The following is a 144179-nucleotide window of genomic DNA, read 5'->3' on the forward strand; positions in this document are numbered from 1 at the left end:
AAATCTGATTGATGCTAAAAAGCTGATTTCCTAGCGGGGGAAGGAGCGGGATGTGTGAACAAGCCCTCACACCTATAACTCTTTGCATCAAAAAGTGGTTACTGTACGCACAATGTCATTTTGTTCTAAGGATTTTAAAACAACAGCAGCACTGCACTGCATTTCACTGAGAATAAATCTGGGCCAAGTGTTAGACCACATGCAAAATTCAGGAATGGTATACCGGGATGCTATTCTTGCCAGTTGCCAGGGAAGAGCAAAAGATGTCAGTCCTCTCTACATTCCCAGGTTGCACAGTATTAATAGCAGCATCATGTCACAGTGATGACAGCAGGCACTGCATTAGGGATAATGTGGATGACAAATGGATTTCTTTTTTATAAAATAGAAATGTTTTGATTTAGATACTCCAGCAGTTTACATCAATATACAAATAAAAACAAAACAAATTGTAAGTCTCTCCCCACAGCCGAACATAGGTTTGATGAACTACATTGCTCCATAATTGTAGATGTGTCAGACAGTGGATGCCAATATATTTCTTCATGTCTGTTGTAAGTGGACATCCGGTTTCAATCTGACTTGTCCTTTAAATGTTCTCACCTGTTTTATAAGTTTCTCCATGAATGCAACTGTCTGCACTTTCTGCCCCCAGTTGTGAATTTGTAAATTGGGCAGTTTTTCCCCCAGTTGGGGGCTGTGAGTTGTCTCACTGCTAGCAAGAGGAAGGCGAACAGTTCCTTGTGTTGAAGATCTTTCTAGTCTCCGTGAAAAATCATTAATAAAAAGCAAGCTGTGGAGTACCTGGCATAGTTTGTTGAATTACTGAGCTGTTTTCTGTGAAAACATTTTTCCAGAAAGCTTTGATTAAGCTGCATGTCCACCACACAGATGAAGAGTTACGGTTAATTATGGAGAGAGAAAACTTTGCTTACATTTAAGGACGAGGGGAAAATCTGAAAATTCGCGGAGGATAAGGCTATCAATGGCTGCTAGCTATGATAGCTATGCTCTGCCTCCATGTTCAGATGCAGTAATGCTTCTGAATGCTAGTTGATGGAAACTACAGAAAAGGAAGAGTCCTCTTGTGCTCTGTGCCTGCTTGTAGGTTTCCCCCAGGCATCTGGTTCGCCACTGTGAGAACAGGATGCTGGACAAGGTCCTATGTTCTTATGTTCACAGCTAGTCTTCCACAGGTTAGCTAGACTCTTAACATTTGCTTTTCTTGTAGTAAGGTAAAGGGACCCCTGACCATTAGGTTCAGTCGTGACCGACTCTGGGGTTGTGGTGTTCATCTCGTGTTATTGGCCGAGGGAGCCGGAGTACAGCTTCCAGGTCATGTGGCCAGCATGACAAAGCTGCTTCTGGTGAACCAGAGCAGCGCATGGAAACGCTGTTTACCTTCCCGCTGGAGCGGTACCTATTTATCTACTTGCACTTTGACGTGCTTTCAAACTGCTAGGTTGGCAGGAGCTGGGACCGAGCAACAGGAGGTCACCTCATCACGGGTATTCGAACCGCTGACCTTCTGATCGGCAAGCCCTAGGCTTTGTAGTTTAACCCACAGCACCACCCGCTGTAGGTAGTACCAATCTGTTTTTCTTCTTTGTGCCTCTTAGTCTTATTCTTAATAGCATTTCTCTAATTTCGCTTTGTCTTGTCTTGAGATTGTATTCTGTGACAGGCTCAAGGGACCATGTTCCTCCCATGTGCCTGGATCTGTCGGCTTCAGGCTACCCACAGAGCCTAAAGGGATTCACTAGAAAAGCAAGCTGTGCTGCTTTTTGTGGAGATGGAGAGGTGTTTGTGTTTGCTCCCTCCTCCCAGGCAAAAGAATCCTGGCTTATAGCCCTGGAAACTCCTCTCTCCCTTGCGCTAAAGGGGAGGTGGTGGTAGACTAATAAATGCATTTACACCTGGCTTGACACCTAAGGCAGTTTTGGCAAAAGCATAAGTGCTGTTCCTTTACACCATCTGAAGAGTCCTCAACATAAGACAAAACAATTTGTTGTTGCTGTTTAGTCGTTTAGTCGTGTCCGACTCTTCGTGAACCCATGGACCAGAGCACGCCAGGCACTCCTGTCTTGCACTGCCTCCCGCAGTTTGGTCAAACTCATGTTGGTAGCTTCAAGAACACTGTCCAACCATCTCATCCTCTGTCGTCCCCTTCTCCTTGTGCCCTCAATCTTTCCCAACATCAGGGTCTTTTCCAGGGCGTCTTCTCTTCTCATGAGGCGGCCAAAGTATTGGAGCCTCAGCTTCACGATCTGTCCTTCCAGGGAGCACTCAGGGCTGATTTCCTTAAGAATGGATAGGTTTGATCTTCTAGCAGTCCATGGGACTCTCAAGAGTCTCCTCCAGCACCATAATTCAAAAGCATCAATTCTTCGGCGATCAGCCTTCTTTATGGTCCAGCTCTCACTTCCATACATCACTACTGGGAAAACCATAGCTTTAACTATACGGACCTTTGTAGGCAAGGTGATGTCTATACGGACCTTTGTAGGCAAGGTGATGTCTCTGCTTTTTAAAATGTTGTCTAGGTTTGACAAACCTAGACAAGACAATAAAGTCTAAAATTACCTAACTGCACCATTTCCCCCCCACAGAACCTGAAAATTTGAAAATAATCGATCGATCTAAACTACTTTCAGGTGTAGTTCATGCATGTAAAAGATTAATTGCAAGAGCTGTAGAGCTCTATGACATCATAAAGCCTGTGGCAGTTATTTTCAGTTGGTACAGTTATGACAGTTAGTAGAAGTCTTAATAGAGCAGCAGATACGTTTTGTGCTGCTGTCTGCCTCAGAGTTAGTTAGTTAGTCTGTAATGCTTTAATCTATGTAAGACGCATTAGCAATTTAAGAAGCATTGTATATATTTTAATCTGCAACTGCAAGTACACTAAGAATAATTATTTGTTCTCTAAACTTTAAAAGAGAATGTATTGCATAGTTTTTTTATGGGGGGGGTAGAACTAATTAAAGGATCAAATGACCCTTGGCTGTCTTCTTCATACATGGGAATGAGAGTCCAATTTCCACAGTTCAGACAGTTTTGAGCTAATTCAGCAAACTCTGTGAAACTGAATGAGTTATCTTTTTCACCAATAGACTTCTGACAACAGCACCTAATATAGTCACTAGGCTTCAGTTTATCTCAGCTAGGAAGTTGCCGCCGCCCACGAGACAATATCAGTTTCAGAGATGCTGTTGCCATAACAACCAGGTTTTTTGTATTCTCTCTCCCTCTCTCCCTCTCCCTCTCCCTCTCCCTCTCTCTCTCTCTGCTGAATGGTTAGAAGAAAAGCAATACCACATCTGGAGTTGCAGTAACTCTCCCCCTACCCTCGTTTTCAGACTGAAACAGCAAAGCAGATGCAATTATCTTGCAACCTTTGAATGAAATGTACCAGCAACAAGCACCATCTCTGGCTCAGGCAATTTAGAAATGCTTTATTGTACAGTTTGGGATCAACCTCACAGCTCTCTGATGGGGTGCATTGCTAGTGGAAACTGATATTCTTCTGTTCAGCTAGTGTGTATCCATCATATGCTGCAATTAAAAAAATATTGCATATAGATGGAGCAAATTTTCGTAGCCTCCAGTTGTCAAGCCGTGTTAAACAAATCCCACAGATTCGATTGTGCAGGCATCAGAGGAAAATAATGTTCTATTTTTAACACACCACTCCCCGTTGTGCCTCAAAAGTCATTTTCCATAATCAGGATTTTAGAGTACAGACCCAGATCCCCTTTCAGGTAAGCTTGGTTTTACATCTTTCCTCTTTTTTTTGGAAAATTGGAAATCTTCACTGCAGAGTCAGATAAAGATCAGTACCTGGGTTTCCAAGGCAGCAGTCGACATGAGTGTGTTGTTTTGATCCCACTGAGTTGGAAAATGAGGGCAGACATCTCATGTGCGTTCTAAAATGTCTTACTTATCACTTGTGAATCTTCTCTTGCTTCAGTATATGAACATTTCCCCAGTTCACAAGTTATTCTTTCCCAGTTTAAAATGTTGCCAATGCCCTGCACTGCACCAGAATCAGGAAGCTGCTTAGCCTTGCCTTGGCCTGATGACGATTGGCTTGTGGTAGCACAGAGGTGGGCTTTTTCACAAGTGCTGTGGAATGTCCTCACTGCTGAAATGCAAGAGGCCCTTCCCACAAGTGATACAAAAAAGGCAAGACAGCTGAAAATTTTGATTGTAAATCCACTTACCTGTATGGTCAACTGATAGGCTTTAAAGACTGGATACAAGCACATTTTAAACTGCATTTCTGCATTTCTGCATTTCATGCACACCAATGGTAGAGGGAGGGAAACAGCACCTTCGGAGACACACATGAATTGGGAGGTCATAAGAACAGAGGAGGAGTCATGGGAAAACAAGGAGAACATACCTATAGGGACCACGTAATGGTGAATATTAAAAGACACATTCACACATACTTGGTGAGCTTTTCTCTATCCGGAGAAAAGGAAGGACAATGAGAAGCAAAAGCCAAGAATTGCAAGGTGCCCCATTCTGGCATTTGGAATACATTTAGCACTCAAATGTGAATGTAAGGCATGGTTGTCATCGGCTCACCCCCTCCTGGCCTGGCCCTTACATGGATTCCTCCTTACGGCAAATGTGTCTTGCATTCTCAAAAGAGAGAGGCTTTGGCTATTTTGTTCCTCGGTTTCCACTTCCATCTCAAGCTAGCACATGTGCTAAAAGAGAAGCTGACAGAAACAATAGAAGGAGACAGAGGGATCAGGCTCTGTGCCGCAGTCCGCTTGCTTAAGTGGGAGGGATGTGGGGAAGAGCACATTCCAGACCTTCCCAGCTAAGTCAAATTGGCCTGAAAAAGACTTCCATTCCTAAGGATCTTTTAGATTAAACAGCGGCCCGAGCCAACCGGATTCCACCAAAAAAATTACTGTAACAACTGGTGTTCAATTACAGCTGTTCACTTGTATATTTTTATCCCCCTCATCATTGTTTGATTTCTCTATTTTTAGAGTCCTAAAAATGTGACTCTTGAGCTCATTGCCTGGTTTTCCCAACTCCTCCACAGATACTTTTTCAGCTCCTATTAGCTGAGTTCAAAATGTATGATTAAAACCTTATGATAAAGATGTTGGAATTAATGTCAAGTCAGTAAACTGCAGTTACCCATCTAAAAGGCAGACCAAGCATGCTTCCACACACAGGTCATAAGGATATGATTTTGTCTGTGTGGAAATTGGGCACATTTCCATCTTGTTGCTATTCCACTGCTGCTTGCCAGCCACAGCCGTAGCTGGAGCTTTGTGGAATGCATTTGGACAATGTTTTTCTCTCCCTCCCCTCAGACGCTCCTCCTCTGCTCTCCACGGCCTTTTTCCAATATGGGTGTGTTGAGCAGGTGGGCATGGCACACACCCTTTAAAGAAAATCAGAAAGTGTGCAGGCCAGATTTTCCTATGTATGGCTCCCAAAAGCTGACCATCCTTGCTGCCTACTCATAAATAGACTGCAAATACAGTGGAACCTCGGTTTATGAACACCTCGGTTTACGAATTTTCGGTTTACGAACGCCGCGGACCCATCTGGAACGGATTAATTCACTTTCCATTACTTTCAATGGGAAAGTTCGCTTCAGTTTATGAACGCTTCAGTTTATGAACAGACTTCTGGAACCAATTGTGTTCATAAACCGAGGTACCACTGTACTGCAATGTTAGTCAATAGGCTAGGATTAGTCAAGTTTTAGAGCCACAGTGCTACATTTTGCTCCAGCATGGACAAGCTGAAAGTCTAACCTCCCTGAAAACAAATGAGGAGGAATGCTCAATAAGCAGCTTGTCTGGAAGTGGCCTATATCTCCACCTCAGCTCCTTTGCAAATAAAAGCAAAAGAAATCACTTGGGGAAGGGAGACTTTTCCCTCCCTGGCACAGTCAGAGCCAATATTTTTCCTTTTGTGTGGCTTTCATGTTTAGGGGGGGGGGGACTTCTGATTGGTGTCAGTAAGACATTTGCCCCCCTAAGCATTGTAGCTGTCCACGGACAGTGAGTTTAGCTTTGACTGCAGTAGGAAGAAAAGAGACAAGCCTTTTCTGCCACTACCTCCCTTCCCTGAAATGTGCCTAAAATTAAGGATATGTAGCTACATGCTACACTGTAAGTGTAACATATAGCTTGACCCTCTTTGTTACTTATTGTGAATGAAGATGGAACAAAGGCTTTCTCTTAAGGAAGAACAAATGGAGATACCTGCAGGGCCGGCCCTACGGCAAGGCTGGGTGGCGCAGGGCCGCCAGGGGAGCGCTGCGCGGCTGCGCCCGCCAGACAGCCGCGCTGGGAAACGGGGTGGGGGAGGCGCCAGATATGCTTAAGACGGCCTTGGATACCTGCAAGCATCAGAAAACTGCTGGAAATCCTTGTTTTACAGCACACATTCTTCATACCCAAGGCTGAGTGGCTGTAATCAACTCCCACTTGTTGGAGAAGCGGCAGAAGAACCGACTGCTTGTTCTTCCAGTCATGCTTACCTCAAGGGCCATCCAAGTGTGGTCTCTTGCAAGGCTGCGATGGAAAACTGGCAGGAGTACAGAGGTCACACTTCATTTGTGTGACGGGTGCTTACCAGCATGCGGGCTGCTACCCTTTTCCTTCTAGATAAAAACACTTGCCTAACAAGTAATGTCTCAGTCACAACAGATTCCAACTCTACTCGAGTGAGAATAAGGAGCAGCAGAAGTCTTAGGCAAAGATTCCTTAGGAAGAAAAGAAATCCCCCAATGGGTAGATAAGCTTACTAAATTTGTTTAGCTGTGTGAGAGGGAAGACAAAAGAAAAAGGCTTTTGAACACTAATGGAATTCATTTAGTTTCTATACAATGACAATATAAGAGAGGACATTAATTCATATGGAGCTTTTGGGGTTTTTTTTTGCTGGTAAAGGTATTCAATTACTATGCCCTAGGACAGGGGTAGGCAACCTAAGGCCCATGGACCGGATGCGGCCCAATCACCTTCTCAATCCGTCCGGCCCATGGACGGTCCGGGAATCAGCATGTTTTTACATGAGTAGAATGTGTCCTTTTATTTAAAATGCATCTCTGGGTTATTTGTGGGGCATAGGAATTTGTTCATTCCCCCCCCCCTTCGAAATATAGTCTGGCCCACCACAAGGTCTGAGGGACAGACTGGCCCACGGCTGAAAAAGGTTGCTGACCCCTACCCTAGGATTGCTGAGCTATAGATTTTTGTGCTACCCTTGCTACATAAGTGGCTACAAGGGTGCCAACAGGATTTCCTTGGTCTGATATATGTGTATTGGGCCCTCTGCCCCACCCACAACCCAAAGCACAAATGTGCATAAAATTTGCATGCATATGCAGAAGTATGCAAATTTATATATTTTGTTGTTGTAGTAGAAGAGGGCCCAAAAATTAAATCGGGGCCACACACCAGTAATGCATTGTCCACAAGACAGAATTCCAACAAGTGAAGCTTTCCCCATGATTGCATTTCCAGGTCTTAACCTGTTGAGTTTCTGCCTGCTATTAAGGACACCAGAACCTTTATGAGTTGTGAGTTCATTACATCACTGGAGGTTTTTCATAATATGCTGTTAAGCTGGCAATATTATGCATGAGACCAGGTATTACATGTCAGATGGTGGTGCAGAAGGGAATGGTCAAAGGGATTCAAGATTTATTGCAACCAAGGTCCCGATTCCTCTGCAAGGCAAGGCAGTGCATTCTAAGAGAAGGTATTTATATATAGGAACTAGAGCAATACAAGTGCGTATACTAGGAGCAACTTGTACCAAAATTTAGTTTGTAAGCTCCTCAGGGCCTCATGCACACTGATACCGGGTAATATTCTCATTGGTTTAACTGAACATGCCACTAATAACTTTAAGAATCATAGTCCAGGACTGAGCCATTCTGTAGCAATGCCGTCACATGTGAAGCAAATCTGCTTTAAGTGCTTGGTACTGTCTGCTGTTGTTGTTATAAAGCTGATGATGATGTTGAACTTATATGCCACTTTCCTACAAAGCATATGAGGTGACTTGCTGCTATGAATGCATCACAATCTCAGCGCAGAGGTACTGTACTGAACAGGGAGCTACTGTACTGTTGCTAGGGAGAATTTTTGGGTTGTCCCGTGCAGTGGCGTACCAAGCCCAAGTGGTACCTGGTGCGGCGCCTGTGCGGCACCCCGTACAGACTGTGCATGTGCGGCACCCCGCCACTGGCGTACGACGGCCTTATGAGGTACTGCTGGCACACGGCAAGCGGCACCCTATACGGCCACCATGTCCCAGCGGCAGCCCATATGGACTGCACACGCGCGGGATGCCACACATGCGCAATCCATACAGGCTGCACACGTGCGGGATGCCACACATGCGCAATCCATACAGGCTGCCGCACGCGCAGTCCATATGGGGTGCCGCACATGCACAGTCCATACGGGCTGCCACTGGTGCACAGCAGCTGTATAGGCTGCCGCTTGAGCGGCACCCCGAGTGTCACCCCCCTCCAGGGTGGCACCCGGGGCAGACCACTCCCATCGCACCCCCTTGCTATGCCCCTGGTCCTGTGCTGTGGTTTGGGTCAGCAAAACATTTTGGCTGAGCCAGGTTACCTGACTGAAAGACGGTAGACTCAATTTTCCAAGGGCCTTTGCCTCAGCTGTGCTGTAGACCAACCATCGCCACCAGAGCCACTTTGAGACCATTTGGCCCCTGAGGCAAGATGTGCTACCAGTGCTCCCAACCAATAGATCCAGGCCCATGTCCTGGTCATGCCGCCCAAAGCAGTTGCCTCAGGTTGCCTCATTGGTGCGCCAGGCAAGCTAAGGCAGCAAGCTAACAGGGTCTGCAGGGCAGAATAGAATCATAGAATCATAGAGTTGGAAGAGACCACAAGGGCCATCCAGTCCAACCCCCTGCCAAGCAGGAAACACCATCAAAGCATTCTTGACATATGCCTGTCAAGCCTCTGCTTAAAGACCTCCAAAGAAGGAGACTCCACCACACTCCATACATGGCACTGCTTTCCAGCTGCTTTCCAGTCCTCACACTACCTCATAGCAGGACCAGACCCTGCACTCCCCCCCCCCAATACATACTCTGTTAGCATCATTCCAGCTCCTGCAGAATAAAGAAAGAATAACCCGGCAGCCCTCATTTGGAGCCTCTGAGCCAAGGGGATCCATCAGTCAGGCTGGTTTCTTCTGAACCCAAAATAGGCTTTATTAATAGTCCAGGCAGGGGTTTTTTTATTTCCCTTTTCAGCTGGTGGCTGCCCTGAGCCAGGAGCAGAGTCAAGTTACTGCATCCGTCCGGGAATCTCGACTATTCCAAGAGTAGGAGTGAGCTGCTGACTCAGGAGGTTTTCTGGTATTTCATGGGAGGCCCACAGACCCTCCAGAGCAAAGTGAACTATGGAATTGACTCCCTTTCCTTCTGGCTCCATGCCTGACACTCGGAGTGGAGTGAGGCCATTTGAGCTGGTCTGATTCCTCGTCACCAAGCCACTTCCACATGTGCAGGCAAAAAAAAAAAAACACCACTATTTGAGAAGCACAACACTGCAGACTTCCTTTTAAGGACTTCTCTGATCTGGATCTTTCCTTAGTCTGTGACATGTCTCCTCGTGGTTCTATTATTCAAGGAGCAGTTTTCAAACTGTGCAGGGCCAGCCCAAAGCCATCTTCCTGCCTGAGATGGAAGACAAAATGGTGTCTTTCCCTCACCTAAGACCAGCCAAATGTTTATTGCAGCAATTTCCCTATCACTTGCTGGACCTGATGAATTTCAGCCTACTGCACCTGTAACAAGGCAAACTTCTCCCCCACTAGGGACATAAGAAGGCTGCAATTTCCTTTCTGACCTGTCTTCATGACTGATTGTAAAGGTGGAAAAGACTTTTAAAAATAAACAACCCTGCTCTTAACTTAAGCACGGCACACCATTCTTTAAAAGCGCATTAGACAAAATCATGGAGGAGAGGGCCATTGATGGCTGCTAGCCATGTTGGCTATGCTCTGCCTCCATGTTGGGAGACAGCAATGTGCTGAATGCCAGTTGCTGGAAAGCACAGGAGGGGAGAGGGCTCTTGAGCTTGAATTCTTTAATGGCTTCCTGCAGACATCTGGTTGGCCACTGTGATAACAGGATGCTGGACTCGGTGGACCATTGGCCTGATCCAGCAGGCTCTTCTCATGTTCTCTTGTGAGGATTTTATTTCCAGCTCTCCTGTAGAGCTGCCTCCTCCAGAAGAGAGGTAATGCAAAACACAAGTTCTTCAAACATGGGATTTAGTGGAGAATGCAAATATTTTCTATGCTGTCCATGTTTAGCAGGAGGCATTTTCAGAAATAAAATTCACAATATTTCCAGGAAATGACTTTTAAATAGAGCTGAGCTAAACCTAGCTAACAAATGCTCACATTCATTTTTTGCCATTGCTAAGAATGGAACGATGGTTTTGAGATTTGTTCAGAGCTAGATTTGAAATGATCCTCTGCATTTGGGATGAAGTCGCTGACATTGTCATGTAATATACATATCCAATTATTCTGCAGTATGCTCTCAGCATGGCTGATGCCATTTGGTGTCCCAGTTCGTGAGATTTATGACCCAGTGTACTGATCCTTTGATGTGCTGATCCACCTACTTGATCATGTAATCTGACACCACACATTTCTCACATGCGAGGATGCTCCTTTCCATTTACCAAAATGATCAGGGGGCCCTAGCATCTTTTACCACAACATTTGTGGTCATTTAATTTAGAAGGAAAGGAGAGAAAGGGGGGAAGGGGAAACATGAACAAGATCTATAAAATGATACATTCATTCCAGAGGTTCCAGAGAAGTAAGCAGGAAGAGAGGGCCAGGGAGAGGGGCCAGTGATGAAGACGATTAAATTTATGACTCACCTTTCAGGTGCTAATCTCAGCCTTGAAAAGCACATAGAGCTGAAGTGTGAAAGAGCAAAACTCTTCCTCTTTCAGCGTTATGTGTTTTTCAAGTGAAGGGAATTTGTGTCACGTGATAGCAAAGTTGGCAGGGAGTGCAGAAGGGGCAGAAAGCCTTTCTGGGGACCATGGGAAGTCCCGGAGGGCCTGATTGTACCCACAGTCACTATTTTGGTGACCACAGCTCTGGAAGGATCGGCACAGTGTCACACCCTCCAATTGTCCCTATTTTCCAGGGACGTCCCTGATTTAGAGAAGCTGTCCTGGTTTCTGATTTGATCCCGGAATGTCCCACTTTTCCTTAGGATGTCCCTATTTTCATTGGAGGAATGTTGGAGGAGACGTCTCTAGTTTCATCAGAGAAATGTTGGAGGCTATGTGGCTGAATTCATAGAATATAGTAGACATCAGTATGTTGCCACCTACAAGGTGTCAATGAAGTGGATCAGAAACCCTGCCTTCGTTTAAGTGAGCTAGAAAGTTAAAGTGTAGAGGGAAAGGGTATCACAACAAATGATATGTGTTGAAGGATGTCTTGCCTTGCTTGTTACTATGTTCTTATCTCAGCACCAGAGCTACATGTTCAAAATAGTGTCTTGCTTCTGATAACAGAGGAAATATATGGTCATCATGACTGGCGGCTATTAATAGCCTAATCCCCTAATCACCTTTTTAAATTGTCCAAGTTGGTGGCCCTCACTATGATATTAAGCTAGATGGGCACAGTTTGACTTGGTCTAAGGTTCTCCCCATACCAGTGTCTTTTTGTGGTTGTATTCTGCAACATGCCATTGAAGCAATAATGGTGCATTGGGACAGGGACCAATTGGAATCAAAGCAGCATGTTTGCCTCAATCCTTTGTATCATGAGCACAAATCATAATAAATACACCAAAAAAAAGGATGTCTGCAGGAGCCCCTAGAGAGGCTCAGAAAACAGGAAGTACCCCTCCTTCCTGTTTTTGAACTCTAAGACTAGATGACCCTCATGATCCCCCCCAGCTCTACAATTCTATGATGCTCATGAGATGCCTGGTTTTGAATGACTTTCCTCCCCATTGCTGGATATCTGGAGGTGCCCCAAAGCCACTCCCTAAATATCTTCCCCTTCTTTTAAGCACCAGACCCTCTAAGCTATATGCGTGATAAAATTATAAATAAAACAGCTAAAATCCATAAAACCTTTTCTTTTAGAAATACATAAAATAATCATCAATGGCATTCAGATAAATTCATGGTTTGGTCGGAAAACTGCATTGCAAAATTTGGATAAGTGTGAATTTTGAACAACCATAGAATCATAGAATTGTATAGAGTTGGGAGGGACCACGAGGATCATCTAGTCCCACCCCCTGCAATGCAGGTATCTTTTGCCCAATGTGGGGCTTGAACCCACAACCCTGAGATTAAGAGACTCATGTTCTACCAACTGACACATCCCTCTTCTGTTGCCAAAAACAATGCCCTCCCCCCCACATTAGGGGACATTGCTTGCAAAAATGTGTACATTTGCCAAAAGTGCATTCAAAAATGTGTTTATTAGGAGATATTCACACTAAATCCACACTAAAATGTGGTTTAATTTTCATACATTATAAAAATAAACGGCTGTTTTTTGGTGCTCACATTGTTTCAGAAGGTGTGGGTTTGAGAGAATCCCCTTTAACCGCGAACTGAATCAATTTCTTCCCTGTTCCTCCTCGGAGCCTGTGATAAGCAGCAGGCCTTTTGGGGGAAGAGGGGGAAAGTTCCCTGCAGCCTAAAGGAGAGAATGAAAAGCCAGGCTGGAAGGGGCACAAGTATGTTCCTCTCAATGGAAAAAGGACTTAGTAGGTTCAAGGATCCCCTTCATGGATCAATGCCTTGTCGTGGCGAAGGGGCTTGAATAACTCAGAGAAGCTATGAGCTATGCCATGCAGGGCCACCCAAGATGGACAGGTCATAGTGGAGAGTTTTGACTAAACGTGATCCACCTGGAGAAGGAACTGGCAAGCCACTCCAGTATCCCTGCCAAGAAAACTCCATGGACAAAGACAACAGGCATATAAAAGTTATGACGCTGGAAGATGAGCCCCTCAGGTCGGAAGGCGTCCAACATGCTACTGAGGAAGAGCGGAGGACAAGTACAAGTAGATTCAGAGCTGATGAAGCGGCTGGGCCAAAGCCGAAAGGACGCTCAGTTGCGGATATGCCTGGAAGCGAAAGGAAAGTCCAATGCTGTAAAGAAAAATATTGCATAGGAACCTGGAATGTAAGAACCATGAATGGAGGTAAGCTGGATGTGGTCAAAAATGAGATGACAAGAATAAATATCGACATCCTGGGCATCAGTGAACTAAAATGGAAGGGAATGGGCGAATTCAGTTCGGGTGACTATCATATCTACTACTGTGGGCAAGAATCCTGTAGTAGAAATGGAGTGGCCCTCATAGTCAACAAAAGAGTGGCAAAAGCTGTAATGGGATGCAATCTCAAAAATGACAGAATGATCTCGATACGAATCAAAGGCAGACCTTTTAACATCACAGCAATCCAAGTTTATGCACCAACCACCGGAGCTGAAGAAAGTGAAATTTACCAATTCTATGAAGACCTACAACACCTTCTAGAAATGACACCAAAGAAGGATGTTCTTCTCATTACAGGGGATTGGAATGCTAAAGTAGGGAATCAAGAGATAAAAGGAACAACTGGCAAGTTTGGCCTTGGAGTTCAAAATGAAGCAGGGCAAAGGCTAATAGAGTTCTGTCAAGAGAACAAGCTGGTCATCACAAACACTCTCTTCCAACAACACAAGAGACGACTCTACACATGGATATCACCAAATGGGCAGCATCGAAATCAGATTGATTATATTCTCTGCAGCCAAAGATGGAGAAGCTCTATACAGTCAGCAAAAACAAGACCTGGAGCTGACTGTAACTCAGATCATCAGCTTCTTATAGCAAAATTCCAGCTTAAACTGAAGAAAGTAGGAAAAACCACTGGGCCAGTAAGATACAATCTGAATCAAATCCCTTATGAATACACAGTGGAAGTGAGGAACAGGTTTAAGGATTTAGATTTGGTGGACAGAGTGCCTGAAGAACTATGGATGGAGGCTCGTAACATTATACAGGAGGCAGCAATGAAAACCATCCCAAGGAAAAGGAAATGCAAGAAAGCAAAATGGCTGTCCAACGAGGCCTTACAAATAGCGGAGGAGAGGAGGCAAGCAAAATGCAAGGGAGATAGGGAAAGATACAGGAAACTGAATGCAGATTTCCAAAAAACAGCAAGGAGAGACAAGAGGGTCTTCTTAAATGAGCAATGCAAAGAAATAGAGGAAAACAATAGAATGGGGAAAACCAGAGATCTGTTCAAGAAAATTGGAGATATGAAAGGAACATTTCGTACAAAGATTACCATAATCAAGGACAAAAGTGGTAAGGACCTAACAGAAGCAGAAGACATCAAGAAGAGGTGGCAAGAATACACAGAGGAATTATACCAGAAAGATATGGAGGTCTCGTACACCCCAGGTAGTGTGGTTGCTGACCTTGAGCCAGACATCTTGGAGAGTGAAGTCAAATGGGCCTTAGAAAGCACTGCTAATAACAAGGCCAGTGGAAGTGATGATATTCCAGCTGAACTATTTAAAATTTTAAAAGATGATGCTGTTAAGGTGCTACACCCAATATGCCAGCAAGTTTGGAAAACTCAGCAATGGCCAGAGGATTGGAAAAGATCAGTCTACATCCCAATTCTAAAGAAGGGCAGTGCCAAAGAATGCTCCAACTACCGCACAATTGCGCTCATTTCACACGCTAGCAAGGTTATGCTTAAAATTCTACAAGGCAGGCTTAGGCAGTATGTGGACCGAGAACTCCCAGAAGTGCAAGCTGGATTTCGAAAGGGCAGAGGAACCAGAGACCAAATAGCAAACATGTGCTGGATTATGGAGAAAGCTAGAGAGTTCCAGAAAAACGTCTACTTCTGCTTCATTGACTATGCAAAAGCCTTTGACTGTGTCGACCACAGCAAACTATGGCAAGTTCTTAAAGAAATGGGAGTGCCTGATCACCTCATTTGTCTCCTGAGAAATCTCTATGTGGGACAAGAAGCTACAGTTAGAACTGGATATGGAACAACTGAGTGGTTCAAAATTGGGAAAGGAGTACGACAAGGTTGTATATTGTCTCCCTGCTTATTTAACTTATATGCAGAATTCATCATGCGAAAGGCTGGACTAGATGAATCCCAAGCCGGAATTAAGATTGCCGGAAGAAATATCAACAACCTCAGATATGCAGATGACACAACCTTGATGGCAGAAAGCGAGGAGGAATTAAAGAACCTTTTAATGAGGGTGAAAGAGGAGAGCGCAAAATATGGTCTGAAGCTCAACATCAAAAAACCAAGATCATGGCCACTGGTCCCATCACCTCCTGGCAAATAGAAGGGGAAGAAATGGAGGCAGTGAGAGATTTTACCTTCTTGGGCTCCTTGATCACTGCAGATGGTGACAGCAGTCACGAAATTAAAAGACGCCTGCTTCTTGGGAGAAAAGCAATGACAAACCTAGACAACATCTTAAAAAGCAGAGACATCACCTTGCCGACAAAGGTCCGTATAGTTAAAGCTATGGTTTTCCCAGTAGTGATGTATGGAAGTGAGAGCTGGACCATAAAGAAGGCTGATCGCCGAAGAATTGATGCTTTTGAATTATGGTGCTGGAGGAGACTCTTGAGAGTCCCATGGACTGCAAGAAGATCAAACCTATCCATTCTTAAGGAAATCAGCCCTGAGTGCTCCCTGGAAGGACAGATCGTGAAGCTGAGACTCCAATACTTTGGCCACCTCATGAGAAGAGAAGAATCGTTGGAAAAGACCCTGATGTTGGGAAAGATTGAGGGCACTAGGAGAAGGGGACGTCAGAGGACAAGATGGTTGGACAGTGTTCTCAAAGCTACGAACATGAGTTTGACCAAACTGCGGGAGGCAGTGCAAGACAGGAGTGCCTGGCGTTCTATGGTCCATGGGGTCACGAAGAGTCGGACACGACTAAACGACTAAACAACAAGGTTCAAGGATGTAAGCCATGGCTCCGTTTCAACTTGTCTCCAGCCCTCCCAGAGAGAGGTTTGCTTCTCTCTACAGCACAGTGGAAACAATGCAACTTAAGCTTTAAGGACATGGCTCCCCATGATCCCTTTGGGGATTGTGGGCAGGTGGGAGTGGGTGGGTATCCCTGCTTGGTACCAGACAGTGATACATTAAGGTCAAAGACAGCTTTGCCGATTGCTGGCAGGATGGTGATGGGGAGAGTCACGCTCCTTCTTTGGCTCACAAGCTGTTTGTCTGCCAGGACTTCCAGAGGCTTAAGAAAAACTTTCCAAGAGCAGAGTTCGTCTGAGGCGTGTGTGTGCAGGGCTGGGAGAGAGAGGGATACACAGACAGAAAGACAGACACACTCCGAAATTTGGCCATTCAGCTCTACTCCTGGCTTAAGGCTGCCAATGATATGTGTGAGAACAGAGCGCTCTCTGGTGGCTGTAAAGAGACATGTGAACCCAAACAAACATTGGCTATGGGACTGCAGTGTTGAATGGACATCCCATAGAAGGCATGGCCCTTCTAAGGCTATTGAATAAAAATGATTTTTGACCAAGGCAGAGTTTGGGTGCAACTCAGCTTGCAGAAAGCCCTTCGCATGGGGCTAAAAGAGACTGAATAAAGGACTTCCAGATTCGTACACTGTATGAATGAACCTCTATGGTGTACCTTGAACCTCTATAGTGACCTCTCTATCCTTTCAAGTTTAGACTGATACACCTTAGGTTGCATCCTATGAATAGTGAGCTAGCTATCCAGGTGCTCAAGAATTGAAGGGGTGTTGGAAGATTAGATACAACTCAATTTGCTTGTGTGTAAACTGTGTTGCATCCAAATTTTCAACAGATTCAATATTAAGCCCGCTCCCCCTCTCCCAGTGCTCACCTCCTGCCTCCCATATTGCTTCACATACAGCCAGATGAAAAGTTCTGGTGAGTTTGAAACTTTACTCACTATTCTGTGACGTTTTGGACACACTAAAAATGCTGAAAGTTGTCCAGATAAAAGTGGCACTCTAAACCTTTGCTATGCGTTTTAACCTGCCTCTTCCTCCACTTGGCTTATTTGGCATGCAGAGGATCAGAAAATAGCACACTGACAGATGACATTATAGTCCTTCATCTGTTCTGAAAAAAATGGTGGCGCTTTGTTTCTGCCTGTCCTGGCTTCTGTCCAACACACGCAGACAGAGGCTTTTACTTGTAAGTAAGGAAGAGATCCTTATTTAGGAAAGTGAAGGTACAGGCTCGGCAGCAGACACAGTGCTGAGGAGTCATGGATCAAGAGTTCAGGGGCAGGGCAGGCAGCTTAGAATTGGACAAAAGTTATGAGGCTGTCCCAACAAGTTTCACCACCCCTTTGACCAGCTTTGAAAGATGAGGTATGGTCTTAAGGGAATGTCTAGATTGAAAGTGCATGCTCCATCTGCAAAGGCATTTCATTGTTCAGAATCCTGTTCAGGCTCCCCTGCTCATAGCTGATCAAAGCCCTCCTCAGCCTCCAATGAGGTTCTCTGTTCCAGAGGAAGGTCACCGGGGGGGGGGGGGGAGCCAGTATCCCTCCTTCCCCTTCCAAAGTGATAAAAGTCATGTTGGAAAGCAGAGAGCCCTGCTCCTCCAACCCAAGTTCCCACCACTTCCGTTTCTTCCTCCTCTGACATTGGAGCCTGCCGTCACAAGCTCAATCACATCTCTTGGTAGCTGGGGGTTCTGATTCCTGGGAGAGGGACAGCATTGCAGGGCAAATGGAATGACACTTGGCATGAAAATCTGCCAACAGGGAGGTCTCCTACCACCAGGAATAAGTGCACAGCAGCTGTTTTCTAGGTCATGCTCCCCGCAACTCAAAGTACAAATATGTAATGAAAAACTACCAGCAGAGATTTTTCCAAGGCACTAGTTCCAGGTACATGACTTTCAGAAAGCTTTTCCTTGTTCAGGATATTCCTTGACTTACAAAATCACGGAGAAGCTTTAGGACTGTAGCCAGAAGAGGAATGAGTCATCTGTAATAGAAGAACTTGTCTGATTTATACACTATCAGAGATATCCGTTATGGCTTTGACCTTTCCTGCTGTCTTGCAAAGAACATTAGCATCAATCGCATGGCCCAGATAATCTGCAGTGCTGGAAGCAGTCACATTTGTCCTTGCAAACTTTCCTTCTTTGGGCTCTATGAGGCAGGGGTGGAGAAACTCTGGGCAGTGGGCCGAGTTAGGCCTCCCCATTCCTGCCTTGGACTCCTCCGAGCAAAGTGCAGGCTATAAATCAAAGAAATGAGGAAATATTTGGCTTGCTAGGACATCTGCGCAAAGCCACACAACTTGCCCTACACCTGACATCTGAATGGGGTGGGCACAGGTAAGTAAAGTTGTGATTGAACCAGGAAGGCATTTGTAGGATGCTTTGAAGTCTTGTTGGTCGGCAGACTTGCAAGCATCAGCAATCAGCTGATTATGTGAAGAGAGTCTTGCCAAGCCTAAGGCTCAACTATTAGCTAGATCGCCTGGAGGAAGTAGCTCTGGCTGTTCACCTATAATTCACCTAAACAAAATATGTGGCGTGTATACTTAGCTCCTGGCTAATAAGGAGTCTGCTCCTGCATAGGTATCTGCACAATTTGGGGTGGGTGGGTGGGTTTAAAACTGCAATAATTCCCTAGAATACAAAAAGGGCAATTTCATCTCCAGCAACTAGCAGAGACCACTGAAATGTGCTTTTATGCAATCAAAACAATGCATTGTGATACTAAAAACAGGCTGCTTTATTGATAGCTATCCTGTTTTTGTTTTTTTAATGTTCTTAGAAGATTCTTTCTGCAACATGATACCCAGGCTTCTTCCAAATTTCTGTTATTTGAAGCTCTGCCCAACGTAGCTGGCCTAATTCGAGATGCAATGCTCTCACTTCAGTAGGGACAGTTTCCATATGATGCACACATTCGTGGAATTCCTTGCCATATTTCACAGGAACAAGAACTGCTGTGACCAAACAGGCTTGTGATGACCCCTCCAGCCTTGTACATCTGATGGTATTGGAAAGGATGGTGCAATAAACTATGCAATCAACTAGGCAATGAATGGAAGGTGAATAAACTGACTTTTGCTTTCCGCATGCACACCCAATTGCAAACACATGTGCCAGCAGGCAAGCACAAAGCAGGATTCCTACAAGCCAGGAATTGCCATAAGCATGGGAAACGTTTGTTTCTTGTTTTTTCCCTGGAACTTTCCAATCTCGTCTTGGAATTTGCCTGCCTTCTGGAATTAAGTAGCAAACTGCATAGTCCTTCTCTATGGATTTTCACAGCACAACTGGATGGAAGATACGGCACTTGATAGAACAAGCCAGGAAAGCTATCTGGTTTCTGGGTGGGTGGGATGGGGGGGGGCAATGAAGTTTAATCCACCCTGTTGTAAAGGAAGGCTAAGGGAAACTTGTGGCTGCTGTTATAAAAACAGGAAGGTGTTGGCCTGTTTGTGAGCAGCCAGATACAGTATATGGAAGAAGGGAAAGGACGCAGGGTTGTTATTGGCTCTGGGCTGATGCTTTCCTGAGGGGGAACGTTCAAAGCAAATAGATTCTGAATGGTTCTCAAAGCAAATAGATTCTCAATGGAATAGGCCAGATATCAGTTATTCTGTTGGAATATTGAGTAGGCTTGTAAGTAATCCTACCGAAGTGGCTTGGAAAGGGTTAAAACATATCTTCGGATATCTAAAAGGGACACATGATTACTGTCTCAAGTTGTCCTCCTCAGGACCAGAAGAACTAAAGAGTTTTGTTGACAGCAATTGGGCAAATTTACCCGACAGAAAGAATCTGGAGCTAAGTTGAACATACTGTATTTTGTGGGGCCAGGCTAAGACATTGTAATGCACCCAAGTATTTCAATATTGTTATCTATCTTTCACTCATTCCATGGAGGGTTTTGAGCTGCTCAATGTTTTACAGGGATCCCTGGTGATAAATTTATGGTGAGAAAAATGTGTACTTGCAGGGATTTTTGAGTGTGTTCAATTTTATTTATTGTTGTCTATTTTTAATATTTATTTCTTTACAATGCAAGTTGCATTTAGGCTTTTGGGTATAATACGACACATAAATAAAGTTGTAATGACAACAACCAGCAAGGAAATTTAAGGATGGTGGAATAATGTTCTAAGGCCTACAAATAAAAGCAGCTGGAAGCTTGTTTCCATGGATTGTTGGTAACATCCTGGGCGAGTTTCTCCTTAGAAAGGTAAGGTGACATGGAGAGACTAGACTTCCTTTAATTTTGGAACATCTGTGACACCTAGTGGCCAAGTGGTTGTATAAGCAAACTTAAGGTTGTTCATCTATAGCACATCTGTTGGTTTGAGAGGTTTTTCTTTTGCCCTGTCGCTTTACTCAGGAACAAACATCAACCAGGTTACTGTGGAATGATGTTTGTTCCGATTCAGCAGTAAACCATGGGTTTTCCTGGGGAACATGGCGGGACAAAAGAAAAACCCTCTTGGTCCTGGAAATCATGGGACAAACAGAATAAACGGCAGGGGTGTATGGATGAGTCCTAGTCTGTTCATTTCTACCACCAGTGTTTGTTTGTTTTTCTTTAAAAAAAATTGCTTAGGGGTATTCTCATTTTGACTCAAGAAAAATCACCATTTTATACTTCAGATTGGGAAAAATAAATACAGTAAATGGACAAAAGTACAAAGATTCACAAAATGTTTAGGGGTATGCGTACCCCCAGAAAAAAGCACGTCTACCACGTCTGTTGCGTTCAGGGAGCTTCCTCTGCTTCTTCCCAGTGGACACAGTCCACTGGGAAGCCCACATCAGTGGTATACGAGGGCATTAGCCCACATCAGTGGTATACGAGGGCATTAGCTTTCTCCCACTGTCATTCCTAGTTACTGATTTTCAGAGGCCTGCTGCCTCCGATTTGTGGGAATGTTAGGGATGTGGATTAGGATATATTATTAGATAGATCCTATCCAAGCTTGTGTTAGCAAGCTTCCAATATCAGCAGAGTGACATTCCCCTTTTGTGTGCAGCAAAGCGTGTGCGTTCAGGTTTGCTAAAACCTGTACAATATTATACTTCCTGGCAAAGTCCCCTTTGTCCCTCTTAAAAGAAATACACAACACAGTGTTTATAAAATAAGATAGAGTTTACTTACAGTTTCATCCTGAGTTAACAGCATAATCTCAGAAAGGCAGGCTTGCTTAGAAAAGTTACAAATTTATACATCTGGAGTCTACTTATTAAAGTGAGGCTCCATCTGGTCTCTCTCTTGGCAGCAGGCCAAGAGGGAGAACCATCCTAACTGGAGATTCTCTTGAGATGTGTTCCCGTTGAAGGAGAAATGGCTGAGAGAATGGCTGCTGGCTGGGAGCTTTTGTCTGCCAGCCAATCCATCTCATCTGCATATCTGGAGGAACAGGAAGCTGAACTTAGTCAGGTGTCCCTCCAGGTGAGTTCCTGTTAGTGGACACTCTAGGAACTGTTGTGACTTGTCTGCCCCAGTGTTCCATCCCACAAGATTCTGGCATACAGCCACCATGACTAGTAGCCATTGATAGCTCTACCTTCCTTGTGTACATCTCGTCCCCTTCTAAAGCAATCTAAGTTAGGGTCAGGGGCATCACTGAGCCTTGAGGCAGTCAATGGCTCCTTCTCATCCTGGAGAGAAGTGACTAGTGGGGTGCCACAGGGTTCTGTCTTGGGCCCAGTCTTATTCAACATCTTCATCAATGACTTGGATGGTGGGCTTGAGGGCATCCTGAGCAAGTTTGCAGATGACACTAAATTGGGAGGGGTGGCTAATACCCCAGAGGACAGGATCACACTTCAAAATGACCTTAACAGATTAGACAACTGGGCCAGAGCAAACAAGATTAATTTTAACAGGGAGAAATGTAAAGTACTACACTTGGGCAAAAAAAAAAAATGAAAATGAAAGGCACAAATACAGGATGGGTGATACCTGGCTTGAGAGCAGTACATGTGAAAAGGATCTAGGAATCTTGGTAGACCACAAACTTGAGTCAACAGTGTGATGCAGCAGCTAAAAAAAGCCAATGCAATTCTGGGCTGCAACAATAGTATAGCATCTAGAAGATCAAGGGAAGTAATAGTACCACTGTATTCTGCTCTGGTCAGACCTCACCTGTGTCCAGTTCTGGGCACCACAGTTCAAGAAGGATACTGACAAGCTGGAACGTGTCCAGAGGAGGGCAACCAAAATGGTCAAAGGCCTGGAAACGATGCCTTATGAGGAACGGCTTAGGGAGCTGGGTATGTTTAGCCTGGAGAAGAGAAGGTTAAGGGGTGATATAATAGCCATGTTCAAATATATTAAAGGATGTCATATAGAGGAGGGAGAAAGGTTGTTTTCTGCTGCTCCAGAGAAGCGGACACAGAGCAATGGATTCGAACTACAAGAAAGAAGATTCCACCTAAACTTTAGGAAGAACTTCCTGACAGTAAGAGCTGTTCGGCAGTGGAATTTGCTGCCAAGGAGTGTGGTGGAGTCTCCTTCTTTGGAGGTCTTTAAGCAGAAGCTTGACAGTCATATGTCAGGAATGCTTTGATGGTGTTTCCTGCTTGGCAGGGTGTTGGACTGGATGGCCTTTGTGGTCCATATCAGCGTTTCTCAACCGCTGTTCCGCGGCACACTAGTGCGGCGACAAGAAGGGCGATTTGCATTGTCACGTGCCTGGCGGCCGCCAGAAACGAAGCAGCCGCTGGAAAGGAAGCCGGCCGGGTCACGACGCGGGGCGAGCACAGCTCTCAGCAGCCACCACCACGGGAGGGTGGTTTTAGACAAACTTAAAGAAGCTGGCTGGATGAGCTCAACCTGAAACTTGCTGAGCAAAGGATTGTGCTGGCAGAGAAATCAGCGGCTTGTGAAGCGTTATTACATGAGATTGCAACCAACACAGCAATTGGCAAGTGTTTCTTACAGTCATAATTATATGATTCTATGAATTTCATGCTCTGTGTGAAGATGTGTTTGCTTTATCTGCCCTAATCTCCCACTCTTCAGCTTCACTGGATGACCCCACGTTGAAGTATTATGAGAGGGAGGAAAACTTTCTGCCCACTCCCACCTTTCTCTCTAAACTAATTAGCTCCAATTGTTGCAAGCTTTCCTCATTGCTGTTTGTTTGGAAGAAATAAACCACAAGTGCTAGCTTGCCCATCATGGCAAGTCAAGGCTCACAGTTTGTTGTTCCTGCCTCTATTGTTATAATAATAATTATTAATTATTATAATTATTATAATTTATACCCTGCCCATCTGGCTGGGTTTCCCCAGCCACTCTGGGCGGCTTCCAGCAGAATATGAAAACATTGTCAAACATCAAACATTAGAAACTTCCTGATACAGGGCTGCCTTCAGATGTTTTCTAAAAATTGTGTAGTTCTTCATCTCCTTGACATCTGATGGTATGGCATTCCACAGGGAGGGCGCTACCGCCAAGAAGGCCCTCTGCCTTGTCACTTCACTTCTTGCAGTGAAGGAACTGCCAGAAGACCCTCAGAAGTCGACCTCAGTGTCCAGGCTGAATGATCGGGGTGGAGACACTTCTTCAGCTATACAGGGTTGAGGGCGTTTAGGGCTTTAAAAGTCGGCACCAACACTTTGAATTGTGCTCAGAAACATACTGGGAACCAGTGAAGATTCATTAGGACCAGTGTTATATGGTCCAGACGGCAACTCCGAGTCACCAGTCTAGCTGCTGCATTCTGGTTAGTTGTAGTTTCCGAGTCACCTTCAAAGGTAGCCCCACATAGAGTGCATTGCAGTAGGCCAAGCAGGAGATAACCAGAGCATGCACCACTCTGGCGAGACAGTCTGTGGGCAGGTAGGGTCTCAGCCTGTGTACCAGATGGAGCTGATAGACAACTGCCCTGGACACAGAATTGACCTGCGCCTCCATGGACAGCTGTGAGTCCAAAATGACTCCCAGGCTGCGCATCTGGTCCTTCAGGGGCACAGTTACCCCATTCAGAACCAGGGAGTCCTCCACACCTGCCCACCTCCTGCCTCCACACCTGCCCACCTCCTGTCCCCCACAAACAGAGTGCATTGCAGTAGGCCAAGCGGGAGATAACCAGAGCATGCACCACTCTGGCGAGACAGTCCGACGGCAGGTAGGGTCTCAGCCTGCAAACCAGATGGAGCTGGTAGGCAGGAAGGGCAGAGCAAAATGGGAATCATTTGGCAGTGCACTCTGTATTGCTGCTACTTCATGTTTGGTGAATGAAGCTGATGGGGAAACTTTATCAGTTTTACAAATTCTCTTTATTCATGGGAAAACAAAGCTCATTTCAACATGACAGCTGCGGAATTTTCAGTTTCACTGCTTTGCTACAGGAAGTTTTCTCCTCTTTAGCAGAATAGCACAGATGGGTCCCTGACACAAAGTACAACTTATTTTATGAATTTGGTTGTGCAGCACTGATAGCTGTTTCCAGTACACGAGCTTATGCCTTGCACTTGTTTTACACAGAAATTTCATAGCCTCACTAAAGCAAGATCTCAAAACAAACTGAGGAATAAAGTTCTGTGGCATCAATATTTCATGATCTAGGACTAATCCACTCCAACTTTTAACATTTCCATGGACTTGCTTGGGATTTACTTCCAAGAAATTGTATGCAAGATTGCAGTGTTAAGAACTGAATCCTGACAATCAAGAGATCCAATCATTTCCATCCTGTTGTCAGAATCTTCTCTCTTACTTTGATTTCACATCCCATTTGGGCCCATTGCTGATAATTCTTGACTGCCCGCAACTGGTATTTCTTCTCCTCCTACAAACTTTTAGATTCTGCATGCCACTAATAAGGCAGCTGTCATAAAATATTCCCAGTTGTTTTTCATTGCTTCCTGAAACATGCCATAGAAGCACATGAAGCTGCCATATACTGAGTTAAGGCACCGTCCTTTTAGCCCCACACATTCTACATTCACTAGCAGTCGATTGTCAAGGTCTCCAGTAGAGATCTTTCCCAGTCCTGCTCTCTGATAACCTTATTACGCCAGGGTTAAACTTGGGCCCATCTGCACACAACCCCTGTACCCTGTCACTGAGCTATGGTCTCCACTCTCCAGCTAAAGGACCCATTTTTTTCAAGCAACCTGACAGGCAGCTCTCCATTAAAAGGCACCCCCATTTTACAATACGACATAACCTTAAACTGGGGGGACACCTGGGTAGGGATGGGCAAATCTGTCAATTTTTATTTCTCTCAGTTTCTAATATTTCCAGTTTTAAGTTCGGTTATCCACATTTTCACATCAGTTTGTGACCTTTTTTTTTGAAGTTCTCATGAAAATTCAGTAACATTTTGTTGCAGATTTCTCCTAATATCTGCACTTTTGTATGCAATTCTGCCTAGCCCAATGCATTTTTATGTACAGTATATTATTTTTACCAATATGTGCATTTTAATGGACATTTTACCCGAGTATATGCATTTCTGAATACATTATTTGGCTGGAGAACTGCATTACAAAATTAGAAGTTAGAATTTTGAAAGATAGCTGGGCTTCAATTTGCGTATTGTTTCAAAAACTGCAAAATAGGTAGGTTTGCCTTTACACACAAACTGAATCAAAATTCTCTCCCATCCCTAGACCAGGACATTACTAAGAAGCTTAGCTACATCCTATACATGATGTATAGAGAAACTTCTTTATTTATAATTTATAAATAGATATTAAAGCAAGGGGTTTTAACTTCCTCCGGCAGTCTTATTTTCTGTACAAAATGGTCCTAACCTGACACGTAGCAATGGGTGCCTCAACCTATCCTCCTTCAGAGATGCATCCAGATACTTCCATGGTCTGGATAATTCTCATAACGCTGATGGGGATACGTATCCAGCTCTGCTTCTTCAGCAGCTATGTGTGCGGAAGGCTGCTTCCAATCACATCTCTCTCTTGCCGAACTCACCAAAGTGTGTGATATCAGTGAATTCTCCTTGCCTTCTAGTGAACCAGAGTGATAACTTTGTGTCTCATTACTCCTCGTGTGTTCACTGTGATTTCATCCCATCTTGCTGTGAGACCTGAGAATTTTGGAAGCTGGTTAACTTTCTTAAACACGGAGAAGAAACTTTTCTTTAGTATGTTTAGCATTGTCATATTATGATTCCAGTGCATTCTGAGGTGGTAAAACATCCTCCCCAAAAGCCATGTGCGCACTTAAGGAAGTTTTTACGTTGCACTGTGTTGTAGGGTGTGGAAATCAAACCACAAAATTTGCCCTGTGCTAAATCACCTTTGGAGATTTCCTAGGGGACTAGAGCAACTCCCTAAAGACTTAATTATCTGTTCTTCTTTGCAATTTTCAAGCTGAGCCTTTGTTGCATCTTGGCAACAGTATTATGCTCTTGGGCCCATTGATAGTGGTGTCTGTGGGGAATATGTTTGTTCCCCACAGGCATTACTCTGTAGGACTTAGCCATGTCGCTCGGTTGGATACTGGAATCCACTTCTAGTTCTGAGGTGGCCATGTTGTAATGGGAACGAACTGGGGCTTCTGAGCAACTTAGGTTGGGCTCAGAGTAGAACTTCACTTCCAGGTTGGAGGCTGGCATGCCCCTTGAGGCAGAATGTGGTTCGCTCTGGGAGAGTGGGTTGCTGGAAGAGGGCGCTTGGCCAGCAGAATGTTGGCTGCTGGTGGACACCCCTGTCGCCGCCGGGTAATACCATGAGCTCAAAGGGGTGGCTGAGAAATGGGCGGGAGGAGGGCTGTCAGGCTCCGGCTGCGCCACTGACTTCTGGCTAGGAGAGATCACTATCGAGCTGTGTGGTGTGGCCACTTCCACGGCACTCCGGAATGTCTGCAGCACACGCTCGTTCTTGTGCTTCTCCTTCTTCTTCTGCGACTCCTCCAGCCTGAGCTGACGCCGCTGGTCACGCACCATCTGATTCCGCGTGTCCACCAGGCCTCTGTGAAGCAACAGAGGGGATAGGTAGGAGAGGAATAAAAAATGAGGAATGAGGGAGCTGATTTTGGGATCAAAATCATTTACCTTTCTCTACCGGTACAATTGATGGTTTTGAATTATGGTGCTGGAGGAGACTCTTGAGAGTCCCATGGACTGCAAGAAGATCAAACCTATCCATTCTGAAGGAAATCAGCCCTGAGTGCTCACTGGAAGGACAGATCCTGAAGCTGAGGCTCCAATACTTTGGCCACCTCATGAGAAGAGAAGACTCCCTGGAAAAGACCCTGATGTTGGGAAAGATGGAGGGCACAAGGAGAAGGGGGCGACAGAGGACGAGATGGTTGGACAGTGTTCTCAAAGCTACCAACATGAGTTTGACCAAACTGCGGGAGGCAGTGGAAGACAGGAGTGCCTGGCGTGCTATGGTCCATGAGGTCACGAAGAGTCGGACACAACTAAACGACTAAACAACAACAACAACCGGTACAATGATTTCCATACACTGCAGGGATGGACAGAAGGTTGCACTGGCAGATAAGCCTCTGGGTGACATGAAGTGCATCGGCAAAGATTTCTGACTCCTCCCATTTGTTTATCAATGTCAACAACAAAGCAACACACACGCCAATTACACTGTTGAAAGGGAAAAAGCTGTAAAGCAGGGAAGAGTAAGGGGTGTGGTCTAGGAAGAGTTGCAAGGGCCAGAGAGAGAAGTCTGGAGAGCTGCTTGAGGTTCCCCATTTCTGATACAGAGGGTAGAATAACCGGAGGTGTGTGTGTGTGTGTGTGTGTGTGTGTGTGTGTGTGTGTGGAAGGAATGTACAATCAGTTCAGTTCTGGTACTAGGACCAAATTCCTGGGCTCAGAATTATTTTATTCAAATTGTCTATCTTTCATCGTGGCTCAGTTGGTGGACCTCAGCCTTCCAGTAAAAAAAAAAAGCAGATTCTGCAAGTCTTCCCGTTTCTGTTATACAGAGGAGGCTTGTGTGAGTGAGCTGCAAGGCTGGGTGGATGCAGGGGCAAAGGATGCTTCCAGGTGAGAAGTCCATCCACTCAGCAATGTAGTAGAACCACCACCTTGAAGACCCTGCCTTCGTAAGCAGCACATAGAATTGCTTTGTCCTGTTGCATGGGTTTCTTCTCTTTTATCGCTTCCTTGAGGGTGGTTTGATCATCACTGTGCTTCACATGCTTCTCTTCTGCAGTTACCAAACCTGTCTAGTATTTCTACTAGGATACTATTTTGCAGTTGGAGGGTTAGTCTGCATGAGCTCACTCCCAGTCCTGTCTAAAATTCCAAAACTAAGGTTTGCTCAGGAGAGTGATGAGAGAGCCAGCAGGACTGCTGGAGATCACCCTGATAGCAGCGCACTGGCAAAGTAGTCAACCATGCAACTTTTGCTGATTTATATCAATAAATGGAGCCTTCTGGAAGCAGAGAGTCATCTGGTAATCAGGTGTTAACATCCCACCTCCCTGGGAAAAGTCGTACCATTGGTGTGTAAGACCACAATAGACTGGCAGTCCTGGAAACGGACACATCATTCCTCCAGGTGACATGTTTATTCAGCATTCTTCTTGATTTGCTTATGTAGCACCTGGATGATGAGCAGTCTTTACTGAACATTTGTTATGATTTGTTTATGGGGTGGTTACATAACAAGGAACATTCATTCTTATTTGCTTGTGGTGTGCCTACACACCCTCCCTAGAAATGGGAAGGCCTGGGGGGGGGCGGGAAAATGGGGGGGGGAACCAGGTATTTCCCCCCATTTTTTCCAAAGCCACCCCCCCAGAAAAATGGGGGAAACAGTTTGATATAGTTTGAATATTCCACACACTCCCCCCCTTTTTTTCAGGGAGGGCGGCTTTGGAAAAATGGGGAAAACCTGGGTTTTCCCTAATTTTTCTGTTTTTCCCCCAGGCCTTCCCATCTCTAGCCCTTCCACCAATCATTGTTCATCTGGCACTTTTCAATGCATTTCCCTGTCTCTTTCCGAACTGCAAAAAGTCTGCGTGTTGTTTTTAAAGTGGATTTGTTCCACTCAGGAAACAGGGTGCTTTGATGCACTTTTATTGCACAAACCTAAAGTGCTAGCATGTACTTGAATGCACAAGTATGCACAAACAGAGACTTGACTTTCTGTCCTAGCTGTTGGACACCCCTGCTGCTGTGTAAGAACTCTTAACTTGGTTGCCTAAGCTTGCATTCCCCTCTTCCCTCCCCATTCATTTTTCTTTAAGTGGGTCATCTCTTTCAGATTGTAAGCCTGAGGGCAGGGTAGGGACTGTCTCGCTACTGAACTTCTAAGCTGCTCTGAGACCCTTTTTGGCCAAAGTGAAAGCTTTTAGAGAATGCTTTTAAATGCGCAAACAAACAGGATGCTACGTTAGGAACTGTACAGAACAGAGGAATAATGCAGTCTGCTGCACAAAACATTTCATATTAGGATTTTAAAAGAAGTTCGGTTTCCCAGGAGAGTTAGCCAATGCATTAATTTTATTCCGCTCCTGCCCTTCTTTCTCTCCATCTACAGAGCCTGGATAAAACCTTTAAAGAAAGAACAGGCCTTTGATTGGATCGTCATCCTTGAACCCGGGAAACCAAGAGCCAATTCAGATGTTTGAAATAAGTACAACATACAGTCCTCCTGGGCTCGCTTTGTTCTCTGCGATTAAGAAGCCAACCTGCAAACGGAATAGCAACTTCTTTTATAACTATGGAAACTTATTATCTAGTCCTGACAAAGCATTTTTCATCCTCTAGCTAAGTCAGAGTTTTAGCTAAGTCAGCATGCTATTTTGGTGTATACAATCATACCTCGGGTTATGGCCGTTTCAGGTTGCACACTGCACAGAACCTGGAAGTCCCAGAACGGGTTACTTCTGGGTTTCGGTGCCCACACACGTGCAAAAGTGCTAAATCATGCTTTGCGCATGTGCAGAAGCACCGAATTGTGACCCGTGCGTGCGCAGATGCGGCGCTGTGGGTTGCAAACGCTGTGGATTGCGAACGTGCCTCCTGCACGGATCACGTTCACAACCTGAGCGTCCACTGTATTTTCTTATATGCCTGAGCTTATGTTGCATTTGCTTCCCCCCAACCCCCCCAAATAAAAACATTTTCAATTATTTAAGACTCTTCTTTTGCCTTAGCTTACTCTAAGACTGTCAGTGTGCCACATTTCTTATTACCAAACTTGTATAATATCATATTCATGAAGAGGGGCAATGTTGAGATTCAAAGTACCCTGTATTAAGAAAGAAATGGTTGCACAAATTTCATAGAATCACAGAATCATATATCTGTTACAGACCTGCCTTTTAATGGATTAACTTCTGCTATGGAACTTGGTCATTCTGTCAATAATTACCATATTTTCCCGTGTATAAGACGACCCCTATTTTGGGGGACTCCAAATTAAGAAAATGGGGGGGGGGGAGATTGCCCAGAGTTGTTCAGCTTGGGGGGGGGGGGTGATTGCCATAAACCACTCGCCCAATTGCCACAGCGGCAGCGAACCATCAACAGGCCTTGCCACAGCCACCAATCACCCGCCAAATCGCGGCTGACAATCTCCTGCTCACAGCTGCAACCAATCGCCCGGGCCCCCTCTGCACTATCCGTGTATAAGACGACCTCCAATTTTAAACATTATTTTATAATAAAAAAACATTGTCTTATACACGGCAAACTATGGTAAATCTCATCTAAAGGCTGGATCTGCACAAGGGGCATCTTGGGCTCCTCTTAAACAGCCTCACATGAAATCAGTTCACTCACCTTTAAACTTTTGACATGATGACCCAGCCGCTCTGCATCTCTAGCTAAAGGTTCGTCCAGATGACCTGTTTATGCAACATTTCATCCTGATTTGCTTACACAAAGCTTACAAGGTGGTTAGACTATGTTTGGTCTTTATTGCACATTTACTCTTTGTTTACAGGGTGGTGATATGACAATGAACATTCATTCTGCATTCATCCTAATACTGTTGTGGAGTGTTTGCACATCTTGTAATGAATCATTCATTCATTTCAGAGTTTTCCATGTATTTCTCTGTTTCTTTCAAAACTACAAAAAGTCAGTGGTGTTCTTTTTGTTTTTTAAAGGGAGTGGTGGGAGGATTTGTTGCACTTTAACAGAGCACTTTAATCCGCTTTATTTGTGCAAACTTAACATTATGATAATTCCTCCTGCAAAATACTGAGATGGGAGGCACTGCAGATAACACAGCCCAGTGTTGCTACTTTGCAAAGCAACAGTGCCTTGCAATTTGCAATACAGCTAATCTCCTTTGTCATACAGTGAAGCAAGGGAAGGATCTCAGCTCTTGAATAAGAGGAAAATTCCTTAGGAAGCCTCAGCTATTTTGAGAAATTTGTCCAGATCCTGCAGGCATGCCTCAAAATGTGCTAACTGCAGTAATCTGAAGCACAGGAAGACAACTTCCAAATCTTTCTTAGGGCTTATCCCACTTCTGCCTGTCCTGTATCTAGAAAGCATGGTTCTGAGCATGGGTTTTGCCTTTGCCTCACCACTTTCCACCAGAAACTTCCTCTTTAGTGCTAAATCGAAACAAATGGGCAATCTGCAGAAAAGCCATTTGTTTCTATTTAGCACTAAAGTGTGGGTTTTTCCAGGAGAAAGCAATGGGACAAACAGAAGTGTGGATGAGTCAGGTAGGAGAGGAAAGTTATGCAGGTAAAGCAAGTATTGTACCTGCTAAAATTCACTCCCCTGAAAGAAACAGGAACTCAGTGTGCAAGGAGGGCAGACTGATTGGAACTTTTACGCTTACTCTTCATCCTTAAATCACAGCAATATGAAGTATCTTTATGTTTTCACTTTTAGGATACAATTATGCATACTATCTTAATGAATACAAGTATTTAGGAGCATAAGTATGCCAAGTCAGACTATTTGTCTACCAAGCCCAGTATTGCCCACTCTGAGACCTCAGCTGTAATGTAAAGTGCAATGTACAAATGTGACATTTTACAGTCACAGTACGTTTCCGAGCACAATTCAAAGTGTCGGTGCTGACCTTTAAAGCCCTAAACAGCCTCGGTCCAGTATACCTGAAGGAGCGATTCCACCCCCATTGTTCTGCCCGGACACTGAGGTCCAGCGCCAAGGGCCTTCTGGCGGTTCCCTCACTGCGAGAAGCAAAGCTACAGGGAACCAGGCAGAGGGCCTTCTCGGTAGTGGCACCCGCCCTGTGGAACACCCTCCCATCAGAGGTCAGAGAGATAAACAACTACCTGACATTTAGAAAATACCTAAAGGCAGCCCTGTTTAGATGGGCGGGGTATAAATAATAAATTATTATTATTATTATTATTATTATTATTATTATTATTATTATTATTACAGCGGGTTTTTTTATGTGTGTAGATTCCATTTGACTGTCAATATGGATAAGCTTCCACATCAGAGCTGTGTGGCAGAAAAGTGCATGGCTGCTGAAGGGTTGAAACACAAACAAATCACACAATGGGAGAAGCGTGTGTGTTATTCATCACTTGCCGGACTAATTTTTTAATTTTTAAAAGAGCTTGCTTCAGAAACAGCATAAATGTGTCTCTGTTTCAAGCAGAGATGGGGACTACAACTCCCACCATCACTGACCATTGACAATGCTGGCTGGGGCTGATGGGAACTGGAGTCCGTCAACGTCTGGAGGTTCTTCATCTCCTGATCTAGAAAGCACTGAAACTGCTTCTGCCACACTATAAATATATAGCCAAATATTAGACGATGGTGTATGAAACTAAAAGGATTTCGCAAAATGGCATGAGCCTAGGTGGGAGAATCATGTTTTTCGTCACTAGTAACATGACAGGAATGTCTAACTGGTGACCATGACACACACAGTTCCACATGGGAATGTAAACATAATAATTAATAATCATAAATGCACTGCTTGGGGGGTTGTACTGTGTTTTCCCTAGAATATTTTAGATTCTGTATTTCTTTCTTTTGGAAATCAGTTGATGTTTCAGTATATTTTACAATCTAAAGTCAAGACTTTTTGATTATTTCCCCACTTCCAGTACACCCCCCTCAGCCCACAGGACATGTTTCTTAGCTTCCTGCCACAACTTATCCTTCCACCCTTCACTGGCTGACCTGACTTCTGGGCCTGATTAGCCTTCTTCCTCTTCCACCTCCTCAGGCTTCTTTTCTGGCTCCTCAACTTTATAATTACTAATTTGAAAGGTGAAGGGGAAAAAACAGTGAGGATTTGTTTCTTGAAAACAGAAAGCTTACCGAGGCTTCTATCCAGTGTCGCAGAAACAGAAGTTTGCACAATGAATCTTTCCCTTCCCTTCCACTCTCTCCACCCCCCACCACATGCTGCTCCCTTTACCCCCTGAAAAGCATCTCAGGAGGGCTGGGAGCCTACCAAACATGGTGAGCTATGTCATATAGGGCCTCAGCTGCCAAGTCTCCCGTTTTCCCCGGGAAAACCCCTATTTTACTTACCTTTTCCCGGTGGTCCCCCGTATCACTTCGTCTCCCGTTTTTCTCCGTTATTTTCTCCTGCCGGCGGCCATTTTTTTCTTTCCGATTTGCCCTTCTATGGGCACCCAAAATGGCCGCCGCCAGCTTCAAAAGTCGCATCTACGCATGTCCGGAAGTGCATAGACGTAACTTACGGTGTTGGCCATTTTTGGTGCCCATAGATGGGCGGAGCGACACCAGAAGTTGCATCGGCACACTTCCGGATATGCGTACAAGCGACTTTCGAAGCCGGCAGCAGCCATTTTGGGTGCCCATAAAAGGGCAAAGCGACACCGGAAGTTACATCGACGCAACTTCCTGTGTCAAATGGCTGCCGGTCCCGGATTCTGCAGTCCGGAACTTGGAAGGTAAGTATAGGGCTGCAGTGGGAAGGAGAAATTGCCCAAAATTGGACAACAGAGCCATGTACAAGCTGCCTTGCATCATGCAATATGGGGTGCACACCTGGATTTTTCTCCCTCATCCCCCAACAGTCCTTTGGAAAGAACTTAACACTGGGCACAGGACAGCCAAAGCAAGAGTATTTTTGCATGTGCTGCTTTCAAACCCACAGTCACATGTATCCACCGCATCACATGACGCTGAATGCACATAACCAGCCTGCCAGAGGCTGGGAAGCAACATGTGCTGGCCATTAAGTTGAGAGCTGTCTGAACAATAAACCCGACAGTAGGTTCTCCAGCTGTTTTTGGACTACAACTCCTATCTTCCCTAGCTAGCAGGACCAGTGGTCAGGAATGATGGGAACTGTAGTCCAAAAACAGCTAGAGGCCCAAGTTTGGGAAACCCTGGCATACAGCGTTATCACTAAAACAGTTCTATTAATCGCTTTAGAAAGGAATCTACATTCAGGGTCTTAGGAAGGGTTGAGGCCAAAGGCAGTATTTTAACTGTTCTTAATTCTGACATTTAAAATTGTTGTAACCCATCCTGGGACCTGCTACTAAAAGGAAGGTAATAATTTTCACAACCACCACCACCACCACAACAACATGGAAGAGACTGAGCTTACAAAGGAAAGAACAAGGAACATGCATACACAGTTGCCCACCCCTTAGAGACCATCAAAGTCCAAGCCTTAGCACCTTTAGGCCTTCTCGGTGGCTGCTCCCAGACTTAGGAATTCCCTCCCTAGAGAAGCTAGACTGGCTCCCTCCCTCCTTGTTGTCCTTCCTTGTTGTCCAGACAGAGCCTGCTGACTCCTCCTAACTCAAATGTATGCCATGGAGGTCGGTGGTGTGCACCCTTTTCCGAGCAGATTTGTAAAAGGTGAATGATTTAGGAAGTCATGCAGACCTGTAGCCTGGTTGAGAGATCTATTTGATCTCTTGACGGAAAACCAGAATTCGAGAAGAGAGTAACAGGCAATATCTGGTTACCATTTACTCACCTGTAGTCCACGTACCCCGTCCTGTTTTGGTCTAGCTTGCGCACCAGATCCGAAACCTGTACCCGGTCCAAGGGGATCTTTTTTTGCTTGTGATACAAGAAGAATAACATTGTTGAAATTGAGTGCAGTTGCATATTCCACAGATGGGGAACCTGTGACCCTTCAGATGCGGATGGACCACAACTGCCATCATGCCTGGCCACTGGCTTTGCCGGAGCTGGAGTCAAGTAACATCAGGAGGGACAGAAGTTCCACCCTCCTGATATATTCCTTCCTCTGTTGGGTGGCTGTAAGGTAATAGTGCCCACCTCCCTCTCTCCCCTACCTTATCTGCTGAGACACCATGCAACAGACAGAGCCTGCTGACTCCTCCTGACTCAACTTCTCTAATACACCTCAAACTGCCTGAAACATAGGTGCCGACTCCCTGGGCCCCCTGGGTGCCTGAGCACCCACAAAATTTCCCATGAAGGGGCTGGGAACCCACAAATTTTGGTGCCACGGCCATGCACACTGCATGGCACCCACGGCCCGAGGCACCCGCAGCCCTGGGGACCAAGCTGGCATTCCTGGCCTGAAACACAAGGTGGAAAACCCAACCCTCATGACCCTCGCTCACCACTTCCAATATCAATGTCCATGACCAATTCTGAATTTTTATTTCAGCACCCAGCCCTGCCCATTGCCAATCTCACGTCTAGACTTTGTCCAATAATGTTTCAGGGCATCTACACTAATTTGTTTGAGTTATGTGTTCGGGTGGCTCAATCTCTGCAACTTGTCTCGTTCTCTAAACAGCCACGACCCCTGCCAACAAATGTCACTGCTTTTCCTGACTGTTTGATGAGCCAATTGTTTCTCTTCCCATTTCCTTCTCTATACCAGCAATACTGTGACTTACGGGGATGAAAATGAAATATTGTAACAATAAACCATAGGGTTTGTGGTAGATACTTGGAGTAGCTAGAGATGTGGCAATGTGAGAAAATGAGTCTTGTTTTCATCTGTCTACACTAAACGTTTAAATTGCTTAATTGTTAAACTTGCTTAACTGTTTTGGTTTCCAACCATGGAAAACATGGCAACTGCAGTTCTGGGAAAGGACTGCAGTTCTCCCAGCCAATATTGCTGACACCCCAGTAAACTTACAAGACCCAGAGGTCTTTGAGAGAATCCATGATAATTTAAACCAATGAAATCTCTTTGCATCCACAGCAAAGGTGGCATTTTTCCATCTCCGCCGCATCAAGCAGTTGGTCCCTTACCTCTCTCGCCCCGATCTGGCCACAGTGATCCATGCGACGATCACCTCCAGGCTTGACTATTGTAACTCGCTCTACGCAGGGTTGCCCTTAAAGCTGACCCAGAAACTCCAGCGGGTGCAGAATGCCGCGGCGAGGCTCCTTACAGGGTCCCGGCCGCGGGATCACATTCATCCAGTGCTTTACCAGCTGCACTGGCTCCCGGTGGAGTACAGGATCAGGTTTAAGGTGCTGGTTTTGACCTTTAAAGCCCTATGCGACTTGGGACCCTCGTACCTACGGGACCGCCTCTCCTGGTATGCCCCGTGGAGGACCTTAAGGTCCACAAATAATAATATTCTGGAGATCCCGAGTCATAAGATGGCTAGATTGGCCTCTACTAGAGCCAGGGCCTTTTCAGTACTGGCCCCAACCTGGTGGAACGCTCTTTCCCAGGAGACCAGGGCCCTGCGGGATTTGTCATCTTTCCGCAGGGCCTGCAAGACAGAGCTGTTCCGCCTGGCCTTTGGGTTAGACTCAGCCTGACCCCTGTGTTTTTTCTCCCTCATGGCTTGGATTTATGGCCTACTTGAAATGAGGCTGCACTTTAAATTTTAATACTGTATTTTAATCTGTATTTTAATTAATTGTTTTTATGTTTTATTGTGGTTCTGTTGGTGTCAGCCGCCCTGAGCCCGGTTTTTGACTGGGGAGGGCGGGGTATAAATAAAAATTTATTATTATTATTATTATTAAAATTCTAGTATAGTCGGCCTCTGGGACATACCAGCATCATGGTTCTTCGAAACTCCGCCACGGGAATCTTCATGTTGCCATATTTGTCCATATTCCTAAAGAAGTCCCAGAGCCTCAATTTGTGTTCATCTAAATAGTTCTAGGAATAGAAAATAGAAGAAATCTACGTGAGACCACAAGTCTAATCCCTCTCCCCTGGATAGCATTTACTGTATTGTTTTTCTTATATATTCAGATTATATCTACATCTTGGACTTCTGATGCAGGGGCTACATTTTCTGTTGCTCAAAACCACTAGATAGAACCACTCTTGAAGCAATTCTGTCAGGAAGTTCTTCCTAATGTTTAGGTGGAATCTTCTTTCTTGTAGTTTGAATCCATTGCTCCGTGTCCGCTTCTCTGGAGCAGCAGAAAACAACCTTTCTCCCTCCTCTATATGACATCCTTTTATATATTTGAACATGGCTATCATATCACCCCTTAACCTTCTCTTCTCCAGGCTAAACATACCCAGCTCCCTAAGCCGTTCCTCATAAGGCATCACTTCCTTTGACCATTTTGGTTGCCCTCCTCTGGACACGTTCCAGCTTGTCAGTATCCTTCTTGAACTGTGGTGCCCAGAACTGGACACAGTACTCCAGGTGAGGTCTGACCGGAGCAGAATACAGTGGTACTATTTCTTCCCTTGATCTAGATGCTATGCTCCTATTGATGCAGCCCAGAATTGCATTGGCTTTTTTAGCTGCTGCATCACACTGTTGACTCATGTCAAGTTTGTGGTCTACCAAGACTCCTAGATCCTTCATGTTGATGAGCAGCAAAAGCACGGCTTTTAAAGCATGTGCTCTCTCTGGTAATGCAGTCAGGGCTGGCTCTAGGTAGACCCCGGTGGCGCGGTGCACCAGGGCGCCGGGCTGGGGCGCTGGAGCAATCTCCGCCCCTCAGCACCAGGGCGCGCGACCTGCTCGAGACTGCCCTGAATGCAGTGTTTCTGTAGTACAAGTGCAGCCTTGAGATAAGATGTGCGGTCTGTAAATAACCAATGGTGGATGCATTGTTCGAAAAGCCTGACTGTGCAGCAAGGCCACTAAGAAAGGAATGGGAAACCTGTGGCTGTCAGGAATTGAACTCCATCTGATGGGAAGCAAACTCTCTCTCTCTCTCTCTTTGACCTGACAAAAATGTGAGAAGAGGACCTCACCTGAATCAGCTTCATTGCATCTGGCCGTTGTGGAATCTTATGGGCAACGTGGCCTCCAACCCCTCCAAAGACGACATCTAGTTCAGGCCGTATGTCACAGACTACATCCAGCAACCTGATGAAGCCTTCATTCACCAGCACATTCTAAAGCAGAGCAGATTGGATTTAGGGTAGACAAGCTGGATCCCATTTCCATATACAGTGGAACTTTGGAAGCCACACGTCTCGGAAGCCAAATGTTTCGGCTCCCAAACTCTGACAAACCGGAAGTGAATGCTTCCATTTTCTAACATGCCTCAGAAGCCGAATGGTTTCTCTTTTTTCTCAATGGGGCTTTCCGACCGCCCCATTGAGCCTCGGTTTTCAAACGTTTCAGAAGCCAAACGGGCTTCCAGAATGCATTACGTTCAACAACCGATGTTCCACTGTAATCGGTTTCAATGGGATAAGAACCCTGGAGCCTCTCTGGTTGGTTTCAATGTCCAGGGGATAGGCTGAGTGTACCTTGTGCAATCCATCTCAATCAAAATTTGGGGCCCAGGCAACCCAAAAATTGAATTCTATGAATAGAACAAATGCTCTCATTTTGCATACATAATTGATTCTGCCCCCTTCTAACTTTTTGTTTACTTTGCTATTTACACACACACACACACACACACACACACACACACACACTGCTATTTATCCAAAAAAGCCTTCTAGTGTGATTTGCCAATCACTAAAAACAGCCCCTGTCCTCAGGTTTATAATCTAAAAAGATGCAGCACAAATGGAAAATGGATTGAACCCGGGACAACACCCTGTGGCATTTCATTTGTCACTTTTTTCCAAGATGACAAGGAACCTTCGTGAGCACTCTTGGGGTCTGGTCAGCCAACCAGTTACAAATCCATCTAACAGTTATCTCATCCAACCAATATTTTACCAACTTTTCCACAATAATATCATGGGGTACTTGGTTAAAAGCCTTACTGAAATCAAGATACACTATGTCCACAACATTCCCTCGATCCATCAAGTTGGTAACTCTTATCAAAAAAGAATGAGATTTGTCTATCATGACTTGTTTTTGAGAAAGCCATGCTGGGTGTTAGTAATCACTGCATCCTTTTCTAAGTGCTCACAGACTGACTGTTTAATTATCTGTTCCAAGACCTTTCCTGGTATTGATGTCAAGCCCACTTATTGGTAGTCACCTAGATCTTCTTTCCCCTCCCTTTTGAAGACGGGGACAACATTTACCTGCTCCAGTCTGCAGTGATCTCACCTGTTCTCCAAGAATTCTCATAGATTATAGACAGAGGCTCTGAGATTACATCTGCAAGCTCCTTTGGTACATTTAGGTGAAGCTCACCAGGCCCTGGAGATTCGAATTCATTTAAAGTACCTAGGTGTTCCCTTACTACCTCTTTTCCTATCTTGGACTGCTGCTGCCTCCTTGCATTGCTTAATCTGTTATCACCAGATTGGGCACTTTCCTCTTGGGTGAAGGCAAAGTAGGTGGTGCGTAATTCTGCCTTCTCTCTGTCACCTACTAGCATTTCTCCGTCTTCTCTATACAGAGGACGTACTACTTGCTTGCTCATCCTCTTGCTTCAAACATAGCTGAAGAAACTTTTAAAAATTATTTTTAACCTCTCTCGCAAGCCTGAGTTCATTCTGCGCTTTGGCCCACCTGACCATTTCCCTGCAACTTGTGCATATTCCTCCATGATTTCCCTTTTCTTCCATTTTTTAAATAGATGCCCTCAGCTCATTTGTAAGCTCCTTACGCAGCCACACCTGTTTCTTTAGATGCCTCACACTTTTCTTTCTTGCTGGAATTGTCTGCCTTTGTGCCTAGGCAGGATATCAGCATTATGAATTATGAGGGCTACTGAACTCTTCCTTAGTATTCCTCTTACCGAAATATTGATTTCTTCCATTTTGGTGCTTGTATTCTTTCTGACGGATGAGACAAGAGCAATGGCGCCCTCTACTGTAATGGGATTGTGGGACAGCTATAAAGAAAAGAAATCAGAGATGATCTGAAGATAGGAAAGTTTTCACTTGCTAGAAAGGAATGCACCATCAGTCATTATACAGTACCCCTAAGGTTAAAGAACTGAGTTTGAAAGGTCTGGGATTGTTCCAGTTCTGACATGGATATTGTGTGGCAAGACAGGAACGCTTTACCTCAGTTCTTGATCTGAGAAATGGGAATTATAGTGACAGGAGGACTAAGAGCAGTGGAATGCACTGCTTATCTATTGCCATCCATGGTGTGCTGAGTGGGAGGTGGGAGCAGCAGGGCCTGAAAATTTTAACAAATCGGTATGTAGTGTATTTATATTTATTGATGTTTTTATGGATGTTTTTGTTGATTTTACATTCTTATATTTTGCACTTTGCTATATATTTTTATGAAAGTGCATTCATAAATAAACAAATTGTCCCAATTATATCTAATACATCATAACAATAAATATAAACAGATCTTTAAAGTGAACAATAATAATTTAGTCAGGGCAAATCCTAATCACTACCATTATAACGTGTGTGTGGGAGGGTGTACGACTTGGCTCTTCAGTCACACTTTCTGTGGAGGAAGAGAGAATTCAAAAACAAAAGAAGACATTTGGAAGTTTCTCAGATAAGTTGTGAACTCCCTTTGGCATCTTCATCATATGTTTGTCTCTACATTTCTGACTTAATCAAAAATCAATCACTCACTTAATGTAAGTCATAACATAAGTTTTATGTGGCATCTTGCCCTTCTTAATGGTGTGTGATTTTTTTCCACTGAGTTTCTCATTTTTAATTTCATGTCTGCCTGATCAGAGAATTGTAGATGTAGACATAGTCTTTCAGCTAACAAAAACACACACACAAAAACCGCTTTCAGTTTAACATGTTCCTCCACTTTGGAATGCCCTTCCCTCAGCTATCATCAATTACAGTGGTACCTCTGGTTAAGAACTTAATTCATTCTGGAGGTCCGTTCTTAACCTGAAACTGTTCTTAACCTGAAGCACCACTTTAGCTAATGGGGTCTCCCGCTGCCACCACGCCGCCAGAGCACGATTTCTGTTCTCATCCTGAAGCAAAGTTCTTACTATTTCTGGGTTAGCAGAGTCTATAACCTGAAGCGTTTGTAACTCAAGATGTTTGTAACCTGGGGTACCACTGTATTTGTCCCCAACATCTTGTAAAGACGTATCTTTCTCTGCTGGCTTTCTCTGATCAATAGGCTGGACTTTGTACCATTTGACTTCAGCTTTTATGATATTGTTCTAGTCACTTGTAGGGTTGTTGAACACTTGGACTTTAAAAAAAACAGGGTGGATAAAAATCAATGATTTTTTTAAAAAAATCAAAAAAATCGGATTTTTTTGATTTAAATCAGATTTTTTTGATTTAAATCAGATTTTTTTGATTTAAATCGTTTTTTTTTAAAAAAAATGCTTTTTGAGGAAAATATATTACCATCCAAAGGTTATTCCATCATGAAATAAAGATTAAATTTTTAATTATGTAGAATAAGGTTGTATATGTTTAATTTTTGGGGTAAATAAATTCCATTAATCCATTCACAATGTCATGCTCTTCCAGAGGTTTTTGTAAGATTATTGGGCAGTTTCTCTGCCTGCAAGATATTATCACAGATGCTTGGTATACTTTTGCAGTTCTCAAAACTGAATTTGACTCAACAGAGATCACATGCCTCTTCTTTACAGCAAAAATGTTGTAACATGAACAGAGTTGAGAAAAAGACCTTAATCCTATTGTTCTACAAATCTATGAATACAGAATCAACCCCTTCAGTGCTAAATTTCAAGAAGTTCAGTGAATAGAATAGAAACAATATTTTTCTGATTGTTTGGAGTGGACAGTATTTAAGTTTTTCATGTGTAGGCTGGTCTGACAGTCTAAGTTTCTTAAAATATATATATATTGTTTTTGTTTAGCCAAATTACTTAACAAACATGGATGTTTGTTTAAGCAAATAACATATGCTGTAATAGAAAAAAATTCCTTCAGTAGCACCTTAAAGACCAACTAAGTTTTTATTTTGGTATGAGCTTTCGTGTGCATGCACACTTCGTCAGATACATGAAAGCTCATACCAAAATAAAAACTTAGTTGGTCTTTAAGGTGCTACTGAAGGAATTTTTATCTATTTTGCTTCGACTCAGACCAACACGGCTACCTACCTGTAACTATATGCTGTAATGTTATTGTTTCAGTTGAATAAATCTATTTAAATTGTTATTATTAAGGTAATGATTACTTTTCTCCTTCCTAAGTACAACAGAAAAGTTGTCCAAATACAGTATGAATGATTAACCTATTAAACTGGGGATAAAAAAACTAATATGAAAAGTTGTTATTCTAAAAATCTTCATCTACCAGCATATTAAAGTTGTACCAGCAAGAATTAGTCTTTATGTAGAAAACTATGATTTAAATCAAGCCTTACTGACTAGTGATTTAAATCGTGATTTAAATCGTGATTTAAATCAGTTTGATTTAAATCAAATCCACCCTGAAAAAAAATATTAAGTGGTTTAGAAATACTTTTGAATAAACAATTTACAAAAACAAAACATCATTCATATACCATATGCTGCCAAGCTCCAAACCAGCTCAGAAAATAAAACCCTACCTTCAGGATTCTAAGGGTACCATTAACTTCTAACCCCTTGCACAACTTTAGCGTCCCTTCGTTGCTGATATGGTTGCTGCTGATGTCCAGCTCATTTAGCACATTGTTGACCTTGAGGGCTTCCCCAAGGGCCAGAGCACCTTCATTCCCAAAACCGTTCCATGAAAGGTCAAGTATCTTCAATGATCCATTGGCCTCCAGAAAGACAGAGAGAGAGAGGAGAAATTAACATTTATTTGTGGTTTCATGTACTGTATATGTTCTTTTTAACCCTGTAAATCACCCTGGAACCAATTCTGGAGACATAATAGAAATAATAAAAATAGAACTGTTCTGGAGGAGCACAGAGACAAGAAACGCCAAGGTAGCAGAAACAGACACCTTCATCTGCCCAGCTGCAACAAACCATATCTCTCCCATATCACTACCTACAGCCACAGCAGGCGCTGTAACTCCCAAAGGTTTGACTTTACACACACACCCCCCACACACAAGGCACACTCCTCCATTGTCTCCCGAGACAGATGGGTACCAACTGAGGGGCTTACTTCCAAGAAGACATGCTGAGGATGGCACTGTAAAGCTCTCTGATGGTAAAAGTCCAGTTTATTACAATGTGAATGGCTCTTTCAAAATTCCTTTAGGATCAGCTGCGTCACAAAATCCTGTCTGCTCCTTCAGTGCCAGTTTTCACATAATGGTATCCAACTTGTACCCATAATAGCACCTCCAAACAATAAAGTACAGTAACTCAATTTCCTCTTGGTGCCTGTCCAAACACCAGTGATTTTATTATTATTTTTAATCCTTTTAGTGGTGTCAGGCAATTGTGCCAGCTTATAACCCACCAGCCAAAATTTTCTCACAGGGCTAGTTTATATTCTAGGCTCATGGGTTGTGGTTTTAGTTATGCTTTTAAAAAATCAGTTCTGTACATTGCTTTGAAAGCTTCTAAAATATAAACCGGTGGGGTATAAAAGTGTTTGAAAATAATAAATAATCGTGCCCAATTTGGACTTTGGCCTGATCTACACAACCCAAACCCATATGGGAATGTGGGTTGACTCGGAGGAGCCTCACCTGGAGTGTGCTGCAAGGCAGGTATGGAACACTCACCAAATGTCCCAGAAAAAAATGGGGGGAAATCCTGTTTTTTCAAGCCATTTTGGGTGCCACGATATCACACGCTACCTTCACGATATCACACGCTACCTTGTCCCCAAAAATCGCTTTTTCAGGGCAAGATAGTGGCACAGGTCACGTAACCTGCCCAGGAGCGCGTCCGGAAAGTCGCTCATCCCGGTTTTTTATCTGAAAAAGTTGAATGGTGTGGGTATGGTATACTGCTTTACCCAGTGCTTTTTTTCCTAAAAAAAATGTTTAGGGGGTATACTCTCATTTTGACTCAAGTGAATCAGCATTCTATAGTTCAAATCAGGAAAAGTAAATACAGTAAACGGACAAAAGTACAAAGAACATGCATTGTCTCATGTTACACAGCTGACAGAGCACAGTAATTTTCCGTCTCGTATTGAAATACTGCCCCTCAATGAGGCCAAACTTTCATCAGTAAAACAACACACATCCACATTCCACACTGCTTCACACATTAAACGCTCGCTTCCATCTGAGACTCAGGAAACACCATGACAGGAAATGAGGCCGCCATCGGAGGTGGTAACAACGAAACTGATCAATGAACGTGCTATTCAATGGAACTGATGATTCACCGTGCTAGAGAAGAAACTAAAAATTTTGAGTTTCTTCTCCCGTTACATTCACAAAATGTTTAGGGGTATGTGTACCCCTGTGTACCCCCAGAAAAAAAGCACTGGCTTTACCACATGTGCCAGCTCCTAATGCATGCCCATTTTGCTGCCACACTGAGCACATTATTGCATTATTATGTACCCCAGCTTCTTTTGTTTAGTACATATACTATATTGTTTCATTCATTTTTTGCAGTCCATGGAAATATTTCTATTACCCATTACAGTGGGACCTCGACTTACGAATTTAATCCGTTCCGAATGCACACTCGTAGGTCAAAAAATTCATAAGTCGAGTTTCCCATAGGAAAAGTGGTTTCCCATAGGAATGCATTGGAAACGGAAAAAATCGTAGGTCAAGGAAACCACATCTAAAAATTCGTAAATTGAGGAAACCGCATCTAGCCATGAACGGGTTTTCCGTTCGGATGTCAAGAAAATCGTAAGCGCACGGCCACTTTTTCCACTCATAAGTCGAAAACGTCTGATGTTGAGGAGCTCATAAGTTGAGGTCCCACTGTACTGTGCTGAAGAAGTAATTACGAAATGGTGGACTATATCCGGAAACACTGTACATCCTGACAGTTTATTAACCACTTCAGCATCGTTGGAACACTAGACTACTTATCTTTTGAATTGATTTCCGATGACTGACCTTTTGCTTTTACATCTTGATTTATGACCAGCAGAAACTTTCAGAGACTTTATTGAATCCTGCTTTATTATTCATGTTTTGAAGAGTATCTTATTTGAGTTGTTTATATTGTATATACATTCATTTTTTGCCCTGTTCATATTATAAAGAGTTCTTTAAGAGTTGATATTGCATTCACGCATATGGTCACATGTTGCTCTGTTTTTGATTCACACTGAGCACAAGACAAGCCTGCTGGATGAGGCCAATAGTGCGTCTGTTCCAGCATCCTGTTCTCACAGCGGTCAAGCAGATGCTCATGGAAACCAGAAAGAGGGACCTGAGCGCAACAGGTCTCTTCCCACCACCACAACCACCTATGACAGGCATCCCCAAACTGCGGCCCTCCAGATGTTTTGGCCTACAACTCCCATGATCCCTAGCTAACAGGACCAGTGGTCAGGGAAGATGGGAATTGTAGTCCAAAACATCTGGAGGGCCGAAGTTTGGGGATGCCTGACCTATGAGATGGGGCAGTAAAAGGTACTTTGAGCAGCAAGGCCACCCTGTTTGCTGCTCTCGACCACTACAGGCCTCTTTCTACCTTTGCCTCTTTGTCACCACATTCTTCCTGAATTGGTCTCCAGCCTCGCCTTGCTCCCGGGATCCTCTCCCCAGGCTCCGCAAAGGGGAGGCCCAACGGACTCTTACCCTGAGGCCTGCACTCAGGGCTACAGCCCCCTTCATGCGCAGTTGATTCCAGCTCAGGTTCAGAACCTCCAGCGATTCATTGTTGGCTGAGGAGAAAGGGAAAAAAGAAAAGCAAAAAAACTTGCTGAAGATGCACAAGATTGGGGTGGGTGAAAATAAATGGCTCTTTGGAGGCGGGATTGTGATGATCCCAGACTCACATTGACATAATTAGGACGGCCCGGGGATTTTTTGTATGTTTCAAGGGTGGTGAGATTCATATTGGGGGGGTGCAGGTTGGTTCTTGCCATTAAACAGGGGTCAGCAAACTTTTTCAGCAGGGGGCCGGTCCACTGTCCCTCAGATCTTGTGGGGGGCCGGACTATATTTGGGGGGAGGGGGGGAAATGGACGAATTCCTATGCCCTACAAATAACCCAGAGATGCATTTTAAATAAAAGCACACATTCTACTCAGTAAAAACACAGTGTTTCCTGGGCCGTAGTTTACCTACCCATGCCATTAAATATGAAGTGGCTGAGGGTTTTTCTTTGCCTTTCACAAGAAAGCCTTCCTGCCTCTTTAACCCTCTGCCTTTCCCACTGCCTGCAAATGCCTCAGCAGCAATGATACTGTCATGACATACAGTTGTCAACAGTGACGGTTCTTTCCCAGGGATGTGGCCAGACTTCTAAGGGGCAACCAAGTTGCCTTCTGAAGCCAGCTCTTTCTTAAAAGGTGAGACTAAGTCCATGTTTGCCCCTGCCCCCCACCCCCGGATATGACCAGAATTTTCTGGTTTATATGGCGACCCCACCTGAAGAGGCAAAATGGGATGCACCACTCCTATGTAGTGACACACACACACACACACAAAGGTACACTGAAACATAAACCAATTGGCTTCCAGAGAGTGGTAGGGGATGTTTTATCCCATGTTGATGGCCTTTCAGCTGATTCCCTGGTGGCCCCCCATCATACAGCCCAGACACTGAGATCCAGAGCCAAGGGCCTTCTGGCAGTTCCCTCACTGCGAGAAACAAAGCTACAGGGAACCAGGCAGAGGGCCTTTTCGGTAGTGGTGCCCACCCTGTAGAACGCCCTCCCATCGGTGGTCAAGGGGATAAACAACTACCTGACATTTAGAAAACACCTAATGTTTAGGGAAGTTTTTAATCTGTGATATTTTAATGTATTTTGGTATTTGTTGGAAGCCGCCCAGAGTGGTGGGGGAAACCCAGCCAGATGGGCGGGAAATAAATAAATAAATAAATAAATAATCAATCAGTCAAGAGTTCCTAAGGTGATTCTAATTCTAGGACCCGATTGTGCCTCTGCGGAGCTGTGGTGGAAAGAGATCTGAGAAATCAGCTGGATTCCTATACTTTCCCAGAAGCTTTCCCTCTTGGTTCATAGAAGTCAACAATTTGTTGTCCCTCAGACGTTGCTAGATTATAACTCCCACCGTAGTGGCTGGGGCTGCTAGGAGTTGGAATTCAGCAACATGTGGAGGGCACCACATCGCAGCTGCTGGGATGGTGCATCCTGTTTTAGAAGCAAGCCTTCGTTTCCAAGCCAGATTTTGACAGAGGCATAAGCATATCAAGCTATGTATCCACCCCCCCACCCATCCCCCGGCTCTCATCATAATGATGGGTTTATCTGCCTCTTGCAGACATCTGCTGACCTTCATGCTGCATTAATAACATTAGCAATGCTGAATTGCTTCTGTGAAAATGCTATTTCTGCTAAGGGGGTAAGTAAGCTCCAGACTAATTTCAAGGAAACTCTTATCTGGTTAGAACTCACAAATCTGATATCCATTTTAACACCCAAAAAACATGTGTTGTTTGTGTGTAATGGAAATGCTCTAAAAGTTTGGGGTATTATTCCCAGGAAGAATATTAGAGGCTTATTTGCCCAATAAGCGAAAAATCAAAATGATGTTGTATTTCTGATAGGAAGAAGACTAAAGCAAGTTGACAGGGCCACCCTTGGAATCTACTGCTTGAATTTTTCATGGTAAGGCTAGCCTTCTTTGCCTTCCACAATAGGGATGGGCAAAGCGACCCACCATTCCAGAAGTAAACTGAATGCCTTAGGGGCACTGACTTGGGCCCCAGGTTATGGGTGCCCAATGGCACCTGTGATGTCCCGTTGGGTCGGCGGGTCAGTGGCTCTTCCGAGGCCTCAGAGATGACGCCCAAGACCTTGCAAAACCTCCGAACGCAACTTCCGGTTTCCACCAGAAGTCTCGTCGGAGGTCTCATGAGGCCTCAGGTAACCGGAAGTCATGCCAGAGCCCCGCATTGCGGGTGCTAGACTTGGCGCCTATGGAATGCCTCCTGGCCACAACATGGTCTCAAATCCATGAAATGATGAGGCTGCTCATTTATTCTGCATTTATGTCTCCAGAGCAGACTTCAGGTTTGTAAGACACACTCCAATTTTTTAAAAATTAGAACTCAAAGATTTATCAACCAGAGCCAGTTAACAAATGAGACGCAGAATGACTCTGAGCACATTATGAGCCGAGAAATTTGTTTTCAGTACAAGAACTGAAGTGAGCTCGCAGTCTTTACACAAGAAACTCCTTCTGATTAGCTTTCTTTGTTTTGGCAATCCACCATACATCTGAAGCACTGAAAGCACATGGCTTTCCCCCAAGGAATCCTGGAAACTAATTTGTTATGGGTGTTGGGAGCTAGTTTTGCAAGGGTGAAACCAGGATTACACAGTCAAGAATTGTCAGGAATCTTATACTGCATTTGGAAGGCAGAGTACCAACATGCATGCTATATTAGCCTTCCCAAAGTCTTCTTACATTTTAAACAAATGGTTATGATAAATTTACCAATGCACTGCTTCAGAAGGAGCCATTGCACAAGAGGCTTCTTGGAATAAATGATGGATGGGTTAGTGGATCTGCTGCCTGCTAGGAATGCTTAAGGTGCTAGTTTCCACCTTTGCTATATTTATTTATTTGCAAATAAGCCAACTGTTACAAAAGCAGCAGAAGACTCCATACCCTCCAACATTTCTCCAATGAAAATAGGGACATCCCATTACACAATGATAATTTTACTATTTATACCCCACACATCTTATTGGGTTGCCCCAGCACTCTGGGCAGCTTCCAACATATATAAAAACATAATAAAACATTAAACATTTTTTTTAAAAAAAAACCTTCCCTATACAGGATTGCCTTCAGGTGGCTTGGGGGGTCGCAAAACCCCTACCCTCCAACATTTCTCCAATGAAAATAGGGACATTCTAAGTAAAAGCGGGACATTCCGGGATCAAATCAGAAACTGTAAATCAGGGACGTCCCTGGAAAATAGGGACACTCCTCCAAAAGAAAACCAAGAAAAAGAAAATAGGGACTCTCCTCCAAAAGAAAACCAAACAAACCCAGGTAGTTTGGAACTTCTTCCTGCTTGTGGAAGCAGGGAGCACATAACTCTTTGGTCCTACTGGTAGCCATGTAGAAATAATGAAGAAGGTTACCCAGCATCTGTCCCAGCTGCTCTCCTCCCTTGTCAGCAAACTCATTGTGGCTGAGGTCCAGCTCTATCACTCTGTAATTGACCTGTGGAGAGAAATGGTGCACAGACCTATGAGCTCTGGACTTAGACATCCCATTTCCCTAATTTGTAGTATCTAATGATCATTGTTTCCCGTGCACATAAACACCCATTTGTGGTGTGCATCAACCTAGTCCACCAAGATACTGACAATGATGGCAAAAGAACATAAATAAGAGCCTGATGGATCAGGCCACTGTCCCATACAGTTCAGCATCCTGTTGTCAGATGCCTGTGGGAAACTCACAAGCAGGATTCGAGTGCCAGAACACTCTCTCCTCCTGCGGTTCCAAGCGACTGGTATTCTGAAGCATCACCGCAGGTATTTTTGTAAGTTGGCATACTCTCAGGGTCTGGTTCAATGCACACCTTACCCCAAGTTCTGCCTCTGATTAAGATTTCAACATTTCAACATTTCAATACAGTGACCCATAAAGAAACCCAACCAAAACAACAACAACACAGAAACTTCAGCAGCAATAATATTTCACCCAAGAGGCGATCAACAGGCACAAAGGAATTCATTCAGTTTAGTGGAGCATTGGGGGCGGAGGGGGGGAGAGTGGATGAAACAAATTGTGCTCAACACAGTGCTGCTAGGTAAAGGTAAAGGGACCCCTGACCATTAGGCCCAGTTGTGACCGACTCTGGGGTTGCACGCTCATCTCGCATTATTGGCCGAGGGAGCCGGCGTATAGCTTCCAGGTCATGTGGCCAGCATGACAAAGCCACTTCTGGCGAACCAGAGCAGCACACGGCAGCACACAGCACACAGTTCTTCCTTTTTACTCACAGTACTGAGTACATTTACTTGAGAAGAACATTGTCATTATAGCATGAAATAAAATATTCCCTGTCCTCTTTTCTTCTGGTCACTTATTCTCTGATACTCCCTCCCCAATCCTCCAGTGCATGGAATATAATGGTACCTCTTACCACAGCACTTTCCAGGCAACCCACATTTCCTCTTATGGCTAAATTAAACATGAGCATCAGTTCCATTAGGCTTCTTTATGACAATTTAAAAAAGAAAGAACATCAGATGACCAATAGGTGGGCGGAGTAGGGGGCTCTTCCCTTCCTGCCATTCGCCTGTTCATACTTTTCTACAAACAGCAGTTTTTCTATCTGCAGGGGGAAAGATGTTGTAGGGACTTAATCATTCCCACCCCCCACCTGCTGCATGAATAAACAAAGTTTGGCAAGAACAATTTTGAGCAGACAAGGCATGAAGTAGCTTCTCTTCCCACTGGTCGTCGCCATCCCTCACTTTGAAGGGTGCATCGTAACCTTTCACTTATGACCTTTTGCACAGACTCCCAGAGTTTCCCCAGCTCACAAGTTACTCACCATTAATGATTCCGAAAAATATGGTGCTGTCTCTTCCCTAAAGTTGTTTCCTGAAGAGGAAAAGAGGATGCTAACAGAGGGCTGTTTCACACGAGTCAATTACCGACATTGACCTCACTTCCATGTAGGAAAATCACGTAGACAACACATACAAAGTACATATATCTCTTGTACATGACTGAAACAGCTGCACTTGGAGCGGGAGTCCTCCCGATAAATGTACCATAGGCAGTACCTTTTCTTTTCTTTTAAAAAAAATGTTTAGGGGTGCTCTCATTTTCCTACTCATACTGAAATGCTGCCCCTCAATGAGGCCAAACTTAGATTCACAAAATGTTTAGAGGTGTGCTTAGCCCTGCGTACCCCCAGAAATAAAGCACTGACCATAGCTTTATGTGAACTTATTACTCAGTCCAATGCATGCACAGTTTTTCTTTGCAGAGATTGACTTGTATGATGTGCCCCCCCAACATGGATTGTGTATTACAAACGTCACATGTCAAAACAACGCAGAATAAAGCAGAGGTGTAAGATTGCTTCTCTCATTTCCTTCCCTCCTTTTTCCACCCCTATTCATGGCTCCTTCCAAAGGGCTTACAGACTTCCTACTTTGGAATGACTCAGGGTCATTCAGATGTAATGCCTGGAGTTCACATTCACACACACATAATAGAATCAGAACATTAGAAGGTGGAGACAAAAGGGAACTTCTACTGGTATTAACGGCAAAGATCAAAGTTGCTCCTCTTATACAAATTCAAATAAGTGCAGGTCGGGACTACAGTCTAATTGAAATGGGGTAAAAGTGGACTAACAGCTAATACTGCTGAAATGTGGACAGGCCCTTAGAAAACGGTATGTTTGGCTGGGGTCATGAATAGGAAGCACTCCAAACTGCAACATTTTGTTGCAGGTCCCACTTGACCCTCACTCATTTATAACAAAAACATGAAAACCAGCAGGTTCATTTATTCTTCTAGCCCCAGTGTAGCCTGATCTGACTGGAAGTAGCCAAGAATTCAGGCATAGGTCTTCCCAGCCTGAAGTGCCTTCCAGCTTGGTGCCTTCCAAATAGTTTTGGACTTCAACATTCATCAGCCCCAGCCAGTATGGTCAGTGGTCAATGGTCAGAGAGGGATGAAAGGGGCTTCAGTCCAAAACATCTGAAGGACTCCAGGTTGAGAAAGGCTACTTTCAGGTGTCCCCTTGTGTCTATAGAGGTAGAAACCGTACCTGCAAGCTGAACAGCCCGGATATTCGAAATATTACTGTAGAACATCCTGCAGATAGCTTCAGCTCCTTCTGTGCTGAGATGATTATTGGAAATATTCTGAAATGCATTGGCGGGGGGGGGGGTGGATAAGGCGAGGAAAGAGGACAAACATCTTAAAAGGATGAAGCTGATCTGAATAAAGTGGTGTTTGAGGAATGTGACCAGCCTACCCCCAACATGGTACTATCCAGATGTCATTGCACTACATCTCTGATAACCCCTTACCACTGGCCATACTGGCTGATTGGCGTTGCCATCCAAAACATCTGGAGGGCACCAAGTTGAGGAAAGTGGAGTCTGACCTTTGCAATTATACAAAATGAACTGATATACACCGCTCAGATTAATGTGAGGATCACAGACACCAACTCTATGGGGCTGAGGACAACTTAGCGCCCCCCATATGGGGGGATAGAGCTGAGCCCCCCCAACCATGTTGAGTGTACCCACAGTGGTGGAGGTCCCCGTCGAGCCTACCTGCAGTGACAGAGGGCCTCCTTGGACTTCCCTGCGGTGGCAGCGGGCCTCTCCAGATCTCATGGCCTCTTTCCGATGTGCGTTATGCCACATATGTGTGTCACACGTGTGATGTCACATGCACACGATGAAGCCCCCCCCCCTCCTCAATGTGGTGCAGAACTCGGCACCTCTGGTGAGGATCAAAGCTTAGCTGATGTTTCTGTTCTCCAAATGCTGTGATGCACTTCTCCGCAGTTTGAACATCTCAAAATATGCATTTAAATGTATTATTAAATAAAATCCAGAGAGAAAGTATAAATATGTATGTCAACATTAATTGCACCTAAAATACGTATTTAATGTGCATATTTTTTCATCTGAAGCAGGTGAGAGCAGCATTGAAATAGTACGGTAAGATGTGTGAAGGGAGATCTTAATATTTACCCTGCTGCACTGGTCCAGGTGAAAATCCATCCCCACCTGCTATTTGCACAAGGAGGGGAGTTTTCATTGTTTATGATTCAAGCTTCGCTCCTGGCGCAAGCAGCAGTGAATATTTGTGGGGGGCGGCACCTTTGGTGAGACCTTGGCAGAAGGGAAAGGTTTATACTCTCCACACTCTGAAGTGTGGATACTATACCCTCCTTCTAGACCAGGCATCCCCAAACTTCGGCCCTCCAGATGTTTTGGACTACAATCCCCATCTTCCCCGACCACTGGTCCTGTTAGCTAGGGATCATGGGAGTTGTAGACCAAAACATCTGGAGGGCCGCAGTTTGGGGGTGCCTGTCCTAGATCCTATTTGCATTTGAAACAACCTGCATGTTGACTGCATTAATTTATTTAAAGTCATGTGTATTTGGGCCCTGACTTGTTGTATTCACAAACAGGATGGCAAAAAAAAAATGTGTAATTTTCTCCTCCCTTTACAATTTCAATGCACATCTATGGATAAGCTGCCTGTTTTTCAGATTTGTGTGAATATGGGCCCAGAGTATGATGTTAATCTAGGGGCTAATGCAGAATTCAAAGGATGAACTTACACATGGAACTCAAGAGACTCTGTGAAGATGCTACATATGGGCAATACTGATATGGGCAAAGATACGTATATTATAGAAAGCTAAATTTAGCTTTGAAAATAATTTGATGTGGGGCTTAGCTCTGCTGCACATGGCATTTCTGCAGAGGGCCCTGGGATGGTCTCAGGCTCTCACCACCAGATAAGGAAGTATATCAACAATCTCTCGCTCAGGGACTCCCAAAATCCTGAAGCTGAACAATCCACTACTATGATTCTGATGGTTTTCTAGGGTTCCAGACCTAAGTCCTTCCTAGCCCTTGTATCCAAGAACATATAATTGAAGGAGTGTGGGCTGAACATGGGACTTCATACATTGAAAACATGTAAGTGATTATTGTGAAATGAGAAGGCCAGCGAACAGTTTCCAGAGATAAACAAGAAAAAGGTTGTAAAACACTTTGCACATCAATAATAGCAATAATAATCAATACCAAAAAAAGAATGAACTCGTCAAGTAAGTGAACTCCCTTCACCCTCCATACAGGGAAAGATTGGGTACCATCTCCTGGATGTAGCAGTTCTCCCGCAGCATCTGCACCAGGTATGTGGCTCCTTCGCCCAGAATCCAGTTATCTTCTAGCTCTAAGTGGGTGATGGTTGTGTTGGACTAAAGAATGCAAAGAGGGATAGAGAACTACAGGAAATCAGCAGAACTGACTGACAGAAAAGGCCTTTTTAAAAGTTCTCTGTTTGCCCTAAATATTAGTTTTTGCAGCTCAACATCACAAAACCACAAAGAACTATAAGCCCAGACAGTTAACATTGGAGCTAACGTTAATTGGATGAATGCGGCTAATGGGCTTTGTTTTTAAAGTTTAAACAGCAGCTAGGCAGAGGAGCAGATTAGGACACCAATCGGATCTTTCCTCCTAGTTGACAAACAGCTTTGGGGGAGGGAGAATTTACAAACAGAACTACAGAGGTAAGGAGACAGATGAATTATATTGGGGTAGTTGTTTATCTGTGTGTGTGTGGAGGGGGGTAGTTTCCTGTTTAACCCCATCTGATCAAAATCACGCACACACACACACACACACACACACACACACACACACACACTCTGAGGGCAGTATTTACCATGGGAGAAAGACAGGCTGTTTGTTTTTTTTGTTCGTTTACATCTTGGTTGTAAATAGAACCTCTTATATTTACAAAATCAATAATACAGGTACCAACCTTTCCCCTAGCAGAGGGATACAGTAGTAGGAGCTGGGAGATGTGATTATGAGGGGGAAACAGTGTGGGACCAAGTTGCAGAGAGTAAACAAGGAGTTTAACCCCCTCTCATACTAACATTGCCCTGAACTAATCTCCTCCCTTGGCAGCTAGTTTTAAACTTTTTATTTTAAAAAAAGTGCCGGGGGGGATCTAACCCCACAATGTCTGGTGTAGGGAAGGTGAGCATAGCTTGGCTGAAACTGCCTCCTAGGCTGAATTAGGCCCACGAGCCAGAGGTTACTCACTGCTGCTCTAGAACCATTAACACTTCTATAATATACCACTCAGTAGACTTTGTGGCTTCATTTAACACTAAGGGTGCATCCAGACTGTCACTATTTTTGAGTGGGATTCAATCACTTCTGGCAAATTTTGATTTCATGGATTATAGTTGATTGGGAGGTATTGTGCAACAAACCTGCTTCCTCAAAAGATAGAACTTATTGTGATAAGAGCTGGAAAGTGTGGGATAACACTTGCTATGTCACAATGTCATCTAACCTCCCAGTAAATAAATAAAAATGAAAGTTCAATAAGCAGGTTGTCTGCAAATGCCCTACAATGTGTTGAAATGCACCGTGCGATTTCTTCCACATTCAGCAGATAGCACATTACTTTACTCCAGTATGTTGTAAAGAACATCAACACAATTGCAATTCTGGTTAAAGCTTCAAATGTGAAGGGGAAATATGGGGACAGGGAAGTTGCCATCTACGCAGTACGGTTAACAAGATCTAGTGATAAGACAGTGTCCCCTTTCTTCCTACATTTAAGAATAATCTTCTTTCTCCCCTGGGGAAAAGCTTATCAACTTGATGTGAAATAGTGTGGACTATTATTTTGAAGTACTTACAACCAGAGCAATGGCAATGGCTTTCGTTCCCTTGGGTCCAAGCCCATGATGGTTAAGGTTCATGGTGGGCTCTTCCATGTTACGAATGAAGTATGAGACAGGAACCACTCCTACCAGCTTGCAAGCCTCTATGTAGAGTTCTGCACCCTTTATGGTTGCAAATGATCGGTCAGGATCTGGAAAAACAAACCAGTCTGATTGGCATAGCATTTCCCCTGTGATCACTACAAAGAAAACAAACATGTCCTGACCTAGACTTCATGGGCACAGTCACTAAGGAAAGGTTTAAATTGATGGCCCTTAAAATATTAGGCAACTGAACACCTCTGAAGTTCTCCCTTATGCCTTGCAAATGTGCAAAACTCATGCTGATTCCAGGAAAGAATCATAAAATCACAAATATCTATCCTTCCAGTTATGCCCAGCCTGCACTACAACATGCACTGCATCTATAGTTAAATCAATCCTATTTATGTTCAAGACAATATCGACCAGGTAAACCAATACAACAAAGAAAATCCATTTGCAGGGTTGATGTAGGTGCACATTCTTGTACATGGCTGGTCCACATTTTATTTGATGGTTTCCTGATACAGTACAGATGTCTCTGTACATTCACTGGCTGGGCTACTAGTCACATACAAGTAAGTGCAAATAGAACTAGATTGTGGTTCCTGTATAACATTTTGAGACTAAGAACATAAGAAGAGCCTGCTGGATCAGGCCAATGGCCCATCTAGTCCAGCATCCTGTTTTCACAGTGGCTAACCAGCTGTCTATGGGAAATCAGCAAGCAGGATCTGAGCATAAAAGCATTCCCCATTCGCCCTTAGGCTTGCAGCAAATGGAATTCAGAAGCATTACTGCCTCTCTGACTGTGGAGCAAGAGCTTAGCCATTGTGGCTAGCAACTCACATTAAAGGTAAAGGTAAAGGGACCCCTGACCATCAGGTCCAGTCGTGACCGACTCTGGGGTTGCGCGCTCATCTCGCATTATTGGCCGAGGGAGCCGGCGTATAGCTTCCAGGTCATGTGGCCAGCATGACAAAGCTGCTTCTGGCAAACCAGAGCAGCACACGGAAACACCGTTTACCTTCCCGCTGTAGCGGTTCCTATTTATCTACTTGCATTTTGACGTGCTTTCGAACTGCTAGGTTGGCAGGAGCTGGGACCAAGGAACGGGAGCTCACCCCGTCACAGGGATTCGAACCGCCGACCTACTGATCAGCAAGCCCTAGGCTCAGTGATTTAACCACAGCGCCACCTGGGTCCCTAGCAACTCACATTAGCCTTCAGTTAAATAAGATTGACAAGGCCTACTTTTGTCAAATAACTTCGACACTGATATTTGTGGCTGATCCTTGTTTTGTTTTGCCTTGATGAACTAAAACGAAGCTTATAGAGGCATTCCTCAGTTTAGCAACAGAACCCGTACTTTTAAGGAGACAACTACTGACATGGGTGTAGCCAGGATTTATGTTGGGGGGCAGAACCTCAGTTAGTTAAGTTTTTTTTTATTCGCTTGATTGGGGGGGGCAACTCCCCCCCCCAATGCCAATGACTACTGAGTGTCCTTGACAAAGTCACTACTATCTTACAAGGTTATTATGAGGCTGAGGGGGAAGGTTTGGCTGGAAAACAAGATACTAAACAGTCCACCTTCTATCTCAAGGTCTGTGTCAGAATTTTCATCCCTTGACTTCTCTTCTGCTTTGTCAGTGGTGTCAGTAACAGACAGTATCTCTGCAGACGTGCTGCCTTCCGACATCTCGCCATTCTCATCTGGAATGAGATTAATTGCACACATTCTGCAATATGAATACAAGCCCCCTTGCTATGCCTATTACACTACACAAGAAGCCCTCGTTGCCCATCACTGAAGCCATTCATGAACCCAAGCGCCTTAAAGAGCTTTCCTCTCTCCTTCCCCATCCATGGATCTTTGCCCTTCTCTCCAGTGTGCATGACACTCACCCAAAAGCTGTCGGAGGTTGATGGTTGCTTTCTGCTGTGAGATCCAGAAAAGTCCACCACTAGCTGTCTTGTGATGTTCGCCTTCCAATGAGTGTGCTGTTGCTCATTTCAAATGAGGTTCTCCTCCTTTCTTGGTGTTTGTCATTTCTCACACCTACAATCACTTACCGTGACTGGGCTCCCCACATTTTGTTGACCCCACCACCTCTAATGACGACAACTGCTTTCATCTCTTTCTTTTGTTGCTAACTTGGAAGACACGCCGGCTGTGTTTTGTATCAGGCAGAGAAGGCTTTGGAGGCTGGGGGTGGGGGTTGTGCTGTTCTCTAATAAGATGAAATGCTTTGAATGCCACTGTGCACAGGTACTGGAAACAAGATTTGTAACTAGATGCTATTAGATGTGATTCCACCTCTCTCACCTCCAATTCATAATTTATTTTACAATTACTGTAAGCCGAAACAGAGCTTTGGAAAACTGCCCCTTAAAGACAATTCAAACTGTACAAGGGATTTGTTGCTATACCTTGTCCAGCCAAATGAAGGGAAAAAAATAATGTGTTACTCTTTATTGAATCTCTTTTTTTTGCGGAGGGTGTTCAACCTCTTCCTTCCACTTATTGGGTTACTGAGCTGCACTTCTGCAACCTTCTTGAGTGTTATTCAATATTTAAGCTTGACACGAATGATCCCCAGTTCAGCCATTCAGGTATCGATATGGGTGGAAAAAAAGAGTGCTAGTCGAGGCCATTGACAGGTGTGGGAGGGGTGTGTAGGGTTTTTCTTTCTTTTTTGTTCTTGTATTATGTATTTTGTGTTTCTATCTTGCATTTTTGAGTCGTGAACTGCCCTGAGGTCTACAGATGGAGGGCGGTATACAAATTTAATAAATAATAATACCGGTAATAGTAAATAACAAAATTGATAACCACAATTCAGAATGAACTGGGCTTCAAAACTGTCTTGACTTACAATCAAAGATTCTGGTGGGTGCTGGGAATGGATGAATGGCTCGTAAATGAAATAAAGTCATATAGAATAAAGCAGGGGTGCCCAACTCCCAAGGGACTGTGATCTACTCATAGTTAAAAACTGGCAGTGATCTACCCCCGTTTTTGGGGTTCAGGTCAAAGTTGTTGAGCTTTTTTAAGGAAGGGGGAAAACTCCTTTTTTAGGGGGGCCAAAGTTTTTTAGGGGAGCAAAAGTTGCTTCTTTGAGAGGAGCCAGTAATCTACCACAGACATCTAGTGATCTACCAGTAGATCACGATCTACCTGTTGGACATGCCTGGAATAAAGGATCCAGAAAAGCCATCTAGGGTCAACCCCTTCTTTTGAAAAGCAAAATGGATCGCCCAAGCAGGGTTGGCCCAATAATTTTTGCAGCAAAGGATAAGGTAGTGACCTCCTTCCCCAGTTCCATATTCAGAAGCCAGCTGGATGGGCAGCTGAATGCAGCTTCAACACTAGGGATGCAATAGTGTCCCCTCACTGTACCAGATGGCAGCAGGCAAGTGAAGGGATGCAAGACAAGCCATGTGGCAAAACTGAACAGGTAGGTGGAATGACTGAGAGGCTACCACTGCCTCTACATAGCATCTGCTGCCCGAGGCAATTGCTTTACTGTGCCAGCCTTGCACAGATGTTCTTCCCTAATTCTCCTCCCCCCCCAATCCTACCAGTTCAGACAACCTTTCTGTTATGGTAGTGTGTAACCCTGTTTGGTGATACTAATGGTTTGTTCTTCTACCTCAGCCTCACTGTTGTTGCCTGTTTCAACAACCTGAGATTCTTGATAACTCCTGGCACATGTGAGCATCACTTCCTAGTTTTTTTTTGTGAAAAAGATTGCTGTGGGGAGGAGAGTTGGTTTCTGGACTCACTTAACCCTGAATACTTCAAAGTTTCCTCAAGACACCAAAGCCCTGCTTTCCATTTTTGGATCTTATACATACACAGATAATTGTGATTTCTGCTAAAGCTCTAAGGGCATTCTTTTGGTGATTGCTGTTTTAAACAAAACACATACAACACTCTCACCTTCATCCTCCTCAAAGTCAAAGTTCAAAAAGTCCATGGTGTTGTTAAGGAACCAGGCGGTCTGCTTGTTGATTCTTCCCTTTCTTATAGTGTTATATGTAATTTATTGTGCTCTCTATTTCAGATTTTTTTCGAAACAGAATCTTTACTGGAGTCACCCAACCATAACAATTTTTTACATCACAGAAACATTTCCATGACCTAAGGTGTCAGCTGGCGATGTGGAATCCCAGATGGGATTGTTTCTGATTAGGAAGACATTTCCTAGTCACAGGGACTGTTTGAGTGTTGTGCATGCTGTTTGCCTCCTCTTGAGTTCAGGTCACTTTAATTTCATCTCAAGTATTCCATGACCTCATCTAGACATTGTGACTCAAGATATATAGTATCTCCTATGGTCACATAGCTCAGACTTGCATCGGGTCTTCTTTGCTGAGCTGGATCAAAATGGATCAGAATTCAGGTGAGAGATTTTCTTTCAGAAAGTGATGCTGTTGATTGCTTAAGGGGCAGCTAAACCTGCCGAGGTTCTAAGAAATAATGTATGGTTCTGGGTACTAATGCTGCTACTTTTCATGTCCAAAGTTCAGCTCCCTCTCTTTAAACATGGTGATTATTTTATTTTTAATTTTTTTACAACAGTCAACCCTGGGTGACCAATTAAGATCAATATATGGATTTGGCACCCCAAAGCCTATTAAATTAGCCAGATCACAACAATTCATGACGCAGGTGACTGCTTTGTGAGAATTCTTCCCAATCACAACATTTAGACATATACCATCTGTATGCCACTCCTATCTGACTCCTTCATACATAGCAGACATCTGAAAGCGAGGTGTAAATTTTTAACCATAATTTTTATTGGTTAATATTAGCTTTAAAATCTTGCATAATATAGGCATGAACACTGGTAAGGTAGTGCTAAGCAAGAGTCTTCATAATAATAACCTTTCTTAAGGGACAGCAAAAATGGTGAAATTTGTTGCCATCCAAAAGTAGCATACAATACAGAAGGAAACCAAGCGGAATGTGGTAGTGGCATCTTTCCCTCCGCAAATATGTTGAAAAGATGGTTCATTGGGATCATTATTTATTTATTTATTTGATTTCTTACCTACCCTTCACCATAAGGTCCTAGGACAGGTTACAGCAATTAATAAATACCATTATTAAGGTGGCTCGTTAAAAAACGTATATCTTGAGTGTCAATGGACAAGGTAAAGAGAACTGATGTTTAGACATGCTAAAATTTGTATAGGATTGGGCCATTAGCTTCCACTCTTGCTTTCTATTTTGGGTGCCTGTCAAGTTTGTTTTCTTGCTGCAAATTGTGAGCTGCTTACAATTCTAATTAGCAAACAGAGACTGTTTTCTTGCTTTCAGAGACAGTTGCACTAGTCATAACTGTTAGACAAGAAAAAAAGGCTTCTAATTATCACCTAATATGACCTCTTGATTTATTCCATGAGCATGTAAATAAATCCAAGACTGGAGCCAGTGATAGGGTTATTTTGGGAGTGATCTTGCAGACAAGCAAGGGGTAAATTTAGTAAAACCAACCCACATGGTTCAAGTAAATGACCCAGGCCTTACATGACAGGAAAAGGCAAAAAAGATAATGAAAAAAGAGAGGAATTAATCAGAGCAGCTGGCAGTACTATTAATATTTTTAGGACCTTCTTAAATTAGGTAATTTAAAATAGTGGAGTTAAAATCTGATAAACTGTTTTCATTTTCAAAGAAGCTCTAAGCCTTTGGATTGTGGGGGGGAAATGGAAGCTGACTTTTTAAGTATGAGACGCCAGAAGGAAACTCCTTCCCTTCCAAATTGTTGTTGTTTAATCGTTTAGTCGTGTCCGATTCTTCGTGACCCCATGGACCATAGCACGCCAGGCACTCCTGTCTTGCACTGCCTCCCGCAGTTTGGTCAAACTCATGTTCATAGCTTCGAGAACACTGTCCAACCATCTCGTCCTCTGTCGTCCCCTTCTCCTAGTGCCCTCAATCTTTCCCAACATCAGGGTCTTCTCCAAGGATTCTTCTCTTCTCATGAGGTGGCCAAAGTATTGGAGCCTCAGCTTCATGATCTGTCCTTCCAGGGAGCACTCAGGGCTGATTTCCTTCAGAATGGATAGGTTTGATCCTCTTGCAGTCCATGGTACTCTCAAGAGTCTCCTCCAGCACCATAATTCAAAAGCATCAATTCTTCGGCGATCAGCCTTCTTTATGGTCCAGCTCTCACTTCCATACATCACTACTGGGAAAACCATAGCTTTAACTATACGGACCTTTGTAAGCAAGGTGATGTCTCTGCTTTTTAAGATGCTATCTAGGTTTGTCATTGCCTTTCTCCCAAGAAGCAGGCGTCTTTTAATTTCGTGACTGCTGTCACCATCTGCAGTGATCAAGAAGCCCAGGGGGGGGGGGAAGTAAAATATATATATATATAAAGTAAAATATAATTTGGAAGCCCAAGAAGCCCAAGATCCTTGATCCAAATTATATTTTACTGTTTTTAAAGCACTAATAAACAAGCCTCATGTTTCTTTAATTCTGGGAAGATGTGATGGCCTGCACTAATTCAGGGCTCCTGAATGCTTCACAAACCACACAGCCCAGTTTTGGATTCATCTATAATAATTATTAACCCTGATTCTGTGCTGCTAATGCTATTATTAAAATCCTCATAAAGCACATAACCAACTGCACGGGAAACGGTGAGAAGTCTACCACAAGGATGTGCTGAAGCGGGGAGTATATGTGTGACATTCCAGAAGGAGATTTCTAAGGTGCACACCTGACAGGCTGCTATGATTTGCACAACCATGAAGCAGTGAGATTTGCACTGAGCGCAAGTCACCTGAATTGCCTACCAACGCAATTCCGTTGCTTCATTGCAGCACCCACCCTGCCTTGAAAATTTGGGAAGCCCCAACTATTTTTTACATCTATATTGTGCCTTTCCTCTTAAGAAGCCACAGGTAGCTGACATTTGATCATAGCATCATAAGAGTACTAAGGAAGGTACCCCAAGGGTCATCTAGTACAACCCCCTGCAATGCAGGAATCTCAGCTAAAGCATCCATGACAAATGGCCATCCAACCACTGCTTAAAAACCTCCAAGGAAGGAGAGTCCACAACCTGCTGAAGGGAGATGGTTCCACTGTCTAATAGACTCCCCTTCCCCTTTCATCCTCACAATTACTCTCTGGGGCATGGGCATAGGCGGCGGGGGGGGAAGCTAGCCCCCATAAATCAATCAAAATCAATACAAATCAGAGGTTCTGCCTCCCCCAACAAAAAATCCTGGCTTCGCCCATGCTCTGAGGTAAAGTCAGGCCTGCGTGAGAGAGCGACCCGCTGAAAGTTACCCTTTATTATTATTTATTGAATTTATATACTGCCCTATACTTGGGGGTTTCAGGGCAGTTCCCAGAATAAAATTGAGATATAAAACCACAAAATACATAATAAAAACAAAAACAACCCACCCACCCCCCAAAAAGGCCTTTGAAAAGGGCATAGGATGTAAATCAGATCAACAAAAGGCCTGGTTATTGGCTCTGTCTTATTTAGTCAAGCTGCCCAGATGTTTAGAAAGCGTGCACGATTTTAAATTTGGCTTCCGGTCTGCGGCCATTAACTGATCGGCAGGGGAACCTCGGTCTCCAAGGTCCCTGCGCTGTTTAGGAGGGGGGGTGCCATTGGAGCGTGGTAGCCCCCCCCAGAAAAATCTCAGATCGGGCTTTCTGAGGACGTGGACACCCGGCAGTGCTCCATAAAGTCCCCCTCGCTGCCCAGGAAGCTCGTTAAGAGCCCCGAGAGCAGGCAGAGTGGAGACGGAGCCTCGGGTCGATTGCTACCTAAACAGTGCAAAGCTCTGAGCTGACGTTAATTTGAGCAGCAGATACCTCCTAAATTGGAACATTTGGAATGTGAGTACAATTTATTAAATGGTTTTGAGAATAATTTGGCCAGGGGAAGGGATTTAAAAGTACGGAGGTCGACCCCCCCCCCCGAATGACTGTGACGCAGCTAGCTTGCCTACAGCCGAAACATCAGACAGGAAGATACTAATTTACTTTATAAGCGGACCTAGAAATCTCCCTTTTGTTGCAGGGCAAGGGGAGGTAATTAAAAGAGTGGAAATCCTGCAATCTAAAGTTTTTAAAGTCTGAAAGACCCTCCTGTAAGCTGGGAACGAGCTCCGGGAGGCTTGGACGAGTTTTTATTGTGGCGTCATAAAGGGAAAGAAAGGAAGCTTGTTATTGCTGTGAACTATTGAACTGTAGTGCTAAATCTGTCAAAACAGTAAGGCTGGGAATCTTCTTCAGTATTGGATTTAAAAAAGCAGAAATTGAGGTGAAAATTAGAGGCAGAACCATAGAATCATAGAATCGTAGAGTTGGAAGAGACCACAAGGGCCATCCAGTCCAACCCCCTGCCGAGCAGGAAACACCATCAAAACATTCTTGACATATGCCTGTCCAGATAAACCAGTCCAGATAAAAAGCTTAAGATCAGAACTTTGACTACAAGAATTAGCACCATCTTGGATCCTGCAGTTCATGCCTCCATGAAATTTGAGACTCAAAATGGAAGTAGACAAAACATCATCCACCAGTTGGAATGATAAATGTTTGCAATATATTCTGGAACAATGCCATGAGATACTGAGTCATTTACGTGAAGCCAGAAGAGAAAGACTTGAACTTTTGGTAAAAGACTTGCCTCAGGAAGAAGAAAAGGAATGCGAGGAACCTAAACAACCCAACAAAGATGAAATCCGAAAGGAGCTGATGGATTGGAACCTGAAGCAATCAGTGAGAGGGGCTGCACAGGACTTTGATGTGACATTAGGGGCTCCTGAAGAGTCCTGGAAGGAGGCTTCTCTAGTGAGAGAAGGGAAGCTCACTCCAGGAAACAGATTGGTCATTTGGGGAGAGATACAGGGGAAATATCTGTATGGGAAACAAAAGGAAGGATGGTGGTGGGTATGGAGTGAAGAATTGGTTAGACTGAAGCGACAGGCGAGGGAGTGGTATGGGTTGAAATGGATCAAAGAGGGTGTGAAAGAATGGGTGATTGTAATAAGGGGACGGATTGAGACGGTCTGGAACTGGAAATGTTTTAAAGGAACTTGTCTATGCATTTTGGGACTTGTAACCAGGGGAAGGAGGGATGATTAAGATTTATATAATGATGGTAAAGGAGGAAGAGAAAATATTATGGAGAATGTGGAGTACTTGTGGGGGGAAATTATAGGCTAAAGGGATTAAAAAATATGAAGTTAGGTATAAGAATAAATGTAAAATAGAAAGTCAAGGAAGGAGATATAGTATCAATATAATTACATATGTTGAAGTAAGATCATTAATTGTGGGATTAATAGATAGGGATTTAAAAATTAAATATTGTGAAAGCTGTATAAATTGGGTTTAAATTAGACTTGGGGGAGGGAGGGACGGGGAAGTTGAAGTTATTAATAAGTGATAATAGAAAGATATGTTTTTTCTTTTCTTTTTTGCCCTGTATGTGATTTATGTATAATGAATAATGATTGCTACCTATATATGTAATCAGAAAATATGCAATAAACATATTTTTTTTAAAAAATAAATTTGGCTTCAGTCTATCCCATACTGTAGTAGCCTGTTCTTATCTATCAGAGTGTTCTTAATTGACGGCTGCAAACTTTTCAGGGATAATTTTATTGTTTTGTCTTATTTTTTAAGCTTAGAGTGTACTAAAATCAAGCGGATGCATACATTTTATGAACTAAGATAAATAAATGAACATGGGCTGAGCGGGGGGCGGGGAGGTTTCAAGAGTTTCCCATAGAAGCGCCCGCTTAGGATATTCCGCGTTTAGCCGCAGGCACCGGGGAGATCCAGCAGCGGGATCTGTACAGGTGCGCCTCCGTCCCCCCTCACAGCCTCCGTAAAGCGGACGGCGGACGGAGACGGCGCCGCGTCCTCCCGAAGCCTCTCGCGCCAGTCCTTAGGCATCGGCCCCGCTCGCCTTGGGAAGCTGCAGTGCTCCAGGCCCGCCAGCCTTCCCAAAGCACGGAGGGCCCGAGGGCCCCCGCGACCCCCAACGGCTCATCCCACCCGCGCGCGCCGCTCCCAATCAGCCCTCTCGAGCCTAGCTGAGGCGGAGTCGGCCTCGCGCGTGGCCCACAGCTGGGAGGGGAGGCGCGGGCGGCATGATCGGGACCGTGCTCTGTTACGTGCTGCTGCCCGTGGCGCGGCTCCTGCGGGCTTTCCGAGGTAACCCCCGCGCTCGCGCTGCCGTCCCTCTTTCTTTCCCCGGCCTCCTTCTGTTTCCCGCCCCTCCCCCCACGCCTCATGAGAAAGAAGAGGCGGCTTCTCAAGGCAAGAGGGCACGGGGCACACGACGCGAGGTCAGCCGAGGCCCAAGGCTGACAGGAATCCCCGCTGCTGCCCCTCCGCGCTTCTCCACCACTAGGCCTGGCCGGACAACGCTCAGCGGCCTGGAAGCCTCCCTTCTCCCCGCTTCGTCCTGCCTCAGGGTCCCCTTTGCGAAGTCCCCCCTCCCCTTCGAGGGACGTGGTGGTGGTGGTGGTGGTTGTTAACAATTCTGCCCCTACATTCACGGAGACAACATTATCTGGCGTCGGCGACCGCCAGTGCTTTTTTCAGTGTAATAAAATGCTTAACATCGGGGTGGGGGCTGTGTTATTTTAAAACCAGGTGGCCATTTTCCCATATGGGCAACCTGTGGGGGGCGGGGCGGGGACAAAGCAGGACAGGAGTGCCAGTTGTGGGCGGGACCCGACGCAGAAGTGGGCGGGGCAGTGAATGCAAATCATTGCCTTTGCACAGTCGGCTGGTTTTTTTCCTATCCATGCTGTTTCTCTATCCCGCAGCCGCGCTAAACGGAACGAAAACGCACGCACGCTCAAAGAGGGTGTGTTTTAAGGTGTGCGTGGGTGCATGCGCACGCGTCCGAGGGGTGGATAACCCTAACGGCCAGACGGAGAAGCTTGGGAAGCTGCGTTTGTCTCTCTCTCTCCCCCCCCCCTCCGGCCCCGGGTTTTCCTACCTTGTTTAAACCAAATGTTGCTCTAAGTAAGAACTAGTAATTGTGGTTTGACTGGATGATGGTAGTGGGGAAAGGGATTAAGGAGGCGGGGGGGGGGTGGAGCGAAGTGTGGGCGGGAACGTGGGAAGAGTAGGCAAACGCGTGTATTTGTGGTGATCATAATAAATGAAACATTTAGGCCTTTTGCACTGTTCAAAACACTTCAGATTTGTGTTGTAATCCTTGGAAGTACCTTTTTCAGGTATGCTTTTAATACATTCTCTTCCCCCCTTTTGAAGGAGAGGGGTACAGATGTCCCATTTCAGAATTTTCTAACAATTCAATGCTTTGAACTGTAAATGTATCAAGTTTCAGGGCTCCAGCACATTGGGAAGTACTCTTAAGTGTTAGTCTTTCTCTGACCCCTGGCCCTAGTTTCTTGCATAATAAAGTTATCCTGCATCACACTCCACCCATCATGATGACAAATATTTTGCTACCATATAATATCAGGTGACTAAAAAACAAATGTGATGGAACAAGGATTAGCATGCTAACCCAGAGAAGAGGATTCATCTAATAGCCAAGCTAGATCCAATGCAGGAGATCTGTCTGGTTTGTTTGATTGGGATTATGTCTTTGGGGCATAGCTGTCAAGTTCTCCCTTTTTTTAAGGGAAATTCCCTTATGCTGAATAGGCTTGACAGCTATGCTTTGGGGGAGATTTTTAAACCTCTTCCGCTGTCCTGTTTTCTTGCTCCCTTCCAATCTGAAACTGTTTCCTAAATACATATACCAGCCAGATAACATAGCTTAAACCTTTACATTCTGTACTACTTCATTCTGTTCCAGTTCATGAGGTAATCCAATATTGCTTGTTTAACTTTTTTTAACAATGCCTCCTGATCTGGTAAGAACATTTTGGAAATGAATGTCTGTTAATTGTTACTTCTTTTTGCACTCAAATCAATAATAGAAAATCATTGAGATTTTGAGATCAGCCAAAGTGATCAAGGAAGTCTTGATATTGCTAAACCCAAATGTTCAAAATCATGAAGCTGCAACACTATAAGACTGCTTTAGACAGTGACTTTCCCTCTCACCCACTCAGGATTGGTAAAAGCAGGTGTGCCCTACTGTGCCAACCTTTTGCTGATCCTTCTGAATTGTCCTCGTATCATAAACTGTTGAGTTCTAATAATTTTGTGGCACCTAATTTTGCTACCCTTTGGAAACGTGTTGTTTTAATCAGCATCTGCTGTTGGCTTATTTTGGCAGATGCTTTCTTTACATGTCGAAAGAACGTGCTTCTGGCGAAGAGCACGACTACCCATATAGACGGCCTAACTGCTCCCATCAGTGGGAAGCCTGTCTCAGAGGAGCAGCAAGCCCTGCTGCAGCAGTGGCTGGAGGAAGGTGCTGGTGAGGTCCATGCCAGTGAGAGTGCTTCAAAACAAGAGAAGGTGCCCACGATATCACATGCTGAGTGGCTGGAAGGCCCAGAGCTACTGATGACAAGCTTAAGTGACCTGAATGTATCACCACAATCTGGTGGCAAGGAGCAACTGCCAAGTGAGGTCCAGATTGAGACATCTCCTGGACTACAGGAATTTGTAGAAGTGACAGGAAGTTTACCTGCAGAAGAAAGGGAGGCCTTAGGGGACAATGCTATATGGACAGCAGTAAGGACGCAGGCTGATCCTCAGATGGTTGAAGCTGCTCCTCTGTCTACAGAAGTGTGGATTGAAGACCCTGCAGTGTTAGCCTGGAGTCATGCCCAGGAGACAGATGTGGGACCAACAGAGGGAGCAGTATGGCCTTTTCAGAATGCTGGTCAGTTTCAGCCACTCCCACTAGAGATACCATATCATGGTGAGTATAATTAATGTACATCATCTTCTGATTTTGACTCTGCTTTCATAAAGCAAAACTTTCCATATAATACCACTGTATGATCTTTGCCATGTGTGAGGCTGCAACAGTGCTGAAAAACACCAGTATTATCTTTCCGCAGACTCTTTTAAAGCTTTGCCTTGGAAGCATAGTCCATTGCTGAACTCATTTCATGTTTGAATATGTTATTACTAGTTTAATGTAGTATGACCAAAATTACACCCCAAAAAGCATAGGCAGGTTTTGTGAATAGTTGCCATCAGAATGGCATGGCAAAGTAGTTAAAGGAGTGTTATTCAAGGTGTATTACTGTCTTGTGAAGTAGGCCTATAAAATACCACAATGCATCTGTTAATCTTCAAGATGCCACCATGCTCACTTTGTTGCTTTTAAATACATTTATCCATTGGTCGCCTATCAATCTCTGCCAGTGGAGTACTTTTATATTAGTGAAGGATAACAATCTGAAGAATCTTTCTGAACGATCATATCATAGTTCAGATTCTTCAACCAATTGGTGAATGATAAATCCTTCATTTCCCACATAGCAGCGGTAACTTAGGGCCAAACTGTAAAGATAGTAAATGTCTTTGCATTTAACAAGCACCTTTTAAAGTAAGTAAAGGTGAAGGGACCCCTGACCATTAGGTCCAGTCGTGACCGACTCTGGGGTTGCGGCGCTCATCTCGCTCTATTGGCCGAGGGAGCCGGCGTACAGCTTCTAGGTCACGAACCGCCCTTCGTCCCTCTTAAAAGTAAGTAGTAGCTTCTAAAAGATGGTAATTATGAGCCTAGGGCTTGCTGATCAGAAGGTCAGCGGTTCGAATCCCTGTGATGGGGTGAGCTCCTGTTGCTTGGTCCCAGCTCCTGCCAACCTAGCAGTTCGAAAGCACATCAAAATGCAAGTAGATAAATAGGAACCGCTATAGCGGATAGGTTCCTATAGCGGATAGGTTCCTATAGCGGATAGGTTCCTATAGCGGATAGGTTCCTATAGCGGAACCTATCCATTCTTAAGGAAATCAGCCCTGAGTGCTCCCTGGAAGGACAGATCGTGAAGCTTAGGCTCCAATACTTTGGCCACCTCATGAGAAGAGAAGAATTCTTGGAAAAGACCCTGATGTTGGGAAAGATTGAGGGCACTAGGAGAAGGGGACGACAGAGGACAAGATGGTTGGACAGTGTTCTCGAAGCTACGAACATGAGTTTGACCAAACTGCGGGAGGCAGTGCAAGACAGGAGTGCCTGGCGTGCTATGGTCCATGGGGTCGCGAAGAGTCGGACACGACTAAACGACTAAACAACAACAACATAGCGGGAAGGTAAACGGCGTTTCCATGTGCTGCTCTGGTTTGCCAGAAGCGGCTTTGTCATGCTGGCCACATGACCTGGAAGCTATACACCGGCTCCCTCGGCCAATAATGCGAGATGAGCGCGCAACCCCAGAGTCGGTCACGACTGGACCTAATGGTCAGGGGTCCCTTTACCTTTTTATGAGGATCACAGCTTTGTTGTTGTTGTTTAGTCGTTTAGTCGTGTCCGACTCTTCGTGACCCCATGGACCATAGCACGCCAGGCACTCCTGTCTTCCACTGCCTCCCGCAGTTTGGTCAAACTCATGTTCGTAGCTTCGAGAACACTGTCCAACCATCTTGTCCTCTGTCGTCCCCTTCTCCTAGTGCCCTCAATCTTTCCCAACATCAGGGTCTTTTCCAAGGATTCTTCTCTTCTCATGAGGTGGCCAAAGTATTGGAGCCTCAGCTTCACGATCTGTCCTTCCAGGGAGCACTCAGGGCTGATTTCCTTAAGAATGGATAGGTTTGATCTTCTAGCAGTCCATGGGACTCTCAAGAGTCTCCTCCAGGATCACAGCTAGAGAGGATTTAACCCTTTCATCCCCTGCTTTGGTCCTGATGAAAATCACTTCTAATTGCATTGGGGTGGAGGCAAATTGGTGCTATTTGCAGTTTTTAAAACCATGCATGTTAAATGTAAGGGTGCATTTAACTCCACATCTTATTTGGTCCATAGGGTCAAACTATTTGTGATGCTGGAGATCTGTGATTAGGATCTCCCACTGTATTTATAAATTAAAAGCACCTGTTTGAACTTTTGGAATGGATTGGGGTTCTGGAAGGGGGTTAAGCCTTTTCCCTCATGCAGTTTCCTCTGCCTATTCCCTCATCCCCCACCCTCATATTTCTAACATTTGTCTTCCTTTCTTTGTCATTACGCAGAAATTCTGTGGAGGGACTGGGAAGATCTTTCTGCTCAGGCTTGCATCCCAGAGTTGAGCTCAGAGGCTGGTTCTTTATTTGAATTCAGAGTCATGTCGTATAACATTCTGGCCCAGGACCTGATAGAACAGAGCCCTCATCTTTACATGCATTGTCATCCAGATATTATGAACTGGAGCTATCGCTTTGCAAATCTCTTACAGGAGATCCAGCACTGGGATCCTGAAGTGAGTGTAACATTTGCATTAGGCACTACAGTGGGACCTCGACTTACGAATTTAACCCGTTCCGAATGCACACTCGTAGGTCGAAAACTTCATAAGTGGAGTTTCCCATAGGAAAAGCGGTTTCCTATAGGAATGCATTGGAAACGAAAAAATTCGCAAGTCGAGGAAACTACTTCTCGCAGCGAATGGGTTTTCCGTTCGGATGTCAAAAAAAATCGTAATCGCGCAGCCACTTTTTCCGCTCGTGACTCAAAAAAGTCGGATGTTGAGTAGCTCGTAAGTCGAGGTCCCACTGTATATTAGTTAGAGAGGAGAGGGAGATCCTAAGTATATTGTTCTTAGCTAGTGTCTGATAATATGGCTCCCAGAGTCCTCACTTGCTGCAACTGGAATTTGGGTCCTTCTCGCACATAGTGGTACCTCATGTTGCAAATGGGATCCGTTCCGATGGCTCGTTTGCAACATGAAAAGCCACAACATGAAGCGCTGCATCTGTGCACGCGCATGATGCAATGTGGTGCTTCTGAGCACGCGCAAAGCGCAATTTAGCGCTTCTGCACATGTGCACAGGTTACGGACGCGCCGAACCTGGAAGTAACCAGGACTTCCGGGTTCGGCGCATCCGTAACCTGAAAAGATGTAACATGAAGCGGACGTATTGTGAGGTATGACTGTAGATTCCTATCAAGGGTCACAGAGAACTTTCTGTGGCTGTGAATCTGTGAGGACTTTCAGTTTCAGTTTCCCACTCCTTGAACTCTTTGCACTTCCTCTCCTTATTTTAGGTACTTTTTGAATATGTACAGTGGTACCTCTACTTACGAATGGAGCTCCGTCTGCCATCTTGGATGTGTTAGATAGGATTTTTTCTACTTATGAATTTTTAGATAGAGTTGCTTCTACTTACGAATTTTTTCTCCCAATGCATTCCTATGGGATTCGACTTAAAAAAATTTTCGACTTACGAATGTGCGTTCGGAACGCATTAAATTCATAAGTAGAGGTACCACTGTAATTGCTTGTAGTGCCAAAGGATGCTGTATTTTTTCACTCTGTAATAGGGGAAATAGGTATAGGGAAGATATTCAGTCAGAACTAGTTATAGTGAGGGAACTTGTTCTGCCTTGGGAGAGCTGCTGCTAAGTATGTTCTCTGTTGCTTTCTAGATTCTTTGTCTCCAAGAAGTTCAGGAGAATCACTATTGGGAACAGCTGGAACCAACACTTACGATGATGGGTATAAGTAGTTTTTGAGATGGAGACTAGCTCACAATTTTTCTGGGATGATTTGCTTTACCCCCTGAGTTTGATAGAAGGAATGGTTGTGGGGAGGTTGGAGCTTCTCTGCTATCTTTAAAGCCACACTAGGATATCACCATTTAGTCAGAGGCTTGGTCTGTCTGTCTCCCATGGTTTTCGGAGTGGGGTTGTAGCCTCATGCTGGGGATTAAAGTCAACATTCCTTTTAAAATAAAAAATGAGAAGCAGCCGTGGGAGGCTGCAGTTAGGAAGAGGAGGTTGATGCAGGAGGTGCTGCTTAATTTCTCTCCCTCCTGCTGTCTCCTCACTCAAAATCCTGCTCCTACCCGCAAGCTGCTTTTCCTGTGAGTCAGGATATGGATCCCAGCAACCCTTCTCCCCACTAGTGGAAAAGCAAGTTGGGGAAACTGGTTTTGAGCAGGGAAACATCCAGGCCCAAAAAGGATTAAGCTGTCTTTGACATTCCTTTGCTCAAACTTGGGAGCTCCAGCAGCATCTTTTCAGTTTAACAAGGAAAAATTGCATCTCCTCTATAACCTCTAGTTGAGCTTTGTGAATAAAATCATGCCAGGTTTAGAACCGTCTGACTTTTAGGTGGCCTTTTTTGTACCAGAGTAGGGAACCTTCACCCCAGACATGGTTCCCTGCCTTCCTGAATCTGCTCCAACTCCTGTGACAGTTGGATGTGTATGGCTTGGCATGGTTTTACAAGAGGAACAGGAGGAACATTTGTTGGCTGAACACTGTAAAAACAGAAGTGTAAGATCTCTATATAATTTCAATTTGCCTACAGAGACTTGCAGCCTAATCCTATGCAGATTTACTTATACAGTAGTTCAATGAGGCTTACTCCCACGTATGTGTTAGAGTTGCAGCCTTAAGTTCTTGGTTGTCTAAATTGATCTGAGGAGGCCTTTGTTGTTTGGCTAGGCTTTGCCTGCATCTACAAGCGGAGGACAGGCAGGAAGACAGATGGTTGTGCAATCTGCTACAAGCAAAGCAAGTTTCAGTTGATAAGTGCTAGTCCTGTTGAATACTTTCGGCCTGGCTTGGACATCCTCAACAGGGACAATGTTGGTCTGGTATTACTGCTACAACCTTTACTCCCAGAGAGCTTAGGAGACAAATCAATCAGCCCCTTGTGTGTGGCAAACACTCATGTGTTGTATAATCCCCGTCGGGGCGATATCAAACTGGCTCAGATGGCTCTGCTCCTAGCCGAGGTAGACAAGACTGCAAAAATGGCTGATGGCAATTACTGCCCTATTATCTTATGTGGGGACCTGAACTCTGTGCCTGACTCACCGCTATACAAGTTCATTCGGAATGGCCAATTGTACTACCATGGAATGCCAGCCTGGAAGGTAAGCAGAGAAAGGGGATAGATGGCAACATTTCTTGACTCAGCTTAAAACGTATCATGCCTTTGTAGACTTAGCAGCTTCTGAGATTTTCTACCATTGTACCACTTTTTTGTGGTTTTGGTCAGTTCACTAAGAGAAATTGAATGCGTTAATTTCTCTTGTGATAAAAAGGCCATTATTGTATTTTGGTCATAGGTGCTACAGGAAGAAGTCCAAGCTAGAATCTATGTAAACTTGGGCTATCTCCATGACAGCTTCCTGCATTGTTGCTTTAGTATATTAGCACAAAACATGAAGCTGGGGTGGTGGACAAAGCAGGCACAGAAATAGGAAGTTAATGAGATCAAAACTTTTCTACAAGTTAAATTAAATGTTCAAACAGATATTATGATACCTTCAACTTAGAACAGACAGAAACTATTCCCCCTCAATCTTGCTGCCCCAATGTATTCTGTTATATTCATTTGAAAATAATAAACTTTTTGAAAAGTAGAAAGTCAGATGAGTGTATTATTCTATACTGCAAATGTGAAATCTGTTATGCGAATGACACAAACTATGCTGGTTTTGCTGTATGGTCAGATGGGAGCAGAATAAACTGAAGCTACTAGCCTGTGTGGGCTGCTGGATAGGGTGTGCATTGGATGCACATTGAAAACTGTCCTGCATATACCAGTTTAAAATTACTGGATTCTAAACCTTTTTCTCTCCTTGAGACAATCACACATTTGCTGCTGTACCCCCATCTGCTACCATATAGGCTAGATTTCTAACATTCTTGATTACCCGGGAATAGTCTAGACTGGGTGCTTCCAGACAGGGGCATGGTATTATAAAAGGGTCCTTAGCAACAGGCTTCCTTAACTTGCTGTAGTATTTTTGGAAAGCGTAACTTCAGATTAAATTGGGGTGGTGGAAGATATATGCTGGCATTCTGATGACAGTGGCACTGTACGGGTGCTGCAAAAACTTGCATGCAACAGCAGCCTTGATTCCATAATACACACCCTTCATTGGGTTTTCTTTCTTTTGACTAAGTGACTAATTCCTTTGCTTGTAAATTCCTAGTGTAGTCACAAAACTGTAGATGTGGGTGCCAGTTTTTAAGCTTGTGTGTGTGGCTGTGCCTACTATAAATTTTGCTGTATTTGAGAAGATTATGTGTTTCAAAACACTCGTGTGTGTGCTTGTGTTCTGCTCCTGTAGGTGTCTGGACAAGAAGACTTCTGTCAGAACCCACACCAGCGGAAACTGCTGACTCCCTTGTGGCCCAGCTCTCTGGGGATTACAGACTGCTGCCAGTATGTCAGTCTTTGCCAAAGCAAGAAGTCAGGTGAGCTTCGTGGTGGAAATGAGGACAAGTGTTGCAGAGACTTGTTCTCTGTCATTAATGTACTGTCTGAAAGTTGCTAAAATCCTCAGACTGACTAAGAGCCTAACCACATATAATGTTACTATCCTATAAGTAATGTTTATTCATAAAAGTGTGTATTCGCTCTGTCCATAATTGTGGGTTAGGGTCCCCCTCCTCTGCTTTAACCAGCATTTGAGTTTTGAAATTGCATTTTGATGGTTGTATGGGTGCAGTGTGGACTTGTACCTCCACCTCATGCAAATAACAACACTAGGTTGTGTGAAAATAATCAAAATCAACTTAAATGCTTCATTTTATTTCCCTCCTTTGATCTGCCTTTCTCCCTGTAGACAGGCGCAAATACAGCCGTGACTTCCTGCTTCAGTTCCGTTATTGTGATGTTGCATGTGAGCGACCTGCAGATCTGATCCTGTTGGAAGGTGTGACGGATGCCATGCCAGGTACCCAAAGTTTCCCACCACTTCATTCTGCAACTATGATACACCTAGTTGGAACAGATCTTTTAATACTGAATGGTTTGGACTCACTAGCAGGTTTGCTGTTTTACGAAAATGTCTACAATTACTCTTGGGCATTCCTAAAGTGGTTCTTTCAATCCTGGGCAAAATATTTTACTTGAAAGAGCAGCACTTTTACTCATCACTTGAGCCATGTCTTGGTTTTATCTTGTTCCTGTTTGCATATGAGCTGCTTAACCCAGTTCTGGAGGTGAGAAAGCAGGAGGGACTGATTTTTAACTGTGGTAGATGTTCTCACCTCTTAGTCTCTTTATGCACCAATATATTTCATTGAATGCTGAAACCTTGACCTGTTCCCCAGCCTTTCCCATTTTGCCACTTGGTTTTGACAATGTCGATTGTTGAAGCAGCAATTTGGGTGGGGTTACTAATTGTGAGTTTAACCCCAAAATTGTATGTTCAGTGGTGTATCTGATCTGTATTTCTTTCGTGCATTGCAGACCGTCCTGCACATTGGCCTAAGGAGCTCACGGTAGTGAACAACTCTGATCCAGATCTGTGTTACTCAAGGTAACTTTAAGGGGAAGGGTGTTGGGTCCCATGAATGAGACAGTTCCATAGCCAGGATTGTTTATCTTGAGAGCATAGTGGAGTCACCTTTGGCTGAAGGGAATTGTATGATCCCTGTCACAAAGCCTATGTTAGAGTCAAGGTTTACTCCAAAGAAAGGGGGCTGCGTTTGCAAGAGCAAGTTACCTTCATACTGCCGTTACTCTCTGGGTTACAGGAGAGAGTTTTTTCTTTCATTTGTTACAACGAAATAAATTGAAACCAACCATGGGTGGACCAACTGAGAAACTCTCTTGAAACCAACAGGCTGTATAAGAACTGCTACTGCTACCCAGGAGGACTCCCCTGCTCAGTGCCTGGGGGCCCGGCCCTGCTTCTCTCCACCTGGCTTGGGGCGGGCCCTGACAGGCGCCAAAAAGGACCGCTGCCGCTACTGGGCAGAGAGGGCACTGTTTTTTGTTTGTTTTGTTTTTTTAATTGCTGTTATTTTTTACCTATGTCATTTTAAACTGTGATATTAATGCTGTATTCTTAGTTTTAGATTTTGATTTATGTGGAAATTGTTTTCTATTTGGTTGTATATTTTTTGATGTGGTTTATTTGTTGTTTATGACTTTTGTAATTATGTAAATCTTGTCATGTTGTAAGCCGCCTTGAGCATTGTTTTTAACTGTGGAAAGGTGGCATACAAATAAAATGATGATGAAACTCAAATTGAGGTATAAGATTAGAAACAAAATAAAAAAATCCTTACAGTAGCACCTTAGAGACTAAGTTTGATATTGGTATGAGCTTTCATGTGCATGCACACTTCTTCAGATAGAGAAGAAAGCAATAACAAACTTAGTTGGTCTCTAAGGTGCTACTGGAAGGAATTTTTTTTATTTTGTTTCGACTACGGTAGACCAACACGGCTACCTACCTGTATAAAATTAGATATATGCCAGGATAGTGCAACAGTTATAAAGGCTGCACTAGCTTGGTCCCACTGTAGCAAGATTCAAGGCTCTTAGCAGACTCCCCTTGAAAATAGTCATCTATCAAATAGAGTGTTGTAATCAAATTAAGGGAGTATCCCCAGGATCAGACGGTAATAGCAAAGCAAATGTCTGTGGAAGGCAGAGTTGAGTAGTTGAATAGTAGTACTTTTAAAGTGTGCTTTCCTTGCATTAATTGAGTTTCTTCTCCTCTTCCCCATGTTTTGGGGATGGGGAGCTGTTTCTCCTGTACAGGTACCCAGGCAGTATCCAGCATGGCCTCAACCTGACTTCTGCCTACACCCACTTCCTGCCTGAGAGAGGTTGCCCTGAGATTACAACCATGCCAATGGGTGTTGGGGCCACAGTTGATTACATCTTCTATTCAGCAAAGCCTGTCAAGAGTGATAATGAAGAATGTGAGTGTTACAGAACTTAAATCTCCTGTATGGCTATACTTCAAGTATTTCATCAGAGCTTTTATGATGGACTGCCTGTCTATCTCAGCCTCAGCCCCTCAGTGAGCCACTGAGGATGGCAGTTTACGTAGTCATAAAATGCATAATTCCCTGTTTTTCATCTGGCTATTACTCTGCAGTGAGTTGCAGTGGTGATCATGTAACTGTTTTGCTTCTTACAGCTGTTCCTTTAATTGTGATCTGAACATAACTGCCAAGTTCCTGCCAGAAAAATAAGGGATCGGCAGACCGGAAGTAGCAGTGCCGCCATTTTGGAACTGGGCGGAGCATGCTCAGAAGCCACTTTTGATGCTGCTCTGCCCAGTTCCAAAATGGACGCTGCACCGGAAGTCGCGCGGTGGCCATTTTGGAACTGGGCAGAGCAGCATTGAAAGTCGCTTCTGAGCATGCTCCGCCCAGTTCCAAAATGGCCACCGCGCCAGAAATCGCTTCTGCGCATGTCCAGAGACTCCAGACATGCGCAGAAGGAGCCTCCCCCAGGCGGTAAGTAAACCAGGGAAAAACAAAAAAAATGTTTTTCCAGCTGGGAATGGCTGGAAAAACGGGGTTTTTCCGGGGAATACGAGATACGTGGCAGCTGTGGATCTGAACAGAGTGGGGGGCTGACTTCCTGTTGTTTTGCCATCAGTTCTTCCTGCTTACTGTACTTCAGCTCTGACCTATGCTCCTTGCCTCCCACAAACACTTCTTCAGTAGGATCTTTGCTCACATCTCTGATCTGGCTGTCAAGAAAAGTATCATAATGTCAATGTCCAGTGTGGTGTAGTGGTTCAGAGCGGTAGACTCGTAATATGGGGAACCGGGTTTGCATCTCCGCTCCTCCACATGCAGCTGCTGGGTGACCTTGGGCTAGTCACACTTCTTTGAAGTCTCTCAGCCCCACTCACCTCACAGAGTGTTTGTTGTGGGGGAGGAAGGGAAAGGAGAATGTTAGCCGCTTTGAGACTCCTTCGGGTAGCGATAAAGCGGGATATCAAATCCAAACTCTTCTTCTTCTTCAATGCTGTCCACAATTTGTCACAGGCAGAAACTGTACTGAACATCTACATTGTGTTGTCCCCCCACTTTAATTTGAGGTCTGAAGCCCCAGAGAGTCATTTGATAGGGTAAAACCTGAAATGAAGCTTAGACTTACCAAGCTAGTGATACTTGCATGATGACTGCAACACGTATTGGCAACATGTTCTCTCACTGGTAGAGCATGTGCTTTAAAATGCAGGAGGTCTCAGGTACAATCGCTGGAATCTCCAGGTAGGGCTGGGAGAGACCCGTCTATGGAAAGCCCCTGGCAGTGAGTGTAGACATTACTGAGGCAGACAATTGGTATAAGGCAGCTTCAAAATTGCCATTTTCCTGTTTTCCTGGTTCATATTTTATTGAATGCTGAAAGATCTGGGAATATGAGCTGACTACACATCTAGGATATTGCAGTCAGGGAGGGATGGTAGTAGAATTAGAAAACTAATTGATTATGATTTTGAGAGGCTGTACAAGTGTGTTTGGGTTAGTGCATTATTTAGTTATTGAAAACAGTGGGGGGGGGTTGTGCGTGTGTGTGTTTGCGCGTGCGCGTGCACCCATGACAGTTGCTAATATCAGTATTTTTACTTTCTGACACTTTCATTGCAGTCTGTCTGTGGTTGAGCTTATGCTTCCTTCCGCCACTCCACATGGGGTATGAGTGTGTATGCTGTGTGTGCCTCTTATTGCAACTGTGATTCATTTTCAGGTCGCAGGATGTACCAAGATGGAGCCCTAAAGCTGCTTGGCCACCTCTCCCTCCTCTCTGAAGACATTCTTTGGTCAGCAAATGGCTTGCCAAACCCTTTCTGTTCATCTGATCATCTTTGTCTGCTGGCCAGCTTTGGCCTACAGATCTCTGACTTCTGATCATGTGCCAGATCTCTTGGACTCTCGCAAGAGTTGGTCTGAATGGGAAAATCATGCCGTTGAAGTTTACATTAGCTATCTTTAAAAAAAGCAAAAGCTATTTATCTTCCCCACCCTCACCCCTCCCCTTTTTGAGATGTCCTTGTTCGTTTCTCCTACACTTCTTTGTTTATGAGGATATAACCTGAGTTCACCCAGAATGCTACAGTGCTTCACTGCCAGTTTATGGCTGCTGCACCAGCTTTTTTTTCTCTTTTAACAACGTGTATCCCACCAGCAAATTAGCAGATTTCTCTCAGCCTGGCAAGTATGCTTAGCCACCATTGCTTAGAAGTCAGCAGAGCATGTCTTTGTGCACCACAAAGACCTTAGCGGGGCTAGAGATGATTTGAGCCCGAGTCTAATCTGGGCTTCATTCTTTTTTCTTTTCATTATAAGCAGCAATTGGCCCATACATTACTGTTTCTGTTGCACCTAGCCCAGAATGCTGCTGATGATTTTTGCAAGCGTGCAAAACATAGGGCTTTTTTGAAGTGCTGGTACTGCTCATAACCTCCCAAGGTGGGTGCTTGTTGACTGAAATGTTGTTTCTCTTTATCTGTTTGGAAGTAGCATCAAATCAACCCGTGTCAACTAACCGTACCCTATGGAGGTCACCTTGCCAAAATTCAGCTCTCCTGCATCAACATTTGGAAGCTGCCTGCTCATATTGTAACAGACTTTTAACTCTGCTCTAAGAGCCCGCTTGGTTTTTATGCTCAGGTTCTTGAGAAGGCTGTTTTCTCTCTCCCATCAACGTGACATTTTTGTTGCCTCTGGTGGCACTTCAGGGAAGAAAAAGATGGACTAAAAGTGGCAAAAACCCAAACGAGAGCTGCTTTGTTCTTTGTTACAGCTTGTAAGCCACAGTACTGGGTACCTCAACTGGTCCTGGCAGTTGCTGCTCATTTTTTCCTTTATCACCAATGAATTGTGACAGGAGCATGTGGCTGCAGAGTTAAGGCCAGCCTCTAAATAACCCACATCCTTTCCTTGATACATGGAATCCACAGGATCAACTTCAGCTTTGTGTGGGCCATGGCAAAACTTTATTTTGTGGGGGGAGGGAACGCATTGGGAGTTGTCAGTATTTTTAATGTTTTCTTAAAATTTGAAAAATAAAATAAAGTTTTATAATTTCAGAAAAGTTGTAAATTCAGTTGGTTGGAATGGTGTGGGTGAAACTGAGCAGGATGCTTTGTGAGAGCCCTTTGTGTGTAGCCCTCTGGCGAACACAGTGGGAACTGCTGATGAAGATGCACCCTGCTGTGGTGCCTGCAAATCCTGAAATCCAGTTTAATATTATGCACACTGAGCCTCCCTGGAGTGATTACCTGAGTATAACAGCTCTTAGAAGCTTTCTGTGGAATTTGGCCAATAAGGCTTTTCATTTTTTAGGAATGCAACTTTCTAGCTCTTGCAGATATGAAAGTAGGCTTGGAAGTGTGTGGACACTGGGCCATGCCTTGTTGAATGCTCAGTAGTAGTAGTAGTAGTAATAATAATAATAATAATAATAATAATAATAATAATAATAATATATTTATACCCCACCCATCTGGCTGGGTTCCCCCAGCCACTCTGGGCCACTTCCAACAAAATATTAAAAATACAATAAAACATCAAACATTAAAAACTTCCCTAAACAGGGCTGCCTTCAGATGTCTTCTAAAAGTCAGATAGTCGTTTATTTCCTTGACATCTGATGGGAGGGCATTCCAAAGGGCGGGTGCCACTACTGAGAAGGCTTATTCCTCAGGTGTCAGAATGGAGTGTGGAAGGCCTAGTAAGACTTCAAGGGTGGGGAGAGGGGTATTCAGCACAGTGTGTCACTCCCTTGTTGCTCTCCTCCCTTTCACAATTTCCCAGAAGCAAAATTAAGCAAGTGCAAACAAAGTTGCTTAATCTATGCAAGTTGCAGAGTTTGGGTTACATTTGGTTAAGGTTTTATTGGGGTGCAGTGCGGGTTAAGTATACATACAGCCCTAGATAGGAGTATACTCACCTTAGAGGCAGAAGAGACTTGGTCTGCAATCCTGTGTCCGCTTACATGGAAGTAACTTCTAGTGAACTCTCTGGGATTTCTGTGAGAAGGGGCACGGGTTGCCCCCTTTTTTTTTTACCCCAACTGGTGAATAGTTCTGCCTTCATTTATTTAATCTTCCTGCAAGGAAGTGGTGGTGGTCATTTTTAGGAACACATGGTGGAAAGGCTTCCTGAAGGGGAGGGTGGATAAAGAATGAGGAAACTTCTTGGACATAGAAGTGACTACTTAATTGCAGTGCAAGGAGCCAGAAAGTTACAGAGTGATGCTTATTAAGTTCCAAATGTGGGAATGTTAAGATGACAAGTTTCCATGCTATGAGAGGCATATTGAGTGGCTGTCAAATGTATTATTTTATTTCCTTTCCCTAATCCATAAAGGCTCCATGTACCTCTTTGATTAGAATATGTGTCATTGCCAAAGCTTATTTGGCTGTTGGTGTGCATGGGAGGGCAAGCAGCCACATCATCACACCAGAAAGTTAGCAGCAACAACGAAAAGCCAAGCCTTAACTTTACTGGAAAGAAACCTACTTCATGGCAACTTTGGGAATTGACCAGGGCCTCTGGCATTACCTTGTACAACTCATCATAGCTTTACTCTTCTAGATTCTGGAATAATGAGTATTAACTGCACCCAGCAATTATGATTATAGAAATGCAGAAAATTCCTTTGTGTAGGGAGTCCTGGTTCCCAGCCTTCTGATTTAATACATCTATAGTATTTAATAGAGCTATAGTATCTCTATCATGCTGATTAACCCAGAAGTACAATTGTTTTATTGGCAGTTGGGTAGAATGGGCAAAGTGCCCACAGAAAGCAGAGCTTAGCTTACCTTTCATGATAAACACCTTGCAGCACCATTGGACTATGAACATAGGAAGAACCTACTGGATCAGGCCAATGGCCCATCTACTCCAGCATCCTACTCTCACAGTCGCCTGTGGGAAACCTGCAGACAGCTTTTGTGCACAAGAGTATGCTCCTCTCCTTCAATTTCTAGGATACTGCCTCTGTTGGCATAGCCATCATGGATAGCCTTATCCTCCCATGATTTTGTCCATTCCTCTCTTAAAGTCATCCTTGTCGGAGGCCATCACTGCCTGCAAGGTCACACCCACAGCTTATATTTAAAGCACATAGCTTCCGCCACAGAGACCTGGAGTTTGTAAAGGGGGCTGGGAAGTGTAGCTCCATCAGGCTTAAACTAAAGTTGCCAGGATTCTGCAGAGAAGCTATGTGCTTTAAATGTATGGGATGGGAGAGATTTATGCTGTTTTTGTTCCCTTACATCAGTGTTTCTCAACCTTTTTTGGGCCAAGGCACACTTGTTCCATGAAAAAAATCACAAGGCACACCACCATTAAAAAAGTTTAAAAATTTAACTCTGTGCCGCCCTATATTGACTATATAATTATGACTGTAAGAAACACTTGCCAATTGCTGTGTTGGTTGCAATCTCCTGTAATAAGGCTTCACAAGCCGCTGATTTCTCTGCCAGCACAATCCTTTGCTCAGCAAGTTTCAGGTTGAGCTCATCCAGCCAGCTTCTTTAAGTTTGTCTAAAACCACCCTCCCGTGGTGGTGGCTGTTGAGAGCTGCGCTCGCCCCGCGTCATGACCCGGCCGGCTTCCTTTCCGGCGGGTTAGTGTTGATTATTGGCAGCCGCCAGGCACGTGACAATGCAAATTGCCCTTCTCGTCGCCGCACGTCGCGGCACACCAGCCAGCGTCTGGTGAGAAACGCTGCCTTACATGGCACAAATTGTGGAGAAAAGAACTTTGGGAAGAAAAAATCAGAATTGAGAGGCAAGACCTTAAGGAGGGTCCGTGTTATCTACTTAAGATCCAACAAATGGTGTTAGTTTTCCATACCGAGCGCACACAATAGTCACTGAAGAAAGCAAACCATCTGCTTCGGTTATGCGCTGTTATGACAACAGCTCTGAAAACAAAACCTAGCTGCTAAAACTGGGTAAGTCATACTGATTATGTCAAAGCAAACCCACAGGTGCCATGAACATCATCTTATTACTGACACACCAGGCTCTGCTCAGCTTACAGGGAGTCAAAGTTGTCTGAAGCAGGTGGTCAGCACACCATGTCAAGTGGGAAGAGTGGTTTGGTGAGATGCAGGACATCTGCTACTGAGATCATGCTTCGTTTTAGGATTCCCCAAGGAGCCTAGCATAGCTGACTTTCTGGCCTGTTAAAAGGGCAGGAACAGCAGTCAATTAACAAGGCACTACATCACAAGTTCATTTCGTACATCTTAGAGCAGGCAAGTGAATAATTTAGTATTAATTAATTAATTGCCTATACCGCCCTTCATCAGAGGATCACAGGGTAGTTTATAATATAAAAACTCAAAATTACTCTAGTAACAAACAAACAATAGCCCCTCCATAGTTTAAATGGTAGTGATGTATGGAAGTGAGAGCTGGACCATAAAGAAGGCTGATTACCGAAAAATTGATGGTTTTGAATTATGGTGCTGGAGGAGACTCTTGAGAGTCCCATGGACTGCAAGAAGATCAAACCTATCCATTCTGAAGGAAATCAGCCCTGAGTGCTCACTGGAAGGACAGATCCTGAAACTGAGGCTCCAATACTTGGGCCACCTCATGAGAAGAGAAGACTCCCTGGAAAAGACCCTGATGTTGGGAAAGAATGAGGGCACAAGGAGAAGGGGACGACAGAGGACGAGATGGTTGGACAGTGTTCTCGAAGCTACGAACATGAGTTTGACCAAACTGCAGGAGGAAGTGGAAGACAGGAGTGCCTGGCGTGTCCGTGGGGTCACAAAGAGTCAGACATGACTAAACGACTAAACAACAAGAAGTTTAAAAGGCCATAGATTATCATTATCCAAAGGCCTGGGGAAGATTTTTATTTTTATTATTGCCTGGTGCCTAAAGATATGAAATAAAGGCCTTCCTGGGGAGAGCATTCCACAAGCAGAAGACAAGTGTAGACACATAGGTTCGGGTCACAAGAGATATGCAGTGATTTCTGTTTACTGGCTATCCTTCAAAGGCAGTTGTTTTTGATGCAGTGATGCCGGGAGTCCCAAGGTTAGGCAAAGGTTCCCCAGTGTAGAAATCAGAAATAGCAAACAAGCTTTCCTTCCGCTATGCATCATCATCTGCAATAGGGAGCTTGGTGGTACTTGTATGGGGGCACAGGCTCTGTTCATCGAGAGCGACAGCAGCTTCTCAGTTGTACAAACTGGTTCCAGACCTGCTCCAGGGTGTCTGCAACATGCAGAGGTTCTCCAACAGGTGCCTTGTGTTTCCTCCAGGTAGAGTGTTTGATCAGAACTGCTTTAAGTCAACCTGTTGTTCCCCTGAACTGGGGAGCAAGGTAACCTCACAATTAACTGGTAATTGTAATCCTGAGCTCAATATATATTTATAATCACTTGCTTTGATATAGGCTAATTGGCATGCTTTGATGCTACCCTTAATCTGAGACTCGTAATCTGGTGAACGGGTTCAAGTCTCCGCTCCTCCACATGCAGCTGCTGGGTGACCTTGGGCTAGTCACACTCCTTTGAAGTCTCTCAGCCCCATTCACCTCACAGAGTGTTTGTTGTGGGGGAGGAAGGGAAAGGAGAATGTTAGCCACTTTGAGACTCCTATGGGTAGTGATAAAGTGGGACATCAAATCCAAACATTTCATTTTCTTCTTGGGGTGGTGGGCTCTGAGCCCAGAAAGGGGAACTACCTGTAAGACTTGGGCATTTGCCACCTATGCCCTCATCTGGGCAGGTGGAGTGATGCGAAGTCCTGGCCAGAGTGACATGTGCTGCTCTGTGTAGAAAGAAGGCATGAATGTTTGCTTGGGTGTGAGCAAGCTATCTCCTTGCTGCGATGTCCGTCCAACGTCTGTAAAGGCAGGGAGACCTGGCAGGCTCAACTGATATAATATCATTCTTTTAATTAAGCACTAGAACTGGTCATTCTGGCATTTTTGACATCCTTCTTTGGGGCCAGTGGCTCAAAATACTCGCACCCATGAGTTTGATGACAATTGAGTTCTTTCCTAACCTTCTGTCACAATCCACCTCCCTGTAATTATAAAGCTCAGCAGAGACAGCAAACAGCTTCTTCCCCTCAAGATCACTAAAACTGATTTCCCCTTGTGCCTTTTTGTTGCAAATATACCCAGTTCTCACCTCGGCCACAGCTGAATTGCTAGTTGCAGCTTTCCTCAGAGTCTGTTCCAGCTTGCCAACTAAAGCACTCTGTTTACAGCCAGTCTTTTAATTTTTTTAAGAAAACAAAACAAAGGCAAAAACAGGCAGAGACTGCTACATGGCTTGGCAAAAGAACACTTGTTCCAATTGTGTGTAATGTTTACTTTCACATTTGTTGTAAGTTTCATGAACAAGGCAACCCACCAAACCTAGACTGCTTCTTTATAAGGATCTTCCTGCAGAGAGATCACTATCAGTTCACATCAAGGACCACATGATGGATGCCAAACTCCTTTACATCTAATCTTGAAACTTGGCTCTGGAGGATGACTCAACATGAAGGCTCATCTCTCAGCCACCAAAGGTTCATGGCCCCAGTAATGAATGTGATCCCCCTCACCCCTTTCATAATACATTTCTTTTGCAGATAAACTTGGCAGTTAACAAGCTAGGAAAAAGAAAAAACAAGGGATAGTTGGAGCAGTTTGATGAGAGGACCCAGTATTCTAAAGAGGAAGATATTTCAGACATTTCAATACAGGCAATTGCTAATGGATTAATACAGGCTTCGTTTTCAGTAGAATTTCACTATTTATTACCTAAAACTAGGCTCAATGTGAACTACAAAAAGAACACCCATCTTTAAATATAAATATGATCCAGTCATATTTAAAATCTTTTTCTTCTTCTTAATTGTAGAGACACAAAAGGAGACAGGCAACAAGCAAGTTGGATGGTTCCTTAAACAATGATCCAAAAGTGTTGTATTTTTTTATCTGTGAACAATTTCTAATATGGTATGTTTGCATTTGGCTCATAAGTGTCTGTACACATTCCATATTGTAGTAAGACATGTTAAATATTCCACGTGTGAACTCCCACCCACCCCCACCCCAATTATGTTAACATACTGTACGATCTCACCTCCTCTTTGGGCCCCACAGCCCCACACTATATTGCCTCTTCCTCCGTCCACAACTCACAAATAAAATACTGATCTCAGACAACACTCCCTGGCCCTATAGCTAGAGACACCCACAGCACACCATCTTCTGAAATGTTTAATTACTTTGCAGCAGCTCACTAGTCAAGAGGAAGACCAGCTCAACCCTGCTACAGAAAGGCAGTTAAGTAAAACGAGTCCCCCCCCCTTTAAGTAAAAACCTGGGAAATATTGTCTGTCCAGGGGTGGAAGAGTGGTAAAAGGCAATCAGACTTCCTGGAAAAAAATGATGGAAAATCCACAGACAGAACAGATCCTAAAATCCTATGGAAAAAGAGAACTAGGAAACATGATACTGTGAAGCAAGTGCTTTACACTCTTGAAGCAGGGATGGCGAATTTGCAACCCTCCAGATGTTATTGGGCTGCAACTCCCATTATCCCTGGCCACTGACCATGCTGGCTAGGAATAGAGGGAGTCAGAAGACCATCTGGAGTGCATCAGGTTTCTCTTCCCTGCTTTAAGCTGCGTCCCTTACATAATACATGAGCCCTTTTGTGCACTGTCCCCTCTCTCAGCTACTGCTGAGTTCACACTGCTCTGAAAGCCAATTGAACCCAAGGAAACCATAAGCTAATCAACAGGGATGAGTGACGAGTGAGTATCATTTGTCACAGCAGCATCTCAGATTCACTTGCTGCCTGGGAGGGACAGCTCAGCCCCGTTTGCAGAGCAGGCTTCTTTTAAGGTTGTGGCCATACTAGTCCTCCCCACATTTCAGTTTATCATCCTTTATCATCCCAGGGCCTGTCTTCTGCATACACACTATCTGCAATTACCATTCCAGATGCAGAGATTTCTCCCCTTTAAATTAAGCGCTGAAATTGTCCCAACAGCACCCACAGCCACCAGCCCACCTATCCGCCCATGTTTCTTGAGAAAGGGACATGGATGGAGCACTGAGATGTGCTACCACATTTAATTAACAAGGTGGCTTAAGTTTTAGGGGTTTTAAAAAAAGGATTTACAGGTGCACTGGCACAAATTTCCCGCTAAAAACATATGGCAGACAGAAGGGCAACAAGGCTTCAGTCAAGGACAGACATAGAAAACCCCACACTTTTCATTATCTGGAATATGATGAGCAGAGGTGGGGGGCACACAGACGGACCAGAAAAGTGGGCACAAACAGTGACAAATCCACAGGGTGTGATGTGGCTGGTACCCCCCCCATTATATGTTACTATCTACATTTTTAAAAAGGCTATGGGTATACCTTACGAATAATCAGTGTGTGACCTTTAAAGGACAACAACAAATGAACACCTTGATAAAGAGAACGAGCAAGGGTTGTGTTGCTAAAAGAGAGGGAGCGCAAAACATCCTTTTTTCTTTAAAAAGAAGAAATGCTCATGGAGTCAAGTCATATGGATCTGCTCTTTGCATCCACATCACACTCCCACCTTGAAAGGCTATGATGTTCTGCCAATGCACTCGAGACAGCAGAATAGCACCAGAAAGTAAAGAGATGGAAAACTGGTCTCCAACCAATCTCTTGAATGCATCACAGTGGCCGAGGGCCACGGTTAGGCCAGTTAAGACGCTACTATCCTTCATTTGGCTTCTGCATGCAAGAAATGCAGGTGTCTCCTGAGCTGCCTGCTATGAAGGCTCACTTCCTGGGACATCAAACCGGCCAGCTTCACCTTGCTGCAGGAATTGCAGGAGAGCGTTGTTCTCATCATACAAGGCACTCCATCATTTGAAACAGAAGTACAAGATGGTGGTTTCAGGGCATATGCAAAGACGGTGTTTGCTTTCTCCCCACTCCAACTCGATAAAAATATTAAAATTCTCAGAAGGTACAAATTCAAAAATTCTTCCACAGGATTCAGTTTTTTGATTCCAGACCTTACTTCTCCTTCTCCGAGGCCTCATACCAGCTTGATTCTTTCAGAAATAAGGGTGGAAAATATGCCCCCCCTAAAGGGATTAAGAAGTTCAGTTCCGGTTGGGCTGGCGGACACAAGAGTCTCGCCATCAACTCAGCAAAAAAGATGACTTTTCTTACCAATACTGTACATCACTGCAACACTGGCTGGCAGAGTCCACTGCTTGTGCAGTTTGTTTAGCTGCTGGATTACAAAATATATATATAAAGGGGGAGGAAATCACCCTTTTAAAAGTCAGAGAAGCAAACTCCCAGAATGCCCTGTACCCCACAGAATAGTGCTCTGGGGGTCAGCATTGCAGGAAATACCTCAGAGGAAAACAGCACTTCATGCCTCCTGTGCCGCTTTCCCCACACACTGCGCCCCTTTTGGGCAGACTCGGTCCAAACAAGTGTCCAGAAAGCAATCCTTGAATGGTGAGAAGACTTCTTTATACTCTGATTTGGTAACCGTTGAGATCCGGCATAGCTTTGGGCTCTGTAGGCTTCTTCTCTCCAGATGGTCTAAAGGGTAGGGGAGAGAAAAGGGGAAAGGGAGGAACACAAGTGAAATGGAGTATCGTTGTGCAGAACCTTTTCCAACTGTTAAAGAGAGGGTCGAAGAAGCACCTCTCAATGCCCCACCCGGCTACTACAGTGATGGGACAGATTTTCAGCCAGCTGGACATGCTGAGTGTTCAAAGAGTTAAGTTCAGGCAGAGGTCCAAGTCTTGGCTTGGCCAGCCACATTTTCAGTCCCCAACTATCCATCCGCTTTACCCTCAGGGGACCTTGGGAGAGATGGTGGCAGCTTTGGGGAAGGCTAGAAGTAGTGCCAACTTCTTGCTAAGCTTCCCCACAGTGATCTGGCCAAGCCAGAGGGGAGTGGGTGAGGTTGCAGATGGCATGGATTTATTTTCTGCTATGCATATCAGGGAGAGAAGACCTCCTTGACCTAGATGCAGGTGCAGATTTCTGCCCCAACTCTGTGGAACACTGAAGCTGCTGTCCTAACACATGCTTGCTAGGGAAGAAGTGGGGATCCTTTGACCTTGCAGATGTTGCTGGACTACAACTCCCATCAGCATCAGCAAGCATGGCCAATGGCCAGGGATGATGGGAACTGTAGTTCAGCAACATCTGGAGGACCAAAGGTTCCCCACACCTCAGCTGAACATAGTTGGGCTTATGCTTAAATAAACATCTTCAGAATTGCTCTGTAGGACTGAGGAGCTGCACTTAAAAGCTCAAAGATAGCAAAGAAATAAATGTAACAACACTTTTAAAGTTGCTGGTAGGTGCTATGATCAACTTCACAACATCCAAACAGATGGAAAGCGAGGTGCTGAAGAAGCAATCAGAGGCTGTACACACCCAAAAGATGCAAGTAAATTTTTATGACATGTGCCTCAGCTCACAACCAGCTATAAAGTTTCAAAAAGTGTGTACTGCATATGTGTTTGCATGCTTAAACTACACTAAGTTGTTACAGCTATTGGATTTTAATTAATAGTATGTATATTCTATTGCTGTTTCATATAAATCATTTTTCTATATGCAATTGCTTTAACTGTTTTTATGAAGGCAACTGTTCCAAATACGTTTTTATTATATTGCAAAATGCTGTGGAATGTCTCAGGGGAAGTGATTCATAAGTGAAATGAATAAGAATAAATGAGGAGAGATATGGGGACAAAAATCCCACACCAGGGTTGGTCATCTGCATAGAATCAACATCCTTTGCACTCACCGCCGTTCTGTCCTGCTGTTGCGACGATGTGGACTGGATTGGCTTCGCTGTGGGGATGACACATCCTTCTTCCTATCCTTGGTGGGTGATGGTGGCCCTGTTCCTTTGCTGATCTAGGAGGAGGAAAGTGACAATGAGCAGTAGAAGCCATTACCGTAGGTTCTTCCCACAGCAGCCATGTAAATTCACATCCGACAAGTGCAGTAAACATTAAGAGCAAGGAGAAGGAGGTTACGGCGGAGAATGCTAACACTAAGCATCTATGTATAGCTCCTTCTGAAATGTTCAAAGCACATAACCAATATGTTGCATTAATCAACCTTCTTCAACTTGCACATCTCCAGATGTTTTGGACTACAACTCTCACCATCTAGTACCATTGGTCACGCTGGCTGGGGCCGATTGGAGTTATAGGCCAAAACAGGAATGCACCAGGATGGGGAGAGCCTTGGTTTTACATTCATACCTTGGTTTTCAAACAGCTTAGGTCTCAGATGTTTTGGCTCCCAAATGCCGCAAACCCGGAAGTGACTGTTCTGGTTTGTGAACTATTTTTGGAAGCCGAACATCCGACGGGAGTTTCGCAGCTTCCGATTGGCTGCAGAGCATGGCGGAGTGAGATTTTAATCAGGGATGGCCCAGCTCATACTCTTGGCCATTTTACTGTGTCAACTCTTGGTGGTTCTGCATGCATTTTACTACAGTGTGAGCTGTCTTGCACCATCTCACATCGACGCCTTATTAATTTAAAGCATTTTTTCCTTGCTGTTCCACTAGAAAGTCTCCCAGAGTGGCTTGCGTATGATCAGTAAAACTGGTCTCTGCCCAGAGGCTTACAATCTACAGTAAAACCACACCACACAGAAAGGAGATAGGAAGGAAGGGGGGGGAAGCAAATTACACACCAATTCTTACAGAAATATAGTACTTATTGTGTAATGACCAACTAGAATATAAAACAGTTCAGGGAGAGGAGGAACCAAAGTAAGCTGCTCTCTCAGCAGAGCAGAGAGAGTAGCCCTGGTTCCATCTGCTGCAGCCTGATGGAATCCTTGGTACATCTACAGAATAAACGAGATACTGCAGTTATCAGTTTGTTAATAAAAACACAATATAAAAATGGAGTTAACAGACAGATCTGAGGCCTGGATCAATGGAGAAGCAAACAATTCTCCTCTCCATTCCTCAGCCCACTTCTGCCTAGCACTCAAGAGACTCTTAAAGACTTTGCCCTAAAGCATGGCATATAACATTCATTAACAGGCATACAAGTACGGTAAGAGGATTCAAGGACAGCCAACACTGCGTCCTTCACAAATCCCACCAGTCCTTGTCAGCATGGCCAATGGTAAGGCATGATTGGAGCTGTTGTAGTAGGGGAGAGGGGGTTATTGGTTTGGTTTGTTCTTCTTCTTATTATGTATGTTGTGTTTTTACCTTGTATTTTTATGCTGTGAACCACCACTGAGATCTACGGATGAAGAGCAGTATACAAATTTAATGAATAATGATTATAATAGTCATGTTAGTAATTGTCCAACAACCTCTGGAGGGAACTAGACAAACTAAACCGAGGGCTTTTGGCTTTAAGGCTTGACCCCAGCAAACAGAACTCAGCGTTAATAAACCACTCGCAAGGTAACAGCATCTCCCACCCTCTCACCTTTAGCCTCATATCACGGGAATGCCTCTCGAGCTCCTTGCGGAAGTCATCACGGCCCAGCTTCTCTACATCCAAGATGGAGTGCTTCCACTCAATCTGCTCCACGCTGTGTGGGTCATGGGACACACACTGGCCAAGCTTCACCTTTTTTAGGGTGTGCCAACAGCGCTGGTACGCCTCCTCATAGTCAAAGATCAGATCGCTCAGCGTGCGGAAAGTGGCCGCTTTGTACATGAGATCCTCACGCCGACTAATGCCCAGGGCACCATAGCGGCCCCCAAAGTTCACTCCCAGCACAATATGGCGGAAGTAGTTCCCTGAGAAGTAGGTTTTGAAGCTGATGGGGAAACGCTCCAGGGTTGGCATGTTGTTGGTGAGGTAACTGTGAATGGTGAAGCATTCAGGAAACAGATGGTACAACAGAAAGAAGAATATAGTAAGGGCCCTTCCCCACATCTCCAACGATATCTTAGCCACCTTGGTTGATTATATCCAGATAGGTAGATCTAGATAGCAAACCCCATTGATCTCACCTGAAGATACAAGCTGAACAGACCTGTCTGCTTTGGAGGGACCTTCTCCTCTAAGTGATATCCACATGCAGTCATGTACTTGGGCATAGTCCTGAAGCATCAGCGGACCAAAAAGACTATTTGGTACAAAGCTCATTTGGTTCTTCTTGGTTGACACACAAGAGAACTCCCTGCCTGAGGAAACTCACCATGCCCTTCCTTGATGTCGGTCTTTTGTCACCTCCTGAATATTTTTATTTATTTACTAGCTAACCGGCCACGCGTTGCTGTGGTTCTTTCCTGTGACCCCCCCCCCGTCCCGATCCATGACTTATCCTGCCCCTCCTCCCTCCACCCCGGCTCATCCCTGTGTTTAGGTAGGATACCCTTCCCTCTGTTGTCCCTGGGGAGTGTTGGCCCCTCCCCCCTGTATCTCCATACCTTGGCCCCCACCCTTCAAAAAGGAACTGTCAGCTTCTAGGTTCTATTTCCCAGCATGCACTTTTGTCTGAGCCTTCTGTTGTCCCTGGGGAGTGTTGGCCCCTCCCCCATGTATCTCCATACCCTGGCCCCCACCTTTGGAGAAGGAACTGTTAGGTTCTGGGTTCTATTTCCCAGCATGCACTTTTGTCTGAGCCCTCTGTTGTCCCTGGGAAGTGTTTACTTTGTGGAAAACCAGGTCTATACCTGCCCAGGTGTGAGATTTGAGGGATTTTCTTTTCCAACAATGCTCGGGGAGTGGCCTGGATCGCTGTGTCAAAATTTCAGGGCGATTGGTCAAGTGGTTACAGGGGAAAGTGGAACACGCACTTTCACAATTTTTACATTTATATATATATAGATTATTAGGGCAATAATTTGTTCCCCCAAATTGAATGCTTGGTAATACCAGATGTATTTTGCTAGCTGGTTTGAAATGACATGATGTGGTGGGCTTCAAATGCTACAATATTAAAGCCATCCTGTTGAAATTATTGTGCTTGAACTGATATGCACACACTCTCCTGAGAGAAAAGGATACATTCCCAGGATCACAGCTTCCAGACACTTGATTGGCAGAGCCTCTTTTGTCATTTCCTTGGCCAGATCCATCAGCCTATGGAACAAGACAACAGGAGGTGCAAGAGAATTAAGGGGGGGGGGAGGGAGCTAGTGTCAAGCAGAACATAGGTAGAGAGAGTGGTCTGGGAGAAGACAGAATCGTCTGGTCGCACAAGGAGAGAGGGAAAACCCTTTGCTTGATTCAGACTAAGTTCCCCTCACCACATCCCTCTTCCTCACTGATGACACAGTTTCCCTTCAATAATTCAGTGACATTTCATCTTCCAAGCCAGACTGCATCCTGCACATATATTTGGATTAATTTCTATTTTGATCAAACCCATGGTGTTCCTCTTACTTCTGTTATTCGATGTCCCAAGGTAGGAGGAACAAGTGCAAGGTGGAACGGAGGTCTGCAAAAAGCCACCCATAATCAGGAATGTCCAGTGAACGAGCTGAATGTATTTATATAAGCAAGACATCAATAATGACAAAGGTTCCGAAATACTATGCTGCATGGAGTTCAGGGATACTGAAGCAGAAAGTATATGGACTATCAGTGTAAGGCAGGCATAGGCAAACTCCAGCCCTCCAGATGTTTGGGACAATTCCCATCACCCCTAGCTAACAGGACCAGTGGTCAGGGATGATAGGAATTGTAGTCCCAAACATCTGGAGGGGGGAGTTTGCCTATGCCTGGTGTAAGGCTTATAAATCCAGAAAATAATGACAGAACCTTGCTCTTTTACAGGCTATTATGCATACTTTCCAGGATGCTGATTAATGGGTCCTCAGCATCTGGAAGAGCACTGTGCTCTTGTACTGTAGTTTGGCCAAGAAGTCAAAACTCCAAGCAGCTGCATCCAACTTAATAGTTCAGTTTTTGTGCTGTGCCTCCCTTGGGAGGCAAGTCATTGAGACGTCAGCCAACAAAGAGCTCAGCCTGGGCCTTTTGGCCAGCCTCAGTAGAGTCTTCAGAGAAGGTAAGATCCAACATGGGTGACTTCAGAGTGATAGTACTTACCCAGTCAAAGGCCTGCTTTTCTTGATTTCAAAGAACTGTGTCCCAGTGTGATTGTACCTGGGAACAAGGAATTAAGGGCCACACAGCTTGGAAGAGGTGACTGAAGTTGCTGCAATCACAAAACTCCTAGCTAGCAAAGCACCAACAGCACAAAAACAACAAGAAGAGAAATTGGGTGCTCTGGGACAAACTAGATGTGATGCTAAATGCATAATTAGAAACCATGCCAAGACTGTTGCTTTTATTATTAAATAGCAAGTCCATAGCTCCCAATTTTCATCAGGGCTGCAGTTGTGCATGGAGAAGTTTAATCCTTCTCCCTCTGGCCACAATACTAATGAAATTCCATCCCTTCTCTGGCCATGCAGCCACAGAAAAGCCCCCACTGGTGCCAGTTGCAGTTATGGGCACCTACACAGATGGCTTTTAGCACAGCCAAGAGCAGGGGTCAGCAAGCTTTTTCATTAGGGGGCCGGGCCACCGTCCCTCAGACCTTGTGGGGGGCTGGACTATATTTGGGAGGGGGGGAGAATGAACAAATTCCTATACCCCACAAATAACCCAGAGATACATTTTAAATAAAAGGACACATTCTACTCTTGTAAAAACACGCTGATTCCCAGACCGTCTGCGGGCCGGATTTAGAAGGAGATTGGGCCACATCTGGCCCCTGGGCTTTAGGTTGCCTACCCCTGGCCCAGAGCCTTCAGCAACACAATGTTAAATTCCTCTTCTTTACCAAAGCTAGGCAAAGGAGAGCAGCACATTATCTACTGTCCTTGACCTTCCTCAAAGAATTAAATGCAGAGTTCCTCCCTTTGGATTGCACAATGGGCATCAAGTAAAATGCATTTGAATGGTGCATTTCTCATGCCAGAAGCCTCCAATGGATTAACTTCATCTTGCTTACACAGAGATGCCAAGGGAACAAATAAAAGGAAGCTAGTTTTAGATGGCAAAACCACAGGCTGTAACAAACAGCAGTTTCCTTTGGGAGGGGACTGGGCTTCTTTCCCCAGTTGGCCTGAAGTTGCAAGCAGGCAGAAATTCTCTTTTGTGGTCAAAGCAGGGAACTTGCCCGGCTTCCCTTTTTATTCCTTGGCAATGTGGCAGAGGTTAAAAGGATACTGAAGCTCCCTGATATAACGCTGTACAGCTTCCAGGCGCTCAGGGATAGGAGTGGATGGCTGGAGCGTAGGCACACTTGGTATGGGAATCTGTGCATAAAAGGGGGAGGGTGGAGGCAAGGTATGAGATCACCAAACAGACATCAACTTACAGACACAGCCCACACCCAGACACAGCACCAAAGGCACATTGAATCATCGCTCCACAGAACCACACGAAATAGCTCATTTTTATTACTGGTCACCTGAGGATAGTCATGCAGAGCAAGCGATCAAGAGGGAATTATTCCATTTTCAGATAGCTAAAAGAGAAATCTGATTATCCCAAAAAATTCTCAGAAAGAAAGAAGGAAGGAAGGAAGGAAGGAAGGAAGGAAGGAAGGAAGGAAGGAAGGAAGGAAGGAGCTTTGATATGCAGGATGAGCTAGGAGGATACCACAAAGTAATTTGGAAAGCAGTTGCAGCAGAAATAAAAATGTGCATCACAGACTTAAGGAGTGTTATGCGAGCATTAACAATGATAGGTAGTAGTAACAAGTACGGTAGATGTAGGTGAAAAGGACAGGGTATTCCTGTAAATGAGGAATACTTTTCACATCTCTTAGGGAACAACAGTGCAGGAGCCCCAGCTAGCAGTACCACGCAGCCACTCTTAGCAGAAGGCGTTTAAAACGAGGGGTAGGAATTAGAGCACCTACAGCCACTCCTGGTGCTGTAGAGCTTATTACTATTCAAGATGATGAGCTGTGGTCTGAAATCTAAGCATGCTAAACACAGAGAGACCAGCCCTTAGGCAGAGCCATTAAAGGTCTATATGACTTCAGGTGGTTCAGGTGCAACATTTAGCAGTTATTAGTTTCTCCAGAAAGGGTGTGCACCGGAGAAAGAGAAAATGGAGAGCCGAAATGTACTTGCCAAACAAAGTCATAATGCTCGATGGGCTTCCAGAAATGCAGTACAGGCACTTGGGCATTTTTAAGGTGTAAGAGAGGAGAGAACTGCCTGGGAGATTCCAGATTCCCCCCCCCCTTTTTTAAATCAACAACACACTCCTTAAGCCAAGGAGCTAAGCTACAGATAACAAGCGGATGGTGGAGGCACAAAAACCTTTAAAAACAAACAAACCTCCACACACAGCCTTCCAAATACTAGAAGAGATGCTAGTCAACCTAACCCATACAGAAGTTGTGCCTTATCTAAATTGCAGCTATGTTAAAAAACAGTTCTCTTAGTTGCTTCCTCCTCTGCTGGAAGAAGCAGAAGTTGCTGTTGCTGCTTCTCCCCATCTGCTTTACCTCAAGGGCATATGAAATATTCCCAGTGTAACTGAAACCACTTAAAAGTGCAGAAGAATCTCCTAATACCTATGACTAGTCCTTCACTTAAGCAATTAAACTGATGAGGAATTCTGTATACTTGTCTACACAAACCTGGGCCTGGAGCCCAGACTAGGTTAAGGTTTCATCTTTATCCAGCATCCTAGTCTTCACTTAGTGAAAGGGAGGGAGGGAAGAAGGAGAGACAGTAATCTGCCCCTTTTATCTCAAAGCTAACTGATAAGCTGTGTTAATGCTTTGTTGGGACACTGCCCTGCTGCTTTCCACTCAAAATATGTCCAAGCAAAAGCTTTAATTGATCCAAGCAACTGCTAAAAGGAAACATAAATCTGTGGCTGCTAGCCCTTTCTGAAGAGCTTTGAAAAGCAGAGTGTCGTGCTTATGGCTACTCAGTGAAGTCAGCAGCACAGCCAAGAAGAGACAGTGTGCTTGTCCACATCAGAGAAAAATGTGGGTTTGCACCTGCCTTTCTCCCCTTTAATGTAGGGGTGTCCACATTATGTCTCCCCCCTTTAAATGCATGGCTGTTTGGTCTTAGGCATTTTGGATTTTTTTTCAAGGACTGAAATCCTGTTCTTCTTAAGTTTGATTCCTGAGCCAGTTAACATGATTAGGAATTGTTTCATCATGTTCAGGGGAGTATCTGAAAGGAAGCAGAAAAGTTTTCATGTAATAAGGTGGTCTCCATGTGGACTGGCAGTGTGCATTCAATGTAGGATGCCATCAGAGATAACTGGGCATCTAATGCAACATTAAAGTGGTCAAGGTCAATAGGCTTTAGAGGCCCCCCCCCCAAAAAAAGACAATGCTTTACTGGAGAGTCTACATTGTAGAAGATTTGCAAAGCATATATATTTTCCTCAGAGGCAGGACAGTGAACACCATTGTTAGTTTGCAACTGCTCCCACACAAAATACTCTCGTTGCATTTTGCAATACAGACAAAACCATAAATCTACGTAAGTGTGAATTCCTGGCATTGAACTACTAGACTTGACAGCCACCCATGTTTGACTCTGAGAACTTGGGACTGGATCTCATCCAGATTTGAAGCCTACAGAAAAAAAGATTACAGAGATGCTTTGGAACTGTGTAGATTTGGCAGGTCTAGTGTGTTCTAGCATTAAGTCTCAAAGCATCTAGGGAAATAGTACAATAATAAAGTATCATGTACCTTTAATGTGGTCTTAAGTGGTACATAATATAGCCCAGTACTAACTCTGAGATGCACTTTTGTTCACTTCTTTCATAATAAATAAGTCAACCTGGATCTTCTATAACCATTATTCCCAAATCTCCCCTTATGGACCTGTCTCTGTACCTTAATATAATCAATGGAGCCCCCCTTTTAAAGTGCTCCTTCAAGCTCAAGCACGGAGAGTTACTCCATGGATGCAGCCATGACCCCACTTCATCGCAACTGAGGAACACCTCCATGGCACCTACTTAATTGGCCTTTCTGCACACCACAACTTTTTGTTCTCCCACAACTTTTTAACATCCTCCCATTTTAAATGGACATTTTAATATTAATTACATTGAACAGTTAATACTCTCCTTTTTTTGGCCTTTTACAGCTGGACTGTTTTTTGCTTTCAGAGATGGTTTTTAGGTTTCTGTGATCAAGACCACTTGATCCAAGTGACTGTGGCTGCTATTAGATTTTGCTCTCTGTGATATGGTGGCATTGGGATGGTCTTTTATCTATTTTGTTCTTCTTCTTTAAAAACTTGTCCAAAAACTTTCTACACATCACCCAGAGAACTGTGTATTGGATTTTTTATAATAAATAATGGAAAGCTACGTTACTAAAGAGCATGAGGAAGAAAAGACAGTATAGGGGGGCATTTGGTGCATTGCAATGTCAGCTGGCTGAGTTGGGTGAGTCAAGGGTGACAGCAGTCTGGCGAGAGCAAGGACAGATGGAAAGCCAGCACTCTTGAAATGGGGAAGTAGAGTGGACTCCACTTAATACTGGTTGCACTTGCTATTAACAGCTGTTTTGTCTAAGGCAAGCATGCTAACCATCTGCCATACATGGTAACAGCAGCCAAGGTCCCGCTCATGAATGTAGTCCTCGGCATGGAAGCTACTTGAAAATGCAGCCATGTGGCAAACCTTCTGGTTTTGGCACCTTTAACTGCTTGCTACCGTTGCAAACCCCTAGAAACTTTCCCCTGCTGTGGGTGCACAGCAGGGATCCCTTCACATGCTACTGAGGAATCTCCCTAGATCAAGGGTGTGGAGAACGTAGCTGAAGTTTCTGGGCTAAGCATGTGCTCAGAGGTATCCGGCCCACCCTGAACTCATTCTTTGCACCTCAGGATTTGAACTGCAGGATTCTATTTTTTTTTAAAAAAAACCACCCAAGCCCACTGGACTAAGGGCTGAGACTGTTAAGGTTTGTGGCATTCGCATTTTGTCTGCCTCCATTAAATGTTACACTACTTGATTTGATACAAGTCGGCACCTACAACTCTTTTGCAACTCTTTTTCCTGAATCTTCCCTATACATTTAGGGTCTAGATCACTTCAGGCACCTTGACCAAGCTCAGACCACGATAAATGTTGATGGCTACCCACTAGTCATTTTTGCCACAACATAATAAGATGGCTGCTCTGATCTGGAATTTGGTTTCCTACATTGGTTCATTTCAGAGACACCTTCAGCACACAGCAAGCAAGAGCAATCCTTAGTCTGTGGGTGTGTACACACATATAGCTGTAAAGTGCATTTGTTGCCTTCCCTTCTGCAGATGAATCTTCTGGACTGTGTACACACTTCGTTGCCTTCATACAATAGGCATATTGCTCTCTTGTTTTGAAATCACAGGTGGAAACAGCAACCAAAACCTCTTTCTCCTCTGTAAGGGACCCCTGACCGTTAGGTCCAGTCGTGACGGACTCTGGAGTTGTGGCGCTCATCTCGCGTAATTGGCCAAGGGAGCTGGCGTACAGCTTCCAGGTCATGTGGCCAGCATGACAAAATTCTGGCTCTCTGGCGAACCAGAGAAGTGCACGGAAACGCCCTTTACCTTCCCACCGGAGCGGTACCTATTTATCTACTTGCACTTTGACGTGCTTTCGAACTGGTAGGTTTGCAGGAGCTGGGACCAAGCAACGGGAGCTCACCCCATCACGGGGATTTGAACCGCCGACCTGATCGGCAAGCCCTAGGCTCAGTGGTTTAACCCACATCACCACCCGCGTTCTCCTCTGTACTTGAACACAATTGGAAAGGAGCTGGCTTCCTCCACAGCATTTTAAAATAATAATAATCCCCACAGTTTATCAAAATCCCAAAGCTTTGATCAGCTTAATGTTGCAATGGCTATAAATGTTTCCCACTAAAAGCCATATTATCTGACTTCTTATGGCGGCAGGTCAACAGATTTGAAGCTTCTCTATTTTGTACGTTGCCCTTTAACAAAATGTAGTATCTATATGTTGCCCTTTAAAAACCACAATGTCTCCAGTGGAATCAAATGGTGTAACAGGGAGCCTGAAGTGCCTTTTTTTGCACTCCTCTTTCAATAAATGAAACTGTTGTAATGTTGCGTGCCTGGTGGCAAGACAAGGGAGACTTTGAGACCTTTTCATATCATACTGTAGGCATCAAGAGTAGTATACTAGCCTCATCTGTCCAGTATAAAAATTATGGCAAAACTTTTCCTAATACCGTCTCTTCCTCAAAACGGTTCCTTTTCTAGCCCAAACTAGTTGCAGTATGCCTATTCTGTAGCCCTTTTGCAAGTCAATTCTCAACACATAGTTATACAGCCTTGGATGATGATGTGCATGTTATTTAGTTACCGGTACTTTTCCCCAGCACATGTCCCAACCTCATATGCTTTCAGCATTAATATTTTAACAAAGTTGTTCAAAAGCCGGATAGTGCTATCAGAGGCTACTTGAGTTACTTCAATCACTAATGTACACAAAGGGCACTTCTGGAGCCAATCTGCGCGCACTCCACATTAAAACAGGCAGCATTCCCAAACATTGTTCCAAGAATTCTGCATTCCCTTGTGCTGCTATGGAAGATCCTGACTTCATTAACAAACAAGAAGTCGCTAATGTAGAGGACACAAAAACATCAAAGACCTGTTGATACCGTCTCAGGTATGCAAAGGCAGAACCCTAGCAGTTTGCATACTCACTCTGCAGTTCATCTCCTTCCTCACTATTAACTAGAATCTTGACATTGCCGGGTTTCAATCCCAGATTTCCCCCTCCCCCTCTATCTTCTCATTTCATTCATTCGCTGGCCTGTAACTCTGAGATTCAGTTTACACCTGCCTTCGTCCTGCACAAAACAGCTCCCTCTCACCTTGGGCAGGTCAGTGGCTCCCCGGATCCTCAGGGCCACCCTTTCTCCCTCGGGGTGGATCTTGGCCACGTGCTTCCACATCCTCTCCCAGGTAGCCTGGTTGACGGGCAGCCCGCCTCGGTTGACGAAAAAAGGGACTCCTCCATCTCGAAGATCTTCCTCCGCATCTTCTTCCTGCTCCTCGTCTCTCTGCACCACCCCTTCGCTGGCCTCGGACCTCCGATGCGCGGCCGCGCCGCTCCCCCCGCCGTCCACTCTGCCGCCCGACATGCCGGCAGCCGCATCCACCGGCTCGGCGTCCCGCTAGCTTAGGGTGCCGCGCCGCCGGGCCTCTTGCGCTTGCTGGGGCCCGAGCTGGCCGCTGCTGGAGACATGGCAGTTAGCGAGCCGAGGCCCTTGAAGACAGACAAGACAAAGAGGGTGTGGCTCATTCACGCGAGGAGCCCGCAGCGTCCAGGGGAGCCGAGGGCAAAACTCTCCCGCCCTCCAACTAGAAGGGCGGAGGATCCCCGAATGACTTCAGGAAGCGATTTCTGGGCGATTTAACGAAATTGCTATCCATTCACACGCAAAGGCGCAGCGCAGCAATGATGCGGATTTAGGGGTTGGGGTTTTTTGTGTTTTCTTTTTTTTGCGGGTGGGAGAAATGCATACTTTAAAAATTTGTTCCTAATTCTTATTAAATCTGAATTTACTCTTCACTCACCTAGCAGGGCATCGCCAGCCGGTAGAGCAGCAAGTCCACGAAACCATCCCAAGGGGAGCCAACGGAGAGACTCGCCGCCCGCCCGGCGGCTGAGAGAAGCCAAACAAAAGGCGGCGGCGGGATTCGGGCGTAGGCGAGCGGAGGAGACGCTCTTCTGCCAGTTGCAGAAGGGGAGAGAGGGAGGGAGGGTTTTCCTCTTCCTCCTCCTCCTCCTCCTCACCCTCGCGGGGTGCTTCCGAGGCGCAGCCCAAAGCCGGCCGGCTGCGAGGCAGGTGAGCTCAGCGCCTGTCACAATGCCAAGAGCGGGGACTGGCGCGCGCGGGAGAGAAGCAGGGGAAGGGGCGCGCGCGCTCTCGCTCGCTCGCTTCCTCTCGGCCAGACCCGCTAGCCGTGCGCGGCTGAGCCGGAGGGACAAAGGCCCGCGCGCTCTGAGGCAGCGGCTCTCTTTGCCCGCTGGACGACAAGCAGGAGGAGGAGGAGCCGGCGGGGCAGATGCTGCTGCTGTGGCTGCTCCTCCTGCGCGCAAGGGCCGCGGTTTGCGGAACCTGCAGGCGGCGCCTCGGGCCCAAGCGCTCGCGCAAAAAAAAAAAAAAAAAAAAGCCGGCCTAGGGCGACACCGGGGGGCGGCGGCCGCTGGGTCTCGCTCCCTCCATCCCACCCCCTGAAGCCAAACTCTCCCTGCGCATGCGTTGCTTCCTGGCGGCCGCGGCTAGTTAAAGGGACAGTGACAACCCCTCCGCCCCAAATCAGGCAAACTGCTGCAAGTTTGGCTGGAGCCAGAGCGGCAGAGAAGAGAGGGAGGGGTGTCTCTCTGCCCAAAGCTCCCTTCTTCTTCCCTTCCCTTTCTAAAGCTGCATGCAAGACGCGCAATCTGCTGCGTATTCTTAACCCAGGATCTTGGGAACGGATTGTTGTTCCAATGGCACTCTGCACATGCTCAGAGGCAATTGTCTTCGGGTTTTACTTCTCTTGCTCCAGGGCGGAGCTCTCTGGCATTGAGGACAGGCTTCTGGACGGGGGCGGGTATTGTTTTTGTTCGTTATTGCTCTATATAGAATTGTGTTTTTATATTGTAAACTGTCCTGTGATCTTCCAATGAATGAATGAATTATTCTTTTCTATGTCTGCTTAAAACATCTTAGTTCAGGCACGCCTATCCAGACACGTAGAAATTACATGTGTTTTATTTCCTTTTTAGCTAATGTTGGTTTTAACCATTGCTGGAATGCTATAGATACCAGTTTTTAATTGTTTTTATAATCGATTGTAATGTTTTATATTTTTATTTATTGCTTTAGAAAAGAATATACAGTACAGTATACAGGACAAGACAGAGACTATAATGTTACGCATTCCTGAGCAAATATGCAGTTGTAACAAAATCAGTCACAGATTTGCTTGGGCAGAACAGCTGCTTGTCTCATCACAAAACGGAGCTACAAGCATCCCAAAGAAGAGACCCTGCTTTGTTATTTGATGGGCAGCAGAGGTTTTTTAAGGCCTGTGAAATAATCTGAGAGTTGCAAATGTCCAAAGGGCATTCTAAAAATTCCTGTACTTGCACAAAAGGTCCCTGTGAGACACTTAAGAAGCAGGGCATGGACTCTTTGCTAGTAAAAGTGATTGTCTTAGAGCAGGCATCCCCAAACTTCGGCCCTCCAGGTGTTTTGGGCTACAATTCCCATCCTTCCTGACCACTGGTCCTGTTAGCTAGGGATCATGGGAGTTGTAGGCCAAAATATCTAGAGGGCCACAGTTTGGGGATGCGTGTCTTAGAGAAAAACCTTTGGATCCCCTGGACTCTGACATGATTCTCTATCTCGGGCATCCCCAAACTGTGGCCCTCCAGATGTTTTGGCCTACAACTCCCATGAGTTGAAGGAGCCATTTGCTGCTTGTCCTCAGGCACCATAATGTCTTGGTCAGCTCTGCTGGCTCATTTCCAGCTCTGGTTGGCCATTCCCTTTAAAATCCTGAGCAGCTTAGGATCAAGTTTTCTAAAGTTGTGCTTCCTTGCCTTTTTGGTTTGGCGACCCACAAGGCCAAATTTACATTATTTTTGGAGTGTAGGTATTCATTGGCAATCAGCTGCATGCATTTAATTGCAAAGTTCGCCTATTTTATAATCATTACCTGAGGCATTCAAGCAAAAAATTACTTAATGTGAAATTGGTTGAAATATTTATAGTACTTACAAATTTATTCACATTTTTCTTTAATGGGAATGCAAGATCACCAGTTATCTGATTACAGGATATTGCTTCATAAGCTATACAAATCAATTCCAAAAACATACAGATACACAAGCAGTGCTAGATATAATGAGCTAGGAATATTTCAAATAGTTTTATTCACATTAATGTACCTTTAGGCAAGTATCAGTTGGATGGCTGAGCTTGCATTCTGCCAACAAGCAGGTCAATGTGGGGTTTGATGGTTGTCAGATATGGCCTCAGATCAGTATTGATACATAGCCTGCTACTGTATTTCATTTTCATAGCAGTCACTGCTGAAAAAGTTCCACAAATACACTGTGAGATGCCACCCCAATCTCCAAACGGGGCTTAGTTTGTGTTTCCTTCGGGAATGAGGCACAATGGAGACTGTGGTGTCTTTATGATATATGGTTTATTTACACACGTACAACCTGAGTCTACCGAAGAAGAATCTCCAGCAGTTACATCTCAAGAGGGGCTTGCTTTTTACAGAAGGCAGCTTCTGTGTGTCTCTTTGAAAAATGGTTTGTCCCAGCTAGCCTGCCAAGACCTCTGCTGGCTCTGCCTTCTCCCCTGCTTTTCAAACTTTTTTCAAAATACCACAATTTTCCTTCAGCCTATGTCATCCAAGCTGAAACCCTAAACCCTTTATTTCCCTATCCACTAACATAAAGGTAAAGGTAAAGGGACCCCTGACCATTAGGTCCAGTCGTGACCGACTCTGGGGTTGCACGCTCATCTCGCATTATTGGCCGAGGGAGCCGGCGTACAGCTTCCAGATCATGTGGCCAGCATGACAAAGCCGCTTCTGGCGAACCAGAGCAGCACACGGAAACACCGTTTACCTTCCCGCTATAGCGGTTCCTATTCATCTACTTGCATTTTGACATGCTTTCGAACTGCTAGGTTGGCAGGAGCTGGGACCAAACAACGGGAGCTCACCCCGTCACAGGGATTCGAACCGCCGACCTTCTGATCAGCAAGCCCTAGGCTCAGTGGTTTAACCACAGCGCCACCTGGGTCCCTTATCCACTAACATACACTGCTAGAAAAGGAGCCCCACCTCTCCCTGTCTTGCACAGGCTTTGCCTGTCACTGATGGCTTCCCCAATGAGTTGAATAATAGAGTTGGAAGGGACCCTGAGGATCTTCTAGTCCAATCCCCCACAATGCAGGAATATGTAGCTGTCCTTTATGGGGACTGAACCTTCAACTTTGGAATTATCAGCACCACGCTCTAAGCAACTAAGCTATCCACATACGACATCACAGGTTGATGACTGGCCATCATTAGCCTTTGTTCGGAAATGCCCTGGTCTGGAAAAACAAGGTTAGCCTGCATCTTTACATTGCTGAATCCAACATCTGTCGGATCATCTTAATTCTCAAAGCACCAATAAAACCCCAGCATCCAGGAATCCAGAGTGTTTCAGGGCACTCACAAACCTGTAACAATATGTATTACCAAATGGCATCAGCCACAGCTACTGCTTCACCAGCAAGTTCAAGATAGTACCGGTAAGTAGTAACTGGGTAATTTTGGTGATGTGAAGCTAAAATCATATAAACTTCACTTCCAAAAATGCATCTTTGAGAGTCCTTTCACATGACAGTTCAATGAGTTGTGCTTTTTGCACCAGCAACTGCTGCAATTGAGTTTTGCATCTGCTCAAACTTCTCTGCTTCTTCCACAGAAAAGCGGTGGACAAGTCTTGACTAAGCAAACTTCAAATCCCCCTTGGCTAAACTGTTAACTCACCGTGGTGGGAGATCCGGTGACAGTTCACCACAAGATACTCACCCAGGAAGTTCTTCGGAGTGACTATTACAGGTCTCCTCTGATGTGCAAACAAGCTGTAAGTCACTTAAAACCAGCGCCGTCTTAAGCGCTCCCGGCGCCGTGGTGTGCCGGATCCTCCGGCGCCCACCGGATCCCTTCAGCGCCCTCCTGCCCCGTTCCGGCGCCCTCCCACCCTGTTTCCCAGCGCGGTGGGCGCCGCGCGCAGCGCGGGTGCAACAGGGGCTGCTGCGCGGCAGGCGGACGGGCAGGCGCGGCTGCGCGGCGAACCGGTCGGCCAGCGGGTGGGTGCAGCTCGCGGCGCCCTCCTGGCAGGCCGGTGCCATGGTGCCCTGCGCCACCCAGCCTGCACGTAGGGCCAGGCCTGCTTAAAACCACTCCCTATATGATAATGATAACTATTATTTATACCCTGCCCCTCTGGCTGGGTTTCCCCAGCCACTCTGGGCGGCTCCCAACAGAATACTAAAAACAATAAAAGATCAAACATTAAAACCTTCCCTAAACAGGGCTGCCTTCAGATGTCTTCTAAAAGTCAGATAGTTATTTATTTCCTTGACATCTGGTGGGAGGGCATTCCACAGGGCAGGTGCCACTACCGAGAAGGCCCTCTGCCTGGTTCCCTGTAACCCCACTTCTTGCAGTGAGGGAACTGCCAGAAGGCCCTTGGCACTGGACCTCAGTGTCCGGGCAGAATGATGGGGGTGAAGATGCTCCTTCAGATATACTGGGCCAAGGCTGCTTAGGGCTTTAAAGGTCAGCACCAACACTTTGAATTGTGCTCGGAAACGTACTGGGAACCAATGTAGGCCTTTCAGGACCAGTGTTATATGGTTATATGAGCACTTTGTGGCCAGCTGTCATTCCCAAGTGTTAAAAAGTAAGATTTTAGCCTTTCTGATTTTTGGTTACACTTGCACACTCTTCACAATCCATAGCTTGGGAAGCACTGACCATCTCCTCCACTTCTCTGCATGAAACTAGGGGGATTCATGCAGCCTGAGATGTGATGAAAGCAGTGGTGCTGCTCTGGTGCTCCTGCTAGCCACGCCTCCCACCAACCGCCCTTTGAAGTTGTTGCCTAATTCCACACACTGTGTGATGCGTGTGAGACAGTTTGCATGTAATTTTTTTATTGGGGAGGTCACAGTGCAGGGAATGTTATTACCAGCTCCAAAAAACGACCCTTTGAATGGCAATTAGGTTTGAAATCCACTCCTCGTTGGAGTCAGTGGAAGGCACTTTGGTGTTGTTGAGCAGGGCCGGCTCTAGGGGAAGGCTGGGTGGCGTGGGGTGCCAGGGCGCCGGGCTGCCAAGAGGGCGCCACGCGGCAGAGCCGGGCTGCAGCTGCGCTGCGCCCGCCCACCAGCCGCGGCAAGAAACGGGGCGGGGCGGGGCGGGGGCGCCAGAGCGATCTCGGCGCCCGGGCGCCCGACATGCTTAAGACAGCCCTGTTGGTGAGGTTGCAGCAGACGTGAAAGGGAGGGTTAAATATAAGGTTGCCAACTAACCAGAAAATACCCTCTCCTCTTAATAGGTTTTTATTAGCAGCTTCACTAGCATAAATTGGCAATGGAAGCTTTTTATGCCATGGACACAGGCATTATTACCTGCTAATAAACTGTATGTTGAGCTATTCTTGGCAGAGGAGCAGAGGCTAGTAAAAAATTGACAACTTTTGGCACCAGTAGCTAGCTAGATTGATTGATAGATGGCCACAACAAATAAGCAATAAACAGTGCTTTTTCTTTTTTTAAAAAAAGTTTAGAGGTACTCTCATTTTCATATTGAAATGCTGCCCCTCAATGAGGCCAAACTTAGATTCACAAAATGTTTAGGGGTATCCCTACCCCTGCACCCCCCCCCCGAAAAAAAGCACTGGCAATAAGCAAAAAGAAAAAGTTGGCAACCCAGTACAGTACAACTAGTGATGAAATATAAGAATTCAAAATCTGACAAACTCCATGGTTCAAGATGACCACACACCTGGCAGGTTCCTGTATCTTTAACTGCATAAGAGGCAAATACTCAGTGGAAGACTTCAGCACTCCAGGATGTTGACAACTCATCATGAATCACTAGAGCTTGTGGGGGGGGGGGAACAACCTCTAACTGAGACTGCCAATCCTATACATATCTAAAGGTAAAGGGACCCCTGACCATTAGGTCCAGTTGCGGACGACTCTGGGCTTGCGGTGCTCATCTCGCTTTATTGGCCGAGGGAGCCGGCGTACAGCTTCCAGGTCATGTGGCCAGCATGACTAAGTGCACGGAGTAGCGCATGGAAACGCCTTTTACCTTCCCGCTATTTATCTACTTGCACTTTGATGTGCTTTTGAACTGCTAGGTTGGCAGGAGCTGGGACAGAGCAACGTCTGATCGGCAAATCCTAGTCGCCATCTAATCAGATGTAGATTCCATTGATTTCAAAGGTACTTCCAGCTGTTAAGGTGGTCTAGCACTGAAGCCTTAAATTGTGAATCATAACACAATTTTTTTAAACGTTCATACGTTAAGTTGCAAATTCAAAATCTAGGCTAGAAAATTATTTATCTATTCAGTTATCGTGGTGGTTTATCCAGCTGTGTAGATGGGATTTCCATCTGGTGTCATCTCACTTGTGATGTGACAGGCATTTCCCATTGAAGAGATTGGGCACAGAGAGCGAAACCGGAATACATTCTAAGGCAAGCAATCGTGTCTGAGTCATTTGTTCACAAGCTTCCCAGAAGTATAGCTTCATTACCCATAATTGTCGAACTGCTTATTGGAAGAACTGCCTTCTGGTTTCTGGATTTTAAGCACATTTAGAAAGCAGTTGCCAAAAATGATTGCCATTTTAAAAAATGAATAAACCCCCGAGATGTCCTGATATTCATTCATGGCTGCCTCTGGGGCCATCTTGTGGCTACTGGAGAGATTTTTAAGGAGGAATCAAGACAAGGTTTGAATGCTGCATTTTCTGGGAGTGGGGGCACATTTCAGTCATGCAATGACTTGATATGAAGATGCATTATTATGTAGCCTTATTAGCTACTAAGGGTTCTTAAGTTGCGCCCAGGCAGGGACAGAGACAGTCAATACCGACACTGGGATTGAGTTCCATTCAGAGAAAGAGTTTAATTCTTAAATTTAAGAGACTCTCAGTGATCAGCTCACGACAAGAGTAAAGCAACACAAATTTGCAAAGATTTTTATACACTTCTTTGGGCTCCTTCCCCCTCCTCTGTAAGAGTGTGCACGCAAGGGGGTCACAGGTTACAAATCCATATTAGGAAAATCCGTATCCTGTCCTTCTCATAAACACAAAGGGGGTCACAAGTACATATAAGGAAGATCCGTGTCCGGTCCTGTGCATAAACACATGCTAGACAAGACTATCTTGCCTGTGTCTCTGTGCGTCAGACTGATAGCGCCAGACAAGGCCAGCCATCCGGCATTGATAGCAAGCTGGGCATCCTCAAGCAGCCTTGAGTGGGGGCTTGAGACCTTGAGCATCTCCTGATGCAGACTGCAGACCTTGTGCTCTCTGGCAAGGCCATCCTGTCTAGCTGTTGAATGTTTTCATTACACTTTAACACAGAGACAGAGAGGCACTAGAAGCATTTTAAGGAGAAAAGCATCCCAGGAATATGGGGGCTAAGCCACACAATCAGAATGATACAATGCAGGTAATGCAAACCATAGGATCAGATTTAGCTCAATAATACAATTGGCAAACCTCTCTCCACAATTCTAGCCCATATTGCAGGGGTCCCCAAACTACGGCCCCCGGGCCGGATGCGGCCCAATCGGCCTTCCAATCCGGCCCGCGACGACCCCCGCCGCCCGCTGCCGCCGCCCGCTCTCACGGCGCGCGGCGCAGCGACAATCAAAAAAATCGGCAAAAAATCGCCGAAAATCCTTTGTGCGCATGCGTACAGGCCTCTCCCGACCCGGAAGAGGTCATTTCTGGTGCACTTCCGGGTCGGGGGAGGCCCATACGCATGCGCACAAGCGATTTTCGGCTATTTTTTTCCGCCCGTGCGCGTGTGCGCATGCGCACGGGCGCGCACTCCCCCGCCCTCCGGCCCGCTGCGCGCGCACTCCCCTGCCGTCCGGCCCACCGCGCGGGCGGCGCGGCGGGCACCGGCCCGCCGCTCGGTAAGTCTGGGGACCCCTGCCATATTGGATCATCATAATAATAATAATAATTTATTATTTATACCCCGCCCATCTGGCCGGGTTCCCCCAGCCACTCTGGGCGGCTTCCAAAAAAAACACACACAGAAATTCTAAAATACAGAAATCCATCAGTATAGATATTGAATCAGGCCCTGCACCAGACTTCAGGAGACCCCTGGCATGATGTTGCTGATGTCCCCTGCAACACATGTACCCCATTGTGGCTACATATTTTTTCTTCTGCTGCCACTGCCCATGTGGTTCAGCAAAATCGAAAGCAGCACGATGGCCAGAAACAATTACAGTATAGAAAACTTTATGGAATGATGCAAAATATCAAAACTATCAAACTGAAGTCTCTGGAAGTCCTTGAATAAGTCACGGTGCCAGACTTTACCCAGCAGAGATCAAGCTTGTAAAGCTTTGTATAATCGGCAAATGTCCAATTCTGATGTCCAACTCTGAACTCTGCTGAACAGCATTTCCAGATAGCAACTACTGTTTCGTTCAGTTCTTCATCAGCCAATTCATTAAACAAACACTCGTAAGTAGAAAGATGTGTAATTTCTTCATTAACCAATCTTTTTTTGAATTGATATAATATACATGAGAATGAAAAATACTCTGGAACAGAGCTCATTTTTCATTCTCATATTGGACATTTGCCGATTATACAAAGCTTTACAAGCTTGATCTCTGCCGTGTAAAGTCTGGCACCGTGACTTATTCAAGGACTTACAGAGACTTCAGTTTGATAGTTTTGATGTTTTGCATTATTCCATAAAGTTTTCTATACTGTAATTGTTTCTGGCCATTGTGCTGCTTTTGATTTTGCTGAGTCATATTTTGCAACACAGGAGTTTGTTTGTTTGTTTGTTTACTGGCCATGTGGTGGCAGCAACACCGCTCATTTCTTCCTTGCTGGGCCTCCGAGTGGCATTAAAGCAACGTCTGGTTGGCAATGCTGCTCCCATCCAGGGTGGATACCCACCATCTTATTTTACACATAATACAGTGTCTCTGCCTACAGATCTATGAAATCACCCTTTGCAAGAAATCACTTATCCTTGACCAGCTATTGTAGTAAATAAGAGTCAGATCTCTTTGGGAGGTTTTGCCATTCAAGTGGTCCTACCATCATGTAGCGCCTAACCTTACAACAATAAGGCTGGAAGGGATCCCAAGAGGACATCCAGCTGAACCCCAATCCCACAACATTATAAAGGACTAGAAAAATCTCAGGCCTCGTTTTCAAGATCATACATTTTTTAGCCTTTTTCCCCTTTTCACTGTTATAGAGGCGATGACTTAGCTGAAAAGTTCAGATTAATACTATGAAAGTCCACGGTGAGCACCGTGTTAATTACGTACTGCATAGATGACCATGCAAAATAGATGCAGTACCATAGCTGCCAAGTACCCTGTTTTCCCCGGGAAACCCCTGTTTTTTCGTACCGTTTCTCGGCGGTCCCCCGTATCGGTTCCTCTCCCGTTATTCTCCCTTATTCTGCTCCTGCCGGCGGACTTTTTTTTTTTTGCTACTTTGCCCATCTATGGGCACCGAAAATGGCTGGCGCCGGCGCCGTAAGTCGCATCTATGCATGTCCTGAAGTGCGTAGACATGACTTCCGGCGCCGGCCATTTTCGGTGCCCATAGATGGGCAAAGTGACACCAGAAATTGCGTCTACGCACTTCTGGACATGCGTAGACGCGGCTTTGGTGCCCCTATATGGTCAAAGCTACACTGGAAGTTGCGTCTACGCAATTTCCGGTGCCACGCAGCTGCTGATCCCAGATTTCGCAGTCCAGGACTTGGCAGGTATGTGCAGTACATAGTCTCATGAGATGCTTGTCTTGTCCTCCTTGGAACAGATTATATTGTTTCACCTTAACTTAATATAGGCGAGCTCCCATCATCCCTTGCAATCCTGCCTGGGGCTCATGAGAATTAGCTGGAGACACAGACTTTTCTTGCTCTGTGCTGGGTTCTAAGCTATGTATTGGGAATCTGCCTGGGAACCTAATGGAGAAGCAAGATTTGTTGGGGTGTTAATTCTGTGAACCTTTCCATCCTGAGCTCAGGTTGTATATATGTGTAAATAAACCATATATCCTAAAGAAACCAGTCTCCAATGACCTTCATTTTAAGGAAACACATTACACAATAGGCACACAATACACAACAGACCCCCTTTTATTCCCGCAGGAATGCATGCTTGAGCAGAACAGAGCTAACTGGAAATGATCCCCGTGATAAACTGTATTTGTATTCTTATGAAAACAGTCCCACAGAGACTCATTATGGTTACTGCAGCCAAGTGTGAGTGTCAGATTTGCAGTATTTATATGACAGTGGACAATACTTGTCTATTTATTTATGTTACACCCTTCAGTTCTTCAATAGAAGTCAAGGTGTCATAAACAGGGTTCCCTGGTGATCTCTCACCCAGGCAGTGAGGATAGGAAGCTGCCTTATACCAGGGCATCTAGCTCAGAGTGGTAGTGACTGGGCTGCCATTTGTCAATTCAACCCAGACTGGCAGCAGCTCAGACTCTAGGAATCTGTCCAACCAAGAGCACCCCAGGGGAGGCGCAAAGGAAGAGGATTTCGAACCTGGGGACAGGGTGCGGGGTATGGGAAACCGGCCACACCTCAGAGGAGGAGACGAGCTGGAAAGTGCTAGAAGCAGGGCGCTTGAGGGGTAGCAAAGTCACAGGACAGGGTGAAAAGGTTTGCAGTCTGGATGCAGCCATCAACAGTCATGACAGAGGGGAGATAGACCATGGGCATAGCTAGGGGGTGGGTGGGGGGAGCTCCCCCCCTAAATCAAGTAAATAAAGGTTGTTGTTGTTGTTTAGTCGTGTCTGACTCTTCGTGATCCCATGGACCAGAGCATGCCAGGCACTCCTGTCTTCCACTGCCTCCCGCAGTTTGGTCAGACTCATGTTGGTAGCTTCAAGAACACTGTCCAACCATCTCGTCCTCTGTCGTCCCCTTCTCCTTGTCAGGGTCTTTTCCAGGGAGTCTTCTCTTCTCATAAAATGGCCAAAGTATTGGAGCCTCAGCTTCACGATCTGTCCTTCCAGTGAGCCCTCAGGGCTGATTTCCTTCAGAATGGATAGGTTTGATCTTCTTGCAGTCCATGGGACTCTCAAGAGTCTCCTCCAGCACCATAATTCAAAAGCATCAATTCTTCGGCGATCAGCCTTCTTTACGGTCCAGCTCTCACTTCCATACATCACTACTGGGAAAACCATAGCTTTAACTATACGGACCTTTGTCGACAAGGTGATGTCTCTGCTTTTTAAGATGCTGTCTAGTTTTGTCATTGCTTTTCTCCCAAGAAGCAGGCGTCTTATAATTTCGTGACTGCTGTCACCATCTAACTGGCCAATTATGTCACAGATAACTTGGTTCTGCCCCCCTAACGAAAAAAGCATGCCCAACCCCAACTAAAAGTTTCAAGGCAAAAGCCCTTGTCCCACAGATGTTGTCAGTCTTGCCTGACTCAGACTTTGGCTTTCAACCATGCATGATGACATCACCTGGTGCTGCCTGCCAAGGGATTTCACTAAGAGTTTCTCCCAGTTAGATTTGGCATGTTCCCAAGTTTGGCTGATACATCTTCTCTTTAAATAACATACCTTCCAGGGTCACATCCACACCATACATTTAAAGCACCCTTAAACCACTTGAACAGTAACGGCTTCCCACAAAGGATTCTGGGAACCGTAGTTTGTTAAGGGCGCTGGGAAATGTAGTTCCTAGGATTATTTGGGCAAAGCCATGATTTCCAATGTGGTATAAGAATTTTTTTAATCTATGGTGTGGACTTGACTGACAAATCAATCTCTTCCCACATCAGTAATGAGCCTCTGCTTCTTGGGGTTTTTATGTTACTAGCCTTCATAGGAATGACCATATTGGAGCTCTCTCCATCCTCCCTACCCTATTCAGTCTTATGCCATGGACCAGAGATCTGACTGGCCTTTCTAATCTTGTTACTTCAAGGCTTCTCTGTTGCAGTAGACAGGCTGGTCCTCAAGAACAAACTAAAGCTGGACACTTGGAATTTAAGTCTTTTAGGCATAATATGCACCAGTTCTTTCCAAACTTGATATTTAGCACTGAGAACGAATCCATTTTTAATAGAATGCAACTGAATGAATGAATCCTTTACGTTGATCTACCCTTTAACTGTCTGTCCTCCCTCCAGTCTGTCCTTGTGCTACATAACTTGTTAATAAAATAAAATAAAATTGCATTTGTGGTTTTAAGAGAAAAGTCTGTGAAAGGCTTTGGGGGCAGCTCAGTCATCTAGAACACCATTTAACTTCTGAAAGGGAAGAAAGCGACTTGTTCATTCCCCCCTTCAAATATATCTATAAATAATATGCTTGCTTAGGCTGTAGCAAAGTGCTTCCATTTAATTAGGTGGAGTTCCAATTTACAAAACACTTTATTGTTCTTGCTTTGCTGGGTCTGCCTAGCTGGTGGCAGCAGCACAGAGCCTCAGCCCTGCGAGTGCGTTTTGTCATTGATTAGAACAGATTGAATAATATTCGCCAAACAGTCATTGTAATGAATGGGAGTGGATTTGATTCCCACAAATTATTTAATAAATCTTATGCCACGTTCTCTTAGGCTGTTCTAGGAGCTGGCTGAGCTGGCATTAATCAACATTTCCTCCAGTTGTGATTATGTTAACAGCAGGGGATGCCAGTCACCGTGATACCATGTCCTGATGAAATCCGAACATTTTAAAATAATGTCTTGGCACATATTTGTCAAAGTCACTGAAGAAATAAGATGGTGGAGCCTTTCTGAAACGTCCATGTTTCGGCAGAATTGCTTCTTGAAACACAGAGGTGGACACAAAGTAGTCCCGCGATAAGGCCATCAAAACCTGTAGAAGACACAAGTTTAGAATCGTTCAAGGAGGACTGGAAACTTTTTCTAGTCTATTTGAAAAGTAACTTTTCATATGCGAAGTCCACAGTGGGGTTTGAAGTGTAAGGGGAAAAAATAGCAGAGCACCGTAAGAAATTTGTTAAAGATGAAACTGGATATGATGGAATTTTTAAAAATGCAATTGTATGTAATCATAATTATAAAGATCAAGGTTGGGTGGGCGGGAAATCATTAATATTGTAGAATAGAATTATAACTGTTGAGTGACAATGTGTCACTTTGAATGTTGAAATAAAATAAAAATATTAAGAGCCAAGACGAAAAAGGAAGCCTGTAGAAGATAGTACTGTATTTTGTATATGATGGTTGGAGGTGGTGGTGACTTTGGAGGTGATATGAATGGGAAACAATTAGGACCGAATGAGTGAAGGGCAAAAAAGTGAAATGGTTTTGTCATAGATTTTACAGCAGCGGCGACTAACCTGGGCTAGCCTCCAGATGCTGTTGAATGACTTCTCCCACCAGCCCCAGTCAGTATCTTCAACAGCTAGGGATAATTTGAGTTAGGGTTTAGCTAGGCTTGCCATATTTCAAAAAGTGAAAATCCGGACACAAAAGTTGTTGATCTGTACTTTTGACATGGGTTGCCATCAGGGCAGAATTTAGGTTTGATGAGGCCCTAAGCTATTGAAGGTAACGGGGCCCTTTATATGTCCAGCTGTCCTTTGTCAACAACAATTTTTGTGTGTGTTGAATATATGCTATATGGTAATTTATGGACCTAATAGGTATCTAAAGCCATTTTCACGTAACAAAATATGTATTACTTACATCATAGGAGCCTACACAACACAAAACACTGTTGCTCCATGTAGGTATTATTTTATTTGTTTTTTATATCATATTTTGGAAATGTACATCCAGGTGTTTTTTTCCTTTAAATTTTTTTGGGGTCCCCAAGAGAGTGTGGCCCTAAGCCATAGTTTGTTTAGCTTATATGTAAATCCGGCACTGGTTGCCATACGTCCGGATTTTCCCAGACATTCCAGCGATTTCTTCCCGTGTTGTCGATGGCTAATTCCCGGCTATGTCCAAGACATTCTGGACATATGGCAGCCCTGGTTTAGCAGTGTTTGGAGGTCCTCAGGTTTGCCACCCCATTTTACAGTATACAGTAATGAGCATTGTATGGCATTTAAAAGAACAAGGCTGTGCACAGATGCTTGCATTCTAAAAAAGTTTGAAAACACCCAGGGGTTACGTTAGATGACTCTCGGGGATTCCTTCCAACTCTGCAATTCTATGATTCTTATTTTCTTTTTTCTTGTTTTTCCAAGGAGCTGGGCTCTAGACTAGACACACTTTTACCCGTACCTGACTTATGCCATAGTACTGTAACAAAATTTTATTTTGCCATCTAGTGGGAAGCCATGGAATTTCCCCTAGCCTGGCTATTTTGCTAAGATTTCATTTTAAAGAGCATCTCCCCTGATCTGTTGCTGTGCATGTGTGAAAGATAGAAATGTATTTAAAAAGATAGAAATGTATTTAAAACAACAACAACAACAACAACAACAACAACACTTGCATCGGCTTTTATATTGATTTCTGATTTTGAACTTCTCTCACAGAGGGTCCAGGAAAAGGGCCAGGCAAATTGATAGTGCTATACAAATAAGCAATTGTATGACTAGCAGTAAAAGTGATAATAAATATCTGAAGAAATTTGATTCCCTTTCTTCTTTATTACAGTACAGTAGTACAGGAACCCCCAAATTTCTTTTTAAAGAACAGGTCCCGTCCCCGTCCCCCCCGGTTTTTCAAATTTTATGTCAGATACATGGCCTGCAGAGAAGAAGAGGCAGAGGAAAACAGATGGCTGCCTGTCACTTCTCAAAGCAACACTGAGATGCAGGAGCAGGAGGCAGGCGGTAGTAAAGGGTTGGATGCAACTCCAGAGGAAGAGGAATTGGCTGCACCTGAGTCTCCCAGAGGTCAGAGGCAGAGCAAGCAATTGCAGCAAAGGAAGACCAGCTGGAAGCCAGGGCAGGCTAGGCATATATCTGGCCTTGGAAGGGGCTGGAGGCCAGTCGAGTCAACTGACTCCAATAGTGAAGAATGAGCTGTAAGCCTGTAATTGCCAAATAAAGTTCAACTGTGGAGTTAAACTGCCCGCTTGCTGTCTTGTGCATGAGAGATGTGCTAAACCTAACATTTTATTCATACTTTTCAAGTTTATACATTTCACTAATTTTATACATTTCACCAATTTTAGAATCATTTCAACATTTCAAAACTTGACTTCCTTCCCCCTCTTTCTGAGGTTCCTTAAATTTATTTTTAATATCCACTGCATAAGCCGCACCGACAGGTTAAAGAACAGTTTCTACCTGTGGGCCGTGAGGCCGCTGAATGGAAGACAGCAACATTGCAGCTGATGTTCAGGGTTGGTGGTCATACAACAGCCCACTGAGTGTAACAAGGACTGAGAGATTGGGGGGGGGGGTCATTTAATCTCACTGAAAACAAGGGGTACAATGACAATAAAGTATTTCTATTTCTGTATCCAAATTAACTTAATTTGTTCATTTATTCATCTACTTTAAATATATACTCTTATAAAACTGCAGGTTATTACAATAACCTTATCTGTTTACAATTTATCTGTAAATATTCAATAAACCATTTCCATTCTTTTATAAAAAGTTTGTTATCTTGATTTCTTATTCTTCTGGTAAGTTTCGCCATTTCTGCATATTCCTTAAGTTTTTGTATCTATTCTTGCTTTACTGGGACTTCTGCTTCATTCCATTTTTGGGCGAATAACATTCTAGCTGCTGTAGTAGCATACATGAATAAGTTTTTATACATTTTAGGTAGTTCTGTCCCTATAGTTCCTAAAAGAAAAGAAAAGCTTTTCTTAAAGAACAGATTCAAGCAGGGTTTGCTTTGACTAGTTAGCATTGTTTTCTGCTTCTCGCAGAAAAGAATTGTCTTCTGAGCTCTCTCCTACATTAGTGTGGGCAGAAGTCAGATAGACCAAGATCTACGGTCAGATATCTGGCTGGTTTGCAGTAAATTGCCAAGGCTTTTTGACTTCCCCCAATTAAATTAGTGACAGGAGCGAGCCAGCAGTAAATCACACCATGCACCCAGCAGCTAGGCGAGGAGGGTGGAGGAAAAACCCACCCATTAGCCAGGTGGGCACCATCACCTGTTTGTAGCACTCGCAACATAGCTCATTCTTTTAGGATGCTGATGAGGACACACCAGTGGCTAGCTAAGGCTGTTGTCTTAGAAAGAAACTTATCTCACCAGTTCAGCAAACTCCTCTGTTAGGTTCTAACCATGCCTGGGTATAGGACCCCAAGAATTGGAAGGATCTCAGGGCATCACTAGACTGACCCTGTTCAGTATACTTATTTAATTGACACTGAAGTGGAGAATGCCGTAATGTGTATATCGGATTTTCCCAGCCAGCATACTGAGAGCTCTCTAAGCTCTAACTAGTTGATAATTAACTGTGGTGTTCTCTGCTCTTAAACTGAGTGTTTAACTTTAGATCATGTGATGAAAGTGTTCAATTGCAAATTTGTCATTTTGGAAGGGTGGTGGCTGTCTTTCTTTGTTCCCAGGCTCAGCATTCTTGGGCTGAAATGCAGACTAATGGAGCCCATGTATGAGTTACTTTATTTCAGAGATTAACCTATGCCTTGGACAGGCATATGTCATGGAATAATTTGAGTGCATCTTTGATTACTTTTGCACCTTTCCCCCCATGAAGGTCTGGTTAGTACGCTTGAACACTGTTTTATTCTAAAAAGAGTCCGTTTTTATCCTTCAAACTGCACAGTATTAATATCTACAATAGACTCCCTCCTATCAACAACAATATGCATTTAGAAACACAGGACTGGAAATGTAGTGAATACACAATAAATGGGTGTGTGGACTCACACAGCCTGTATCTCCTTTGCATCTGGCCCTGATTGGGTCAATCAACCAGAGTCAGGAGGAAGAGAAATACTGTCTGGTAAAAGCAAATACCGGTAAGCAGACCTGACAAGCTTGAAGTCTGCCCACTCTTGCCCTAGACTAGCCAAACTGTCTTTGGAGCTTTCCCTCTGAGAAGAAAAACATGTTTTTTTGGAGGAAATTTCATTCCAAGGATGTGTGTGTAAAGGCATCCCATAGAGCAGGGGTGGCCAACTCCCAAGAGACTGCGATCTACTCACAGAGTTAAAAACTGGCAATGATCTACCTCCTTTTTTGGGGTTCCGGTCAAAATTGTTGAGCTTTTTTTTAGGAAGGAAAAAGGCCCATTTTGGGGGGGGGTTTCAGGTCAAAGTTGTTGAGTTTTTTCAAGGAGGAGGTAAAATGTTGAGCTTTCTAAAGTGGAGCCACAGTTGTTCAGCTTCTTTGGGGGGAGCCAATGATCTACCAGGGATCTACCACAGACGTCCAGTGATCTACCAGTAGATCACTATCTACCTGTTGGACATGCCTGCCATAGAGCAGAAGGGCTGGAAGGCAAGTATTCTATGTGACAAGTGAGGATTAAGGCCTCCAGCATTTCAAAATGGATTCTCTATGGCAACTCTATTTTCTGGCTCCAGGCAGACAGAGTTGTGAGAGAGAACTTCATGGGGAGATATATCCGACACCCTGACCTGGGAGTGACAGGAGACATTTGGCTCAAGTAGGAGTGTCCCTCTGAGTCCCACAGTACCTGCTTCTGAGTTAATGACACCTAACCTTGCTCAGTCCCTGGAAGGACACTTTTTGTTCAAAAAAAGAGAAAAGGTACACAGTGATAAGACCATTTCCTTTCTCACAGCGTCTCCTTTAATGTCAGGCCTGAAATATGAAGTCATTAGGGGATATTAAAACAGTGCTGACAAACTAATTAACAAAAGACATTACGCCGGATGGGCTCAATTTATCCTTTTTAATGGTTCTTATAAATGGGCGCCGCCAATTAAAATTAATAAAGATTTACCAGCGATTGCCTGGCATACACTGCTAAGGAGTTCCACTGAAGGTCGAACTTAAAGTCAGTCTCCTCATAGCTGCAAGTTCAGCTTCCCACCCTGTGCCCAGCAGGGCTGCTCTTGGCTCATTTTCTCCCCATGTTGTTATCTGTTTCTAGGTGTTTACCTGGTTTTTGTCTTGGTTGCTTTAGAAATCAATTTGTCTCTGTGTTGAAGCACCCTTCTCACTCCCCAGTTCCTAATGCACGTTTAGATTGGGCACAACTTTCTGTTGGCAGAATGACTGGAATAAAGCAGATGGAGTCCAGAGAGAAAAGAAACTGATAATACTTTCCTGAGGTAAACTGAACAAGAACAGGGTATAACTTGAGGAGAAAGGCACAAAGAGCTTCGTCTTTCCCAGGCTTCCTCCCGCTTAATCTGCATCCAGTGCACTCCCATTGCTGGTATGGGACGCGATAAACTCATGATGTTAGCCACAATCCATATCTAACCTGGCTTTTCTTATGAAATACTGTGTTTGGATGCGTTTCTTCTCCCAAACCACTTTTGATCCGAATTGTGAAAAACAACAACCTGGCAGCCTTTTAAGCTGGTAATGTGGACAAGGCCTCAGTTGGGAAAGGTCTATGGAAAAGAAAGAAAAATCCTTCAGAATCACACAGCCAGTCAGAACTTGAGTCACCTCAGAAAGATCATCCCATTTTGAGTGGTTGCTAGGAAACACTTTCACCCTTTCTTTTGCATGCTGTCCAAATGGCAGCAGAATTAACCCTTAGGTTACCAACTGGATGATCCCTGCTGTTGTACTTCTGACACCTTTACAGCAGAATTTCAGCCTTCGCAGTTCTGTTGAGAATTTGGTACTCTCTTAATGCTTATCCACACTGACTCTCATCCTACTGCATTTCCGGGGGAAATCCACTCTTTAGTGCTCAATTGGAGCAAACAGCAATTTGGACTTTCTTCAGATTGACGTTTGCTCTGATTTAGAGCTAAAGTATGGGTTTCCCCTGGGAAAAGAGTGAGGCAAGTGGGAAACCTCTCAGTCCTTTGCCTAGAAAGCTATGTTTTCTAAGCATAGTAGTAGTAGTAGTAGTAGTAGTAATAATAATAATAAATTTATTTATACCTTGCCCATCTGACTGGGTTTCCCCAGCCACCCTGGGCGTCTTCTAACAAAAGAGTAAAAATACATTAAAACATCAAGCATTAGAAACTTCCCTAAACAGGGCTGCCTTCAGATGTCTTCATAGGACATTTACAAGCAGAATTGTGGACGAGCCCAAACTTTGATGTATTTGGAGTGCATCAACAGATATTGAAAAGTATCTGTTTTCTGAAAATGCTTTGGAACATTCCATTTACACTAGGGCAAAGAGGGCTGAATTGCTTGGTTGAATGGGGCATTCTGGGTACAGGGGCACATTGGTGGAAGATGACAGTCCTGTTTGAAATATCACAGTGGTGCCCACAGGAGACTACAGCGTATATTGCAGGGTTTTTGCCATTACTGTCGGATGTCATGTTTTACCTTTTGAGATTTTTCCTTTTGAGGTTTTGTGTGTGCTTTTTAAATGGGTTTAAGATTTTGAACAAAGCAAACCTCTGATGAAAATATCCACGTGCTCCTCTCATGCATGTTCTGCCTGAGCCTTGAATCTGTTGACTAGCTCAACAGCTGGTTATCTCTTTTCTATTACAGTATTTCACTACAAATATGAAAATCGGACTCTGGTTTGTGTAATGAAGGGCATTTTAGGTCAAGCTCAGAAGAGGGAAATACATAAGCCCTGGAATTTAGTATTACCGAAGCACTGTTCCTATGTGTGTGCAGTGAACATGCACAAGGGGAAGTGGAAGTGCCGTCACATTCATTTGCCCATCTGCAATGTGCCTAAATATGTACCAAACGTTCTGTGAACAGGCTGATATGCTGAGTCAAGGACTCTTTAAATAGCATCGCCTCTGACTGCGCTCACGAGCCTACATGTGTACAGTCTGGAAGCATGAATATACAGCAGGCATAGGCAAACTTGGCCTTCCAGATGTTTTCGGACTACAACTCCCATGATCCCTAGCTAACAGGTTGAGTGGTCAGGGATGATGGGAATTGTAGTCCCAAAAACACCTGGAAGGCCGAGTTTGCCTATGCCTGATATACAGTCATCATGCAGATCATAGAATCATAGAGTTGGAAGAGACCACAAGGGCCATCCAGTCCAACCCCCTGCCAAGCAGGAAACACCATCAAAGCATTATTGACATATGCCTGTCAAGCCTCTGCTTAAAGACCTCCAAAGAAGGAGACTCCACCACACTCCTTGGCAGCAAATTCCACTGCCGAACAGCTCTTACTGTCAGGAAGTTCTTCCTAATGTTTAGGTGGAATCTTCTTTCTTGTAGTTTGAATCCATTGCTCCGTGTCCGCTTGTGTATGCTTAGGGAACCAAGTTCATTGTCACGACGTCTCTTCTCCATATGCACACCTGTGGGGTAGGAACAGGGGTCCCCAGACTACAGCCCGGGGGCCACATACGGCCCCTGAGGCTCTTTTATGCGGCCCCCGGGGACCCCTGCCACCCGCTTTTACCGGCGCGGTGCAGCGCGGCTGCCGACTTCCGACCCAGAAAAGTGACGGAAATAGCTTGCGCACACACGCAAGCGTCCATTCCGTTGTACTTCGGGGTCGGAGGAGGTTTCTGCACATGTGCACAAGCTATTTCTGGCACTTTCCAGGTCGGGAGTGTGCCAGAAATAGTGTTTGCACATACACATGGGTGCGCACTCCCCCACCCTCCGGCCCACCACACAATCGGCGCGGCGGGAGTTCGGCCCAAAGCTGGGTAAGTTTGGGGACCCCTGGGTAGGAACATCTGAATGGGGCTTCGATGGGATTTTGCATTTCTTCCTTTCCACTAGCATACCTGTTGTGAACAAATTGTTTTACAACCATTTCACAAGCACCACTTCTTGTTTTTTTTTTGCCTGTGGCACTATAGATGCTGCAACACAAATCAGTCCTATTGCATCCTCCCTCCCCGTCCCCATCCACAAGCCATTCAACAACTCTTTCCCTCCTTTCCCCCAGCTCCACCACCCCACTAGGAGGCAGATCCCCTTTTGCATTGCTGAGGGGGTAGAGCACACAATTCCTCAGGTACCTTAACAATTGCATCACCTTGCAATCACACCACCTATGCCACATCTTTTATTTACATGGTAAGCTGAATTCACTGGTGCTGGTACCCCTCTACGTGTTTGAAACGCTCAATATTTATGGTTCAGCATAATTTGTATTATAATCTGTATGAAATAATTACAAATGTATTAATTACATACCCTCCAACCTCTAGAGGGAATTGAAATCGGGGCACTCGTTTTTTGGTCAGCCGCTCTGGCACGAGCCAACTGACTCCTGTCAGAGCATATGACCAAAAAACAAACATCAGTGTGTCAGAACAAAAGGCAGGACATTCCAAGATCCAAACAGAAGCCGGGGTGGCTTCTGTAATTAGAATCATAGAATCATAGAGTTGGAAGAGACCACAAGGGCCATCCAGTCCAACCCCCTGCCAAGCAGGAAACACCATCAAAGCATTCCTGACATATGCCTTTCAAGCCTCTGCTTAAAGACCTCCAAAGAAGGAGACTCCACCACACTCCTTGGTAGCAAATTCCACTGCCGAACAGCTCTTACTGTCAGGAAGTTCTTCCTAATGTTTAGGTGGAATCTTCTTTCTTGTAGTTTGAATCCATTGCTCCGTGTCCGCTTCTCTGGAGCAGCAGAAAACAACCTTTCTCCCTCCTCTATATGACATCCTTTTATATATTTGAACATGGCTATCATATCACCCCTTAACCTTCTCTTCTCCAGGCTAAACATACCCAGCTCCCTAAGCCGTTCCTCATAAGGCATCGTTTCCAGGCCTTTGACCATTTTGATTGCCCTCTTCTGGACACGTTCCAGCTTGTCAGTATCCTTCTTGAACTGTGGTGCCCAGAACTGGACACAGTACTCCAGGTGAGGTCTGACCAGAGCAGAATACAGTGGTACTATTACTTCCATTGATCCAGATGCTATACTCCTATTGATGCAGCCCAGAATTGCATTGGCTTTTTAAGCTGCTGCATCACACTGTTGACTCAATTCCGGGGTGTCCTTCTTAAAATGGGGCTGTTGAGCAGTATGTAATTATCAGTCTTGCTCTCTCTCTATAACTGAGATTTCAGAAGCATTCGGGTCTGCCTAATGTAGTGCCATAGTTTTCTCCTCCAGCACCATAGAATTTTGGTGCTGGAGGAGACTCTTGAGAGTCCCATGGACTGCTAGAAGATCAAACCTATCCATTCTTAAGGAAATCAGCCCTGAGTGCTCCCTGGAAGGACAGATCGTGAAGCTGAGGCTCCAATACTTTGGCCACCTCATGAGAAGAGAAGAATCCTTGGAAAAGACCCTGATGTTGGGAAAGATTGAGGGCACTAGGAGAAGGGGACGACAGAGGACGAGATGGTTGGACAGTGTTCTCGAAGCTACGAAGATGAGTTTGACCAAACTGCGGGAGGCAGTGCAAGACAGGAGTGCCTGGCGTGCTATGGTCCATGGGGTCACGAAGAGTCGGACATGACTAAACGACTAAACAACAACAGTCCCCCTGCTTTCTCTTTGCCTCCCTGCTGGAATGAGAAGAAGTGGCTTAATCCATTGAATTTTGGAAGTCTCCAGGGGAGGTCTTTATTTGAGGCAGGCCTCCTGCTTAGCCTTGGCTGGAGCACTTTTCCAATGCTAGGACTTTGCAGAAGAGGACTTTGTGGGAGAGGATCAGAGATATGAGAAATAAACAAATTATAATGAAGCATCTTTAAGCCAGGGATAGTGAAACTGAGAGCTGGTGGTCAAATGTGCCCCTCATCCTAGTGATCTGGCCTCCCCAGGCCTGGTAAGAAAAGCCTGCTAGATCAAACCAATGGCTATCTAGCCCAGCATTCTGTTCTCACAGTGGCCAGCCTATGGAAAAGGCCTGCTAGCAGGAGCTGACTGCAAGAGCACTCTCCCCATTTGAGATTCCCCAGCAACTAGTACAGTACGTTGCTTCCAGCAGGAGAAGCAGGAAACCGCTGTAATAACATAATAAGCTGTTGCAATGTAAGCCATATTGAGACAGAGCAGATGAATATTTTAAAGTAAAAATGAAATATGTAGAATTAGCAGCTGGTGGGAGGTTTAAGCCCTGTCCTGCATGAATGTCCTTCCTTGGAAATGTCCCCCCCCCCCAGTGTTTGCATTAGTGTTTCAATGGAAACAAACATGGGCTTCTAGTTTGGCCCTCAAGTGCATGCCAACTCCCCTTCTTTCAAAATACAGTATGGCTTTCTACAGAACCGCTAGCTCAAGGCATTCAACGCCACGTTACCAAATTTCTCTCTTTCCCCCTTTGTAGCTGTGCTCTGTCGGCTCATGTACATTACATTAATCGAGCCCTCCCTAATTCCTGCATCATGATAAATCTCCTACTGTCCTATTATTTGGCTAATTGCTGTGGATTATATGGCAGTCAGGTGCTCCTTGGCAGGAAGAGATAAATGGAGGACATTTCCCTTGTTTTGATTTCATTTACTAATTGCCGTGTGGAGAAGTGGTTATGTTAATTCATCCCCTCTCCCTGTTAGATAACAAGCACTTGTTTTTCACAAGCTGGGGAGGGAGTGGAAGAACAAGAGCTCCGGAAGGATGACATTCATTTTGTGCTCAGAAATTTCCCCGAAGGTAGTGTGTCTTTCCTTTCAGCCTGCTGTGGACAGAAGCCTCAGCTCAGTAACATTCATTCCAATGGCTAAACTCTGAGTATGAGTAATATTGGGTACAACCCATTTGCTTTCTGACTACAATCCCATAACTTTCTCTCTCCTTGGCTGATTTTGCTTGGATTGCCCCAGAAGCTTACCTATGATAATACCAAGGACTGTGACCAGTTAGCTTCTGTTTCCCCTTCATTAGTGATCTTCGTGTTTTTGTGCCCTTCCTTCTGATTTCCCATAGTTTGAACCTTTTTCCAAAATAAAAATCCATGTGCTTTGCTTTGTATTCTGTTTTCTTATTTGACGTTTGAAAAATTCAAAAAATTCAAAATTAGCTGTCCCATCTGGAGGGAAAATCCACTTCCATTAGGGCAATGCCACCCTTGTTACAAAGCACATAGGCAAAACCTTTGCATTTCAGATGGAGTTGTGAGGTTCCCCATGTCTCTGGACGAGGGCCTGGGCTATTTAGCTCTTCGCCAAGCAACGAGCAACCTGTCCCTCAGGGTGACCTTCTAGATCTCCTGATCTTTTAATTAGTAGGAACTGATAACAGGAAGGTGACTGCCACAGATAGTATAAAAGCAATGACACTGAGCCTTGCATAGAGATGGTAAAAGTTTAGACAGCTGAAGTGGTGGCGATGTATATAGGGACGGATCCAGAGTTCCTGTGTCTGGGACACTCCTGCTGGAGAACAGGTGGGTGGGAAGGTGATTTTTGCCGGTTCCTCCTCCCCCCTGAAGACCCCTGCCCTACTCCCAAATCTGCATTTAGGGGTTGAGGCACTTTCTGGTACAACCTGGGAGATGGCGCAAGAGGGCTATAGTGGGAGGGAGAACTGTTGAAAATCTTCTCTCCCTTCTTCTGATATGTCTCTGCCCACATTCACACCATACATTTAAAGCACACTGGCACAGTTCCTAGAGTGGTTTAACCATCAATCCCCGGTCTCAGGGAAATCTGGGAATTGTATCTCTGGGAGGGGAACAACTTTCAGCACCCATAACAAACTACAGCTCCCAGAATTCCTTGGGGGAAACCATGGCTGTTTAAAGTGGTGTCATTGTGCTTTAACTGTATAGTGTGAATGTGGGCTCTGCTGGATCTCAGTCCTTTCCATAAATGCAAGAAGCCCTTCTATTCCCAAAAGGGCATGCTGTGCACCACATTCTCATATCAGTACAAAACCATTATGAGCACCATGGGAGCCAACTCCTAGTGGCCGAGGTCCCTTTGCCCCCCCCCATTGATGGGCATTGCCATTCGAATGGTGTGTGCACGCAGCATCATGTGATTGATTGTGCAGGGTGGGGCTAACCTGCCCCCCCCATATTTCATTCAAGTTGTCACCCCTGATGAGCACAATGACTCTGGTAAAGCAGTGGTTCTCAAACTGGTATTCAGGTGAGGTGACAGAATCCACACGAGTGGCCACAGGAAAAGCACATTTTGTACAGGGCAATTGAATAAATTAGGGTTTTGTATCTGGCAACTTCATTATACGGTTTTGTTGAATGCTGACGACACACCTCTTCATCCTGAGATATATATGTTTAGGACCCACTCCAGTTGTGACTGTAATTTGTTTTAAACAGTTTTTTAAAAATGTTGTATATGGCTGTAATCTGCCCTAGGGCCTTCTGGTGAAGGGGGAGCAGAAGAAGGAGAAAGAGAAGGAGGAAAAGTTGTTGCTAGTTTCATCTTTAGTGCTTTACATCAGTAGCTTTAGAAGAGTGAAAGGCTTGGGAAAGGCAAGAGTTCGCTGGAGCAGAGCTGCGGGCGCTGCAACTACAAATGCTCATGTGACCACCACACTGGCCTACAGCCGCTGCTCCTCATTAGCCCCAAGGAAGAGGTCATGCGTGTGCTGCGGAGTGCTCCCTTTCCATTCGTGAAAAATGGCGAGGGGTGCGAGCACGACGCATGGGCCTTTAAAAATTGTTGTTGTTGTTTTTAAAATTATTGGGTGTTTTTTTTTTAAAAAAAACACAAACATAAACCCCCAGACATTTTGCCAAATTTAAATAATCCACCCAGACACAAATTTCAATCTTGAAAAAGAGGACATGTCCTGAAAAAAGAGGACATATGGCAACCCTTGTAAGTACAGTCAAATTTCTCAACCAGTTCCTTAAAATCAAATGAGAATATAGCTTCCCTTTGGGGTCATCCCTTCAGCAGTAACCCACCATTGGTGACCCAGTTCTGGCGGTGAGCCAAATGAAGAATAGCATCCCCAGAAGCCCATTGTAGATTTCACTTCTCAAGGTAACAGGGCTTTGTCTTACTCTATTACTGATCTCACAAAGCTGCAGCTACTCACAGCAGCAAAGGTCTGAGCCTACAAGGACATCAACTAGTTCTCCCCCCTGGTCCTGATATTGTCCCTTTAGTACTGCAGCTCTCACTTGGGCTGTGTGTCAAGGTTCAGATCTAGTCAAACATTTACTTATATTCATATCTATATATTTAAGTATTTATTTCAGGGCCAAAGCAGAATGTAATAACTACAGTATATGAAACATAAAGTAAGAGGGGTGCAATGGGGAATACCAACTCCAGCCACAGAAAATCTTTGGTGATAAATATTGAGTCTAAATGTGATAAATGATGAAGAATATGGTCACTCAACTCCAACTGCTCTTGGGAGAAGCTGACAAAAGCAAACATTTAGCCCATAAGACTGCTCACCAGAAAATCATTTTATAAATGGACTTCACTATGAAATGAAAAATTTAAAACGTAGCATGCAAATAAGTAAATATCCTCAAAGGCCATGAAGGTTGTGCTCATTGATTTTTCGCTCTCGGTGGGACACGGTCTTCCGGGAATACTAAACGGCATGTCCCAGGCCACATTCAAGAACAAGGAGCTTGCAAATGCACTTAATCAATCTGGAGATATTGATTGCGTTTCACAGGGACAAATAAAGGAAAGCTGGCAATGTAGTGTTGCTACATGTTCCTTCCTTGCTCCCTAAAAGATAGACCCATGGGAGATTCTGAGACTTCATGTATCTGGACAGTCTGCTCCAGGTAGAATTCCTGGACTGTACATCATAACAAGGGATGAGCCTTACATACTTACATGGTTTAAACCAGAGATGGGAGAACCTGGAGTCTTCCAAACATTGTTGGACTCCAGCTACCATCATCTCTGACCACTGGCAGACCTCCCAAGTGTCCCTATTTTCCAGGGACAGTCCCAGATTTACAGAAGCCATCCCAAAAGCACCTTAGAGACCAACTAAGTTTGTTATTGGTATGAGCTTTCGTGTGCATGCACACTTCTTCAGATTAGAAGCCATCCCAGTTTCTGATTTGATCCTGGAATATCCCACTTTTTCCTGAGGACGTCCTTAATCGGAGAAATGTTGGTGGGTATAGATTTACCGGTATACAACCCACAAGCCAAGGGGATATAACTTTTAGAAGACATCTGAAGGAAGTTTTTTTTTAAATGCTGAATGTTTCATTATTATTTTAGAAGCTGCCCAGAGTGGCTGGAGAAACCCAGTCAGATGGGTGGGGTATAAATATGAAAATTATTATTATTATGGAATAAAGGTAAAGGTAAAGGGACCCCTGACCATTAGGTCCTATTATGGAATAGGATGTCCCTATTTTCATCGGAGAAATGTTGGATGATATGCACTGGCCATGGGACTAATGGGACTTGAAAGCCCACAAAATCTGACATTTAGAGGCATGTTCCCTCCAACAGCACAGGGAGAACATAGATATTGTGGCTTGTACCCTTCATTAGATGGATGATGAAGAGGGGGGAAATTGAATGGTTGCACAGTACTAAAAAAAAGGAATATTGCAGTCTGATGCATGCTTACTTGGGAATAACTTCCCTTGAACTCAGCCAGTGGCTTACTTCTGAGTAGATGTTCCGGTGTCAGTCAGGATGGCATATTGCAAGTACACTAAAGATCTGCACCTCCATAGCACCTACTTATTTATTTGAACTCATTCCTGAATTGGTTTCCATAAAATATATGGAAGTGGTTTCACAATAAAAACAAAACATTTGTAAAAAAAAAACCAAACAAACACAATTCCCTATGTAAAAGCAATTTCAAATCCAATTCAGATACAGTTCTCCACTTAAAAGCCTTGTTGAAAAAGGAAGGTCATAAAAGGCACTGAAAATAGAGATGACACCTTTCTGATGTGTAATCGAAGTGGGGAGGAGAGGAAAAGTTCCAGAGGGTAGGTGCCATCACACAAAAGGACAGTTTTCTAGAGATTTTTTAAAAAAATAAATAAAATAAAATGCAAAAGGTCTCTCTCTCTCTCTCTCTGTTATTTTCTTGATGAGAATCCAAGGTCAGCTCTTGGTCCTTGCTGAACACGGCTGACTGATACATACCTATCAGCAGATGTTTCTCTAAATCAGGTGGTGTTGGTAGGTGGGAATGAGAAAGTTCTAATGTACTGTACATACACTGGCTAAACTAAAGGCAAAATCATTTGGCACTGGAGCTTCAGATCTGTCTTAAATGAGTTCACCTAACTCCCCTAAGACATGTATTATTCAAAGGGAACCATCCCTGCTTGCTTAATCCCTACAGTCAGTGGCATAGCGTGGGATGCCAGTGCCCGGGGCTGCACAAAGGTGGTGGGTGGGAGGGAGGGAGGGAAATGAACAGAGGACACATGCGCATTCAACTGCCTAATGGCACCCACGTCACCCAGAAGATTGCAGCCGCAGAGATAAGAAAAGAAGAGTTGTCCGTTGTCTGGAGAGGTCACTTCCTGGTTTGCATGGAGAAGACATTTTCAATGGAGACCAGCAACAGAAGCATGCAGCTGTATTGAAGCAGCATCAGGTATTGAAAATTTGTGCCTCCTAACAACTTTGCACCTGGGGCAATAGCCCCTGTGGCCCCCCATGCTGCGCCACAGACTGTAGGGATTAAGCAAGCTTCAAGCTGATGTTAAGGGATGAGGAAGCTGTGGTCCTCCAGATGTTGTTGACCTACAAGTCCTGCCATCCTTGACTACTGGTCATGCTGGCTGGGACTGAGGGGTGTCGGAGTCCAAAAGCATCTGAAAGGCCACAGGTACCCTTACCCTGATTTACTTGAACATCTTATACTTCGCCTTAGTGAGATGGTTTGCAAGATCCAATCCCATATCTTGGGTGGGGGTGGGGGGAGCGGATAAAATACATTCTGATTGCTGCTGTTTTTTTTCCTTATGTTATTTATGATGCCAAGTGATCAGTAATCAAAGTGGGAGGGTGGGGAATTTGTACTACCTGAAAGGCTGGGATCTCTACTCTTAGAAATTGCATAGAGGATTAATCTAGCTGCCGGAGAGATCAGAAGCTAGAACCCAGTGGCAAATACATAATTTTAAATGGATTTGTAATGTAGTCCGTGTTGGCCGCTAAATGCTCAGAAGCATGGGGCCTCAAGCTAGGATCACAAGGGAAGCTGATCTATGCTCATAGTTTTAGGATGTCTTAGGAAGAAAAGGGTGTCCACAACACTTTGCCTTTCAAAATATTGATTTCACAGCCTTGCTTTTCTCATTTGTCAAAGTGGTAATATTCTTGATGGCTCAGAGCAGATCAGTGCCACTCAAAACACAAAAGTGACACTCGTGCTTTTGTTGTACACTGTGTACCTCTCAGTAGTGATGGGACTCAAAGCTACAAAGCTTCACCTGTCCATTGTTGCCATCTGTCTGTCTTGAGAGACAATGGAGTGCTCCCCCAGGGCTGAAGTCCCTGGGGCACAAGCCTAGGCAGTGTGTATGGAGGTCCTGGGGGCTGCCCACCCCACTCTCAGCCTCACTGATGTGGCCCAAAGGTAAGCAGAGCAATGTGTTTGGCACCAGCATGACTGCAGGAGATGTGTACATATGGAGTACCAAATTACGACCACACTTGTGGGGGATTCTGCTTCTCTTTGGGCTCCTCCAGAAGATCAATTTCTTGCACATTCATCCTGACTTGCTTGCACAAAGCTTGCTTGGATTATATCCAGTCTTTACTGAGCATTTGTTCTGATTAGTTTACAGGGAGATCATATAGTAATGAACATTCATCTTGATTTGCTTGTTATGTCTTCTCATTAGTTATTCATTCATCCCACATTTTCCAAAGCATTTCCCTCAAAAATGTCTGAGCAAGACAGTTTGAGCATATTACACCGATCTTGGCCTGACTGCACTGGATACCAATTAGTTTCCGAGCCCAATTCAAAGTGTTGGCTTTGACTATAAAACCTTAAATGACTCAGAACCACAATACTGTATCTCAATGACCACCTGTTTCCATAATAACCTATCTGGACCCCTGAGGGTGGCAACACAAGAACGGGCCTTTTCTGCAGTGGCTCCCTGTCTGTGGAATGCTCTCCCCAGGGAGGTTCGGTTGGCACCTTCATTATACACCTCTTGGCCTTTGTCTGATTGACATCCTATATCCTTCTAAAATGTGTTGGGAGGGGGGTTGTTTGTGTTTGTGTTTTTATTTTGATTATGTATTTTGTGTTTTTATATTGTGATTTTTATCTTGTGACCCACCCTGAGACCTGTGGGTATTGGATGGTATACAAATTTTACTACTACTACTACTAAATACTACTCTGAGTATTTCATCAGCATCATGCAAAATTTGTATTATTAAAAAGAATAGTAATTATTATATTAAGACACCTTAATATTAAGACTAAGATTCATAATAATTATTAAGACACCTTAAGGAGTCTTCATGATTAACGAGCACACAACTTTTCAAAATATATGGTAGATTTACCCTGATTTGTTTGTACATACTTTGCAAGGAGGTTAGACAATAGTTGCTATTTATTGACTAATAATGCTAATAATTTTATTATTTATACCCCTCCCATCTGGCTGGGTTTCCCCAGCCACTCTGGGTGGCTTACAGCACATATAAAAAATGTAAAACATCAGACATTAAAATTTTCCTGAACGTTTATTCTGACATGTTTGTGATGATGGAAGATGATGATGGGTCACGTTTTCCCACACTTTCCAGTGCTTTTTCCTGTCACTTATTGGGACAAAGCTGGGAGTGCCCTGAATCCATACTTAAATGCTTTATACCTATTCTGGCCTGTAAGCTTCACTCTATGTTGTTGTTTAGTTGTTTAGTCGTGTCCGACTCTTCGTGACCCCATGGACCAGAGCATGCCAGGCACTCCTGTCTTCCACTGCCTCCCGCAGTTTGGTCAGACTCATGTTCGTAGCTTCAAGAACACTGTCCAACCATCTCGTCCTCTGTCGTCCCCTTCTCCTTGTGCCCTCCATCTTTCTCAACATCAGGGTCTTTTCCAGGGAGTCTTCTCTTCTCATGAGGTGTCCTTCCAGTGAGCACTCAGGGCTGATTTCCTTCAGAATGGATAGGTTTGATCTTCTTGCAGTCCATGGGACTCTCAAGAGTCTCCTCCAGCACCATAATTCAAAAGCATCAATTCTTCGGCGACCAGCCTTCTTTATGGTCCAGCTCTCACTTCCATACAGCCCTTCATCTTTCTCAACATCAGGGTCTTTTCCAGGGAGTCTTCTCTTCTCATGAGATGGCCAAAGTATTGGAGCCTCAGCTTCACTCTATAGCTCTCAGCTATTCTGATTCTTCATATGGGTCTTCATCATGAAATGACTTAGAACTGGATCTTCTATAAACTCAGGTTTTAAAACTGCTTTGCTATCTAACTCCTGAAAGGCAGCCTGGGTTATGACCTGAAAGCTAAAACTCAACTGCTGCTGGCTGCCTTTTATGCAGCCTAGTTCCTCCACAGCTTTGTGACCAGAAAGAACAAAATGAGCTACTCTGTAACCCATTGGCCACGTGGGGGCACCAAATGCCTACTTTTCCAGCCTGAGCCAAGTTTCTATAAATCTTCACTTTGGTTAGTCAACAACAGTACTTAATCCTGAATTACTGCCATTCTTTTGTTCCATGCTCACAGTCCTTATAATGACAGGTTAGACTCCCCACTTCACCATTCAGCGTGCGTGAAAAAGGGGGAAGCACCTGCTCTTCATTCATAATAATAATTATACCCTGTTTCTCATATTTTAAGACATACCCATAAAATAAGCCATAGCAGGATTTTTAAGCATTCAATGAATATAGGCCATACCCCGAAAATAAGACATAGTGATAGGCGCAGCAGCAATGCCGGCCGTGGCAGGAGGAGGAGGAAAAAAATAAGACATCCCTTGAAAATAAGCCATAGTGTGTTTTATTGAGGAAAAAATAAATATAAGACATGTCTTATAATATGAGAAACACGGTAATAGTGCATTTGTGGTGGATTTATTCTGCTTTATTAGCTGTTCTGCAACACTGCCACATTACTGCTGTCTGGGAGGGCTATAGCACAATGAAAGTGGGACAAAAATAAGCCAGAACGATTGTTGCTGGTATAAAAAGTTAGGGGATTTCAGAAGTAAGTTACAGGAGATGCACTGGACTGGAAATCAAGCTGTGTGGTTGCATACCTCAAAACGTTTGCACTGCAAATACCGGTAGTACTGGAAGCATCATGGGCACGAAACATGAATGTGTAATAACAGACCCTCCAAGTGCCCCTGTTTTCCAGGGATGTCCCTGATTTAGAGAAGCCATCCTGGTTTCTGATTTGATCCCAGAATGTCCCACTTTTCCTTAGGACATCCCTATTTTCATTGGAGGGTATCTCCGACCCCCGAGCCGTCTGAAAGCAATCCTGTATAGGGAAGGGTTGGGTTTTTTTTAATGTTTAATGTTTTATTATGTTTTTATAATAAAGTTGGAAGCTGCCCAGAGTGTCTGGGGCAATCCAGTATGATGTGTGGAGTATAAATAGTAAAATTATCATTGTGGAATGAGACATCACTATTTTCATTGGAGAAATGTTGGAGGGCATGTAATAAAAAGGAAGTTTTTGAGGAACCTGTCTACAGGGATTATGAGGCTATATTTTCTGCTTTCTGGTATGTATTGAAGAAGATACTCACACCAGATATCTAATTAATGGACATGTTAGCTATGGTAGCTAGACAAGTACAGAAAATCATTATTTGAGCAACTGCTTTATCCCTTATGCATAAAGTAGATTGCCACAATCTGTGGGAGAGTATCTCCTGCCACTTCCAAAGATCTCAGAATCCAGTCCTCACCATAGCTGCCAAGTTTTCCCTTTTCTCACGAGGAAGCCTATTCAGCATAAGGGAAAATCCCTTAAAAAAAGGGATAACTTGGCAGCTATGGTCCTCACTGATTGTTTTAGTGTGGCTGCCCTGGTTCTATGGAACTAAATTCCTGTCAATATATGACAGGGAATCCACTACTGGCACTTTCTGGAAACAATTGAATATATTTCTGTTCCAACAGGCTTCCCAGCTGTATAGATGGGCCTTCACCACGAGTGTCCACTTGTTAATGTTTTAGTCTTGTTTTAAATGTATTTGGGGTTATTTTTGTATTTTTAACTGTTCTTAATTATCTCACATGTAAATTGTCTTCAAGCAGTGGTTTAGAAGGTAGTTAATAAATACTAAGAATAAGAATTTCATACTCATTTTAATCAACCTTTCGCAGGTTCAGCAATTGATTTCTTCAAATGGAAAACAGCAATCAAACAATCATCTGGGAAGACTTTATAAGAGTCATTGGGTTCTCTCTTAATAAAGGCCTGTATGAGGGTCATAGAACTTCATTTAGCATAGTTATAGTACTTGTGCCTTTAGCACAGTTATCCACACTTGTGATGAATCACTGTCATTTTTAGTTCCCATTTAGTTCCATTTTATATTCAGTTTTGGCCGAAGTTATAACTTCTGCTATACGGTATAATGCAACAGTGAGGATGGGCGTTGAGGGGAAAACACCATCGAAAGACAATTGAATGCCACTGTTTTTATATCACTTCGGTATGTACAAAAAAATCTATATAACATTGCATAATAACAATGAGGGTTGCTTAAAAAAAGATGCTTTTTATCTAGTCACTAGCTGACCCGGCCACGCATTGCTGTGGGTTTTTTTTGGGGGGGGGAGTATTGATGTCATTTGTGTTTTGAATGGTAATGGTTGCATAACTTGTTTGTGGTTAGTGTTTTGATGTAATATGCTTTTCTGGATGTATGAACTTTGTCCTTGGATTTGTTGTTTTAATTACTCAGGCCTAACTCAGGGCCTTTGTTTCCCAGGAAAGGGGGAGGATGTGTCCGTTCCCCCCTGGACTATGTGTTTTTTCCTCTCCCCCCCCTGTTGTTGTGTCTCATCCCTGTGATTACTCCCATCCTGTAGCGACCCATGAGGTATCCCGTCCCCCCTCCCCCTGTTGTGACGTGGCTCCCTGACCCTACGTCAGCCCATTACCTATTCGGGCCCCTCCTCCCCCCACCCCCCCACCCAGGGGTCCACTCAGAATAGTATTTAAAGTAGAGTAGAGGCCTAGTTTGTAGGCTGTAGAGCTGAGGCCTAGTCTGTAAAGTGGATCTGAGGCCTAGTCTGTAGGCTGTAAAGTAGAGCCGAGGCCTAGTCTGTGAAGTAGAGTCGAGGCCTAGTCTGTAGGCTGTAAAGTAGAGCCAAGGCCAAGTCTGTAGGCTGTAAAGTAGAGCCGAGGCCTAGTTTGCAGGATTTAAAGTAGAGGCGAGGCCTAGTCTCTCGGCCTTGGCTTGGGCTAGCATTTAAATGCGAGCCGAGGCCTCCGCCCTGTATCTCCATTCCTTAGCCCCGGCCCGACTCTGTGGGTTGTCTGGTAATGGCCGCCTTGGTGGTTTCAGTTGCTCAGTTGATGACGTCATTATTTGGCGCCACCCTTCGGAGCCTTTGCTGGTGACAGTGCGCGATCTGCCTTTCTATTGGATGCTGCTGGAGTCTTCAGACCTTCTGCTGGTGATGTATAATTTGGGTGCCACTTTTTGTGTTTAATCATTATTTTAGGTATGAAAGGTGTGCTTTTTTGGAATTTTTAAAATGCCAGATCCCTCCCTGATGGGCAAGGTACGCTTTGCCTTAATTTGATGTAATTCGGGTCAGCGGTTACGGTGCAAGGGTGTTAGCTCCGCGCACACAGTGTCTACATTTTTATATATACACATGAATGAGGGAGCAGAGGCCCCTAAGGCACCAGCATGATATGTGAGTTTGTGGAACTCTTATAACAGCCAAAAGACTTTACATTGAAGATCAGTGAGCACTATGTTTGGAACTCTCTGCAACACATTGAGGAACCTGGGAAGAGAAACAGGATAATTTGACTGAACACCGTGTGCCTTTTCAAGCCTTTTCAAGCCTTTCATTGCAGGGATACTTCTACCAATTCAACTACAGTGGTACCTCTGGATACGTACCTGATCCATTCCGGGGTGCCATTCTCACCCCAAAAAGTACGTATCCAGAGTGGCACTTTTGAGCACGCGCAAAGCGCCAATAGAGCGCTTCTGTGCATGCGCACGCGGTAGAACCCGGACGTAAACACTTCCGGGTCCGCCGCGTACTTAACTTGAAAATATGCAACCAGAGGTATGATTGTACTGCCTCTGTGCTTTGGTTGTAGGGGAACACAATTGAGCCACCTATTTCCTCTCATTGGAGAACCAAAAAGTAGCCTCAGCCAATACCTCATCAGGGATTCCAGAGCTTCCTCATTGCTGCTGCTTCCTGCTTACATCAGTGCCAAAGGTAGGATGTACAGGTAAGCATCCTCCACTGAGAGAAGGGGTACAATTTGTGCTGTGTGTCCATGCATGCGTGTGTGGTTGCATAGGTGGCATATTTGGCCCAGGGCATTTCAACTGATATACAGGGCACAGTTGTCCCCCATTAGGCTATCAGCAATGCCTTCTTAGCTGCAGCCTTCCATTCCTATAACAAAGGCTGACCAGCCATTGGCTGGGGTCATCGACCCTGTGACTCCTCTCATGCCCTTTGCCCTTCCCCTTTTAATAAAACTAGTCCCAATTTAACGGCTTGTGTGTGTTTTAAAAAAGCTTGCTTTAATCTATTCCTCAGGCTTCTAAATCTTTAGGACTGGAGGCTGTCAGAACAGCGCATAGGTAGAATGGGCAGGCAAAGTGGTTCAAAATGTGCTGTGGGTGCCATCATTATTTATTCCCCTTAGCTCTGTAGAGGGACCATCTTGAGCTGCATCCGGCTTTGTATGTCAGCCGAACATCCAAGCGTCTCTACCTTTCATCCTCAGTGAGTCCTCATGGCTAATCTGGCAGACTCGTCCTTAATGTCTGGCAAATCTAATGCTAGCTTTGCTACTTTATGGCTAATGTACTGGTAAGAAGGGGCACGCCTGTCAATTTTCTGCTGAGTTTACAGCCTTTTTGAATTATTCCCCCCTCCACACACATATTTGATGGGCGAATAAGGCCACATTCACACCATACCTGTCAACTGTCCTTATTTCCTGGGACATTAATGGAATTACAGAAGCCTTCCAGTGCCACCACTGAGGATGATGAACCGGTGCTTGCAGCCAGCGCTTGCCCTTAGCAATGGAACCCTCCTGAGGTGGAACCCTTGTGTGCAGAGAAGGTTGTTCTCTGCCAGAGCGGAGGTGGCGAATGTGTGCAACACTCTTGCCAGCCCCTTTCTGCCACCGGCAAATCCACTGCTGCTGCCTTGATGGCGTGAGGTGCAGTGCAGGCCAAGGAAGCAAGAGAGGAGGGGAGCCAGCAGCTGCCAGGTAGGGGCAGCAGCAGGGGAGGTGGCCACTTGACTTGCCCATCTTTTGGTACCATGCTTCATTGTGAGCCGGCTGACTCACCTAGCAGCACAGTTCCAGAAGACACACACCCCAGTTTTCAGATTGAGGGCACTGATAATAAAGCTGAAATGTGACAAATCAACGCTATACAGTAGTACCTCAGTTTACAAACTTAATCCGTTCTGGAAGTCCGTTCTTAAACCAAAACCGTTCTTAAACCGAGGCGTGCTTTCCCTAATGAGGCCTCCCGCCACCGGTGCCCTTCCACCATTCGGATTCTGTTCTTAGACCAAGGTAGAGTTCTCAAACCAAGACACTGTTTCCGATTTTGTGGAGTTTGTAAACCAAATCGTTCTTAAACCGGACTGTTCTTAAACCGAGGTACCACTGTATGTGGTTTCGGTGGTAAGTTTGGGGAGAGGAACCATTCTTGATTCATCTTTGAATGTGCGGAGAAAAGAACCTGGTAATCATGATTCATTATTAGTCAAATAGTTCAGATTTATTATTGCTGTTTCTCCCCCACCAGTGCATGTCTCTTTGCCTGGTCAAAAGGTATGTTTTCAGCTCCTGGACTGAATTTTTATACAGCAGATAATAACACACCCTGAAGGTTCTGCTTTTGATATGGCTTGCATAAATATTTTTCACAAATTCTGCTCGTAATGAAGACATTTTAATGATGCTCCCATGAGTACAGTGAACCAGACTGTAAGAATGCGGTGAACTCCTCTACAGCTACAGCACAGCAACTGTAGTTATTTCCATTGTCAGCAAAACATTTCCAAATTTCTGTCCAGTACAATTCACTTAATATGTGTTTAATTGATGTTTTAATGATCCATATTAGTCCCACTCCTGAACTTATTTGGGACTAGATCTGGAGCAAGACTGGTTGGTGGTTCCCCAGGTTGACCCTGGGTCAACCCAATTCCCCCATGGATTGGGGCCATAGGGCAGATCGGCTGGGGGCTGTGTACAGTCCTACTGGACAGGAATAAGTTGGCCACCGAGATTCATGCGTTGAGAATGTCAGATGTGGACTTTCATAGGGTGCTTTATTTTGGCCTTCCCTTGCAGCTGGTCCAGAGGCTGATGCTGGTGCAGAATGCTGGAGACTGAGTGGTGAGTGATGCTCCTTACTAGCCACATATCACACCAGCTCCAAGGGATCTACACTGGCTGCCAACTAGCCACTGAGCCACTTTTCAGGTTCTGCTACTAAATAGCTCTGGACCAGGTTACCTGGAAAAAACACCTTCCCCTCTACTGCCTGGTAAGGGCAATATGATCAGTTACTGGAACCCAGTTGGTTTTGGCATGGTCTGATAATTATTGGCTTGTGGTAACACATAGGTGGGTTTTTCTTTCTCTCTTTTACTGGTGGCACCAGTTTTGTGGAATACCCTCCCTGCTTAAATACCCCCCCCATATAAAGAATTTAATAAATGATACCCTGTGGAGTTGGTGCTGCGGCAGGGTGTCACCCTCCTTCACAAAGGGGGAGGACATTGTGCAGGCAACGAACATGTTTGCCTGTGAAAGTTGGAGGACCTTCAGGTACGTTCTGCCCTGCTAGACAGAAGATGGGTTGGCAAAAGAACTTACCTGGGACGCCACAACCTCACCTGTGTTTAAAACTGGTGAATGTCACAACCACACCGGCTTACATGGACATTCAGACAATAATGTGCTACTTCACCCCCCAAAAACACACTCTTTCTTTGTCTCCCAAGGTAGATGGATGCCAACCATGCAAGGAGGTGTGGCTTTCAAAATGAGATCTAGTTATGAGGGTGCATCTCTTTTGGATTGGTTTTTGTTTTTGTTTACTGAGAGACAGCAAAGAATCATTTCCCCCCATTCTTCAGTTCTCCACATTTCTGCTTCACTTTGTAATTTCTTCTTTAAGTCCTCGTGACATTTCATAAGCATTTCAGTGCAAATTTCTCCGAATATACACAATTTTGAAAGCAATTTGCCCCAATATGATGCACATTTATAAGTTATTTTCACTAATAAATGCACTGTATTTTAATAAATACACATTTTTGCACACATTATTTGGTTGGAGACCTGCATTGCAAAATTTGGAGATGTGTGAATTTTGATGATTAATGTGGTTTGGTTTGCATATTCTTTTGAAAAGTGTGAATTAGGATGGTTCTCACTAAAGTTTGGATCAAACTGAATTTCCCCCCATTCCTAGGGAAGTACTCCAAATGATTTTTTTTGTCCCCAAACTGTATACTTCAATTCTACCATAGAGCTACCGGTATCCCCTGAAACAAATTAATGTAGCTGTTGTTAATTGTTAAACTGATGGCCTTTTGGTGACCTGTGCCAGAAATGTCAAATCTGTTTCCCACTTTCTCCTTTAATCAGTGGCCCATAACAAATGAAAGAACCAAATTTCTTGACTGTAGCTCAAAAGGACATTTGAATGATTGAAATCCAATAAGAATGTCTAACCTTTGGTTGACCTCTGATGAAAAGTGCGAGGGTCAGCTTTGGAATATTACCCCTGCCCTCTTATAATGAATGAGGGTATCACATTTTAAGACTGTTGGTCAGTAAGAATTAAATTCCATTATGCTGCATGTGCTATTGAGTTCATTTATGAAATTCAGACAAGAAAAGATGTGAGACTTGCCCAAGTCCACAGAAACATTCAGTGTCAGAGCCAAAGCATAGAACTTTAATTTACAGTATAGTCCATTGCTTAGCTAGAAAGGCTTCAATTTTTTTTAATCACATTTGTATCTGATTCTTCCTCTGGTATACATGGAACTATTCTGTTTTAGCTTCACAATAACTCAGTGAGTTAGGTTAGCCTGTGTGTCATGGTTGAGCAAAGATTTGGACACAGGTTCCAATGGCACAATCCTTTATACCACACTGGTTCACTGGACAGTGTGTGTGTGTGTGTGTGTGTGTGTGTGTGTGTGTGTGTGTGTGTGTGTGTGTGTTTAATCTGAGCCTCTGGAAATTTATATATTTCTTAGACATACCCAACAGTTGCTATGATATACTTTATTATTAGAACACCATATTCAGTATAACCAAAATTAAAAGGTGTTGGAATGTGGATCTATGGAGTGAAATCTAATTTTGACATGTACAGTATCTTAAAAGCCATCACCTTGGTTGGGCCATTTAGAGACACCCTTTTCTAATTTGCTATGATTTATTTAGCAGTATCATAGAAGTATCATTATTCATTGATATTTTGTGCCTTAAGACCTGCAGAATCGTGAGCACTAGCCGTTTTCTCAAAAAAAGGTTTGCCATCGCTTCTGGAGCACACTAGAGTCTGGGTTTTAATGGCTCATTGGGTGAAATTAAAGTTCTGAAAATGTGGGTGAAAAAGAGTCAAAAGTGAGAGATTTTTTAAAAGGAGTCAAAAGTGAGAGGTTTTGCAGAGGTGCAGATATATATTGTAGGTGGGACTTCCTGTCATGTGATGGTGCATAGTTGTATGAATAGGCAAAGCCCTTTGGTGGCCCAGTCGTGAGACAACAGCATTTTATGGATATTATTCAGTATGCTTCACAAAACATAGCAGCCTTCCCCAACCTGGCGTCCTCCAGATGTCTTGGGCTACAACTTCCATCAGTCTCAGCTAGAATGGCAAATGGTCAGGGAAGATGGGATTAGCATAATCCAAAATAGCTGGAGGGCACCAGGTGTGGAGATACTGGTCTAAAGGCACACAGGGCCACCATTTAACATAGTGGCTAGTAACCTGAGCAAAATAGTTCCCAGTTCAAATTTCATCTTGGTGATGCTGAAATGACCACTCTAGTTAGAAGCTCTGACCTGCAAGCACTCCAGTTGGAGAATAGCCTTTACCAAAGGTGTAATGGGCTTTGGAGATGCTCGAACTCAGGACAAAAGGGAGAAAGTGCTAAGAGGAAGGCATGCTTGGCGAACCCTCACCTTTATCAACCTGCCCAGAAACATATGCCCCCATTGTGGAAGGGTGTTTGGATCCAGAATTGGCCTTCACAGTCACTTACGGACCCACTGTTTAAACCGTGTTTATGGAAGACAATCTTACTTGGCTACAAGTGATAGAAGAAGAAGAAGAAGAAGAAGAAGAAGAAGAAGAAGAAGAAGAAGAAGAAGAAGAAGAAGAAGAAGAAGAAAGAAGCTGAATAAACAATCCAAAATAGCAACAAAAAGTGCTTTGAGTAGTAGAAATGCACCATCAAAATGGTAAACATTATTATGACATGACTCTGTGGAGTGCTATCCTATTACGGGTTCTTAAACAACAGTAATAGCCTGACAAAATTATTCTGGGTGTGTTGGGTGTTTCTTTCTCACGGATAAGGTTGGTTTCCATTGGGCTGATTGTCACATATCATTTGAAAAACTACCACCAACTGCAGCTATTTGTTATCAGCCCCTTTGCCTTTACCACTTCCATTTGTAATTTAAACACCCTAATTTAATAGGTTTGTCTCATTATTTTGATTAATCATATTAACTCATACTAATTAAGAGATGGATTTAGGTAATGACAGAGGTTAATGGGATCAATTTTCACTTTCCCCTGATTTTTCGGGCATGGGGTGCAGGAGCAGAAAGAACTGTGGAAGGGAGGACTGGAATGAAAGAATGGGGGAAATGAAAAGGAGTTGGTGAAAATCACAGTAAGCAATCAGAAATTCTCTGCTAATTGAATGTCTGATTTTATTAATGATGGAATTTATAAAGGTCTTTAAGAAAAGAAAAGAATTTAGCCAGTTCAGCAGTTAAGTGTGAAAATTAACTTACTCAGAGATAAAAGTTAAAATACCCATTTCCTTTTATTTTTCTTCCTTTAAAAGAAAAAACCCTCTTGGTTGACATTTCACCTCATTAAGGTTTTAGTTCTCTTTGCTTTCTGCTCCCAAATGAACAGAAACAGCATCAAAGAATAACATTCTCTGGATTTGTTCTGGAATCTCAGAGAGCAGAAAGGAAGGTAAAACATCAGGTTCATAGAGATGTCTTGTTTTGTTTCTTTGTCATTTTTATCTTCTTGGGGTTTTAACTGAATCATTGCTGGAAGTATTGCAGAAAATTATTGGACAAACCTGGCTGTCAGGTTGTGTAGTAGAGCAGCGATGGGGAACCCATGGCTCTCCGAGATGCTCTTGGACCACCACCGCCACCACATTTTTAATCCAGAAGCAAAATGAGTATTTCATGTACAAATTCAGAACAAACAAACAATTTCAAGCAGTGCATGAGAAACAAGTTTGACAACAGCTCTGACCTGATGGACCTCCAGTCTGATCCAGTAGGGGGACTCCTATGTTCGTTCCCATGCTAACTGTGTGTGTGTGTGTGTGTGTGTGTGTATGTATTTCCTGGCAGCAGTTCACGCCATCCACTTCCCAAACTGGTGTGCATTCATTTTCATAACTTTTTCTTCCATTACAATATTAATGGGACTATCAGTGGCAAAGGACAA

At 44.5% G+C, this 144179-nt stretch overlaps 3 protein-coding genes across 3 annotated transcripts; 1 reads left to right on the plus strand and 2 right to left on the minus strand.

The window, feature by feature from the left end:
- Positions 1-33172: 33172 nt before the first annotated feature.
- Positions 33173-59752, minus strand: LRRC74A (leucine rich repeat containing 74A). Its single transcript, XM_060282991.1, has 14 exons — positions 59716-59752; positions 57363-57485; positions 55704-55879; positions 54132-54239; positions 52050-52146; positions 50817-50866; positions 49390-49471; positions 45902-45987; positions 42788-42982; positions 40047-40142; positions 38140-38283; positions 36970-37077; positions 34942-35027; positions 33173-33233 (listed from the first exon to the last, which is right to left on the minus strand). Exons 1-14 carry the CDS (start codon positions 59750-59752, stop codon positions 33173-33175), a joined length of 1449 nt encoding a protein of 482 aa, XP_060138974.1.
- Positions 59753-65816: 6064 nt separating this feature from the next.
- Positions 65817-81029, plus strand: ANGEL1 (angel homolog 1). The gene is made up of 10 exons (XM_035108116.2): positions 65817-65988; positions 68042-68635; positions 70894-71120; positions 72287-72356; positions 73310-73743; positions 74950-75076; positions 75448-75558; positions 76077-76146; positions 77379-77542; positions 79332-81029. Exons 1-10 carry the CDS (start codon positions 65925-65927, stop codon positions 79490-79492), a joined length of 2022 nt encoding a protein of 673 aa, XP_034964007.1. The 5' UTR covers positions 65817-65924; the 3' UTR covers positions 79493-81029.
- A 5639-nt stretch (positions 81030-86668) lies between these two features.
- VASH1 (vasohibin 1) lies at positions 86669-102436 on the minus strand. The gene is made up of 8 exons (XM_035108117.2): positions 102135-102436; positions 101429-101823; positions 95764-95852; positions 94636-94692; positions 93592-93666; positions 92059-92440; positions 90396-90508; positions 86669-89170 (listed from the first exon to the last, which is right to left on the minus strand). The coding sequence occupies exons 2-8, from the start codon at positions 101696-101698 to the stop codon at positions 89098-89100; spliced, it is 1059 nt and encodes a 352-aa protein (XP_034964008.1). The 5' UTR covers positions 101699-101823; positions 102135-102436; the 3' UTR covers positions 86669-89097.
- Between the last annotated feature and the right edge of the window lie 41743 nt (positions 102437-144179).

Source organism: Zootoca vivipara, chromosome 1 (assembly GCF_963506605.1).
Source record: "Zootoca vivipara chromosome 1, rZooViv1.1, whole genome shotgun sequence".
In the NCBI taxonomy this organism is placed as follows: Eukaryota; Metazoa; Chordata; class Lepidosauria; order Squamata; family Lacertidae; genus Zootoca; species Zootoca vivipara.

Coding starts and splice junctions, on each gene's coding strand:
- ANGEL1 (XM_035108116.2), top strand. CDS start 65,925: ATGATCGGGACCGTGCTCTGTTACGTGCTGCTGCCCGTGGCGCGGCTC. Junction 65,989..68,041: donor GCTCCTGCGGGCTTTCCGAG/GTAACCCCCGCG, acceptor TTATTTTGGCAG/ATGCTTTCTTTACATGTCGA. Junction 72,357..73,309: donor ACCAACACTTACGATGATGG/GTATAAGTAGTT, acceptor TTGTTTGGCTAG/GCTTTGCCTGCATCTACAAG.
- VASH1 (XM_035108117.2), bottom strand. CDS start 101,698: ATGTCGGGCGGCAGAGTGGACGGCGGGGGGAGCGGCGCGGCCGCGCAT. Junction 94,693..95,763: donor CGTTATATCAGGGAGCTTCA/GTATCCTTTTAA, acceptor CCTTGTTCCCAG/GTACAATCACACTGGGACAC. Junction 92,441..93,591: donor GAAGCTGTGATCCTGGGAAT/GTATCCTTTTCT, acceptor CACCATTCACAG/TTACCTCACCAACAACATGC.
- LRRC74A (XM_060282991.1), bottom strand. CDS start 59,752: ATGGACTTTTTGAACTTTGACTTTGAGGAGGATGAAG. Junction 52,147..54,131: donor ACTGCTACATCCAGGAGATG/GTACCCAATCTT, acceptor AATGCATTTCAG/AATATTTCCAATAATCATCT. Junction 37,078..38,139: donor ATGCAATGAAGCTGATTCAG/GTGAGGTCCTCT, acceptor TTCTATTCCTAG/AACTATTTAGATGAACACAA.